Genomic DNA, 112,490 nt, shown 5'->3' with positions numbered 1-112,490 from the left:
AGTGTATAGGATTGAGTAGTTTCTGAGCACATAGAGAGTCCCGTTTGCTTCCCAATGAGCCAGACTTTCACCATTTTAATAAATGGTGGAAATTCTAGACCCCCGAGCGATGCACTCAGAAAACCACGTCATGCATGTAGAAGCTGACTAAGTTGTACCAATTTCACACAACGCACACACAGCCTGCGGAACTCTGTGTACCAGGATGTTGTTCAGTGTTGGCATAATTGGGCTTTAAATTTTTAAAAAACAGCCCACGATATACATTGGTTTAATATTGGCGAATGTCCCACAACCAGCCCCAAAAGCACAGTCCCTGCTGGTTCAAGACTGCTGTGGTGTTTATCAGAAATCCAGCCGCCTCTTTCTCTCCTGATGGGGAAAAAAGACTGGCCAAAAGCGGAAGGTCCCAGTGTAGCAAGTTTAAGGTAGCTGATGCTCGTTCACAAGCAGAGGGGGGAAAGGCAGGTCCCATACCACCACCAAAATTAATAATAATAATACTATTTTTTTTTAATGGCCTGTTTGTTTTCCCTTTCTTGGCCGGTTGGATTATCTCGAGTCAGGAATTATACTCCCTGTCAGATGGGCAGAACCTCCTCCTCCTCCTCCTCTAAGCTTAACATACTCCAGAGAGTGGTTGTGAGGATAATGGGGTGCAGAAAACCCCCCTAAACTTCATGGAGGTGGGACGAACGCACTCAACAATCTCATTTTGAAAAGCAAAATCAGCTGGAAAACTCCACAAAGTTTGAGGCGCATTGTATCAGACAGCTGCAGAAATTGGTGCATGCTGCATAGAAGCAGAGGGAGCCCTATCCTTGGGAGGCAGTGTGGGCTAGTGGTCGGATCGGGCTGTGCCAAAGGGCTGGAGAAACAGAGATTCAAACCCCCCACCTTCCAGTGGGCTAACCTACCTCACAGGGCTGCAGTGAAGATAAAATAGAAGCAGGAGACAAAAGATGGTTTGCCGCCCTGAACTCCTTGGAGGTGTATGGGGGTGTGTAGGTATATGTTACGGAAAAAATCCCAGGTGTGGAACTGCCCAGCCACCTGGCCCTTAGGGATAGGCCCACTGGTTTCTGCGGAGTTAAATAAAAGAAGTCCAGCCACTGGAGCAAGGACAAGACAGGGTTTATTGCGCAATAGGTTACAGTCAAACTGCCCACCCCAGAGCAGTGTTACAAGAACTTTTAAAAACCCCTATTATATCCCCAGAATACAGTTTGGAAACATCATTACTACATCATCTTATCTCCGAAGGGGGGAATGTTACGGAAATTAAGGGGGGGGGGTCACATAAGCAAAGTCTCTTCCCGGGTAAACTCATTTGGGGTATGGAGTGATGTTCTCTGCCATGATCCAGTAGGCGAGAGACCACGTACACAGGGAAATGCCTCAGCAGGTAATCTCTGGGTGCTTCAGGAAGCCACTGGGCTAATATCCCTCAACTGGAATCCCATTGTTCTCTCCCAGATAAGTGCTCAAGGTATCCTTGCCAATACTTAACACCCATTCACATTGGCTCAGGGCTATCTCCCTGATATTGCTCTGTTTCCCCCATATGCTAATCTTGTCTTTCCTATATGTCAATCATGTATAACCCTTCCCTTTAGTGATGTAGTGATGACGTAGTAATGATGTTTCCAAACTGTATTCTGGGATATGATAGGGGTTTTTAAAAGTTCTTGTAACACTGCTCTGGGTGTGCAGTTTGACTGTAACCTATTGCGCAATAAACCCTGTCTTGTCCTTGCTCCAGTGGCTGGACTTCCTTTATTTAACTCCGCAGAAACCAGTGGGCCTATCCCTAAGGGCCAGGTGGCTGGGCAGTTCCACACCTGGGATTTTTTCCGTAACAGTATATTAAAAAGTCATTTTTTTAAAAGAGTAAAATATATTCCCTCCTGGCATTCCTTCCAAGATGGGGAGGGTGTAAAAAGCTGCCTTACACAGCATTGGGGGGGGGGCACCTTCCCGTTTCACAGTGCAACCTCTAGGCAAGTTATGCGCCCCACACCCTCACCCCTTTCTTTTTAGTACGTTGGATCAAAATACATATTTTAGCTCAGCAAGCATTGCCTGCACTGGCTAGTAGCATCTCAGGGTTTCAGTTGACGTCTCAACTTCAGGAGTCCTTCTGCATGCCCAGCAGATGCTCTCCCCCTGCAACAATAATATTATTATAATTTTACTATTTATACCCCGCCCATCGTGAGAAGGAGGAGAAGCTGCCCCTGTTGAATGGCTGCCTGGCGGGCTCTCCGGCTCCCCTTCCAGCAGTGGGAAGTCCCTGCCGCCGCCTCCGCGCGTGTTTCATGATCTGCCCTTTTCTCTCCTCCCCTTCCCTTTCATTTTCGCTTTGATGCATGACTTGCCACCGCCGCTCCCAGCCTCCTGCGCCACTTTGCAACTTCGCCTCCCGGGGTTTTTTTGGGGGTTCGGCCGAGCGCTGTTGCACAACCCCAAAACCCGCCACTCGCCACTCCAGTTTTGCGCAGACTGAGCCCGACGCCATGGCTGCTTTGGAGGTTTCCCCGGAGTGCGAGGCAAAGGTAAAGTTGAATAATTGGGGTGGGGTGGGGGGTGAGAGAGGGTTGGGGGTGGGGTCTTGGAGAGGCTGGTGTGTTTGTGGGGTCTCAATTTTAGAGAGGGGGGTGTTGTTTTTAGGGGAGACCACAAGAGCAGAGGCAGAATGTGCCAGGAGGAAGTCTCCTTTCCCTTTTCCAAACGCGGCAGGCGGAAATCCAACAGGTTTCCCCCCTCACTTTCGCTTTTTTTGCGGGGGAGGCCTGGGAAAGGAAGAAAGAACCTGTCTGTTGGAGTTTCTAACCCGCCCTTCTAGACAAAGGCACCTTTGCCCTGTCTAATGGAGGGTTTGGAGAGGGGAGGGGGGGCTCGAGGGGGGTTGCTCGGAACGGGGAGCAATTTGGGGGTACTACTTAAAATCCGACAGTTTTAGTCCTGTCCCCAAACATGCAGCTTTGGAGGAAGGGGAAAAGGTGGCTTGGTCTGGGTGGGGGTACTTTGCACCTGTGCCGGCACCCTGTTTTCTGCCTCGTCAGGCGGCAGACCAAGCGGTGAGGCCGACAGGTGCGCGGCGGGATCAGGTGACACTGCCCCAGAGGTCCTGGCGTGGGGCCCAGACGCGTCTGGCTATTGTCCTGACTCTGTACATTTTTTTCGATCCATAGTTTCATTTTTTCTCTCTCTTTCCGCTGTGCAGGTGAACTCCTTCAAGAAGGAGCTGTGTGCCCAGGTGAGAGGCTCGAAAACACCTTGCAACAGGGTCTTTTTTTTCCTTTACTGTTTCCCCCACCCAGCACCCCAAAAACCCTGTGGCTTTTACTACAGAGACACCCCCCAAAGTTTCTTGCTTCAGGAAGGGGAATAGGCAAGGCTAAACCAAGCTGGATCTCTGCCCCAGAGCCTACCTCTCTGCTGACACGGTTGAACCCCCCAGAGCAACAGGGGGCTAAAGTTAGCCACTGAGCATGTGCAGAGTGCAGTTCCCACACGCTTGGGATATAGGGGCCACATTCCCGTTTCAAGGTGTGTAACCTCTAGGCAAGTTCTCAGCCCCACTGCCATACCTTTCATTTTACATTTCATTTTTTTAAAAAATATTTTAAATTGATTTTCAGTGGTTTAACATAGAATTAAAGCAGAAGAAGGGGCTAAAACCATCTCTGGCACGTTTCAATTTCCGAATGGTTCTGTTTTGGATTTTGCCACAAAACTGCACAAGATTCTAGTTCCTTTCGAGTAAGCAGAGATCCGCCACCATAGTACCAAATATAAGCTTTGCTGCTAAGATTTTAGGCCTCCACAGAGTGGAGCTACTTTCTGTGACTTTGCATTTTTCATTTTTGAAGGTTGTGCGAATGTGCATCTGTTTCCCTCCCCCCTTTTCTTTTAATCTGCCAGAGTTTTCGTTTCACTTGTCCTCCGATATTTATCTTGTCTCTCCCTTTTCTCTCCCCCCCCCCACAACCCTCTATCTTCCCCAAGGCTGAAGAACTTGTTGCCAGACGTTTCCCAGAAAAGATAGTGGAGCTCAGTAATTTTCTCAAGGTAAAACTTCCTTGTGGGTTTTGGAGTGCAGGCAGCGTGGGGGGTTGCAAATGGTTTTCTGCAGCCAGCATTTGAAACAAAAAATAAATAGGAAATTACTGGAGGCTAAGGGCATTGTCGCAAATGATCAGCTGAGATTTCCCCCAAGGTTTGGGAGAACCAAATGGGATTTTGGACACTACAGAGTTAACAGTTCTGAAATCTAAAGGGCTTGGATTGGGACAATGTGGGGGAAGACAAGAAAAAAATCAGAATAATCTACAATTTTATGAAAGGATCAAAACTAATATATTTGGAACGGAGGAATGCTTGCTACTGAAAGGCTGGGCTTAAATTGACTCCAATTTGCAATTCTAGACATGCTTTTCCTGGGAGGAGGTCCTGAGGAACTCATTGGGACTTGACTTCTTGGTTGACCCAAATAGGATTGGGCTACTAGTCCTCATGGAGGAAGGTGCGTTGGAGAGAAGACCTCCCCGTTTGAACTGCAGTTTCAAGCTGCGTAACTCGGATGATTTTGGGTTAAATTCTTAGGGGTCCATCAGAAATGGTAGCAGGTTAAACCAAATCCCAAACAACAGAACTTCCTAGTTGCCTTCTGTTTGGGAGGAAAAGTGGCGTGGAAATCAAATAAATAATATTAAATAATAATAATAATATGTAGAATGTTGCCCTTGCGCTTTCCTTATCATGTTTCTGACGCCAGATTAAAAATTGGCCCGTTTTTCCAGGTATTTGGTTGATGTCACGGCTGTTTTTCCATTGGGGTTCTGTCTGAGGATTCCTTATGAATTCGATTAAATCACCGTATTTTTCTGTCTATAAGACGCCCCCATTTATAAGACTCCTCCTATTTTGGGGGACGACGACTCCAATTTAAGAAAACGGGGGGAGATCTATCCTTGTATAAGACGCCCCCAAATTTTGGACATTATTTTGTAGAGGGAAAATAGTCTTATACATGGAAAAATAAGGTATATATTTGTTAGGCTTTGTTTTCTTACAAAGTCGCTTGGAGACCTCTCTGTGTAGCAAGGTTCAGAAAGAGACTTCCCTGTGAGGAAAGGTCGCAGTATTTTGGGACTTTTTAGGTTAAAGGAAATCAAGCAAAAGGCGACATGCTAGAAAATTTTAAAATCATGCATGGAATTAAGAAAGTGGGTGGAGAAGAGATTCCCGGCTCCCCTTCTCTCGGAACACCAGAACTCACGGACATCCAGTGAAGCTGAACGTTGGGAGATTTAGGTCAGATCAAAGAAAGCCCTTATTCATGCAGATCATAATCTATGGAACTCCCTGCCACAGGAGGCAGAGTTGGCCACCAACTTGGATTGGGGAAATTCATGGAGGAGGAGAAGGCTGTCAGCGGCTTCTAGCTAGGATGGCTCTTCTCCACCGACAGAGGCAGCAGTGCTTCCGAATACCAGCTGCTGGAAACCAAAGGAGGAGAGGGGGCTCTTGTGTTCGAATCCTGCTTGCACGTTTCCCACAGGCCTCTGGTTGCCCACTGTGAGAACAGGATGCTGGACTTAGCTGAGCCATCGGCCTGATCCTGCAGGCTCTTCTAATGGTCATATAATGCCAAGTGACTAACAAATTGAATTATTATTATTGTTGTTGTTGTTGTTGTTAATTATTTGCACTTATCGGTCAGAAGGGGAAAAAAGTCTCAAACCGGCCAGACGAGATAAAATGCAAAATATAAAAACAAGGGTTTTTTTAAATCAATCAACTGAAATAATAATAATAATAATAATAATAATAATAATAATTATTATTATTATTATTATTATTATTATTATTATTATTATTATTATCTAAGGAACACCCCCAGCTCCAAGACTCGGGTGTTGGGGGCAGCAACGAGAAGTGGGGAATTGCAAAGCCTGTTCCTTCATCTCTCTCTCTCTTCCCCCCCCCCTCCAGTCTCCCGAACTGAATGTCTCGGACCTGCTTTTGCTCCGCGTCGAGTTAGACATCCCCATCCCTGACCCCAAGAAGGACGAGGAGCGCCGCAAGCAGCGGGAGGCGAGTGGGGCAGGGGATTTGGGTTGGGGCTGGGGGTCTAGGACCTTCGAGATTGTGGGGCAGCGACAGATCAAATCCCGGCAAACCACAGATTCCCCCCCCCCCCGGTTTCTGGTCCTACACGGAAGCTCTTTATTTATGTGCTGCGTTCGAAACCTACGCGCCCCAAAGCTTTGCCTCCCCGCCTTTGTGTTTTTCCAAACCTCCCCGTTGAGGCTGCTCTCGCAACGACCCTGCGAGGCGGATCAAACCTCGTTCCTTCATCTCCAAAGCAGAGGTGGCTCCACTTTTCGCCTTAAGTTTCCCACATCCAGCTTTTTTTTTTTTTTTTTTTTTTGCGCAACTGGACTATCCTAGTTGAGAGGACGGTTGTGGGCGGGTGACCTCAATATTACGCCTCTCATTTAATTCATACCTTCGTCTCTTGCCCGGAGGACTGGAAGGAGCCGATCTTAACAGCTGCGCTTCCTTCCTTCCTTGCTAAGCAGTGCTTTGCATTTAGTCCTCCCTGCCCCACGGGGAGATTACCAGGGGCTGTGGGGGCATTTATATCTCTCCCATCCCCATTCCTTTTGTCACAAAGAGCATAATCTCTAGGTAGATCAACCATCCCTGTAATTATGTTCCATTGGGTGTCTTCTAGTAGAGTGTGTTAGTGAGGTGCCCTTTGTTGGTGGGCTTAAATTACCACATTTTTCACTCCATAAGACACACTTTTTTCTTCCTAAAAAGGGGAAATATCTGTGCATCTTATGGAGCCAATGGTGGTCCCTGGAGCCGAATTGCCCAGGGGCCAAAAGCAGATTGTGCATTTTATTTTTTACAAAGAGAAAAGGGGGTGTTGAAAGGACCCCACTCAGCAGCTGATCAGCAAGAGATCGGGAGAGAGATAAGAGTCCCGGCTCCCTTTCAGCCCTATCTCCTTGCCCAGGCCTCCATTGTTGAATGTGCTGTAGAGGGAGGTTGTTTGTTTCCCCAGCGACGTGTGACTGGCTGATTAGATTATCTGTCTGGGAACTGTAGAAATGGCTCCCTTTCCTTTAGAAGCTGCAGAAATGTGAGTTGAACCCCATAAAAATGGGGCTTTTCCTCTTTGCTTTTCCCCCTTTGCAAAAAAAGCTGCACCACTTTTAGCTGATCCTCAAAAAAAAACAAAAAAAAAAAACCCCAGGGCTTTTAGAGGAGGAAAACCAGAAAAATATTTTTTCCCCCTTGTTTCCTCCTCTAAAAACGAGGTGCGTCCTATGGAGCGAAAAATACAGTAAGATTTTTTGCTTCCTCCAGCCCTGTCGTTCTCTGTTCAGACGCTCCGAAAGGAAGCTGGGACGTGTTATTGGGAGCACGTGAGGGGGGGGGGAGTATTTGATCCCCTGCAAAATTTGCCCTCTGGCAAAGAAATGACCAGTCCGTAATTTAAATGGCAGGTTTATTGTAGCTGTGAGAGGCAGAGGAAAACCTGTTGTTTAATTTAGCAGGGGATCAAATACTTCTCCCCCCCTCACTGTATATTTCCTTTACAGGCCGCTTTCCCCGTTTCCTTCTTCCGCCCAAGGAAATCAGTAAACTCCCAGGCGGCGGGGAAACAGTTGTGGACTGGCGGGTGACGGGTTCAGATTCCGCTACCTGTGGAGAAGGGCATTTTCTCTCCGATCTGTTGCTAAAAAGGAGGAGGAAGCTCAGTTTTTGTGGCCACATTTTCACCATGCTTTTAAAGCACTGGGGTATCACAGTCATGGCTTCCCCCGAAGAATTCTGGGAGCTGTAGTTTGTTTAGGGTTTGTTTAGGGTGCTGAGAGTTGTCAGGAGACCCCTGTTTCCCACACAGAGCTGCAATTCCCAGTCAGTCGCTCTTCACAAGAAAGTCTGGGAATTGTAGCTCTGTGAGGGGAATGGGGTGCGTGTCTTCTAACAGCTCTCAGCGCCCTTAACAAACTACAGTTCCCAGAATTATTTGGGGGGAAGCCATGACAGTTTGGTACAGCTCTTAACGTGTCAACCAGAATCCTCTGACGTTTTCTGCAAGGGAATGTGGCCTTCAGGCTGTAAAAAGTCACCCCTCTATGCTGGGATAGCTCAGTCGGTGCAGCGCGAGACTCTTAACTTCAGGGTCATGGGTTCGAAACCCACGTTGGACAGATGATTCCTGCGTCGCAGGGGGTTGGACTAGATGACCCTCGGGATCCCTTCCAACGCTGTGCGTACTGGTGGGTGACTCTCTTTTTGCCTTCCCCTTGTGCATTTTGTGATCTTTACTCCCGCTCTCTCCTGGCGCAGAAAGAAGAGAAGGATTCCAAAAAGGAAGAAAAGGACTCAAAAAAATCGGAGGACGAGGATAAAGGTACGCAGGATTCCCTGTGACGTCTGGCAGGGAGACATTTTGAAGCCTTCCCGTGGAAATGGGGAGCGAGAGGTGTCCCGCCCTGAATTGTCCCGGTGGGCCGCATTCTGCGATGTTTTACTAGCCAGGCCCCGTCCGCACTGTGGGTTTAAAGCAGTATCACCCCACTTTGAACAGCCGCAAAGGACTCTGGGAACTGTATTTTTGTTCAGGGCGCTTAGGAGGCCCCTTAGGAGTCCCCTTCACAGAGGGGTTTAACGGTCAACCCACCTTCCCAGGGAACTCTGGGAAATAGCAGCCCTCTGAGGGAAATGCTTTTAAATTTATTTTATCCATTAAATTTGTTATTGTATCAAATGGAGGGGGTGGCCTTGGATGATAGGCCTCCGTTGAAAGATGAGCCTAAGGAGAGATAACTGGATTGTGTCCAAGTAGACCCATTGAAATGAATGGGCATGGCTGACAATAGGTTCATTCACTTCAGTGGGGAACTTGGTTGGCCATAAGCCACAGAGACCAGTTGAGTAGGCCTGGCCCCCCAGTCCCATTTAAGGTTATTAAAAAATAAATAAAACGCAATTACTCATGGCAGGCAGCCATCTTAGAAGAGCTCCGCCACCCCCCCCCCCCGTCCCCTCCATTTCTTTTTTACACAAGGGGAAATGCCTCTTCTTCTACTGCTTGAGAGAGGAGGCCTTATTTCCATGTAGGGTTGCCAGGTCTGCTTCCAAAATATAGTGGACAAGCGGGGGGGAGGGGGATTAAATTATATATTTTATTACAAACATTTTAACACGTATTAAATTACCATTTCATCATAAAGCTTTTCAATAAAAAAATGTCCACTATTTTGTGGAAAAAAAATAATGAACATAATGTGAAAAAGTGGACTGTCCACTCAAATAGTGGACACCTGGCAACCCTATTTCCATGCTTCTCTCTCTTCTAAGATGGCGTCTGTTGGCATATGTGCCAAGCGCCACCTTGAGAGTGGCCCTTTGTGTGATGCCTCTGACGTTCTCCTCCTCTTCCTCTTCCTCATCCCCCCCCCCAGCGCCCCCCTGCGGTCCGGTTTGCCACAACGAGAAGATCACCGCCCTGCTGAACCGCGTGAAGCCTGAAATCCAGGGCACAAAGGAGAAGCTGAACGTGGTGAGTCCGGAGTAAACGGGTTATGCCCGCAGGAATCTTTTGCCCAACGTGGGGCTCGAACCCACGAACCTGAGATTAAGAGTCTCCTGCCCTCTTCCCCCCCTCTCTCCCCAGATCTCGCTGTGGCTACAACTCCTGGTGCCGCGCATTGAGGACGGCAATAATTTTGGGGTTGCGGTCCAGGTGAGTTTTGGCCCACAGGTCTCCCAACTCTCCCCAAACACCTTCCTTCTCTCTCTCTCTCTCTCTCTCTCTCTCTCTCTCTCTCTCTCTCTCTCTGTGTGTGTGTGTGTGTGTGTTGACAGTGTTGAAACAGGAATCGACAGATCCATGGAGGAGGAGATGGCCAGGATCCTCAATAATACAATTATGATGATGCTTCTGAAGACCAGTTTCTGCAAACTGCAGGAGAGGAGAGCGCTCTTGTATTTGGGTCCCACTTATGGGTCTCACAGAACGTGAATCCGTTTGGCCGCTGTGAGAACAGGATGTTGTTATGTTTGTGTGGCGTAGCAGACTTTTCTCAGACCAAATGGGATGTTACCTCCACAGCACATCTCACAACTCCTCAGTATTATACGACCAGGTCTTAGTTTTAGTACAGGCACACAGGTGTATAGCTATAGAATGGGGTTTTTGGTGACAGACCTCAGCAGTGCCGCCCCAAATGATTTAATTTCCCTCTAAACCAGAGGAGTGGAGGGATTTGGGGCCCTGCACTGGATTGAGCCATGGGACTCTTCGCACCTACTTCGTTGCTTGAGTAAGTCCAGAAAAAAAGAGAGCGAGAGAGACCCTGCCGTCCTTCGGCTCTGCTTCCACCCACCACCGGCTCTGACTCTACCTGCTAGGGGGTACAGCCCCCAAATGACTTTCCTCCGTAGGGGGGGGGGGAAATGTTCCCAACTCATTTTCTGCACAATCAAGAGAGCTGGCATTTGGTGCACCACGTACCCCAAGAGATCAGCGGGAGAATCTGAAAGCGGTGGTGTGTGCCGCTGAGCATGTGCAGAGTGCATTGCCCTCCTCCTCAGTTAACTGCAGCTACACCCGGGATTAAGAAGAGCCGCTTTGCTAGCAGAGATGTCGCGTAGATGTTAAATCTGTTTTGGGCCCAGAAATTATTATTGTTCAGCCAAGACTTCCTCGCCACGCTTTCTGTTCTGTTCTCCTTGGACCCTGTCATCGCATTGGAAACTTCCTGCATTACAACCCTTGTCTCTTTCTCTCCTCTTCCAGGAAAAAGTGTATGAACTGCTGACCTCTGCTCGGACGAAGCTGGAAACTTTCCAGACCCAGATTGCCAAGTGAGTCTGAAATCGGAGCACTTCCAACTTTCCCTTTTCCCTATATTTGGTTTAAAAGGGAAAAAAATATTGAGGAACAGGAAAATTCAGTGAATTTTCTCCAAATCCCCCACAACAACCCTGCGAGGTAGGTTAGGTTGAGAGGCTGTGACTGGCCCAAGTTCACCCCGTGAGCTTCATGGCTGAGTGGGGATTTGAACCCTGATCTCCCAGGTCCTGGTCAGGCACTCTAACCCAGGCTTCCTCAACCTTGGCCCTCCAGATGTTTTTTGGCCTACAACTCCCATGATCCCTAGCTAGCAGGACCAGTGGTCAGGCATGATGGGAATTGTAGTCTCAAAACATCTGGAGGGCCGGGGTTGAGGAAGCCTGCTCTAACCACTACACCACACGGGCTGCTGGTGCTTGTCTGAAGTTTTGGACTACAAGTTCCATCAGCCTCGGCCAGGAGCCTAGGACAAGGAAGGCAAGAATACGACACACGGTCGCAAAATTCACAGCTGCAGAACATTCTTAACGCTTTTTTAAAAATGCTTTTAAAACAAGGGTCGCCAGTGTTGTACTTCCTATATGTTTCGGGCTACAACCACCCCTCGCATCCTAGACCTGAGAGGGACTGATTTATTTCTTTATTATCAGCAAGGGGACAGATTGATTCCCCTGGGACAGCCTTTCTCAACCTTGGGTCCCCAGATGTTGTTGGACTACAACTCCCATAATCCCTGACCAATGGTCTTGCTAGCTAGGGTTGATGGGAGTTGTAGGCCGAAAACAGCTGGGGACCCAAGGTTGAGAACCACTGCCCTAGGAGGAAAGGTTGCAGCATTTTGGGTCTCTTTTTTTAAGTTTAGGGCAAATGCAAGTAAGAGATGACTTGCAAAATTATGCATGGGATACAAACAGTAGATAGGGGGGGAAAGTCCCCCCTCCCCCAATATGGCTAGAAATCTCGGACAGCCAATCAAGCCGAGTGTTGGAAGTTTTGGGGCAGATTAAAGAAAGGACTTATTCACACAGGATGTAGTGAATCTGCAGAAGTCCCTCCCACAAGAGGCAAAGATGGCCGCCAAAATGGATTGGACAAATTCATGGATCCACCAGGTTCTCATTAGGTGCTTATTGAACAGCATTTATTGAAGCGCTCGATTGTAGTAAAACCTCTGAGCGTGTTGTAATAAATAATAAGGTCATCGACTGAAAACAGGCCACGCAGGTCAGCTGCCTGGGCCAGCTAAAGAGGTTCGCTGAAGGAACTCATTTTACTGCTGAGTTGAGGCAAGTTGGTTTCCTCCTTCCCTCTCCCGTCTGATGAATGGAGAGACGCTTCAGGAGAAACTAATTCCACTTCCACGCGGCTTAAACTCCCTGACCCAAGATCCAAAGATTGCACAGGTCCCACCCAGGTTAATCAGGTCCTCCGAGAAACAGCCGGTCCTTAAGGAGGTGCTTGTGGGGAGGAGAAGAGGAGAAAACTCTTTCCATCTCACACACAGGGCTTCACAAAGGGCAAAAATTCATCCTTTAGCGAGTTATTTTATGGCATGGCGTGCAATGGGGAAAGCTCCACCTGTTGGATTTCTGCCTGCCCTCCCGGAAAACACGGAAGCCGTGCTGGAAAACGAGGCGGCACCTTGGCTGCTCTTGCCGGGCGTAAAACGCTGACCTTGTTCTGCAATGTAGAAAATGTCCGAAATGCTCAGATGAAGCTTCCTTCATCTGATCTCCGGAGTCTTACGCAGAGACCTTTCCCCTCACCTGATGTTCCTTTCAACTGGAGATGCCGAGGACTGAACTGGGGGCCATCTGCCCGGCTCCTAGTTTGCAGTTTGTTAAGGCTGCTGGGAATTGTAGTGCTCTGAGGGGTACGCTATAGTTCCCAGTGATTCTTGGTGCTGGTGGTTGGGGGGGTGGAGAGAGATTGTGATTTAAATGTAGGGTGTATTGGATGCAGCTAATTGCTGTGGAGCTGAGCAGCTTCCTGGCAGAGAATGCAAAGGTGAGCTCAGCCTAGGTAAAGGTGAAGGGACCCATGACCGTTTAGGCGTTGCGGCGCTCATCTCGCTTTACTGGCTGAGGGAAATAGCGTACAGCTTCCAAGTCATGTGACCAGCATGACAAAGCCGCTTCTGGCGAACCAGAGCAGCGCACGGAAATGCCGTTTACCTTCCCGCCAGAGCGGTACCTATTTATCTACTTGCACTTTGATGTGCTTTCCAACTGCTAGGTGAGCTCAGCCTAGAGAGCTGTAAATGTGGGAGTGGCGGAGAACTCGCACTGTGGACTTTGCATGGTTGCCCTAAATTGGTTGGTTGTTAAGCAGGGGTGTGAGCGAGCACAAACGAGAGAGAGCGTGGATGCAAACACACCCAGAACTCGTTAATTCAAAATCTAGGTCACAGGGCTGAGGACAATCCTTGCAGTGCATAATTGAGGTTTTTCGTTTTTTTAAGAGAGACCCGAGAAGCAACAGAAATCTTTTAGTGCTCCCTAGCATGCCGATTTGAAAAGTTTAATTGAAAGTTTCCACCTGTTTAGCTTTCCACCACTCTCGCCAACTTTCTCTCCTTCCCCCAAGCCTTTTCACGGGTGCCACCCCCCCCCTCACACACACCTGGAACTGTGCGCTGTCAACACCGCAGGGAAACAGGTGTATAAACAGGTGTATCGGATCATCGGTTTTTGGGGAAAGGTGCTGTGACGGAAAATTGCACCAAGTTGGTTGTGGGGGGTTTGGGTCAGCCCATTTGCGTTTCTTGTCCTGGGGGGTGGATTTTGTTTTGGGGTGGGGGTTGGGACGTGCATGTTATTTTGAGTGAGTATAATTTTTTCACACACCCCAAAAAGTGTGTCTGATTCCTGTCGCCCCGCCATTCCTTGTTACAGTGGTGCCTCGCTAGACGAAAATAATTCGTTCTGCGAGTGCTGTCGTATAGCGAATTTTTCGTCTTGCGAAGCACCAACGAGAGAATAGCGGTTTGACGAAAAAAAGAAAAAAAAAAATCGGAATTTTTTTCGTCTTGCGAGGCAAGCCCATTGAAAAATTCGTCTTGCGAGACAGCCTTCCGCTAGCGAATGCCTTTCGTCTAGCGAGTTTTTCGTCTAGCGAGGCATTCGTCTAGCGGGGTACCACTGTACTTTTAAAAAGGGAATGGTGAATTTCCCTTGTGTACCCTTTCTCTGCAAATTCTCTTCGTTCCGTCTGCCAATTTATCTTAGCAAACTGAAAGGCAGTGGTTTTGCCTTCCGGGTGCGAGGTTCCCCCGAGCCTGCGATTTGGGGAGATTGATACCATATGACCTAGAAAGGCCCGAAGATCAGGACAGGGAGGACTTAAAGGAGACCTGAAAAGTGATCCGGGCTTCAGGGCAGGGAAGGTGACCTGTGAAATTTGGCCTCTCTTGCAGTTGGTCAGTTCCAGGGTGGGGGTGGAGATTTCCTACAGCACTCCTAAGGCTGTAAATTGAAATTTACTTCCGTCGGTGAATCGATAGCCACCGTTAACAGCCTCGCTGATCGAACGAAAGGGGGTCACTCTTTCTTCATCTTTGGACCAAAAAACATACAAACTATTCTGAAGAATAGTTGCTGGAAACTGTAGAATCCATAGTCCACAGCAAGTGGGGGGGGGGCAATAAGGTTTCAGGCCGCTGGCCAGATCCAGTTCTCTCCTGGGTCAGCACTGCAAGCAACAGGTGTGGAGGATTACACAGGTCAAGGGTGTGTGTTGGGGTCTCTCCTGCTGCAGACCGTCCCCCCCCCCATAGCTGTCCCCCAAACTCCCCAGAGTGTTCAGGTGACCTCAGTGCAGGGCCGCACACGCAGTCTCAACCGTAAGAGCCTCTCCGTTTGCTTCCTGCCTTTGCAACCGCCTGCTGAATACCTAAAGGTCATAGAATCGCAGAGGGGGAAGGGGGACCCTGGGGGTCATCTAGTCCAACCCCCTGCGATGCAGGAATCTCAACTAAAGCATCCAGGACAGGTGACCATCCAAACTCTGCTTAAAAGCCTCCAAGGAAGGAGAATCCGGCAAAGCTCTTAACCCGAGGTGCTACTTCTGGGTTAGCAGAGTCTGTAACCCGAAGTGTTTGTAACCTGATGTGTTTGTACCACTGTAACTTGAAGCCATTGGTTTTGGGGCCTAGCCTTGAAAGAGGAGAACTTCATGATCTGTATCAGCTCATTCCTGCTCTGCCTCCTGTTCCCCAGGTATTACTCTGAACGGGGCGACGCAGTGTCAAAGGCAGCCAAGAGTCCACACGTGGTAAGTTCCTCCCTGCTTTAGCCATGTGGCAGGAACAGCTCATAGGTAATGTAACATAGCAAGAGGCCGTTGGGATCCGGCCAATGCCCCATCTAGTCCAGCCTCACAGTGGCCTGCGGGAGACCCTCGGGCAGGACCTGATCACGAGCGCACCCTCCTTCCCTTGCTACTGGCATTCGGGAACGTTCTTTGAATCTCTCGCATTGACTTTCCCGCCTCCCTCCTCTGTCGCTCGCAGGGCGACTACCGCCAGCTCGTGCACGAAATTGACGAGACGGAGTATGCCGAAATCCGATACATGATCAACGAACTTAGAAACATCTACGTGAGTGATTGCGCCGTGGGGCAAAGGGGGGCATCTGTTGCTTCTGGGCTTTTTGCTGCGCTGTGGGTTAAACCACAGAGCCTAGGGCTTGCCAATCAGAAGGTCGGCAGTTTGAATCCCCGCGATGGGGTGAGCTCCCATTGCTCGGTCCCTGCTCCTGCCAACCTAGCAGTTCGAAAGCATGTCAAAGTGCAAGTAGATAAATAGGTACCACTCCGGCGGGAAGGTAAACGGCGTTTCCGTGCGCTGCTCTGGTTCGCCAGAAGCGGCTTAGTCATGCTGGCCACATCACCCGGAAGCTGTACGCCGGCTCCCTCGGCCAATAAAGGGAGATGAGCGCCGCAACCCCAGAGTCGTCCACGACTGGACCTAATGGTCAGGGGTCCCTTTACCTTTACCCCTATCCAAGGAATAAGCAGAGCAATGATGCGCAGGAAGGAACGTGAATGTGCAAGGCTCGATTCATTGTGTTGTACAGGCTGATTCACGATAGGTGAGTAAGGCACCAGCTAGCCTGCTCTCCACGCAACCTGTCTCCATCGGAAAGTCTGGGCAAGCCCACCAGTGGTTTAGCTTCAGCACAAATAGTTCCAGCCCCTTTCTTGTGCTCATCTTCCATGGACCCTACCACAAATGACGTTTCTTTAAAAAGAAAGGCGCATCCAGTGACTCTGAGTCCCAGAGGTTAACTGCACCTCCGGTGAAGTTGTGCACCTGTTTGCCCCGCATTTTGCAGCGGCTAACTTTTGAGTTACTGGTATTTTGAGTCTAGCCATTTATTTACAAACACGGAATTGCATTTCTCAGCTCCGTCTGCAATATAGCAAATTCCTGTTGCACCTGCTTTCCTGAATCCAGAGAATGTGCTAGCGGAGAGGGAGTTTTTGGGTGGGTGTGCTCAAATGTCTACCTCCTCCTCCTCAGCTTCATGTACCTGCTCCTTAGTTTTATGCACCTCAGGCGGCTGAAGTAGGCTGTTTGCCCCCCACCCAAAAATACCAGGTTTCAAAATATCTCTCTCTCTTCGCCCTTCCTAGGCTGTGGTCTACGACATCACCCTGAAGAACTTCGAGAAGATTAAGAAGCCTCGCGATGACAACAAAGGAATGATCTACTAAGCCAACTCACTCAGGCTGGAAGAAGAAAAAAACAACTCCTTTCACCAAGAACAGCCTTGATTTCACACAAACTGTTCTGGGTTTGTTGTTGTTTTTTTAAATGCTCTAAATGCTATCCAGTTAACTGGAACTTCCTGCCAACCAGTTTCATCCACTTTCAAAATAAAGAGGTTTTTAAATTTGACAAGTTTTTTTTTAATTTATTATGTTATGAAACTAAATAAATGCAGCAACGGCTTTTCGTCTCCTACAAGTGCAGGATCTCTCAAAGGGGGGGGGGGGGAAGAGAGAATAAATCCAGATCTGTATCTAGAAGCAACATTTCCGAAATTTGGTGTGAACCCCCACCCCCTTTTTTTTTTGCACAACCGTGAATAGTTTTGGCCAGGTCCTTTTCTGCAGGAATTTCAAAAATCCCCTCCAGCTGCAAATCCAGTTTCTTTACAGCCATCTCGGAAACAGTCTGAGATTAGCCTCTGATCATCCGACGGCCCTTCTCTTAACTGCTGCGGATGAGCTATATGTTTCCTTCACGCACTGCCATTCGCCACTGATACCAACTGGGCAATTTTTGTGTTCAGTTGCTGGTTGGTCCAGTCCTCTCTGATGTCATCCAGGTGGGCATCAAAATCCACCAGCTGGGAGTAAGCTTTGTCTTCTAGGAGGGTCTTGCAGATGTGACGAGAGGATTCCCAGTCGCTCCACATGACCCTAGAAACCAGCAGAAGGAGGGCATTTAAAAATCTGTGGGGCTCGATACCGACAATTCTCTCTCACTGACACTTCGGGTAAAGAGCTGAGGAGAGCCCAGTGTCTTTGCACAGAAAGAGTCGGGGAGATCCTGTCCCACCTCTGGAATCGGGCATGTCGCTGTCCCAGCAAGCTCATTTCCAAACCGTAAGATGGAAATAATAGAAACCAGCTTGTTTTGGGAGGGCAAATGCAAACGGAAGTGGCGATGAGGTTTTTGCAAATAAGAGAAATTACAGAGAGAGGTGAACTCACAGGTTCTTGTCTTTGGGGATCCATTGCCGATCCTTCTGCTCCAGAACCAACACCGGAGGGACCCGGGGGTTTATCGTGAACTTGCGGTTATCCAACTGGGGGAAGTAAGCAGATGGAGAAAGCAATCAGGTTTCTGTAGTTCTGGGGAGAGACATCCCTGCCTTGTCTTTCAAGCTAGGTGCTAAGAGGCAGAATGTGAAGGGAGTGCTGGATACAGATGGGAAAATTTTGCACAGCGGCGTCTAGGGAGGGGAGGGGAGGGACACACAGATTCCCCACCTCTGCCCTAGATAGTCCAGACCCAGTTGACCCCGATCCCAGCTCTCACCATGATAAGAACGGCACCCTCATATAGTTCAGCAATGCGTCCGGCAGTCTTCTGTGCAAGGAAAGAAGCGCTGCAGGGGAACAGAGAAAGGAGGGAGAGAACAGGTTAAAGGAGGAGAGATGCCTCTAACCAGTACATTTCCGAGCACAATTCAAAGTGTTGGTGCTCATCTTGAAAGCCCTAAAGGGCCTTGGCCCAGTATTCCTGAAGGAGCGTCTCCACCTGCATTGTTTAGCCCGGACACTGAGGTCCAGCTCCGAGGGCCTTCTGGTGCTTCCCTCCCTGCGAGAAGTGAGGTTACAGGGAACCAGGCAGAGGGCCTTCTCGGTAGTGGCGCCTGCCCTGTGGAACGCCCTCCCATCAGATGTCAAGGAAACAAACAACTATCTGACTTTTAGAAGACATCTGAAGGCAGCCCTGTTTAGGGAAGCTTTTAATGTTTGATGTTTGATTGTGTTTTTAATATCCTGTTGGAAGCTGCCCAGAGTGGCTGGGGAGGCCTGGCCAGATGGGCGGGGTATAAATAATTAATTCATTAACTAACTAACTTACAAACAAACCAAACTCTGCTCCCCAGATTTACCTCTTGTCGTCCATCCCAGAGTTCGCTTGGTAATAGCCAGCAAGGAGCAAATCCAGCTCCGAACTCCAGATGTCAACCTGCAAAAGACATATAAATTCATAGGAACACGGGAGGCTGCCTTATACGGAATCAAACCATTGGGGCCCACCTAGCACAATACTGTCTGCAATGGCTGGCAGAAGCTCTCCAGGGTTTCAGGCAGGGGATGCTCTCAGCCCTTCCTGGATATTTTGGAGACTGAACCTGGAACCTTTTGCATGCATAGCAGAGGCTCCACCACTGAGCTATGGCAGTGCCCAGTCACTTGTAGGCAACTGAGCTCTACTCAGCGTAAAGCCATGGCAATTAATGGACCTAAGGTAATTGTGTCCTTTAATTTCAACGGATCTGTTCCAAGAACGAGTAGCACTCTGGTACTTTGATTTTAATTAGCTAACACCACATTTAAGCATTGTGCATATTGCACCATTCTAGAAAGGTATAAATTGGGACCTGGGGAAAAAGGGGGTCGTTTCTCCTATTAAGTGCAAGACACCTTTTGCTTCTAAGAATAAACAGTTGCTTTTGTCTCTTGCAACCCTCTTTGATTCTCTTTTTTTCCATCTGAGCTAGGACTAGTCCTCATTGCACACGTGAGATGCAATCGCTTAAAAAAAAAATTCAGCTCAAGATCCACTCGTGCCATAGAAGATCCCTATTTAAAAGAGGCTTTTAATATTGCTTTCACATAGCTGTAGCCATCTGAATTCTATTGCAATAAGGCATTTCACACTGAAAGGCAAGATGGAAAGAAAAAAGAAGCCAGTTCTATGACCTTACATCATACCCACCAGTTGATGATTTGGGGGGGGGGGGGAGAGATTTAGTGTGAGGTTACACTGGGGGGGGGGGGAGAGAGAACATATGTCCTTCTAGTGTTGCTAGGGTCAACGCCTGCCAGTCCCAGCCAGCATGGCTTCTGATCAGGATGAGGGGAGTTGTAGCCCAGAAAATCTGGACATACAAAGGTTCTTGACTCCTGGGTTACCCGGTTGGTTCATTCCTTGGTTAAAGTGGCCTACTGGTCCCCCTTCTGCTACCTGCATCCCTCCAAGGGCATACCTGGTTCAGAGCCACCTCCAGCATGACTGTGAGCGACAGGTGGCTGTGGAAGAGGGGGATGCAGTCTGTAATGCACAGGCATTCTGGCTGGCTGGCTGTTGCCTGGCGTCTCTGAGCCAAAAGCAGCCCGTTCACAGCGGCGTGGGGGTAGCGGGCAGCATGGAGACACATCTTGATGTACGCCCGGGCAGAGATCTCCACTTCACCCATCCTGCCAAGCAAAGGAGCAGTCAGTTCTGCATCCTGAAACAGAGGTGCTCCCTAATACACCATTATCCCAGAAATTGGCTAAACCCATCTTTTTCTCCATTCATTGCCTTCTCCCACAATATCTGAGGATCTCATCTGCCCTTCCCTCAGCTTCACAACAGCTCCCTGCTACCCACAACATCCAGATCCTGCCCCTCCCCAATCATCGCCCATCCACACACCCCAATGCCCTCCCAAACCCCGATATTTCTTCCATGCAGAGGGCAGGGAACTGTACCTTTCAGAAAAGCCTAGTGGAAGTTGTGGAAAATGCAACATGTCACACACAGGTGCTAGAGGAAAGTGAGAGCAAGCTCCCTCTGCCACAAAATGATGTCAACCTGGTGCAGAGAGACCTGATAATTGGCTATGCTGGCAGGGGCCACAGAGTCTCTCCACCTGTCGTCGTCCCCGACTTAAAGGCATCCTGATGCACATGAGAACCAGTGTTGTAAGGGTTACAGCAGTGTTTCTCAAACTTGGGTCCCCAGCTGCTGTTGTACCACTACAACTCTCATCGTCCCTGAGCACTGGTCCTGCTAGCCAAGGATAATGGGAGTTGTAGTCCAACAACAGCTGGGGACCCAAGCTTGAGAGTGTCAGACTGGGACATAGAGCAGAACTTTCCAAACTGCGTGTTGCGACACATCAACGTGTCGGCTGCAGTGTGTAGGTGTGCTGCGCGAACGCAACACGCCTACGCATCATGCTCCTCCCGGGGCTGGAAAGGGGTTAGCTGAACCTCCGGTTTGGTGGTAACTCGCTGTTTCACGAAACGATGCGCATCTAAAAACATGAGAAGTTTGGAAAGCTCTGACCTAGGAACTCAGCCATGAAACTCGCTGGAGGCCGGTCCTTGCCTCTCAGTCTAGCCTACCACGCAGGGTTGTTGTGGGGATTAAATGTCGAGGGGGGGGGGAAGAGAAGAATCATATCCGCCAGCTTGAGCCCCTTGGAGTAAAAGTGGGGTATAAATGCAATAATCGGAATAATGATGATAACTGAGCCTGTGTCCTCCGTCTCCATTGCTCCCTCTGCCCCAGCCTCCAAATCTGTGTCTCCGGGGCCCCGAGGCCTGACCCTGCCCTGCTCCCCTCAGCAGCCCCATAACCCCCAGGCCCGCTTCTCTGAGTGCCCTCAACCCATGCGCAGGTTCCCTCCAGTCCTGACCCCTGAGCGCCCCTTCCCCAGGGCTGCCCCTCATGCTGCAAGGAGGCTCGGAGGAAGGAAATGTGGGGAGGAAGGCGACCCCTTGGAGGGGGACCCCTGCGCCCCCCACCAGCCACGCGAGTCCCTCTTCACCCACCTTTCCATGCCTGCCCAGGCGGTTGCTGCTCAAAGACCCCCTCCTACAACACCCCGTCCATTCCAAGCTCCCCCATTGGCCACGCCCGCGACCAATCAAGGCGCGCTCTTCGCCTACGTCCACTTCTACGCTTCCGATTGGCCGCCGCCCTCTGGTGAGTGCGCTCCCATTGGCCAGACCTTTTCCTGAATTGAGGGGGGGGGGGAAAGCCACACAACTAAACTAAACTCCTCCCACCCGGCGCCTTGTGAAATCAGCCGGCTTCCTTTCCCCAACAGCAGCCTTATAAGCCGCTTCCGGTCTCGTGTTGAACTAGGCCTCTCCCGCCTTTCGGCAACTCGCGCCTCTATGGTTCCGCCCTCTCCCGTGATTTCCAATGCAGAGGGGCTGCCAACCACAGAGTTGCCACGGTTTCTAGAGCGTCGCCGCTCCTCGCCCATAGAGAATCATGCCCAATGGCGGCTTTCACCGTTTACCGGAAGCGCGGCTTGTGCCTCTCTAGGCTTTTGCCAGCGTCATTTTTCTCGCTTTCCCAGGATCATAAAATAATATGCTAGAGTGGTTCCTACACTCCCCAAACCCGGAAGTTAGACATAAAGTAGTATTCTCTCATAAGCATAGATTATAGGGGGTCACATACAAAGCTGCCTCTCCCCCCATCCCAATAGAGAGCCTATGTCTTTAATAGTACAGGTAGAAATTCAACAGATGCAGCTTTCCTATCAGTACCACCAAACTAGGAAAAGCTGCACCTGTTTAGTTTCAAGCAGCTCCTAGCCAAATAATGATCCATTATGTTCAGGTGTAACACCAAAGGGAACCAGTGTGGCATTGTGGTGTCGGGAACGCCTGGGTTCAAATCCCCATGTAGCCATGAACCTTACAGGGTGATCTTGGGCCAGGAAACATGGGCTATTAAAAGCAGAGCTATTAGCACCTGGGGGAGCATTCAGATTGGGGGAAAAACGTAGGGAAGGCTTAGACCAGAGGTTGGAAAGGTTTACCTCACCTGGGCTGGTTCACTCCAGCAGAGATCCCTCCGTGGGCCAGATTGCGTGCACCCACGATTTCTGGCGTCTGTGCAGATGTGATTTCCAGCACCGCAGAAGTGAGTCCCCGCACCGTGCTGCTTTAGCGCAGCATGTGGGGACTTACCGAGCGGGTGGCTCTGTTCAAGGGTGGTTAAACGACCCCCGTGGGCCACTTGTGGCCCATGGGCCTTAGGTTGCCGACCCCTGGTTAAGACCATGGGTAGGCAAACGAAGGCCTGGGGGCCAGATCCAGCCCAATCGCCTTCTAAATCGGGACCATGGACCATGGGAATCAGCATGTTTTTACAGGAGTAGAATGTGTCCTTTTATTTAAAATGCATATCTGGGTTATTTGTGGGGTATAGGAATTCGTTCACCCCCCCCCAAAAAAAAATATAGCCTGGCCCCCCACAAGGTCTGAAGGACAGTGGACCGGCCCCCTGCTGAAAAAGTTTGCTGACCCCTAACTTAAAGACATCTCATCAAAACTGGAACACCCAGTTGCTGCTTTAAAGTGAATAAAATTAAATTGGGAGATCAGATTGTGGTGGTGGCTTAAAGGGCCACAATAAATGTGATAATGTGTACCCCTGGAAATCCTTGAGTGCGCTTCTACAACAAGATCAAGGATTGGCCACTGTTTTGCCTTTGACTCAGTTCCAGGATCAAATTGCGAAGAAGCTGGTTTTGATTTCCCAGGCCCATATGACCCAAGTCCCAAAGAAGAAGACACAGACGGAAAATTAAGGCATGTTTTTATTATTATTATTAGACAAAAGTAGTCATTTCCAAAGTATCACACGCTTTCAAATGGCAGAAAACAGCCACCAGGCACAGAAATTCAGAGCACAAAAAATGAAAATCTCGTTTTAAGCCTCTGCTATGGATTTCCTAGATGAGTGTGATGATCTTAAGAGGCTGGAGCAGGCTAAATCAATCTGATTACAAAGCAAGAACTTAGTGCTCTCCCGACGTTTTGGACTACAACTCCCATCAGCCTCAGCCAGCACATTTCTAGTGGGTGATGGGAGTTGTATTCCACAAATCTGGAGGGAAACCAGGTTGGCGGGGGGGCTTTGCTAAAGTGAGAGGGTTCACAGTGGTTCTAGAGATTCAAGCAATTAAAAAAAACATACCGGTAGCTATTGAAAACTTGGATTTCTCCAGCTCTTATTATGTTCCATTTCACAGAACTTTTGTAAGAAAGAAAAGGCAACACATGAAGGCATTATTCATACTCAGCCACAGACGTTTGTGAAGCTACTTTTAGACTCTCCCCCACACCCAAATCCCTTTCTTTTTACTCCTAAATTGCTCTGCTCTCCCCATGACAGCGAAACACACAAAGGAAGATAGGAGAAGTTGGCAGAGGTGGTTGTCAGAGATTCCAGAATCAGTACATGGATGGCTTTTCTTCACCTTTGGGGTTGGTCAATTTCTCCAGGTTTTTGCTCAAGATGTGGTAGAGCTCAGCCTGCAGGGGATGACAGAACACTCGTAAGCGCTAAGAGTTTTCTCGGTTAAAACTCCATTATTTCCCTCTCTCTTTCGACTGCTGTACAAACCCGCCACCTCCCTCCTACCATACTCACATAGAACCCACGGATATCGAGCAGCATCGTCTGGATTTCCCTGTACACGGCCTCATCCCGCTCATGAACGAGACACCGGTAATCCATCTGTAAGGGGATAAAGGTGCACAAGTCAGATCACAACCAGGGACACCATTTCAAGGACGTTAAAAAGCCCCCCGAGTTTCTCCTGGCTACGGTCGAGTTCTTCAGCTTGAACCCTTTCGAGGCCGAAAAAGCCTAAGGGAAGGCTCAAATCCCAAGCTGGTTAGGTTGGGTGAGTCATTCATTCTCAGAAACAACAATGTGAGAAGCTGAGTTGTTTACAACAGGTACAAGGCCACTCTGAAAAATGATTTCTACACATGTGCTGCTTCCGGGCTGGGCAGAGAGAGATGTTTAGTCTCAACTCTGCTATCACAGTGGGAAGATGTAAACAGATTGGTTTGGCAGCTTTTAGGGTCAGGCCTAGAGCGTTAAGATTAAGCTGAACCTCCATCGGGGATCTGATAAATGCGTGTAGAGTTTGTAACGGTGACGCTTAAGAACGACAGCAAAGACTCCCGTTGTACCAAAACATTTCCTGAGATTGATTTCCACACTCCATGCAAGACTTGGGACTCCTACACGCTTGGAAGCTGCGTGTTACATCTGCTAAAAAAAGGGGCCCGGTACTTGGACCCAAGGAAAGGAGTTTTGGTTGCCTAAAAAATTCCAAAAGGTTAAGAGCGTGGTGCTGATAATGCCAAGGTTGCAGGTTTAATCCCCATACGGGACAGATGCACATTCCTCCATCGCAGGGGATTGGACTAAATGTTCCTGAGGGTCCCTTCCAACTCTACAATTCTGTAGCTCTATGACACTCCTCAACCGATCCCCCGAAGTCAGAGTGGAAGGACTTCTGTTTTTCTGTTACTCACCACATGGGTATCCTTGGAAGCCTTTGCCACGGCATCTCCACGCTCTAAAAAATACCTGGAATGAAGAATGATGCCAATGGTCAGAATGCGTGTCACCTGCTCTACTGCTAGACTGTCACCCAGAACAGACTGGGTGGCCCTCCAGGTTTTGTGGGACTCGAGCACCCATCAGATAAAGCCAGCACAGACTGGGAAGGATATGAAACGAATGAAGCTTAAGCTTCAGGGCCCCTGAAGAGAATTTAGTCCACACTGCTTAAAAATTTGGGGTTTAGTACAACTCAAACCAATTTATTTTGTTGTTGTATATATCTCAACAAATCTAAAGTTTGAGAGTCACCAGCAAAGATGTTGTAAAGGCTGAGTGTTGCGGTAAGTCGACTTGCTCTGCCTAGTGTAATTCTTTCCTCTTTTCAACAGAGGTCAAGACTGCTTTGAGGAACGATGAGTTCACGAAAGTACTTAAGCAGATACCCAAAAGCCCCACACTCACAGAAGATTGGTGGCGATTTGCCATGGAGCGACCCCATTGAAGAAGAGAGCAGGGGTTACCCGGACCTCGTTGTTGGTTGTGAAGGGGACCCCATAACAGTTCAAGCTTCAGGGGCCCCCAAATGTAGGACCACCATTGGCACAGACAGTGGCTAAGAATGATGGGAGTTGTAGTCCAAGCAACATAGAGCCTGAGAATTGTACACCATGAGGCCGGAATATTGCACTGCACGCTATGAGACTCCCAAGTCTAAGGTTTAAAAGTAATAAAATAAAATAAAATAGGGAAAACACAGCTGAAGGGAGGGGAAAGAGAATTTCTGCTGGCCATCAAGCAATGGCTTTTCCCACCTGCCTTGCCCCCACTCCCCCAACCCTAGGGAACAGCAGAAGCAGCTGGGAAGAGTTATTTTTCAGGGATATTAAAAAAAAAAATTCACAAGTTCTGTGCCTTTGCTTCTCAATTTGCATTGTGTTATTTTACGCACTGTGACTTGCTGCTATTTTTATTGATCGTAGTTTAGAAATTACATATTGTAACTGTTAAAGAGTGAAGGTCTGTTTAATTGTTATTTGCCAATATTTAATTGTATTGTGGAGACGTGGGTGGTGCTGTGGTCTAACCCACAGAGCCTAGGGCTTGCCGATCGGAAGGTCGCCGGTTCGAATCCCCGCAACGAGGTGAGCTTCCGTTGCTCGGTCCCAGCTCCTGCCAACCTAGCAGTTCGAAAGCACGTCAGAGTGCAAGTAGATAAATAGGTACCGCTCCGGCGGGAAGGTAAACGGCGTTTCCACGCGCTGCTCTGGTTTCGCCAGAAACGGCTTAGTCATGTTGGCCACATGGCCGGGAAAAACTGTCATCAGACAAACGCTGGCTCCCTCGGCCAGTAAAGTGAGATGAGCACTGCAACCCCCGAGTCGTCCTCGACTGGACTTAACGGTCAGGGGCCCTTCACCTTTTTAATTGTATTGTGCACCATTATATTCTAACAGATTGTTGAATATTAGTCTATTTGATGCAAGTTGTTTATTTACATTTTAATTGTGACATTTTCGTACGGGGTCAGATAGCTGCAAACCACCTTGCGCCTAGTGATATAGACCAGCAGCCTAAACTAAAAGTGAAATGAAACAAAAAGTGCTCTGCAACAAAGTGCTATTACACAGAGCGGTCCTGGGGACAAATTACCCAGAATACCTTGTGGTTACCCTCTCATCCTTTCCTCTTACTTAGCAATAGTGGTCTGGAAAGCCTCTGCCTTGGTCTTCAGGGCTGTGATCCGTTCGAGAACCTTCTCCTGTCAAGAGGGAAGAAACAAGACGAGTTGTGCTTTTTGGGGTGGCGAGGGGCGGCCTGTGGATCGGCGCCAGGCAAGGGGCGGATTCTTCCTCTTACCTGAACAGCTACGCCAAAATCGTTGCCGTCCTCGATTTTGGGAATCATGTATTGAATCCAGGTTGTCACCTGAGGGGAACGAGGAGAAAGGAAGATGACGGAGCATCGAGCGAAGGGCTCATTTTTGCCAGCTAGCCCAGATGCACTTCTGAGAAAAACCACACATAATTTAAGATTTTTAATAGACTAGAGCAGGGGTCAGCAAACTTTTTCAGCAGGGGGCCGGTCCACTGTCTCTCAGACCTTGTGGGGGGCCGGACTATGGGGGGGGGGGGAGAACGAATTCCTGTGCCCCACAAATAACCCAGTGATGCATTTTAAATAAAAGGACACATTCTACTCGTGTAAAAACACCAGGCAGGCCCCACAAATAACCCAGAGATGCACTTTAAATAAAAGGACACATTCTACTGATGTAAAAACATGTTGATTCTTGGACCATCAACAGGCCGGATTGAGAAGGCGATTGGGCCGCATCTGGCCCCCGGGCCTTAGTTTGGGGACCCCTGGTCTAGGGGGCCCCTCTCTGGTTGCATTCTGGATAAAATGGCTTTTTAAGGTGCCTATAGCTTTCCTACAGGTCAGGATTATCTGAGATTCAGGATTCAAGCAGACAAAAAATAAAGAAAAAACACTACCTCACAAAACGTGAAATCTGTGGGATTCTCTGCCACATGATTCACAACTCCCGCACCAGATTCCAGTGTCCATTTCCAATAAAACTTTATTATTTAAACAAATATTTCCAGATCCACACAGCAAGCGTGAAAGACAGTCTAAGCGCGTATTTTCCTAGATACTAATAAAGTGCAAGAAGACATGAGCTCAGTAGGCAAGGGAATGAGGGAGGCAAAAAAAAGGGGGGGGACACTTTTTATACAATTTGGCCCTTCCTTCTTTACACATACTGAAGAGGGAGAGTTTTAATTCTCTAGTTTATAAGTTTATAAGTCTGTTTGTAACCAAGCTTTCTTGGTTAGCTTTCTCTCTCTGTATAAGTTGAAAAAAAAAGTTTTTAGCTAAGAGCTCGTCTGCTAATGCATTCTTTACTGACATACTGTTAATCCAGAAGCGGGCAGCTAAGGGAGGGGGCTTCCTCCCCCTTTCTCCTCCTCTCTCTCCTCTCCTTATCTCATACCTGGCTCTGAGTTGAACGAGGAGGCCCCCCTGAATAACTGGAGCTTTCAGTTATTCTGTGAAAGTCAGTATACAGACTCAAGCTTTTTTCTGAATAGGAGTTTTTCAACTTACTCTGGAGTTCTCAGTTTTCTGAGCTGAAAGTCAGCCTTTTCTCAAACCTCTCTGGAGAGAGAGAGAGAGAGTCTTTTAGCTTCTCTGAAAATCTCCTTTTTGTGGAAAAGACAACCCCACCCCCCGGGTAAGCTTCACCCTCCTTCTCTCTGTACAAGTGAGTCTTTCCCCTGGATAGTTTGATCTTCTTTCCTCTATGTAAGTCCCCCCTTTTACCTTGTTCTCTACGCAATTAAGTCCTTTTAACTGATTTTCCTTTTTCTCCCTTTTAAGTCTTTTAAAACTGAGATTCTTTGTCTCTCTCTCTAACTTTTTTTAGTTCTTTTATTTGACATGTAGCTTCTACTGATGTGTAGCATTCCTAGCCTCTCTATAAATGGTATTTAGACTTTACCTGAGTTTGTAAAACTTTGGCTTTTGTCTGTAGCCCCTTTTATTTGATACTATTTGCCTGGCTTTTATTTGATACTATTTGCATGGCCTTTTTAATATTTCTATGTTATTGGCATAATATTTAGCTTTTACTGTAAGCTCTGTCTTTGTGCAACTTATTCTCTTAGTGCATACCTCTCTGGCATATCATTAGTCAATGAAAAGCGCCCCTTCGCTGGAGCGCCCCCTTCCCTGGATGGCACAGGAATTCCTGGCCGAGGGATGTGAGAGTTGCCAGACAGCCAGAGACAGGATAATTCTTTGATGGATGGTCCTGCCGGTTGGAAGGAAAGGCGGGAGGTACCAGGGGCAGCCAGGGGCTGCTTAACCCCCACTTTGAGATAAGAGTGTGAGACAGGAACTTTCACCCAATAATGAACTCAAGGCTGAAACCCCTTAAGTAAAAGCTTTTCTGTAACCTGTTTAGATGAAACCTTTTCTGATAGATATGAACCTTGATTAGTAGTGCATTCCTTACTGGCATATTAAGCCAGGAAAGGAATAGATCAAGAGGGGCCCACTCAAGGAGACAGGCAGGCACCAGGAACGAACTCAACGCTAAGTGACCTTTTGGCCTAAAGATAAGATTGTAAGAACAGGAATTTTCAAGGATGGTACTAATGGTGTGACGTGCAAGAAGCAGATTCCTGGGGAGGGGGAAAGAGGGGTTTGAAGATTATATAAACTGTATGCAACTGATGCTCGGGGCAGTTCGCTGTGAATTATCACGCGGGTGCCTTCCTGCCATTCTAAATGACAGGAATAAAACCTCTTTCTCTATTTCAAATCCTCAGTGTCTTTTTTTGACTCCTTCCTCCCTCACCCCCCCCCCCGGGTGCAACAAAGAACCCAAGGTTAACGGAAAGGCCTGCAATAAGGCTACAATACCTTCCCCAAGACAAGCCTTGAAAATCTAGAACTACCCATGGCAACCAAATAACGCTGATATTCTATCTGAAGACATTTTTTTATCCCCAACTTTTCCCTTCCTTTCACGATCTGGGCTTTCCGTTGCTTAAGCCACAAGGTAAACGCATGTGTTTTTTTTTTTATTTAAAAAAAAATCGTCCTTTTACAAGCTTCCCCGAACCGATGTAATTTTTGACTTTCCCTTTTTACATTTTAATTTCCGGCTGTCGCTAGGACCGTGCTTTCTGTGTCGTGCACGTCGTAAAAAAGGAAAAGGGAAAAATAATAATCTACCAGTATGCATTTCTCTTTGAACTCCCGGACTTCGGGTTTGACGCGATCCAAGAGCGAAATGATTGCTTCGTTGGCTTTCAGGTAGCCGCATTTTGGAGCTGCAGGGGGGAGAAAGCGAAAGTCAGTCCCCAAAATGCAATGGAATATTATTTGCGCTCGGCCCAAGATCTAATTTCCCTTCCTTCCAACTGAGTAACCCTCTCTCACCTTCCTTGTCCTTCTCCTTCTCTGTCTCCATCTGTATGGAAAAAACACACACACACCAGCAAATGCTATTACATCCTTATCAGTGCCGGATTTACGTATAAGCTAAACAAGCTATAGCTTATGCCCCCACTCTCTTGGGGAGGCCCCCAAAAATTTAAATGAGAAAAAAACCTGGATGTACATTTCCAAAATACTGTATAAGATCAAAAACAAATAAAATAAAACCTACACACAGCAAGAGTGTTTTTTGCGTTGTGTAGGCTCCTATTTGTTATGTGCAAATGGCTTTAGATACCTATTAGGTCAGGGGTCAGCGAACTTTTTCAGCAGGGGGCCGGTCCACTGTCCCCTCATACCTTGTGGGGAGCCGGACTATATTTTGAAAAAAAAATATGAACGAATTCCTTTGCCTCACAAATAACCCAGAGATGCATTTTAAATAAAAGCACACATTCTACTCATGTAAAAACACGCTGATTCCCGGACCGTCCGCAGGCCGGATTTAGAAGGTGATTGGGCCAGATCCTGCCCCCGGGCCTTAGTTTGCCTACCCATGTATTAGGTCCATAAATTGCCCTATAGCATATATTCAACACAAAAAACAGCGACAATTTGTTGTTGACAAAGGACAGCTGGACATATAAAGGGCCCCATTGCCTTCAGTAGCTTAGGGCCTCATCGAACCTAAATCCGCCCCGATCCTTATCCTTGCAGGTGGATCCTGGGTTTTCTTGGGGGGGGGGTAGAGAAGAAGACCCCTCAAACAACTCACCTCATCATCTTTGGGAGGGGGGTCTGGGATGGGGATATCCAGTGGGGCATGGAGGGTGGTCAGATCTTTAACATTCAGCGCACCTTCCTGAAAAGAGAACTATTGTTACAGAGCAGCTAGCTATGTAAAGGCAGTGTGGTATAGTGGTTGGAGCACCGGACTAGGACTTGGGAAGGTCCCATAACTACTCACTGGGGCCTAATCTACACTACAGATCTGAAGCGGCGTCTGGTTTCACCCCAAAGTCGTGGTTTCGCCCCAGAAAGATTACGGGAGCTGTAGTTTATTAAGGGCGCTGCTGAGAGTTGTTAGGAGACCCAGAGCTGCAATTTGCAGAGGGTTTTAACAATCAATCCCTCTCCCCAAGGAACCCTGGGAATTGTAGTTTTCTGAGGGGAATAGGAAGGAAGGTATTACCGCATTTTTCCGTGTATAAGACTAGGTTTTTCCCCCTTTAAAATAATGTCAAAAATTAGGGGGAGTTTTATACATGGATACATCTCCCCTCATTTTCTTAAATCTGAGTCCCCCAAAATAGGGGGAGTCTTATAGACAGAAAAATGTGGAGTTTTAGGGAAAGAAAGGAAAACAGGAAAAAGTCCATGTGGCTCAAGTATCGCATCAGGACCTGGGAGTTCGGGGTTCAAGTCCTCAGCTATGAACCTCACTGGACGACCTCGGACCAGACACAGACTCTCAGTGTGGCCTACCTCACAGGGTTGTTGTGAAGATATAATGAGGAAAGGAGAAAAAAACCAGACGTCAACCTTGAGCTCCTCGGAGGAAAGGTGGGGTGTAAATGTAACTTTTTAAATGCAAATGTAAGCAAGAAAATAAATAAGGGGACAGGGATGGAGATAAAGGAAGAGAGAAGGGGGAGTTATATAAATTCGTCTCCGAAAAAGGATCTGGCCACCCTGAGGGGTCCCTGTTGGTGTTCCCTTACCTTCAGGAACTGATCCAACTGTAGTATCTTCCTGGGCAAAAACGTGCAGAGAAATTCTTCGCCCTGCAGGGTGAACCGGGGGGGGGGGGATTAAAAGAAACAAATTACCTTTAGGGAGAGGGGTATTTGGAGAGATTTGGGGGGCAGGATTTTAAAATGAAAGAGGCTTACCTCTTGCAAAAGGGATTCTCTGAAAACAGCCATCTAAGGGAGGGAGAGAGAGATTGTGAAATGCACCCACTTCTGGGGCTGAGCAAGAACATTACGGAACAGCAGCATATAACACACAAATTCGCTGGAATAGCAACGTTTCCCGTTTTGCTCCGCTGGATTAAAAAATGTGCCTTTTTTTAGGAATGCTACCAGAAAAAATCCACAAAGCAGTGAATAGAACCCATGCATACAGATATGTCCAAATATGTTTTAATATTAACTTCAACATGTTTCGTACAGGCTTTTTCTTTTAAACTCATTAATTTTAAACCCTATTCCTCTGAGAAACTTGGGAATTGTAGTTTACCCCCCCACCACACAAAGAGCTAGGATTCCCAGCACCTTTTAACAAACTTAATTTCCCAGGATTCTTGAGGAGCTGGGTGTCTTAATAAGATTTCATTGTATGGTGTATACATAGCCCAAATAAAATAGCTTTCTATGTAAATCAGGTGTGGCTAACCCTGCCTGATCCTCTACTGCCGTTCCCCAAGATCCAAGATTTGGGCATCAATGAAAGGGGGGGGGGGCGAAATTAAAAGTAGACCCGGCAGATTTTCCAAAATAGATTCCCCCGGCACAGATCATCAAAGGGGCTGTTTGCCTTTGTGCATGGAAACCTAGTCAGATGGGCGGGTTATAATTAAAACAAAACAAAAATAAAAATAATTACTATTACTATTGTTATGTGAGAGGGGGGGGTGTGTGTAGCCAGACCCATTTTCGGCATGCGGCCCCCAAACATTTCAGAATCTGGCCCTCGAGGCGGAAAACCACCCTTAGCCATGCCTGATGTAAATAATTAGCAAAGTGCAGACACTTCCCTGTAAGAATAAACAGGGGATTTCTGTAGCATGGGTGGAGGATGAAATAAAATATGAAGGACAGTTGCTGCCAGTAGTTACACCCACCCTTGCAACAAATAGATTCCTTTCCTATTACTGGATTCCTGTAGGTCCCAGGAGGTACATAGAATTGTATATTTTGAAGGGACCCCTTGGGTAATCTAGTCCAACCCCCTGCAATGTGTGAATATTTCGTCCAATGTGGGGCTCAAACCCACAACCCTGAGATTATAAATCTCATGCTCTACCAACTCAGCTATCCAGTCCCTGACAACGTAGCTATAAATTATAACTGACTCATAAGCTGAAAATAATGGAAATTAGCCTGCGGATTTGAAAGCTAACCCCACCAATGTCAACGGGACTGCAGTCCTGTGTCCTGCTTTCCTAGGAGTAAATCTCCACAGACCATGCTGGGGTGGGAAAACACCTCCCTGACCTAGTCTCCCCCCTTTCAGAGCCTGCTTTTTGGCCTCAGGTGGGGAACAGCAGGGAGGGTTGACAGCTATGAATAAAATTGAAGATGCCCCCAAGCATGTGCAGAGTGCTTTTACGCCTAGCAGTAAGCAGAGGGGCACCCAAATCTAGGATAAGAGAGAGGTAGCGTGGCCTAGTGGTTAAGTGTCAAACTACAACCTGTCGGAGCTGGGTTCGAATCCCCACTCAGCCATGTAGCCCATTGGGGGTGGCATTAGGCCAGTCACTGCCTCTCTCAGCCTAACCTACCTCGCAGGGTTGTTGTGGGGATTAAACGATAAGAACCGCGTAGCCCGCCTTGGAGAAAAGGGTGGCACAGAAATGAAGCAAGCAAATAAATAAATGCATTTGTAGTAATTGAAGGCCGTGCCTGAAAACGAGCAATGAGGCGGTGGTGGGAGGAACGCGCTGCTTAGTAATAACAACTAACCCTCAGCACATGCTCAGAGGCACTCTCGTTTCTCAGAAGCCACCAGATCCGGGCAATAACCTTAGTCCCCGCGCCCTATTTTTAGAGATCCACCAACATCGAGCACCCTAACATTTGACACACCCCCCCCGCCAGCCTTCCCCTCCGCTTTACACCCAATTATTTCCCCCCCAATTCCGCACCTTTTCACGGGACTCTTTGCTGACTTGGATTGTGCAGGATTTTGCCATCGTGGCGTTGTTGTGGGGGGTCTTGTTCAGGCAGGGAGGGGAAGAACCCAAACAGCAGCAGCAGCGAGCAGCAGAAAACAGCCTCTTCCTCGCCCGATCGCTCCTTCTCGGAAGCCGCTCAGTTCCACACCTTCACTTTCACTTTCGCATTCACACGTTCCGCCCACGCGCCCGGCCCCCCCCCCTCCCACGCATCGACGGGTCGCCTTTCCTTGCGTTGCACAGAAATAGCCCCGGGAGGGAGGGAGGGACATACCCCCCCCCACAAAAAACCCCAAATTTCCAAGAAACGTGCGAACGTTTTGCAAGGTGGGGAAAGAAAGGAAAAGAAAGAAAGGGACTTTTGCATCGCGGCGACACCCCCACTTTAAAAACAAAACAAAACACAAAAAAACCAGCAGAATAATCCCAGGACCTAATGAAGCAATTCATTAAATACATTTGGGGATTCCATAAATTTCTCCACCCCCAAATCCCAGCTAAGAGGCGAGAAGCGGGGCAGGCTGTTGGTTGGCCAAAGGCGCTCTGCAGATGCTCAGAGGCACGCCGGTTATTCTCCCCCCCCCCTTTTTTTTTTTTTTTGGTTTTGCAATCCCTGGAAAAGGCAGCTTGTAGTTCTTCCTCCCGGTCTCCTGGGGTCCCCCTCGGCTCCTCTCGGCGGGGCTGGGCTTCCCTTTGCCTTCAAGCCCTGCCTCGTTTCCTGCTCTCCTCCGATCCTTCCTCCTCTGCAACCAGCTGTTGGGGTTTCGCATGACAAGTGAGTGACATCTCTCTCTCCCCCCCCAGCCGCCCCCAAACAAGGTAAGATCCTCCCCACCCCCAAACACATACACTTTCCTCCCCCACCACTTTCAAAGGGGGCAGGAGGATCCCCTTGAAACCAGCCAGCAAACCCCGCTTGCAACTTTTATTCCCCGGGTTGGGGAGGAAGTCAGGCTTCCCCCTTGTGCAAAAGTGAAAGCTGCAAAGCCCCCCACCCTCCCACCCCGCAAATCTGAGATCCTGCACCCGCGATGACCCTCTGAGCCTGCCCCACTGAAATCGGAGGGACTTTCTCCCGGGTCAGTTTGCACACCATGAGGAAGGCTGCTTGCAAACGGGGGTTGGAGGGCTGCCCCCCCCCCATTTTCTTTTCTTTCGATTTGCAAGCTTCTAAAGAAGGGCAAGGAGCCGCCCCCTGGTTTTTCACAAAATCGTAGCATCGGAAGCATACCCTCCAACAATTTTCGGATGAAAATGGGGGTGTCATATTCCATAATAATAATAATAATAATAATAATAATTTTATTATTTGTACCCCACCATCTGACTGGGTTGCTGCTCTGGGCGTCTTCCCACATATGTAAAAACATAACAAAACATTAAACATTTTAAAAACTTCACTATACAGTCATACCTCGGGTTACGGCCGCTTCAGGTTGCGCGATTTCGGGTTGCGCACTGCGCCGAACATGGAAGTAACGGAACGGGTTACTTCTGGGTTTCGGCGCAAGCTCATACCAAGAACAAACTTAGTTGGTCTCTAAGGTGCTACTGGAAGGATTTATTTATTTTTTATTTTGTTTTGGTAGGATAGAGAGCTTGACTTAGATCAAATTGCTGCTCAGCAATGATGTTTACCTTCGGTAGGGCACCTCCTCGCTGCCTTATCCTACCTCTCAGGGCTGTTGTGAAGACAAAACAAATTTCCCCCTCTCCCCACCATGAACTCTGCCTTGAGTTCCTTGAAGGAAAGTTGCCATATGAGTCTGGTAATGCATGCGTGAATAAAAATAAATACATTTTAGCCCTGATCTGGGGACGCGGGTGGCGCTGTGGGTTAAACCACAGAGCCTAGGGCTTGCTGATCAGAAGGTTGGCGGTTCGAATCCCCGCGACAGGGTGAGCTCCCGTTTTTCGGTCCCTGCTCCTGCCCACCTAGCAGTTCGAAAGCACGTCAAAGTGCAAGTAGATAAATAGGTACCACTCCAGCGGGAAGGTAAACGGCGTTTCCGTGCGCTGCTCTGGTTCTCCAGAAGCAGCTTAGTCATGCTGGCCACATGACCCGGAAGCTTCCGCTACTGCTGAGCTTTTAACCCTGAATGCTCACACACTCTCACAGTCTGTGGACAAATGCTGGCTCCCCCGGCCTAAAGAGTCAGAGTCGTCCGCGACTGGACCTAACGGTCAGGGGTCCCTTTACCTTTACCTTTACCTAGCCCTGATCTGAGGTTCTTTTTCCATTTGGTGGGTGAAGGGAATACCGTATTTTTCGCTCCACCATCCATGTAATTATGTTCCACTGGTTGTCTTCTAGTTGTGTGGTGTTAGTGAGGTGCCCTTTGTTGGTTTGTTAGAGGGCTTAAATTACCGCATTTTTCGCTCCATAAGACACACTTTTTTCCTCCTATAGAGTAAGAGGAAATATCTGTGTGTCTTATGGAGCGAATGGTGGTCCCTGGAACCGAATTTCCCAGGGGCCAAAAGAGGATCATGCTTTTTATTTTACAAAGAGAAAAGGGGGTGTTGAAAGGACCCCCCTCAGCAGCTGATCAGCAAGAGATCGGGAGAGAGATAAGAGTCCCGGCTCCCTTTCAGCCCCACCCCCTTGCCCAGGCCTCCATTGTTGAATGTTCTGGAGAGGGAGGTTGTTTGTTTCCCCAGCGACATGTGACTGACTGATTAGATTATTTGTCTGGAAACTGTAGAAAAGGCTCCCTTTCCTTTAGAAGCTGCAGAAATGTGAGTTGAACACCATAAAAACGGGGCTTTTCCTCTTTCCTTTTCCCCCTTTGCAAAAAAAGCTGCAAAACTTTTAGCTGATCCTCAAAAAAACAGGGTTTTTCCCTTTGCAAAAAGGATGCCAAACTTTTAGCTGATCCTTAAAAAAACAGGGCATTTAGAGGAGGAAAACCAGAAAAATATTTTTCCTCTGTTTCCTCCTCTTAAAAACGGGGTGCGCCCTATGGTCCGGTGCGCCTTATGGAGCGAAAAATGCGGTACTTGGTTGAACCCAACAGGTTTCGTAGGAGAGAATCTTTCTTTTCTCTTGCATATTTCCTCCTTCTCTTCCTTAGGTAGCAGCCATGGGAGATGTGGAGCGCAATTTCATGGCTCTCCGGGACGAACTTGTAGCTGCTTTGATCGAGAATCCCTTAGAGCAGAACCCGGAAACTGTACAGCGTCTGCTGGAGATGCCGTTTTCCCCTGCCCAGAAATATCTGGAGATAGATGCTAAAGGCATTATACAAGCCAATACCCAGGGGCAGGTAAGGGGACAGTGTTGGGGGTGTGTGCAATGGTGAGGGTGGGGTGGGGGGGGGGTCTGGAAAACCGGGGTGGGGAATTAAAAAATTTTTTGGGGGGGGATGGAGATTCAGAAGAGGAAGCCAAAACTAGTGTGTGTCTCTCCCTGCAAGAGCTCTGATGCTATGGGCAGGTGGGACCTTAACCTGTGGAATATCTGCCTGTAATGCGGCTTCCACACAAGGAAGGGGGTGTGTGGAAAGGAAACAAGCCCTTTTCTAGGTGCATCGGCGAAACTAGTCGTTATGTAGAAGTGAGGATCGAGCTTTGTTTTGGGGTGGTGGGATTTAGGCTGGTAGCTGGGCTGGGTCACTGCATTTATCATTCGTACAGATGCAGAATTGAATAGTTCCTGCCTCGGAATCCTAAAGGTCTCCACTGTTTATTTAAAAAGACGCCCCAGGAACAAGGTTCTAGTCCCTAAGATAAGAGGTAAAGTTCATGATATGTGTAAGGTTGGTGTGAATGCACCGTGATCCCTCTGAACGCTTGAGAGATGGTGCCGCCAACTGGGGTCTGGAAGGGTCACAGCAGAGCAAACGAAAACCGCAAAGGAAGGGGATTCTTAGAAGAGCTTAGTACAGCCTCGTGCGATTTGGAGATTGGGGTTTATGTACGCACGTGCAAAGAGACGCCGCCAAATTTCCGAACCCTTCCCCCAGCCTCAAAAGGACCTTCGCACCATCTCCACTGCCCTGAACATCTTGGAGAAATATGGGCGCAACCTGTTGAACCCACACAAGCCCCGCTTCTGGAGGACCGTCAAGTTCAACAATCCCGTTTTCCGGGACACAGTGGACACCATCCAGGTGAGAGAAGCATTCCTTACCTGTCTGCTCACCCCTTCCTTTGGTATTTTTTCAGCACCGGGCTCAATCACTAGTCTCATCCCTGCTCTTATATCCTTTTGAGTTTCTTTCTTTTCTTTCTTTCTTTCTTTCTTTCTTTCTTTCTTTCTTTCTTTCATTTTTACTACTAATAGCATGAGCCTGGTGAAAGATATTCCATTGAGAAGGGGGCCCACACAGATAAGGCCCTGTTCCTAGCAGAGGCCGAGCTAAGCTGTGTCCCAGCTGACCCCCTCCTCCTCTTGTCACCCCAGCCCATTTATTGTGTGTCCCACGTTCCTGGCAGGGTGGGCGAGACGTCCTTCGCCTCTACGGATATTCAGAGGAACAGACGGACGGACTTTGCTTCCCGGAGCATCTGTTGGAGCCAGATACCCCTCATGTGGCCTCCATCACGGTGGATGTCATGGTGTTAAGGGCTGAACTGAATCTCCTTATTTCGGTATGGTCTGTTTAGGGAAGCTTTTAATGTTTGAGGTTTTATCGTGTTTTTAATATTCTGTTGTGGGAGCCGCCCAGAGTGGCTGGGGAAACACAGTCAGATGGGTTGGGTATGAATGAATGAATGAATGAATGAATATTATCATTATTATCATTATCATTATTATTATAAATTCAACACTCCACATACCCTCATGGTTCTTTCCCCCCCCCCTTTTTAGGACAACCACCCCAATCCTCTGGTGCTGCAGGAACTATTGCAGGGCGGGGACAGCTTACAGGTGAGTAAGTGAGGGGACAGAGCCAGGCATAAAGTCCCAGGAGCTTAGCTAGCAGAGAGGGAGCTGAAAATATCTTTGTGTTTTCATCCATTTGAGTTTCAGATGGGCGTTAATGATGCTGTGGGGCCACCCCAGCCCCACTGGCTTCCTCAGAACCATGTGTGTGTGTGTGTGTGTGAGAGAGAGAGAGAGAGAGAGAGAGAGAGAGAGAGAGAGATATTGAGAGAGAGATTCCCTCTGCTGTGGTTCTGACAGCAATCCTCAGATTAACTTGGCCTAATCCTGTTCCCGGGATGTGGCCACTGTTGCAGGCTGACAGCTTCTAGGAGCCACAGGTGAGAGATGAGTACAATGGGGGGGGGGGACCAAAGGTGGACAAAATACCCATCCCCTAACACCCCAGCCAGGGATGCGGGTGGCGCTGTGGGTTAAACCACAGAGCCCAGGGCTTGCCGATCAGAAGGTCGGAGGTTCGAATCCCCGCGACGGGTGAGCTCCCGTTGCTCGGTCCCAGCTCCTGCCCACCTAGCAGTTTGAAAGCACGTCAAAGTGCAAGTAGATAAATAGGTACCACTCCGGCGGGAAGGTAAATGACGTTTCCGTGCGCTGCTGTGGTTCACCAGAAGCGGCTCAGTCATGCTGGCCACATGACCTGGAAGCTGTACGCCGGCTCCCTCGGCCAGCAAAGCGAGATGAGCGCCGCAACCCCAGAGTCGTCCGCGACTGGACCTAATGGTCAGGGGTCCCTTTACTTTTACCTTTAACACCCAAGCCAGGTGGTGGGAGCCGATGGGTCTCAAACCGTAATTCCCCAACCAGGACAGGGGATATTTTTCTCTATCCAAAGACTATTTGATCCACAAGGTGTGGGGGAGAGATGACGCCTTACCAGGCCCTCCTGCTACTCCCGCCTGCACTCCCGTCGGGAGGTGGGTGCCCGAGTTTCGCACTCGCGACAGCTTCCCAGCTTTTCTCAAAGGCGGCTGCAGGTGGAACGCATTACGTTGTGTCCTTGAGGTCACGATGGCACAATGTCCTTTTCTTTCTCCCAGGCCGGCCTAATCGCAGACGCCTTCCCCGTTCAAGAAGCGATACCGCCACGCGCCGTTTCAACATTATCGCCCACAGGTAAAGGGGTACCAAGGGGTTGGCGGTGGAAATAGCACGGGGCTTTTCCAGTTGAATACCCGCCTGTCGGGCATTGACGTGTTTGTTCTGCCGTGCATGAATTTGGTTCACAATCTCTCTTTGTTCTGTAAAGTAGTTTTCGTTTTATAACGTGCATGGAACAGAGAAGATGGTCATGCCCCTGCCATGGGTTCGAGTCCTATCCTGCTCTGGAGGGTAGGACTCGAACCGATGGCTTCAAGTTACAAGAAATGAGCTTGTGACGAAACATCGGGAAGAACTTTCTGACAATAAGAGCTATTCCAACAGTGCAACGTTCTTCCAGGTTGTGTACTCTCCTTCCTTGAAGGTTTTTAAGCAGAGGTTGGATGGCCGTCTGTCTTGGATGCTTTCGTTGAGATTCCTGCACTGCAGGGGGTTGGACTGGATGACCCTCGGGGTCCCTTCCAACTCTACGATTCTATGATCCTATGACAACAGTTTTTAAAACGAAAAGCAAAAGCGTGAAATCGGCAGGTGGAATGAGTACCGGTAGTTGCAGGTTCTTTAGCGTCCTGAAAACCTGGCATTCGAGATGTTAACAGAAGAAGAACACAGTGGATCCTCGGTTTTTTCCGAATTGTCTCAGAAGCCGAACAATTTGGAACCCAAACGCCGAAAACCGGAAGTGAATGCTTCCATTTTCGAGGGCTTCCTAGGCATGTCTCTCCATTTTCTCTTTTTAAAAAAAATCTTTATTGAAATTCTGAATTAAAACATACAAAACCGTCAAACAAAAAAAAGGCAAATCAAAACATATCAAAACATATCAGAACAAATCAAACAAACATACGAAACTTAGCATTTATCAGTACTTCAACTAATTTATCGCTTTTATCACATATTTGTTTCTTTTAACCTATTCTATATATCTGTAAAAAAAAAAAAAAACATTCAACACATATCAAATACTCCACACCAACCAATTGGCTTCCGTTTGTCATCCTCCCGGGTTATTAAGATTTTCCTTAATTTTAACTTTGTTAAATCTCTTATTCCTATACTCTATCCTTTATTTCACCTATCACCACTATTTTATCACCTTTTTCAATACGGAATATTCAGAAATAGATCCAAGACTTCAATGTGGGGCATTGTTTTTTTCATATAATCGCCAAATTTTTCCCAACTTTCCTGAAATTTTTGGTTGCTGCTTCTTCTTATCGAATCTGTTAATTTAGCTAGATCTATATAGCTAAATACTTTCTCTTGACATTCTTTAATTTTCAGCACTTCTTGTTTCTTCCAATAAGGGACTTGCGGGAAAACGATAAATTTAGAAAAATGGGGAAAACTATGGAAGGAATCTTAGAAGTTCATGGCTGCTGAAGGGATTAGAGAAAATATGATCAAAATGTTCTACAAGTGGTACATAACTCCGAGTAAAATACATAAAATGTACAAAACAAAAGATAATCTTTGCTGGAAATGCCGAAAGGAAGTGGGGACTTTCATGCATATGTGGTGGCATTGTGGAGAAATTAGAAATTTCTGGAATCAGGTTTTTGAAGAAATAAAAAAGATTTTGAAATACAATATAAAGAAAAATCCAGAATCCTTCTTACTGGGGATAATGGAAGAGGAAATAAATAAACAGGATGAGAAGTTACCATATTTTTCATTCCGTAAGATGCACCTTTTTCCTCCTAAAAAGTAAGGGGAAATATCTGTGTGTCTTATGGAGCGAATGGTGGTCCCTGGAGCTGAATTGCCCAGGGGCCAAAAGAGGATCATGCTTTTTATTTTACAAAGAGAAAAGGGGGTGTTGAAAGGACCCCGCTCAGCAGCTGATCAGCAAGAGATCGGGAGAGAGATAAGAGTCCCGGCTCCCTTTGGCCCCGCCCTCTTGCCCAGGCCTCCTTTGTTGAATGTGCTGCAGAGGGAGGTTGTTTGTTTCCCCAGCGACATGTGACTGGCTGATTAGATTATCTGTCTGGAAACTGTAGAAAAGGCTCCCTTTCCTTTAGAAGCTGCAGAAATGTGAGTTGAACCCCATAAAAACGGGGCTTTTACTCTTTGCTTTTCCCCCTTTGCAAAAAAAGCTGCAAAACCTTTAGCTGATCCTCAGAAAACCAGGGCTTTTCCCTTTGCAAAAAAAGCTGCAAAACTTTTACCTGATCCTCAAAAAACCAGGGCTTTTCCCTTTGCAAAAAAGCTGCAAAACCTTTAGTTGATCCTCAAAAAAACAGGGCTTTCCCCTTTGCAATAAAAAGCTGCAAAACTTTTAGCTGATCCTCAAAAAAACAGGGCTTTTAGAGGAGGAAAACCAGAAAAAAATTTTTTTTCTTGTTTCCTCCTCTAAAAACGAGGTGCGCCCTATGGTCCGGTGTGCCCTATGGAGCGAAAAATATGGTATTTCTATATACAACTGCTGCGGCAAGAATCCTGTTTCTCCATTTTCTCAATGGAATTCGCCGACCGCCCATTGAGCCTCGGTTGTTGAACGTTTCGGAAGTTGGACAGTCTTCTGGAACAGATTACGTTCAACAATTGAGGTTCCACTGTAATAGGCATGTTTCTAGAGCTCGTCTCTGTAGAGAGAAGCATCGGCCGTGTGAAATGGGGCTTCAGCCATCTTTGTCTCCTCCTCCTCAGGTCTAGTAGAGGTATAGCAGATTGTGCAGGCATATATACCGATTGGGTTTTTTTTTGGGGGGGTAGTTTACTTAGGCTGCAAAATTCAGGTATTCTTGGCCAAAAAGACAGAGGGGCGTTCCTGATTTTCTCTCTCCCCCCCTCCCACCCAGGTTACCTGCCCCCAGAATCCTGCCTGCTGTGTGGTTTGGAGCCCCCGTTGCTGCATTGCCCTGCTTGCGCCCAGTCCCTGTGCCCAGACTGCGACCTCCTCTTCCACAAGCACCCCTCGCGGACCCATCACTGCCGGGTGCCCATGAAGGAGAAAGCTTGGCGTAGCCCCCCTGCACCCAGGTTAGCACAATGGACCCCCGCTTTGACTCTGCGTCCGCCTTTCAATCTTTCTGCCCCCACCCCAAGCCGCGTTCACAAAGGCAAACGATTTGGCCCCTTTTCGCGGGATGGTTTTTTTTTTGCTCAGGGTGGACATTCCCTGCCTCTGTTCTGCTCACTTCAAGAGGAGGAAATGGTATTCTCTCTCCCCCCCCCCCCCAAAAAAAGATGGAGGGATATTTCGGCGGTGGTGTGTCAGGGTGTCCTAAAAGTCTCTTCGTGCTTTTTCGTTTCTAGTAGCCGTTTTATTTCTGGCGGGCAGAAACATCGTAAGAAGGGCAACCCTCGATCGTTTCCCTCACGGTTCTGAAACTGTAGCAAATAGTCCGCTCCCAAAAGGTGCCGTTTGGCTTAGAAGATGTGGTCGTCTGGGTCCCGTCAATGCCCATTCCTGAAGAATGTGCGCATGTAGTCGAAAAAAAGCCTTGAAATGAAACTTGAATAGTTTTGCCCAGGAAAACAAGATTTCTCCCAGCATCATGCAGGGTTCCCTTGGCAACAGGCTTCTTTATTAGATATGCTCTGAAGGCGAGGTGAGGCTGTTCCTCTGGCCACATGGCTAAAGAGCAGAGAGAAGGAACGATTCTGTGTCTTCAGTTTTACCTTGTTTTCCTTAGACAACAGTAGTTGTCATATTAAGTCTTCAATAAATACTTTAAGCAGAACTGGAACAGGCTGTCCAGGGGACATTTGCCTTTACCTTTACCTTATTCCCATGTGGGAATTTGCCCACAGATGAGCTGAACTATGAAATATTATAATAATAATAATAATAATAATAATAATAATAATAATAATAATAATAATATATTCATACTCCACCCATCAGACTTGGTTTCCCCAGCCACTCTCTGCGGCTCCCAAAACACGATAAAACATCAAACATTAAAAACTTCCCAAACAGGGCTGCCTTCAGGTGTCTTCTAAAAGTCAGATAGTTGTTTATTTCCTTGACATCTGAAGGGAGGGCGTTCCACAGGGCGGGCGCCACCACCGAGAAGGCCCTCTGCCTGGTTCCCTGTAACCTCACTTCTCGCAGGGAAGGAACCGCCAGAAGGCCCTCAGCGCTGGACCTCAGTGTCCGGGCTGAATAATGCGGGTGGAGACACTCCTTCAGGTATAAGAAGATTCTGGAAGACTTTCTCCTCAACTACGCTGACTCAAAAGGAACAAATTGCATTGATAGCTTACAGGGCTGGCCTAAGGCATTTTGTCCCCCCCCCCCTCCTGAGGGCAAAACAGAAAACGGCGCCATCCCCTGAGGCGATTCCTTGGATCATTTTTTAATTTGCAGGCCGGCCTCCATCTGGGCGGTTCGCAGCATATGCTTCGTTCGCCGCTGACCAGCGCTTCTCTTGGTTTCCGCTCTCTTTTTAGCGTGACCCTGCTGACCTCTGACGCCGCGTCCCTGAGGCCTCCGACAGAGCCCCTGATGCCGCCCTGGCACAGCCTGACCACCCAGCGGCTCCCTTGGTGCTGTGCCGCGTGCCGCACGAACAACGACGCCCGCTCGGTCCTGTGCGTGGCCTGCGACAGGCCCCGCGGCTGCAAGACGCCCCTGAACCCGTCGCCCGAGGACGAGCTGGCCAGCTTGGGGCAGCTGGCACGGGGGCGCTGGGCGTGCCAGTCGTGCACCTTCGAGAACGAGCCGGCCACGGTCCTGTGCGCCATGTGCGACAGACCCCGCCTGGCGGGGAAGCCCGGAACGGGAGATGCAAAGCCCCTCATCGCCTGGGGCAAAGAGCCAGGGCCACAACAGGAAGACGTAAGTGTGCCCCTGGGCAAGAGGACGGTTTTGTTTTTTGTTTTTTCTCCGTACATCTTATTATTATTATTATTATTATTATTATTATTATTCAGTTTACATTTTTATCATATCACAATCCAACAATTGTTCATATTACCAAAAAACATTACTCATAATGAAGAAGTAGAAGAAGAGTTTGGATTTGATATCCCGCTTTTCACTACCCGAAGGAGTCTCAAAGCGGCTAACATTCTCCTTTCCCTTCCTCCCCCACAACAAACACTCTGTGAGGTGAGTGGGGCTGAGAGACTTCAGAGAAGTGTGACTAGCCCAAGGTCACCCAGCAGCTGCATGTGGAGGAGCGGAGACACGAACCCGGTTCCCCAGATTACGAGTCTGCCGCTCTTAACCACTACACCACAATAAGCATTGACTTCCCTCCTTAAGTATTCACTTAAATCTTAGCATTCCACTTGCAACGTATTTACCTTCTTTCTGTCTTAATAAACCTAACCATTCTAATCGTAAATTAGCTCCTTAATTTAGCCTTACACAATATTTTAACTCAATCCTACAAACGTTTTCAAATGTATGCAATGATTTTTCCTATATTGTATAAATTTGCTCCAGTCCTTTTCAAACAGTTCATCACGCTGGTTTCGGATCTTCCCCGTCAGCTTATCCAGTTCTGCATATTCCATCGTTTTGACTTGCCATTCTTCCACTCTTGCTACTTCCCGCTGTTTCCATTTCTGTGCCAGCAACATCCTTGCAGCCGTCGTAGCATACATAAACAAGTTTAAATCTTTATTTGAAATTTCTTCTCCTACTATACCTAACAAAAATGCCTCTGGTTTTTTTCCTCAAAATTATACCTAAAAACCTTTCTCAATTCATTATATATCGTATCCCAATAGGCTTTAACCTTAGTACAGAGGACTACAGTATTTTGGATTCCTAGATTCCTTTGGCTTTCACTCAGGTCGCTGGCTTAAAACCAACTCACACCACACTTCATATATTTATTACGGATACATTTATTTAGAGGGGGAGGAGAGCTGGGGATCATACCAATGTATTTCACATCCAGTAACCAATGTGGGTTTCAGATAGTGCATGGGTAGGGGACGCGGGTGGCGCTGTGGTCTAAACCACTGAGCCTCTTGGGCTTGCCGATCGGAAGGTCGGCGGTTCAAATCCCCGCAACGGGGTGAGCTCCTGTTGCTCGGTCCCAGCTCCTGCCAACCTAGCAGTTTGAAAGCACGTCAAAGTTCAAGTAGATAAATAGGTACCACTCTGGCGGGAAGGTAAACGGCGTTTCCGTGTGCTCTGGTTTCCGTCATGGTGTCCTATTGCGCCAGAAGCAGTTTAGTCAAGGTGGCCACATGACCTGGAAAGCTGTCTGTGGACAAACGCTGGCGGCCTGAAGCGAGATGAGCGCCACAACCCCATAGACTGGACATAACTGTCCGGGAGTCCTTTACCTTTTTACCTACCTGGTACATAGGTAAAGGTAAAGGGACCCCTGACTGTTAAGTCCAGTCACGAACGACTCCAGGGTTGCGGCGCTCATCTCACTTTACTGGCCGAGGGAGCTGGCGTTTGTCCGCAGACAGTTTTTCCGGGTCATGTGGCCAGCATGACTAAGCCGCTTCTGGCAAGACCAGAGCAGCACACAGAAACGCCGTTTACCTTCCCGCCGGAGCGGTACCTATTTATCTACTTGCTCTTTGACGTGCTTTCGAACTGCTAGGTGGGCAGGAACTGGGACCGAGCAATGGGAGCTCACCCCATGGCGGGGAATCGAACCGCTGACCTTCCGATCGGCAAGCCCAAGAGGCTCAGTGGTTTAGACCACAGTGCCACCCACGTACATGGGTAGATGAGTCTAAAAAGCCCAGGACACAGATTTTCATGGTCCTCTAGCGGTTATGGTGGCTCATTTACCAGAAATGATGTACTTAGCATTACCTCTAGAAGCATACACTCGATTCTGACCAAACTAAGCCCCCTGGTGTAAATTTTGCTCACAAAGCGGGTTCTGTGCAGGGAATTTCCTCTCGGAAACGATCCCAGCCATCTTTCGCTCTTCTGTCCATCTGCTGACGGGGTGCTGCTGCGTGTCGATCTGCATCTTACCCTTAGGGTCGTGGGTTCAAGCCCCACGTCGGGCAAGAGGATCCTGCATTGCCGGGGGTTGGACTAGATGACCCTCGGGGTTCCTTTCCAGCTCTACGATTCTGCTATTCCTCCCCCTCCAGGCCTCGGGCTGGCAGTGCGAGCACTGCACCTTCTGGAACAAGTGCCCCGGGCGGGTGTGCGAGATGTGCAACTGCACCAGCCAGCGAGGGGGCCCCGAGCCCTCGCGGCCCCACGCCAAGCCGGAGAAGGAGGAGGACGAAAGGTCGAGGAAGGGGGCGGCGGAGGTCAAAGCCGATCTGAGGAGTCTGCGGAAGGCTCTGCCCATCTCCCAGGAGGAGGCGGAACATCGGAGGCAGGAGAAACTGCGGGAGGACGGGCAGAAGATGGTGGCCATGATCCGGGTGAGAATTTGCCCCCCCTGGGGGGAGGAATCATCTGACTGTCCACAGGCAATCAGGCTTGCAAGGGGTTGCTGGGCAAAGTGGACATGCAGGACTCCCCGCCTGGCCCTCTCCTCAGGCCACACCCCTCACCGCCCTTATTTACATGCGATGCTCCGCCCACTTTTGCCCCTGACCCCCCGGGAAGAAGGGAACATTCCCCCCAGGCTGGAAAAAAAGGCTTCCCCACTCCTGGTTTAGATGGTCTAAATGTCAGCATCTCAGCCCAAACTGCTCCTACCTCTCTGCCCTAATTCTAAAATGGCATTCTGCGTTTTCAGCTTCAAAACGGTGGATTATTTTTACACCATGATGCATTTGAGTGGGGAGCAGGTGTATTTTTAAAAGCCGCATTTAATTTCACACACACACACAGACAGAATAATTCAGAGTGCTTTTTGAAGGACTTTTTGGTACAAGGCAAAGCAGTTTTATGTGTGTGTGTGTGGATTTTCAGCTGAGGAATTGGGAGTGGGTACAACAAATGAGGGTTCTGCGTCCCCCTCTTTCAGCTGAGATCCCCCAGGTGGCAATTAAAGGCACCTCAGTGCTCTCATTCCTGCCTGTGTGCCCATCAAAGTCCAAGAACCTTCCTTTATTTTTTCAGATTTTTTTTGTGGGGGTAGTTGTTCATTTGAAGAGGGGCAGTTGCCTGCTTCCCCCCGACTTGATTTATTTATTTTGAAGTGTGTGTTGGTGTTCCACCTGCGGGATGGGGTTGGTTCTGAGCATCGTCGGTTTTTCTTCTGCAAAATGGGCATGTCTTAGGGGCCTAAAAGGCTTGGGGACCTCCTTGCTTTTCAGCATTTTCTGTTAGCATGACAGAATTTTTTGGGGGGGAGGAGAGATAAGAATTCCGGGGGACCCCTTTTTCAGCCTGCAAGCATCATTCCTTCCTTCTCCCTCCTGAGTCGTCCTCCTGACCCGGCCAAGAAGAGTTCCTGACCAGCTTGAAAAGCCCCTTGCTGGATTTGACCCAGGCTCGGACCTCCTGCGCTTTAGGACCCGGGCCTCCAACCCTTCCTTTCTTTTCCCCGCAGGAAGCGGAAAAAGTCGGCGTGGCACCCGAATTGGTGGCGGCCGCCTTGCGCTACTCCGGGGCGGAGCTTCCCCTGGCGTGGCTGAATTCGGAGCTCCCTGGGGTGCTGGAAGGCGTGGCTGAGCTGGCCACGCAGCGAGGAGAGCAGGAGCCCGGCGGAGGGCTGGGGGTCTTGACCCGCCAGGAAGTCCAAGCGGCTTGGACAGAGAGCCTGGGGGACGTGGACGAGGCCGTGAGCCGATGCCTCAGCGCACGGCGCAGGAAGGTCAGCCAGGACGGGACGGGCCTCTGGAAAAAGAGGTTGTGTTGTAGGGGGGAAATATTTTGGGAGAACACACCATGGGGACAGCCTTAAAGGAAGTGGGCGGGGCCAGGTCAGCCATTCAGGATAGGTTCTGGAGAAAGGGGAGGTGCTTGTGAAGAGGGGGGGAATGGGTGGGGCCTATATTTTGTGGGTGGAGCCTTTGGGCAGAATTCGCACCTGAGCCAATGTCTGGAAGAAGTTGGGGAGGCCCAGGGAAATGGGCAGCCGGCTAAGGAGAGGGCAGTGAAGGAGCCTGACCACTCAGTGGGATTCATTAAGAACAGGAACGATTTGCTGGCAAATTTGGGGGAGCTGTGCTGAGTTTTGAAAGGGTGCGGGCCGCTGGGCTGGAAGGGGCAGGGATGTGCTTGAGCCAAAGCTTTATTCGAGCTGATTCGCTCAGTCCCCTCCAGGGAAAAAAAATGGTGAAAGAGCTCCCCTGAGCACATGCAGAGTGCTTTTGGAAGCCGAGCTCTGCGCTGCGGGCCACCGGAAGGGTGGGATCTGGCTAAGTACGCCCTCTTTCTGTGCAGTTGCGGGAGCTGAAGGCGCTGGGCTTTGAGGAGCGTGGCCCCGTGCTGCAGGCCCTGTACCAAAACAACGGGGATCTTTGGCGAGCGTTGACACAGCTGCAGTGCCAGCGGTTGGAGCCCTTCCTTCAGCGCTTGTGGGAGAACGAGGACCCTCCCTTCGACTTCCACAGCCCCGACCGACAGGTGAGAGAGAGAGAGATTAAGGCAGGGGTGCCCAAACTTTTTTCAAAGAGGGCCAGATTTCACGAAGTGAAAATGCATGAGGGCCAAGCTTTTTTTAGGACTGAAATTGCCTTTTTTAGGATTTTACCTCAGGAGACATATACTGCCATGGGGGCCAGATTAAATCGACCGGCAGGCCAGATTAGACCCCTGAAACGGATTTTGGACATGCCTGGATTAAGGGCTTTCGGAGGTGGCTGGAGGGGGGATGCCGCCATTATCCTTCCTGTTAATAATAATAATAATAATTAATAATAAATTTATTATTTATACCCCACACATCTGGCCGGGTTTCCCCAGCCACTCTGGGCAGCTTCCAACAGAATATTAAAATACAATAAACACTAAAATCCCTAAACAGGGCTGCATTCAGATGTCTTCTAAAAGTCTGGTAGTTGTTTTTCTCTTTGACATCTGGTGGGAGGGCGCCACCACCGAGAAGGCCCTCTCCCTGGTTCCCTGTAACCTGACTTCTCGCAGTGAGGGAACCGCCAGAAGGCCCTTGGAGCCGGACCTCAGTGTCCGGGCAGAACGAAGGGGGTGGAGACGTGTCTAACTCTTTCTCCTCCTTGCAGGCTCTCCTCCGCCGCCTGCTGGCCTCCCTTTCCCTGCCCAGCTGGGGCCGAGCGGAGCTGGTGGTCTCCTTGATGCTCGAGCAGCCGAGCGAAGGCGGATGGGAGCTGGCCGACATCGTGGAGGCCGTCAAGGCCTCGCCTAGCCGGGACTTCATCAAGCGTCTCTTGAGCTGGGAGTGCGCCGTCTGCAGCCTGGCCCTGCCTCGCAATAAGGTACCAGACGCGGCTACTATGCTGGGTCCTGGGAGAGGGTTCACTCTCTCATTTCCCCCCTCGCATCTCAGTTGGTGTTGCTGTTTAGGAATTACAGTGGCAATTTAACATGAGTTTTACTATCTACCAAGACCATTGATCCATAAAATGAAAGCAATAATCAATGTAAGGTAAAGGTAAAGGGAACCCTGACCATCAGGTCCAGTCATGTCCGACTCTGGGGTTGCGGCGCTCATCTCGCTCTATAGGCCGAGGGAGCCGGCGTTTGTCCGCAGACAGCTTCCGGGTCATGTGGCCAGCATGACAAAGCCGCTTCTGGCTAACCAGAGCAGGGCACGGAAACGCCGTTTACCTTCCCGCTGGAGCGGTACCTATTTATCTACTTGCACTTTGACGTACTTTCGAACTGCTAGGTGGGCAGGAGCTAGGACCGAACAACAGGAGCTCACCCCGTCGCAGGGATTCGAACCGCCGACCTTCTGATCGGCAAGCCCTAGACTCTGTGGTTTAACCCACAGCGCCACCTGGGTCCTTAATAATCAATGTACTTTACTATAAAATAAAAAAGAGAGTATTGTAGATGATAACAAATTTTTTAAAAATAGTTACCTGCACTGATGATAGTCATTGTTGGGATGGTGGGGGGCATTAATCCATTTTCACAGTCACACAATCAATCAATCAGTAGCTGAACTGGGTTCCATGCAGTCATCAAAACAAATGAACCGAAAATGCCTCAAAAACAAAAACGCAAAATAAATAGAACAAAAGCGCCAAACTTAATTGGTTCCGGAAGTCTTTTTGACTTCCGAAATGTTCGAAAACCAAGGCACAGCTTCTGATTGGTGCAGGCGCCCTGGAAACAATAGCCGACAGCCACATCGGATGTTCAGCTTCCGAAAAACATTCGAAAACCAGAACACTTACTTCCGGGTTTTCAGCGTTTGAGAGCCAAGGTGTAATCCAGAGTCCGAAATACAGAGCACAAAATAGAGTTGGTATATGATCACAGAGCATCAGAACCTTGATTACATCTTAATAGCAAAGCTTGTCATAATTGCAGCATAATTGCAGCTTAATAGTTGCCTGGCTCTGGTCGGGAATTCTAAAGGACAAAAAAATAATAATTGGTGCGTTTTCAAAGGCTCAGTCCGGCATCTTGTGTCCTAGCATGAACTAAAACCTCCTTGATCTCAGGAACCGCCATGCAAAATTTGGTTATGGTACCTTAAGAGGTGTTCAAATATGGAGAGAGACAGACTTTCCAAAAATACAGTGAAATATAAGAATTGCTCTTCAAACTATGGTGGCTTACCAGATCTACTGTCATGCAAGCATAAAGAAAACCTCCCCTTAATATTGGTGGCGCTGTGGGTTAAACCACAGAGCCTAGGGCTTGCCGATTGGAAGGTCGGCGGTTCGAATCCCCGCGACGGGGTGAGCTCCCGTTGCTCGGTCCCAGCTCCTGCCCACCTAGCAGTTGAAACGCAGGTCAAAGTGCAAGTAGATAAATAGGTACCACTCCGGCGGGAAGGTAAGCGGCATTTCCGTGCGTTGCTCTGGTTTGCCAGAATCTGCTTTGTCATGCTGGCCATATGACCCAGAAGCTGTACGCCGGCTCCCTCGGCCAGTAAAGCGAGATGAGTGCCGCAACCCCAGAGTCGTCCGCGACTGGACCTAACGGTCAGGGGTCCCTTTACCTATACCTTTTTACATCCTCTCTACATCCTTCTATAATAGTAAGGTAAAGCTACATCATTATCATCTCTCTCTCTCTTTTATGTTCCAGCTTAGTTACAATTAATGCAACAACCTGCAATAGATTTTGGTTGAACTTGCACTTATGCCATCAAAGTAGCGCACGTTTTTTAATAGCTATCAAAGGAGATCAAATGCGAACAATTGCTTTTTTTTTTTTTAAAAAAAGCCTATTTGGATAGAAATGAAACAGTCATTCTCAAAACCTCAGTTGCTGATTAATTTGTTCTTTTTCTGGTATGTGTCTTTGGAATATTATGGGATGTTATATTTGACTCTGGTTTAGGAGGCCTTGAGTTTTAAAAATCCTCCCAGCTTGCTTATCTGCGGACCAAAAAAGTATAAATAACTCAGCCGTGACAATCCCTGCGGAGGCAGAACTTTCTGTCTGGCGTTAACTGTTTCTCTTTACTCAAGGTCAAGTCAGCTAGCCTGAGACGTTTTTATTTTGGTAGAAATAAAAGCTGCACATTTGTGTGTTTAATCTGCTCTGAGATGATCTCCCATTGCTTCTGCCAAGCGAGCGGGGGAGTCAGTTGCAGCTGCGGGATTTAATTTTAATTGGATTGGTCTGTTTTAAGTCTGGTATAATTGACTTACGTAGGGCAACTGGGAAATTCTTCGATGCTTTTTGAGGGGGTTGGGGGTCTAGTTGTCAGCCACGTTATTTAAAGAAGTTGAATTTGTCCTGTTTAGTTAATTTTCATTTGCAGTATTTTACTTCCTGGGGCTCAGAGGGTGTTTCGTTTACTTCTTTACTATTGTTGTTGTTCAGTCGTTCAGTCGTGTCCGACTCTTCGTGACGCCATGGACCAGAGCACGCCACGCCAGGCACTCCTGTCTTCCACTGCCTCTCGCAGTTTGGCCAAACTCATGTTAGTCGCTTCGAGAACACTGTCCAACCATCTCATCCTCTGTCGTCCCCTTCTCCTTGTGCCCTCCATCTTTCCCAACATCAGGGTCTTTTCCAGGGAGTCTTCTCTTCTCATGAGGTGGCCAAAGTACTGGAGCCTCAACTTCAGGATCTGTCCTTCTAGTGAGCACTCAGGGCTGATTTCTTTGAGAATGGATAGGTTTGATCTTCTTGCAGTCCATGGGACTCTCAAGAGTCTCCTCCAGCACCATAATTCAAAAGCATCAATTCTTCGGCGATCAGCCTTCTTGATGGTCCAGCTCTCACTTCCGTACATTACTACTGGGAAAACCATAGCTTTAACTAGACAGACCTTTGTCGGCAAGGTGGTGTCTTTACTATGTTTGTTATTAATTTTCCTCGTATTTTTGCAACTGGCTTTGGCGTGCAGCGATTATTTTGATCCTAAAGAGGATGGTGCTCTGTTTAGTTGTTTGTTGTGTTTTGTAGAATGCAGAAATTCCCTGGCTTTTTTTTTTTTGGTACTATTTCCTGTTTAACCTGTGGTGTAAGCCACTAGAGGTTTGTTTAAACATAAGCAGTATATAAATTGCCTGTTAATAATGCTAAATATTAGTCTCATAAGCACATAAAAGGAGCCTGCAGGATCAGGCCAATGTCCCATCTGGCCCAGCATCCTGTTCTCCCATTGGCCAACCAGATGCCCCAATGGGAAGGATTGATCCTGAATGCAACAGGACTCTCCCCTCCTCTGGCCTTCAGCAACAGGAATTCAAAAGCATTGCTGCCTCTAGCCCATAGCTGTCAACTTTTTCCTTTTTTTAAAAGGGAAATTCCCTTATTCCGAATTGGATTCCTCGCAAGAAAAGGGAAAAGATGACAGCTATGCGAGTCTAGCCAGTGCCGGATCTGCGTATAAGCTAAACAAGCTATAGCTTAGGGCCCCACTCTCTTGGGGGCGCCCCAAAATATGTAAAGGAAAAAAACCTGGATGTACATTTTCAAAATACAAGATAAAAAAAAACAAATAAAATAAAACCTACCTACAGCAACAGTGTTTTGTGTTGTGTAGGCTCCTATGATGCAAGGAATGGGCCCCGCCTAGGGTTGCCAGGTCTGCTTCCAAAAAATAGCGGACAAGCGGGGTTGGGGGGTTAAATTAAATTAAATTATATATTTTCTTACAAACATTTTAACACGTATTAAAATACCATTTCATCATAAAGCTTTTGAATAAAAAAAAAGTCCACTATTTTGTGAAAAAAAATAGTGAACATAATGTGAAAAAAGTGGACTGTCCACTCAAATAGTGGACACCTAGCAACCCTAGGCCCCCGCCTGCTAGCCTGCTCTCTAAAATATCACTGGCTTGCTCCTTTCTATATATAGGGTGCCTACATTCTGCATGGACTGGTTGCGTGGCAACATGGGCAGATGGCTTTAGATACCTATGAGGTCCATAAATTACCATATAGCATATATTCAACCCAAAAAAACAGCGACAATTGGTTGTTGACAAAAGGACAGCTGGACATGGAAAGGGCCCCATTACCTTCAGTAGTTTAGGGCCTCATCGAACCTAAATCCGGCCCTGCCTCTAGCTGTGGAGTCAGAGCGCAGCCATCGTAGCTAATAGCCATCGATAGCCCTCTTCCTCTCCAGGATTTTTGCCCAGTCCGCTTTTAAAACCATCCATATCAGTGGCCACCCCTTTTTCCTGTGGCAGAGAGTTCCGCAGTTTAACTAAACAAAGAAATCATTTCTTTTATCGGTCCTGAGCCTTCCTTCGTTCGCTTTCGTGGGATGCGCACGGTAGAGTCTCACTCAGCCGGGCTGTTCTTGTGTGTGTGTGTTTTTTTTCAGATGCAGTCGCTGACGTCGTGCGAGTGCACGATTTGCCCGGAATGCTTTGCCCTGCACTTCACCATCGCCGTGAAGGAGAAGCACATCACGGACCTGGTGTGTCCGGCCTGTTCGGAGCCCGAGATCAGCGACGAAGGGGAACTCATCAACTACTTCTCCACCCTCGATATCCAGGCATGTCCTCTCTGCGCACCCCCTGCATCCTAGATACATTCCCCAAATGCCAATTTCCCGCTAACATCTGCTTCTCCGTAGAAAAGCAGCCTGCGTTTTAACAAATGGCGGCTTCCCTTTTCACAGGTCCTTGGTGCCCCTTTTAATTTTAATTTTTAAGAAATTGGGAAGGAAAGCAAGGAGGGAGGAAAAGTGCAGATTGATCTGGAAGGGGGGCCTGATCTTTCCTTACCTGCCGGCCCTCCTTTTCGTGTAAGGATACCTTGTGGGACCCAGCTAGGACAGGGAGTTTCTGAGCCCCATTCAGGGGGGAAATAGTTGCTGTGTACAAGGCCGGATTTAGGTTTGATGAGGCCCTAAGCTACTGAAGGTACCTGGGCGCTTTATATGCCCAGCTGTCCTTTGTCAACAACAAATTGTCGCTGTTTTTTGTGTTGAATATATGCTATATGGTCATTTATGGACCTAATGGGTATCTAAAGCCATTTGCATATAACAAAATATGCATTTTATCAAAGTAATAGATATAGAAATGAGCAAACCAGTGATATTTTTGTTGGAAAAACACCTAGGGCAGAGATGGCAGACTCCCAAATACTCCGGAGCGTCTTCTTTGGCTCTCTCTGGCTGGCATCTCTCCTTCAGTCCAGAGTGCCGGTAATAGTGGACCCTTCTCTCATGAAAAGAGTACGCACATCTTCTTGCATTCCTCAGCAAGAAGGAGGAGTCATTCGTAGTGCTAAAACTACTTTATTTACAGTCTTTATACAGAGCCTTCAGAATCATTGTCTGCATTTCTTGAACGCCGATACAAAACTTCGACACAAGCAGAAATGAAACTAACTTCCGATAACAACCGTCAGGCGGAAGAGATAAAACAAACTTCCTTTCTCACGTTCCTCTCAGACTCACATGATGTACACAAATCATTATATCACTGCTGAAGCAGCACGGGAGATAAAAATCCCAAAAAATTTTAGGGAGCAGGCTAGCAGGCGGGGCCCATGACTTACATCCTAGGAGCCTACACAACACAAAACACTGTTGCTGTGTGTAGGTTTTGTTTTATTTGTTTTTTTATCTTATATTTTTTAAATATACATCCAGTTTTTTCCCCCTTTAATTTTTTGGGGGGGTTCCCCAAGAGAGTGGGGCCCTAAGCTATACAGGTGAAACTCAAAAAATTAGAATATCGTGGAGAGGTTCATTTCTTTCAGTAATTCAACTTAAAAGGCGAAACTAATATATGAGATAGATTCATGACATGCAAAGCGAGATATGTCAAGCCTTTATTTGTTATAATTGTGAAGATTATGGCGTACAGCTGATGAGAACCCCAAATTAACAATCTCAACTTTGGGGTTTTCATCAGCTGTACGCCATAATCATCACAATTATAACAAGCAAAGGCTTGGCATATCTCGCTTTTCATGTCATGAGTCTATCTCATATATTAAACTCCAGTAGCTAATGAAAACAATTGCTTACATAAATGGACTTTTCCACGATATTCTAATTTTTCGAGTTTCACCTGTAGCTTGTTTAGCTTGTACGTAAATCCGGCACTGGCTGGGTACAGAATCAGACCATTGGCCCGTCCACCTCACTACTGGCCACGCAGACTGAATGTCAAAAAGGAAAGAATTTTATTGGGGAGCAAAGTTGGCCAAAGGAAGAGAAAGGGAGGGCTGTAAACACAGACTAGGAAATAAAAATTGCAAAGCCAATCCAGTATGTTACATGTTACCTGCTTGTGCGGGATCTTGGGTTTCAGAGAATGCGCGGAGTCCCCTACAGAAGAGAGATTTCTAAGCGAGAACATCTCTGGACTTCGGGAAGCCTCACATGCTTATGGGAAACTGAGGACAGTAGAAAAGCCTCTATTTCCTTTTTTCCCTACGTCTCCCAAGTACCAGAGTTTTCTTTTTCAAAAAGCAAAAGTAGCCTGGAACGAGAGGAGCACGCCTCAGTTGGTGTCAGGAGTCGGGTACAAAACTGAAACCCACAACGAAGTAGTCCCACGAGTGGAACATAGTATTACAATGAAGTATTTAATGCATTGGTGAAGGAATAAAATAAAATTCCTGCCAGAAATAGGGTTGCTAGGTGTCCGCTATTTGAGTGGACAGTCCACTTTTTTCACATTATGTTCACTATTTCCCCCCCCACACACAAAATAGTGGACATTTTTTTATTCAAAAGCTTTATGATGAAATGGTATTTTAATATGTGTTAAAATGTTTGTGTCAGGGATAGAGGGACTACTCGGGAGGAGCAGGGAGAGAGAGAGGAGCAAGCTAGAGCTGGGAGAAAAGATAGTGATTCCTCCAGGGAAGGGGAGTCACTGGGTTATAGAGAACAGCCACCCATAATCTCCACATATTCATCTCCCAGCTCAAGCCCCCGTCAGGAAATGTCTCCAGAAGAAGGGGAGATGGCAGGCTTCGGGATGGCAGGGCAAAGACCAAGAGCAGTCAGTCTCAGACAGGAAAATTAGACGAGGGGGGGGGGGAAGGAGGAGACGCAGACGTCATTTTAGAGTGCCGAGCTGTTGGCTTTGTTGGCGGGGGCGCGAAAGCCTGCCACTCCGAGAAACTGAAACTAACTGAGCAGTCGTGCTCCAGAGACTCTGTAATTCCATTATGGACAATAAATAGTTTTAGCTTCACTGAAGGCTTGTTGTTACTCATGAGCAACATCCAAGGGGAAGAGCAATCCCTGACAGCTTGTAAGAAAATATATAATTTAATTTAAACCCCCCCCCCCGCTTGTCCGCTATTTTTTGGAAGCAGACCTGGCAACCCTAGTCAGAAAATGGCGTTCCCCCACCCTGCCCCAAAGAAAGAAAGAAAGAAAGAAAGAAAGAAAGAGAGAGAGAGAGAGATTGAGAGAGAGAAAATGGCACACCCCTGTAAAACTCAGTCACCTATTTTATAAGTCAACAGTTATTTAACCCAGTGGACGAACAAGCCCTGTCTCTGTCATCTTCAAGGGCAGCCCTGCTGCTTCCTGTCCTGTCTAGACTACACCTGAAGGGACCGTTTCTTCTGTCCCTCCCATGTTCTGCTTCCTTTAACTCCCCACAGCTGCGCGGCTGCCTGGACCCCGAGACCTATGAGCTCTTCAACAAGAAGCTGATGGAGCGCGTTCTCATGCGCGATTCGAAGTTTCAGTGGTGCACGCATGTGAGTAAAGGATTGTTTTTGGGAAGGGAAGCAGAGGCTGGGTGGATACAAAGGGGGCATCCTCCGGAAAGACAAACGACTTCGAAACGAGTCAACATGTTTCATATAAAGAAAGTCTGCCTCCTCGGTCACGCTCTAGCGTGACTGAGAGACGAGGCAGGGCTTTGGAGGTGCCTTAAGGGAGAGGTGAAATCCATGCAAACCTGTCCCTCTCGCCACCCTGCAAGTGCATTATTATTATTATTATTATTTTGCGTTTAGGTCTCGCCCACCTCTGAGGTGCCAAAGGTGATGTACTCAGCTATTCTTAGTTACAAGAAGCTGCCTAACACCCAGCGAGGCCCTTGGGCCATCTAGCTCAGGACTGCCTGCACTAACCGGCAGCAGCTCTCCGGGATTTGGGTCAGGGAGTCTCTCCCAGCCCTACCTGGAGATGCCAGGATTTGAACCCGGGACATTCTGCGCGCAGAGCAGATTGTTCTACCCCGGAACTGTTGTGATATTATTACAAGCCGAGCTGCAAGAAGCGAGGACACCTGACTTGACTAAGAGTCATATTTCACTTTGTGAGAAATACACTGGCCATAGTAGCCCACACACATGTGATGTCATTGTAATTACTGTTGTACTCCTTACTTTCAGTTTTGCATCGGAGATGCAAGACGCTTTAACAGACAGCTCTGAATTATGAGCTGCTACGCAGAGACATTCTGCTCTTTATCTACAATAAAGTAGGTTTTAGCCTTACTGGCTGATGCGTGTTGTTTTTCAAGCTGGGAAACAATCGCATATTACATTGTGCCCCTGGACTCCTGAAGCCAGAGGGCACAGAAGCTTCGTCCGCCTTGGGGGTCAGTCTCTCAACCTGCCCCCGCGGGAAGTTTTCATAACAGGAACTACGGCCCTTCTCACTGATTCGCTTGTTTATTCCCCATCTGTCACCTCCTCCTCAATTGTGACAAGTGTCCAGCTCTTATAAGAGCCTGAGGTCGGGAGAAAGGACTCCCAGGATGCCTTGCGATCGCTTCTCCCTTTCTTTCCCTCTCCAGTGCTCCTTCGGCTTCATCTACGAGTCTGAGCAGCTGGAGGCCAAATGTCCGCAGTGCCGCAAGAGCTTCTGCGTCCAGTGCAAGCGTCAGGTGGGCGAGGCCGCTTCCTGCGGGGTGCTTGTGGAGCAGGGAAGGGGCTGCCATCGTGCTGGGAGCGGCTGTGTCTTGCGAGGAGCCTTGGGGTAGCCATTTGGGTCCATAGATATCTCTCACACAAACGCGCTCTCTCTCTCGAAGCTTTGACGTTGCTTTGTTCTTCCCAGAAACCCAAGAAGCCAGTCCATTGTTGAGATCAAGGGTTAAAGTCGGTGCCGTTTTGAAAAGTTCGAGCCGCCATCTTGATTCAAGATGGCGGCCAGTTGCATCCGGGCATAGATGGAAACCTTCTCTTTGACCTCCCAAACCAATCCTGCCTCACATCTTCTTCTTTTTTTATAGAAAATTTATTGATATTTCAACACAAAGCAAACAAAACAAAAACGTACATACAACAAATACATACAAAATACAAAAAACAACAAACAAAAAAACCCAACAAAATACATACCTATCAACCCACCTACCACAAAAACACACCTATTTAGTTATTATAACCTTAATTCAAATCTTAATTGGGGGACTTCCTCACGTCCTCTCTTCTGCGTTCAGTTCAAATTTACTGTAGTAACTTTGTAACTACTTTAAATCCTATTTTACAATTATTCTTAATCCTATTCTAGCATCTTATCTCCATCAACTTATTATTAACCATAATAAATGACCTAAAAATAAATCACAATCTTAGCTTCTTATGTACTATTTTAACCTAACATTATACAGCTATTGCCTATTATATTCTGCCTCACATCTTCTGAGGTGTCCAAATGCCCGGACAGCAAACAGTGTTTCAAAATACACACACACACACACACACACACACACAAATAAATACACAAATACACAAACACAATGATCAGTGAGGGCAACACCATTCGATGTCATCGATTGTTCTCCCATATCACTACATTTGCTCCTGGCAGGAAGTTAAATAGGGGGTCCTTTAGGGAAGGGGGTTCCCTCTGCTTCCTTCCCCGAGTAAACCCCAAAGGGCCACTGAATGTCTGCACAGCCTTGTGCTAGGCTCCTTCTCTTGGTCACGTTGTGGTGTGACAGTGCTGCGATTCTGTCCTTGGGGAAACTGATCGCACTGAAAACATAGCCACTGAGTGAGGGTCCCGTGGAGAGGATACCCGTTGCAGGGGTGCCACCACCGAGAAGGCCCTTCCTCGTGATGGTAGCTGGAAGAGGAGGAGAGGCTTCTGGAGATGAACCCAGTCCCTGCCCAGCCCCCTTTTTTACCTCCTTTGCCGCTTCTGCTACTGAAAGAAGAGAGGGCAAATGTTAGGATTCCTCCTCAATTCTTTCTCCTCTTTTCACCTTTCCCCGGCCAGTGGGAGCCTCAGCACCAGGGCCTGACTTGCGACGATTTCCTGGAGTGGAAGCGGACCAACGACCCCGAGTACCAGGCCCAGGGCTTGGCGGTCTACCTGCAGGAGAATGGAATTGGTAAGGGTTCCTGCTAATCGGAAGGTTGGCGGTTCGAGCCCACCCAGGGGCGGCTGTGGGCAGGATTCCTTCATTCTGAGGAAACCAAAGGAAGGCTTCTCCCACCGGGAGTCTCCCACCGCTTGGAGATCAGAGTGGCACGTAGCAGTAGATCAGAATCATAGAACTGGAAGGGACCACGGGGGTCATCTGGCCCAACCCCTTGCAATTCAGGAATCTTTTGCCCAATGTGGGACTCGAACCCCCGACTCTGAGATTAAGAGTTTTGGTTGCTGCGTCCTGGCAGGGACCAGAGCCTTTCATCATCGCCCGAAAATCCCACCGACCGGCAGAAGGAGAGCAAATAAAGTCTAGCCCTTGATAAAAGATTGGCCAGTATCATAACTGTGGCGACCCTCGGCAGAAGGGAAGAGAGCAGCGAATCTCCTCCGTTTCTCTCTGCCTCCTAACCGCCCTCCTTCCCTTTCTCCCTCCTTCCAGCGTGTCCGAAATGCAAGTTCTCCTACGCTTTGGCCCGCGGAGGCTGCATGCATTTCCAGTGCTCCCAGTGCAGGCATCATTTCTGCAGCGGCTGCTACAGCACCTTCTACGCCATGAACGTAAGGGAGCTCCGAAGGGCGCTAGTCGGGGGGTTGCCAACCGGGGGGGAAAGGCAGGCGGCGCTTGACAGGAGGCCGGATTCGGCTCACGGGCTTCTGGTTGCCGATCCCCCGGACCCAAACGCTCATCCTTGTTGGAGGACCAGGGCGAAGGAAACATCTTGGGTACGTTTATTTGGGGCGTCTCACCAACTCGCTTTCTCTCGCCCTCCCGTCTCCAGCAGAAATGCCCCATTGCCGAGTGCCCTATAAGGCGTTCGCTCCACGGCCACCACCCCCGAGACTGCCTCTTCTACCTCCGTGACTGGGACGTGCCTCGCCTGCAGCACCTCTTACAGGTCAGTGTAAGGGCAAGGCATGATGGGTAGGGCGCAGGAGGGAGAAGCAGAGGGGGGTGGGTCTTTGTGGGTGGGGAAGGCCAGGCGAGGTGTCCATTTGGAGTTGACGTTTGACATCTCCCCATCCCAGGACAACAACATCGTGTTCAATACAGATCCTCCGGCCGGGACCCGTGCCACCCCTGGAGGTGAGTGCTAAAGGACTCCTGTGTTACGGGGGGGGGGGGGTGTTGGACTAGATGACCGCCAGGGGTCCCTTCCAACTTTATAGTTTCTCTGACTCATAGGGAAGCCTGGCTTGCCAAGAGCATGTCTGAGTTCCCCGTCCTTACTTGCTGATCGATAGATTTTTTTGATAACCTAATTTGCTGGGTTTTTTTTTGCAAAGACTTGTGGGTAACGTGGCTAGTCAAGGAGAGAAGTGGTTTCCTGTGTGGCAAAAGGCCTTTCCTCTTTTAACGGTCTGTCTTGGTATCGAACACCAAGAAAATTAGCGCTAATACGCCCAGGAACTTCACCAAAATGCTGGAGAGGGTGCACCTCCACAGGCACATACTTCCACAGGTGGTGGGAGTGCCGCAGAATCCAACCATTCTGGACATCAACGACACGAGAAATATGCAAGATAACCAAGCAAGTGCTAGAAATCACCCCAGAATTGGTCTTACTAAACATCTTCCAAGACAATAATGGCCACTTACACCACAAAGAACTCATAACCCATCTACTCTCAGCAGCCAGAAACGTCATAACCAGACACTGGAAAGACCTGTCAGGAGTAAGCATTGACCAATGGTACCAAGTAGTGTGGGAAACAGCCTTACTAGAAAAACTAACCAGTAACCTGAAACTGACACGGGGACAAACAGAAGAAGACACCTTCACCCCGGTATGGCTCCCCTTCATCACACCCACAGCCCAACAAGACAATGACAAAAATCTACCGACAGCATACAAATCAATATGGCTAATCTGATCAAAAACACCCACCCACCCCACTCACACAGGAAACCAAAGATCACCACAGCCAACCACAAATGAACAATCACACCCTACGCCAACCCCGACCTCTCTCGCCGCCAAAGGAGCACAAGCGATCAACAGAGAACCTGCACAAACACTGACACCAAACCCTACATATATTAAGTAAAATAGAAACATTGTCACCCCACCTCACCTGTCTCCCCATCCCACCCACCTCTTTCCCCCTTCTCTCCCTAACGTCTCAACGACCGAAACTGATTTGTGAAAATATTACATGGGGAAAATACGAGAGAGACATTGCACACACCTTTGTAAAGAAAATCAAGAAAATCTTTAATTAAAAAAATAAAAACAAAGACGAGCTTAATCACCACAGCTTCCACGCCAAGGATCCTGGGGTTTGTAGGACTTTGTGTTTTTAGGGTGGTAAGAATTCCTTGTTGGGGGTCGCTAACTCCTCAAAAGTTGTACGTACCACATAAATTGGAGACATTTTAAAAATATCGAGCGCTTTATAACGCTTCGAAATAAATAAAACAGTATTTAAATTGGATCTAGCCCTACTTTTAGACGAGCGGCGAGGGCGGTTTTATTTGAGCTGGGTTTGTTCGAACCTTTGTTTTTATCAGTCTTCTCTCGCTGTGAGGTTTTAACTCTCGTTATGTTTTGCTTCTTAGTCTGGGGTCCTCCTGAATCTCATTTTCTCCCGTATCGCTTACACATTGGTGTAAGCCCCCTTGATTACTTCTGCAAAACGGCAGGGATGAACAAATAAACGGCAAACTTAACATGGCGACCCTCTTGCCCTTCCTCTTTCAGGCGGATGCCGTGTGATGGAGCAGAAGGAGACCATGAACGGGCTGAAGGACGAGCCGTGCGGGAAGGAAACCAAAGCCGGTTACGCTGGCCTTTGCCAGTGAGTGACGCCATTTTTTGCGAAGCGCTGTGGGAAACTGCAGGCTGGTTTCTGTACTTGCACATCCCTCTCTGGGACACAAGGTGCTTCTGGGGATATTTTGTTCACCTCTGGTCCCCACCCTGCACTCGGCTGTCACCTGTGGCTCTTGGATGCTCTCAGGATGCGACAGCGGCCGCACCCCTGGAACGGCTTCGACTGGCCAGCAAAACCAGGTGTGGGGAGCCGGTGGGTCGCAAACCCTTGGTGAGTTAGGGGCTCCCCCTGAACGCAAAGAGATTGGGCAGATGAGACCAAAAGTGGCTCTAACGGTCAAGATGGCGGCTTCTGCATGTAGAGCAGACTTCCTCAACCTCGGCCCTCCAGATCTTTTTTGGCCTACAACTCCCATGATCCCTGGCTAGCAGGACCAGCGGTCAGGCATGATGGGAATTGTAGTCTCAAAGCGTCTGGGAGGGCCGAGGTTGAGGAAGCCTGGTGTAGAGGAAAGTGAGGGGCAGATGGGGCTCGTCTACCTGGGAAGGGAGCCTATCCAGGAGAAGGAAAGCTCTGATCCTCAACCTCCGCTGCCTTGTGGGGCATCTTTGGGAGAACAAAAGGCACAAGAGTATAAACGCTGCACAAATCCGGAGTGGAGTCCCTGAGGGGGTTGGATGGCTCCTTGTGTGCCTCCTTCCGGCAACTCCTGCAGCCAAGCTGGTGCCAAACGTCTTTTTCTGCTCTCCTTTGGGCCACATCAGCCAGGCCAGGGGGGGGGGTCTTGTTGCCTGGGCAGCCCAGGACCTCCAGACACACTGCCCAGGCTTGCGCCCCAAGGAGGTCACTGCTAACACAGCCTTTTGACTTCACCCTCCAAAGGCACACTCCATTGTCTCTCGAGACAGACGGATGCCATCAACGTCCAGTGTGCCATCACCACACCAGTGTGGTGTAGTGGTTAAGAGTGATAGACTCGTAATCTGGTGAACCGGGTTCGTGTCTCCGCTCCTCCACATGCAGCTGCTGGGTGACCTTGGGCTAGTCACACTTCTCTGAAGTCTCTCAGCCCCACTCACCTCACAGAGTGTTTGTTGTGGGGAGGAAGGGAAAGGAGAATGTTAGCCGCTTTGAGACTCCTTCGGGTAGTGAAAAGCGGGGTATCAAATCCAAACTCCTCCTCCTCTTCTTCTTCTTCTTCTTCTCCTCCTCCTCCTCCTCTCTTATCCTCCGTCTGGGCAAGTCAGAGGAATTGCCACAGGCCCAAGGACAGATTAATTAACTCTTTGGGCCCAAAGCGAGGCTGTATGACCTGGGGGGGGGGGTAGTTCTCGTGGCCAGATAGAGAAGATCGTAAGGGGCGGCCCCCGGGATGGAGGTTCCCAGTTCCCGTGTTATGTAATCGCCGAGGGACTTGGGGAGGTGTGAACCCGGAGGGTTGGTGTGGCGCACGTGGACAGAGAGAAAGGGGCCGATTTATTGTGTAAGGTGGCAGGAGCGCCACAGAGATTGACGCCCCCCCCCCTGCTCCTAGGGCACACTACAAGGAGTACCTGGTCAGCCTCATCAACAGCCACTCCCTGGACCCAGCCGTCCTCTACACCCTGCAAGAAGTAGAGAACGTCTGCCGGCGACACTCTCCCGCTGTGATGCTGCCCCCTCGGGCGCCGGCCGAGGATGACGAAGCTTATCGAGGGCGTTTGGTCAAGGTGAAAGGAAATTATCTGAAGCGGGGGTTGGGGGGGTGGGGGATTGATCCCTGGGGTTTGGGCTGGAAAAAGCTTGAGATTTCCTTTCTTACTGTAACTAACTCATTTTCATTACTACTGTTATTATTCGTAAAATTTATATCCCACTTGGTTATCATAGAATTGTAGAGTTGGAAGGGTCATCTAGCCCAACCCCCTGCAGTGCAGGAATCTCAACTAGATCATCCAAGGCAGATGGCCCTCCAACCTCTGCTTGAAAACATCTGAAGGCAACCCTGTTTAGGGAAGTTTTTAATGTTTGATGTTTTATCGTGTTTTTAATATTCTGTTGGGAGCTGCCCAGAGTGGCCGGGGAAATCCAACCAGATGGGTGGGGTATAATTAATTAATTAATTAATGTTGCTATTATTATTATTATTATTATTATTTAATTTAAAACCTCCAAGGAAGGAGAGTCCACCGCATCCCGAGGGAGACTGTTCCAGCTCAGTCGGTAGACTCTTAATCTCGGGCATATAAAAAGAAAACGAACCTCAGTGCCATTTAGAAAAAGAATAAAATGATCAGCAAAAATAATTATGAGCCAACTATTTAAGATATTCAAAAAAATAAATAAGATCCACGATAAACTAAAAGCAGATTAAAACACACTTAAGCATTCTACGTGTCTAGGTAGGTAAAGGTAAAGGGACCCCTGACTATTAGGTCCAGTCGCGGACGACTCTGGGGTTGCGGCGCTCATCTCTCTTTATTGGCCGAGGGATCCGGCGTACAGCTTCCAGGTCATGTGGCCAACATGACTAAGCCGCTTCTGGCGAACCAGAGCAGCGCACGGAAACGCGGTACCTATTTATCTACTTGCACTTTGTGCTTTAGAACTGCTCGGTTGGCAGGAGCAGGGACCAAGCAACAGGAGCTCACCCCATGGCGGGGATTCAAACCGCCGACCTTCTGATCGGCAACCTCTAGACCCACAGCGCCACCCGCGTCCCACGTGCCCAGGTAGGCTAGTGTAAACGAAAAGGTTTTTAGCAGGTGCTGGGAAAGTGACGCAGTGATGACATCTTCATGATGTCATAGAAATGTAGAGCTGGCCAACAAGACAACAGCAAGAACCCACCAACAGCATTCGAATCAATCTGCCTAACCTGATCCAATATATCGAAAAGACAAAAAGACAATCATGCGATATAATAACCAAAGAATAAAAGTACAAAGACTCGGCCGTGACAATCCCTGAAACGAGATGGAGAAATTGCGAAGATATAAACCAAAATAAACTAAACTCAAATTCAAAAAACCGGGGTGAGGGCCCCTAAACAGCTATATATGGAATTTAACAACAATATATCCAACTAAAATGAAAACCCTCAAAACGAAAACCCTAAAGAGATGCCGGCTCTTTTCTCGTTTCACTGGATATAGTCCGTTTCCTCAGAGGGAAATTAATTAGAGAGACTTTAGGACAAGGCTATCAAAGCTGCAAAAACCAACTAACAAAGCTGCAAAAAACAATGAAAGAATAAAGAGCAGTAGGGGGAATTTACTCCCAAACTATTTTATGTTAGTTGAACTAAGGTTAGCTAACCTAAAACGTCGTTGATAACAAGACTCATTACTTTGAAAAAATGAAGCCACACGGGCCTGCTGATCCAATAACACACACACACCCTACCCACACATGAGAACAAATTTCACGACAGCCAAACAAAGACAGCCAACCCCACCCTTGGCCAGCTCCAACTTCTCTCAGCACCAAAGGAAAATGTAAAGAGAACCCACACAAGTGACACTGACACAAAACTACACTAAGTAGAATCGAAGCATTGCTTCCCACCATTCCCCCTTCCACCTCGTTCCCCTTTCTCTTCCTAATGTCAAAACAAAATAAAAAATTCTTTCCAGTAGCACCTTAGAGACCAACTAAGTTTGTTCTTGGTATGAGCTTTCGTGTGCATGCACGCTTCTTCAGATACACTGAAACAGAAGTCACCAGTTCCTTAAATATAGTGAGGGAGTGGGGAGGGGTATTACCCAGAAGGGTGGTGGGAATGGGTGATCAGCTTAACGGCTGCAATTAGTCTTGCAGGGAAAGGCCAGGGGTGAGATGGCTAAAGATAGCTTTGTCATGTATAATGAGATAAGAATCCAATGTCTTTGTTCAGACCAGGTTTCTCCATGGTTTTAAGTTTGGTGATTAGTTGCAATTCAGCCACTTCTCTTTCCAGTCTTTCCAGTCTTTTGTTTTGACTATGGCAGACCAACACGGCTACCCACCTGTAACATTTCCTAATGTAACACTAATGTCTCAACAAATGAAGCTGATCTGTAGAAAAATGTAACTTGAGAAAAGAGACGTTGCACATACTTTTGTAAACCAAGAAACCTTTAATAATAATAAAATTAGAATCCCCCCAAAAAAATTAAGAGTTGGAAAGGGTCCTAGGGGTCATCTAGTCCAACCCGCTGCATTGCAGAAATGTCAACAGGCAGGGAGTTCCAGCATGCAGGTGCTGCCACACATGAAATCGATTTCTTACAAATGAGGATTATGCGGCGCTTGCCGGTTCTGCAGATAGCGGGAATATTGCGGTTCGGCTGTCTCAGAGGAGAACGGGTCCCAAGTGGCTTTAGATACTAATAGTGACACCATGAACTCGAACTCGGTACATCTAAAGCGCCAAAAGACCAGGGCAAAGAGCTTGGGCGGCAGCATAGGGTGAGACCTGCGTTGCCAAGGTTCCAGGCCCACCTCTGTGGGGAGGGAGCCCCACAATTTAGGGGCTCCTTTATCTAACCTTCCATCCCTTTCGTTTCCAACTTGCTGCAGATTCTGATGGACCAGGAACCTCTGGGCCCCAAAATCCCACGCCGAAGGAAGTAGGCGGCCGTTGCCGGAGCTGAGAGGAATCGGGAGGTGCGCGGCTGCAGTCTGGCTCCTTGTTGGGGAGAGTTTGTCTGGGGAAAGCTGACCAGAAGCGGGCCTTGCGTCTTCAGGAAAAGCCTCCTCGCAGAGGAGGAGGATCAATGTTAATATTTCTTAGTCTTTTTATTTGGAGTTTCCGAGGTGCCTTTCTCAACGCTGTCTTCCTACTGTTCAGGGATGGGGCTGGCCGAGTCCGAGGCCTGACCCCTTCCCGTTCTTTCCTTCTCTCCCTCATCGCGACTCCGAATAAACAGTTCTGTGTTTTAAAAGAACAACCACGGTGTGGCGCTCCTTTTTTGTTTTTTGCACTGCCCTCCTCGGTCCCATCCTGAATGCCTTCCCAGTTCCCGTGGTTTATGTATTTAGAGCAGGCCTAGGCCAACTCCGGCCCTCCAGGTGTTTGGGACTACAATCCCCATCATCCCTAGCTAACAGGACCAGCGGTCAGGGACGATGGGAATTGTAGTCCCAAACATCTGAAGGGCCGGAGTTGGCCTATGCCTGATTTAGAGCATTCTTACCTCGCTCTTCGGCCAAAACAAGGCTCCCAGAGTGGCTTACGGACAATCAGTTGAGACAAGAGGGTCCCTGAAAATCTGAGAAACCACGACACGCAAGGAAAAACGGACAGGGAAGGAAGAGGAAAACAAATCAAACTTGGACCCAGATTCTTAAAACAACCATTACTATAAAGGGCAGCCGGCACAGTTTAGGGACAGGAGGTGCCTGTCTCTGACAGGGGAGGTACAGTTCACTATTTCTTGGCCCCCCGGCGCTCGAGGAAGCTCTGTCCTGTGTTTCTAGAGGGTCGCTTTGGTATTCAACAGGAGGGTCTCTTAAGAACAGGACAGTCTTGGGGGAAAACGGTATCATTCCGGTTCCCGCACTCCAATAAGAGCTGGGAATGGGAATAGTACAGAGCTACGAATTGATCCAGGGGCTGGAAGCAGCTCCTCTGTGAGGAAATACAATAACATTTGGCACTTTTTAGCTAAAGCTAAATACATTTAAGGCACATGGCTCCCCCCACCCCCCAAAAAAAATTCCTGGGAACTGCCGTTTGCCCTTCACCAGGCTACAATTCCCAGCACCCATAGCAAACTACAGTTCCCAGGATTCTTTGGCGGAAGTTACGTGCTTTCAATGTAGTGTGTATGGAAGCTTAGGAAAGATGCATTTAAGGGGAGGGGGGACATGACAAAGGGATATAAAATTTGGTGCAGTGAAAGTGGCTAGAGAGATATTTTTATTTCATAGGTGTAAGAGTCACTGGAGCCATTAAGTGAAGCAGAATGTTGGATGAGTAAAGCGAGACAAAATGCAGAACTTATTCACACACAAATCTACACAAACATCGTTAACTGGGGTGGCCACTAACTTTGGCCGCAAGACATTCAAAGCAATGTTACACAACATTAAACATCTATGGATCCCACCCCCATAGAATCCTGGGAACTGTAGTTTTGTTAGAGGTGCTGAATGAGCTGCAATTTCCAGAGTGCTTTCGCAGCCATTAAAATTCAGAGACGACAGTACATTAAAACCACAACATTGCTGCAGCAGCACAGTTTAGATGCGGCGTTTAGGAAGGTCTGCCCCTCACACTCTTGCCCCCTCACAGGGAGACAATTCCCAACACCCTCAACTGAAACTACAGTTCCCAGCATTCTTTTTTGGGGGGTGGTGACGAACTTTCAAGCATGCAAACTCCATCCACCGCCATGCATTTAAAACAGATCTCTCTCCCCCCCCCGCCGCCCCCAATAATCCTGGGAGCTGTAGTTTGCCAGAGGTGCTGAGGATCGTAACTGGGTGGGGTGAACTATAGTTCCCGCACAATTTATTCATTTTTTCTGGAACAGGGGGAGGCGTTTGCTGTAAGGGTGCTTAAAAAAATTGGGGGTGTGGATGTTCCCTCTCTCATCCACCTATCTGTCTCTCGATAAATAGAAATCTCTCTCCCAGAGATCAACGTCATGAAACCGCAATTGCTTTTCCCGTTTGTTTTGGTGGCAGCGGAGCCTGAAACCGGCGCGCCCTCCTCTCTACTGCCCCCTGGAGGCCGGAGCGGAGGCGGCGGCGGGGGCAGTCACGTGATTTATGGGAAAAGAAGCCGAGCCGGGAGAAATGGGCGAGGGAGGGCGGGGCAGGAGGAAAGGGGGCGTGGCGAAGCCCAGAGGGGGCGTGGCGAAGACCAGCTCAGCTGGGAGGAAAAGGCGCTACTCGCTGCGTTTTACGAAGAGGTTCGCTGCAGGAGGGAGACTTGGAGATCAGAGGTGGGAAATACATATATATGTATATATACGGTATATATGAATATTTTCCTTTCCTTTATCATTCGACTTTCCTGCCTTAATTTTCTCCTGCCGCCTCCCCGGCGCATTTACTCGGAAGTAAGCCCCCGTTGTGTCCAATGGAGCTTTACTCCCGTGCAAAAGTGCGTGCGGAGGATCGCAGCCTTCCTCGCTACTCTGCTGCAGAGACCACGGCCAGTTAAGAGTCTTCTTTGCAGCACCTAAAAGTGCTTTATATAATAACCAATATTCTTGCTATTATTGTTACTGATCGTGCCGTAATCCGGGTGTTGGCGTCGAATTTTATTTTATTTTATTTTATTTTATTTTATTTTATTTTATTAGTTGTCTTACTTATAAGGAGGCCCATTGCAGTCGACGGGGCTTAACGGGAGCCATGGGCAACTTTTAAATTCCTAGCGGGGCGAGGTCTGGATTGCCTTTACTGTGCAATCCTGCACGCCGCTGTTAATTGTGTTCATCGAGGCTTTATGGCAAGGGTTTGCTCAGTCCTTATGTGGTTGGAAGAATCTCTGCTTTTAAAATTATTGTTTTTATTAACAAAACTAACCAAGGAAGAATAAGGAAAAAGAGGAGGGGGGAAATAGAAGGGATAATAGAGAAGGACACCCTCTGCTGTGTCAGCCCAGTCCTAGTCTCTTAATCTCAGGGTCCAGAGTTCGAGTCCTACTTTCTGCAAAATATTCCTGCACTGCAGGGGGTTGGACTAGATGACCCCCCGGGATCCCTTCCAACTCTACGATTCTATGAAAAGGCAATAAATAGCCAGCGATCCATCTGTTTTAATTTAAACATGTTGTCACACGCCACCCCAATCTCTGAGTGGTGCAAGAGTCCGGGGGGTTCCAGCCTACGATGGAGGGGTTCACGGCACTGGCAGATCCCAGAGGATCTTGTTTCAACAGCCTTGGATCCCAGCAGAGATCAGGCATGGGTGGCTCTGTCTCTCAGGTGCCCAGCTGCCTTCTGGCACAACTCTGGCTTCCGCCGTTCTAAGTACTGTAACAGACATTTGTGGGCCATTCGCCCTGCGGCACAGAGCCACTTCCTTTGTTCCCTTAAGGCGCCATATTTAGCAGGCCGTTACCAGTAAACTTTCCCCCTGCTATTCCAGCCATTGAATCCTTGCTGGATCCAGGAATTAGGAGGGACTCAGGCTACCTCCCCCCCCCCCCAAAACAAACCCTCACAACAATAAAATTCAATATTTCAGGTCCTCCTCTCCCCCCATTTTGCCCTTACAACACCCCTGCTAGGTAGGTTAGGATGAGAGGCAGCTACTGGCTCCAGTGAGCTTCATGTCTGAGGGAGGATTTGAACTTTGGCCTCCCAGCCCTTAGTCTGACGCTCAAACCACTGCACCACCCTGCCTTTGTTTCCTGTTTTTCTCATGCTAACTCCTTCCTTCTCTCTTTCCTTTTTAATGCACGCAACTTGTTTCTTTCCTGTAATCCTAATATGCTCTAGTCTTTTATTTCCATTGGCTGTGCTTTCCTATGTGTCTCGTTCTCCACAGCTACAGAAAGCAGTTGTTGTTGTTGTTGTTTTTAAAAAAAACACCATTAAACAGGCCAAAAGTGGTGCGAGATTATTGTTAAATGATAATTGGTGTGTGCCTGTGTGTACACTTGGGGTGGAGGATTGGCGGTGGTGTAATTGCAGATCCCGGAGGATCTGGTGTTGTCCCGCATTATCCGAGCAAACTTTTGTAGATTTGCAGACTGGTCGTACGCTGGTCTACTCGGAAGCAAGCCCCTTTGAAGAAGATTCCCCCCCTCCCCATGCCCTGTGGTTTGACAGTGCAAATAGAGGAGCTGCTTCGATTGCATAGGGAATCTCTAATTTCAGGGAGGAGAAAGATCTGAAAACATCGGGAGGACTGCAGTTTGAGCAGCACAGGGTTGTAGATTTTAGGCAGAATCACGCGATCCCAAAATATGCATAGGGATTAGGCCTGGGCTGTTGCTGTGAGTAACAATAGAAGAGTTTGGATTTGATATCCCACTTTATCACTACCCGAAGGAGTCTCAAATAGCACTGTTTATATCTCTCTCTGATACTATGAAAACACAATATTGTTGTGTCTATTTACAAATGTACAGGTTGAGCCTAGATGGTCTTAAACGCTGAGGTAGTAGCACCTGCCTTGCATGCAGAAGGTCCCAGGTTCGAGAAACGCCCTGCCTGAAACCCCGGAGAGCCGTTGCTGCCGGTCAGTGTGGGCAGAAATTCTGAGCCAGGTAGATAACCAATCTGACCCAGTATAGGGCAGCTTCCTAAATTTCAATGTTTACAGAGCCCCTGAAGCCACCTTCGCAATTCACCCTCCCAGCCACCTGGATCACACCATCCTTTAGCTTGGGGCGTTAGCAGTGAGAGTTTCAGCGATTTCCAAGCCTTTTAGGAGGCCAGCTATTGACAGCAACCAGTCAGCCTCCCATAGGACGGTAGCAAACTGGGCAAGTGTGCCAGAATTATTATTACGGCGGTTGCCAGGATCCATTTACTTTCTCCTTTCTGCTGTCATCCCGCCTTGCATCAATATTCCATTCTGCAATCTGATGTTGTTAATCTAATAATGAGAGGGTTTATTTCCCACCCGACGGACACGCTTTCTTTTTCAGAAGCCACGGCCACTAATTGCAAAAGTTTTGTGTGGTGTAAGGGAAAGTGTTTTGGAGTGTCATTCGAGTTTAAACCACACTAGGCTTTTCAATGCAAACAGTCTTCACTGCAAATAGAAGTGTGCATGCACACGGAAGCTCATACCAAGAACAAACTTAGTTGGTCTCTAAGGTGCTACTGGAAGGAACTTTTTTTATTTTTTATTTTGTTTCGACTATGGCAGACCAACACGGCTACCTACCTGTTTTGGAGTGTGTGTGCCTAAGTGTTTCTGAGATGTTTTCCAACTCACGGAGGACTACAGGAAAGCAGAGTGAGGCCCTTGGGTTCTAGTCCAACCCGCGGCAATGCAGGAATCTCAACTAAAGCATCCACGACCCTGATCCCCGGACCCTGAGATCATCTTCTGAGGCCTTGCTTTGTGTTCCTCCTCTGTGATAGGCCCAGAGGGCGGCCACACAAGAACAGGGCCTTTTCTGCCGTGGCTCCCCATCTGTGGAATGATCTGCCCAGGGAAGTTCGCCTGGCGCCTTCATTATACACCTTTAGGCACCAGGCAAAAAATATACCTCTTCAACTAGGCCTTGGGATGATTGACACCCGATGCCCTTTTAAAATGTGTTGGGGGGTGTTACTGGGTTTTTATTATATATTTTGTGTTATATTGCGATTTTGTGTGCTATCTGCCCTGAGACCTGCGGGTATAGGGTAGTATACAAATATAATGATGATGATGATGATGATGATGATGATAATACAGTGGTACCTTGGTTCTCAAACACCTTGGTACTCAAACAACCTGGAACCCAAACACTGCAAACCCGGAAGTAAGTGTTCCGGTTTGCGAACATTTTTCGGAAGCCGAACGTGCTCCGTTTTGAGTGCCACGCTTCCGATTTGAGTGCCACACTTCCGTTTTGAGTGTTACGCTGAGATCTGTCTGTTTTTGCTATTTATTTTGCGTTTTTGTGGCTCTTTTTGAGTTTTTGTGACTGTGTGGAACCCAGTCCAGCTACTGATTGATTGATTGATTGATTGTGTGATTGCAGCACATTGTTTCTTGCTTTCATTTTATGGATCAGTGGTTTCGTTAGATAGCAAAATTCATGTTAAATGGCAGTTTTAGGGGTTGTTTTCCAAAGCGTGGAACGGATGAATCTGTTTTGCATTACTTTGTATTGGAAAGCGCGCCTTGGTTTTGGAACGCTTTGGTTTTGGAACGGACTTCCGGAACGGATTAAGTTTGAGAACCAAGGTACCACTATAGTAATAATAATAATAATAATAATAATAATAATAATAATAATAATGACAGGGGGCCACCCAACCTCTGCATAAAAACCTCCACAGAAGGGCAGTAGAATGGACTCCCTCGGAGCATTTCGATGGTGCTGGGAGGCTTAGATCACGGGTAGGCAAACGAAGGCCCGGGGCCCGGATCCGGCCCGTGAATCGGCGTGTTTTTACATGAGTAGAGTGTGTGGTTTTATTTACCGGTAATATGCATCTCTGGGTTATTCGTGGGGCATAGGAATTCGTTCATTTTTATTTTTCCAAAATATAGTCCGGCCCCCCACAAGATCTGAGGGACAGTGGACCAGCCCCCTGCTGAAAAAGTCTTCTGACCCCTGGCTTAGATGCTCAGCCCTGCCTTGGGGGACTCCAGCAATGCACAGCGAGGTGGGGGAACCCGTGGCCTCACAGCATCGCCTATTCTATCTCTTGGACCTTTACATCGACTTTTTTCCCTCTCTGCATCTTTTCGGTACCGCCTAGAAATCAGGTGCAAGGGAACCTTGGGCCCTCCGGGTCTTGCTGAACTACAACTCCCATTAGCCCCAGCGAGCGTGGCCAACGGCCCAAGGATCCTGGGAGTTGTAGTACAGCAACATCCAGAGGGTCAAAGGCCACACCTGAGATGTTCCTTCGCTGCCCAAATCTTCAGCTATGGAACCTACCCATCAACTTCTTTCTTTCTTTCTCTCTTCTGCTTTTACAGATGCCCCTTTCCCCCGAACAGCCCTGCGCGTCTCCTCTTCGAAAGCTCACGGAAGCATTTTTAAAATTTTATTTTAAACGATCAGACTTCCTTGTAGTAGATACCTGGCAGAAGTTTGCACCCGCTGGTTTTTGTGTCTCCCCCCCCCCCCAAATTCAAAATGACACAAAACAGTACAAGCAAAAACCACGGGTGTCAGTCAGTGGGTAGAAAAGCGGTTTCGATATTACAAAATGTAGCCACGCAGCTGGAACGAATCGGCGGCTGCAGAGGGCCGGGGCTCTTAGAGAGTTAACGCACAAAGCAAATATGAAACAATAGGCCTCGAAAGTGTGTTTGTGGGTTTTGCCACATATCGCATTGCAGTGTTGTGTGGGTTTGTCAGCCAAGACCAAGTGTCACTTGTTTTGTACGAGCCTCGATTCTCGCGCTCCGTTCTCAGAGCTCTTTGGTTTGCCCTTCTCAGAGCTGCAATTCCCGGCGCCCTCAGCAAACTACAGTTCCCAGGATTCTTTCGGTGAGGGGTCCTTTGTGTAGCGTGTACACAGCCTGCATTCCCCCCCCCCCAAAAAAAAAATTACTTTTGGCAAGAGTCGGCTTTAGACCTGCTCATCTTGCTGGGACGAGGCACCTTCTTCCATAATGGCCATTTTTGCTGCTGTTTTGGAATTTCAAAATGGTGCCATGAAGAACGGCGGGTTAAAATAGGTGGGCGGGACTTGCGACATCAGGAGATTGGCAGGCGGCTGGCCCGCCCACTTGCCAAAGCCAGGTCCACAGTGGTGGGGACCCACTAAGGATTCCAAAAGATCCCCCAACCCTTTAGGTTTTTTTTTTTCAAATGAGGTGTCAGAAACAGACGTATTAAATGCCTTGTGGTGGGCTGGACTAGATGGCCCCTGGTGTCCCTTCCGACTCTGTGGTTTTATTATTGTACCTAGGTCGATTTTATTTTATTTTATTTATTATCTTAAGAGAATTCCACCATATACTGTACAAGCAACAATTTTAAATACATTCACTTCCTCCTTTAAGATTCGGCTCTGGTTACATTGTGTTGCTATTCTGTAAGAGACAATTATATCCTTTTCTGTCACGTATATTATTTTATTTCCCGAATGTTATCTAACCCTACCCTACCCTCCTCCCCATTGCTTCCCTCCACCCGTGTGAGATCTTTGTTGTTGTTCAGCCGTTCAGTCGTGTCCGACTCTTCGTGACCTCATGGACCAGAGCACACCAGGCACCCCTATCCTTCACTGCCTCACGCAGTTCGGCCAAACTCATGTTAGTAGCTTCGAGAACACTGTCCAACCATCTCATCCTCTGTCGTCCCCTTCTCCTTGTGCCCTCCATCTTTCCCAACATCAGGGTCTTTCCCAGGGAGTCTTCTCTTCTCATGAGGTGGCCAAAGTACTGGAGCCTCAACTTCAGGATCTGTCCTTCCAGTGAGCACTCAGGGCTGATTTCCTTGAGAATGGATCGGTTTGATCTTCTTGCAGTCCATGGGACTCTCAAGAGTATCCTCCAGCACCATAATTCAAAAGCATCTATGCTTCGCCGATCAGCCTTCTTTATGGTCCAGCTCTCACTTCCATACATTACTACTGGGAAAACCATAGCTTTAACTATACGGACCTTTGTTGGCAAGGTGATGTCTTTGCTTTTTAAGATGCTGTCTAGGTTTGTCATTGCTTTTCTCCCAAGAAGCAGGCGTCTTCTAATTTCGTGACTGCTGTCACCATCTGCAGTGATCATGGAACCCAAGAAAGTGAAATCTCTCACTGCCTCCATTTCTTCCCCTTCTATTTGCCAGGAGGTGATGGGACCAGTGGCCATGATCTTAGCTTTTTTGATGTTGAGCTTCAGACCATATTTTGCGCTCTCCTCTTTCACCCTCATTAAAAGGGTCTTTAATTCCTCCTCACTTTCTGCCATCAAGGTTGTGTCATCAGCATCTCTGAGGTTGTTGATATTTCTTCCGGCAATCTTAACTCCGGCTTGGGATTCATCCAGTCCAGCCTTTTGCATGACGAATTCTGCATATAAGTTAAATAAGCAGGGAGACAATATACAGCCTTGTCGTACTCCCTGTGAGATCTTACCGTCACTAAATTGTTTCTAGTTGCTTTAATACAACAAACTAACACGAAAGCTTATTTCTAAAATGTCTAATGAATTATGATAAATTCTTTTAACCTTACATACTTAACCATTGCCTATTAAGAGTTCTGCATTAACACCATATTTTTCCATGTATTCCCCTATACATTTCCATTCAGTATAGGTTTTTTTGGGTAGAGCAGCCCCTACCTTGCTGCGGTCATTTTGGCCATCTCAGCAAACTCACAGATCTTCACTTGCCACTCTGTCATTTCTGGTACTTTTTCTGTTTTCCAACATTTCGCCACTAAAATTCTTGCCGCTGCGGTTAAATAACAAAACATGTTCCTTTTATTTTATCCTTGGGGGTGTCGTTTGTTAATAAACTCAATAAATATGACTCCGTTGTTGTTTTTTAATAGAGCACCTGAAGATTTTTTTGATCTCCTCGTGTACCTAGGTCAGGCATAGGCAAACTTGGCCCTCCAGATGTTTTGGGACTACAATTCCCATCATCCCTGACCACTGGTCCTGTTAGCTAGGGATGATGGGAGTTGTAGTCCCAAAAGACCTGGAGGGCCGAGTTTGCCGATGCCTGACCTAGGTCTTTTGGGAGGGCCAGGTGCCCCCCCCAGCTCTCCCCCCACGCCTTCCAGGGGATCCCTCCTCCCCACCAGCGGCTGATCTCTGTATCTCGTCTCTCTCCCCCCATCCAGGATGGCGACGTCTCGGCGCGGGGTTCGAAGGACGCGCAAGCTGCGGCAGTGGACGGTGGAGCAGGTGGAAAGCGGTCAGTTCCCGGGGGTGGTCTGGGACGACCCTCCCCACAAGACCATGTTCCGCATCCCGTGGAAACACGCAGGGAAGCAGGAATTCCGGCACGAGGAGGACGCCGGCTTTTTCAAGGTACAGCGCCTGCGTTTTGGTGAGATTCGCAGCCGGGTGAGGGTTTGAACCCTCTGGCGTTCCTAACCACTGCTCCACGCTGCTTCTTGGTTACGGTCAGGGTTACCGTACGTTTTTGGGTCTGAGCTGGCGAGGGGCTGACCAGGGAACGAGACCTTGGGGGGGGGTTGTAGGAGATAGCTGGACACGAAGGCATTGACCCAGCGTGCGGCAGTCGTGAAAGGAGTGCAGATTCCACGCTAGGGATCTGCAGGAATTGAAAATGAAGTAAAGGCATTGTACAAATCCAGAGCAGGGCTGGAGCCCTGTGCGCGGTTCGGGTTCAGTCTCAGACCTGTCAGCAATTTTGCTGCAGTGTTCTGTGGTAAGTGCAGGGTCCAAACCAGGCACCAAGGAATCGCAAGGGAATTATTCATAACAATAATAAGCTGTTGGGGAGGCTTGGCCAGATGGGCGGGGTATAAACAGGGAGAAATGTAAAGTACTACACTTGGGCAAAAAAAATAATGAAAGGCACAAATACAGGATGGGTGACACCTGGCTTGAGAGCAGTACATGTGAAAAGGATCTAGGAGTCTTGGTAGACCACAAACTTGACATGAGTCAACAGTGTGATGCAGCAGCTAAAAAAACCAATGCAATTCTGGGCTGCATCAATAGGAGTATAGCGTCTAGATCAAGGGAGGTAATAGTACCACTATATTCTGCTCTGGTCAGACCTCACCTGGAATACTGTGTCCAGTTCTGGGCACCACAGTTCAAGAAGGATACTGACAAGCTGGAACGTGTCCAGAGGAGGGCAACCAAAATGGTCAAAGGCCTGGAAACGATGCCTTATGAGGAACGGCTTAGGGAGCTGGGTATGTTTAGCCTGGAGAAGAGAAGGTTAAGGGGTGACATGACAGCCATGTTCAAATATATAAAAGGATGTCATATAGAGGAGGGTGAAAGGTTGTTTTCTGCTGCTCCAGAGAAGCTGACACGGGGCAATGGATTCAAACTACAAGAAAGAAGATTCCACCTAAACATTAGGAAGAACTTCCTGACAGTGAGAGCTGTTGGACAGTGGAATTTGCTGCCAAGGAGCGTGGTGGAGTCTCCTTCTTTGGAGGTCTTTAAGCGGAGGCTTGACAGCCATCAGTCAGGAATGCTTTGATGGTGTTTCCTGCTTGGCAGGGGGACTGGATGGCCCTTGGGGTCTCTTCCAACTCTAGGATTCTATGAAATAACAAATTATTATGATTATGATTGATTTATATCGCCCCCCGACTCAAGGTGGCTTATGCAAATTAAAACAACGCAGATGAAAGGCAAGCAGCTAAAAATCATATGAAAGCTAATCGTTGAAAAGTAACTGACCTCTAATAGAATTGAAACAATATGCAAAACAAATCTGTTGAAATACAGATAACGAAATGCCACAAATTGTTGCTAAAATGTGAAGGTTTGTGTCTTAAAACATGGCACAAAGCTGTCTGTGGCTCCAAATTTTGAGCAAATTTGGAGATGCGCCGCCCTGCCTAGGCATGGACTGGACAACTCACTGATAGCAGTGATACGATGGGCACCTTTCAAAATTATCAGCTCAAAGTTCCAGAACTTCTATTTGGATCGGCCAAAGTGTTGCAAAACAGCACGCTTCTGAGTCCGGCCTGCGCTGTTTTGGACTGCAATGGGGCGTGCTCCCATCATGGCACGCGGGTTTGTGTGTGTGTGTGTGTGTGTGTGTGTTTTTGGGGTGGGAAACCCCGCAGGTAGAAATGTAGCACCTCCGGGAGAAAGTGTGGGCTGCAGAGGAGCGTTGTGGGCGAGATGCAGTTGCAAGGAGGCTTGACCCTGCGCCGCTGTCTCTTTCGCAGGCCTGGGCCATCTTTAAAGGAAAGTACAGGCCGGGCGAGCCCCTCCACCCTGCCACTTGGAAGACGCGCATCCGCTGCGCTTTCTCCAAGAGCCCCGAGTTCGAGGAGGTGCCGGAACGCTCCAAGCTGGGGACCGCAGAGCCCTACAAGGTGTACCGCCTGGTGCCGCTGCCTGAACAGGGCCTTGGTAAGGACAACGTTGAGAAATCAGTCTACACACAACCAAACTTTCGTATTTGGGCCCTGCTTGTATAAATATATATATTTTAAATAGAACTACCCTCCCCTCCCCAGCTGTTTCAAATAAGTGATGCTGAACAGGAAACCAGGTGCAGTAGAGCCCAGCTCTTTCTTTTTGGTTAGGGAGTTTTGGCTCTCTGCATGAAGCCTAACTGCCCCGTCCCGTGTGTCTTTTTGCGTGCTTTCAAGGGACCCAGCCTAAACCGAGGAAGCCAAAAGCATCCAGGTCGGAATCTTCCAGCGGGTCCTCGGAGAAGGAGAACGGCAATCCCGAAAGCAGCCTCCCTCAGCCTCCAGCCGCCGCCTGCAGCTTGAAGACGGTGAGTGCCAGGAGGAGCGAAAGGATGAGACGCAATAGGGGTTGTTTTTAAAACCTGGAACGGATCATTTCTATGGGAAAAGGGCGCCGTGGGTTTTGGAACGCTTTGGTTTTGGAGCGGACTTCCGGAACGGATTAAGTTTGAAAACCAAGGTACCACTCTATACCACAGTGAGGCGTTCGTGGAGCCTTTGTATGAACACACCCTAATATCTCTTCTTTCCTCCCCAGGAATCGAGCTCCACGTTAGAAGCCATCGCCAGCCAGGCCCAAAACGCATTCGCCACTTTGGTCTTCCTAAATGGGGAGATGAACTCTCAGTCCATGGAGGCAGGTGGGGCGATTCACATTTCCCTCTGTTTTGTGGCACTGGTCGCGGCACGAGAAAGGGCAGGCAACATCGGGATCCCCATTTCTCTCCCTGTTCACCCGCACAGGGGCACATCCCCCTTTGATTCAAAACCAATTTTCAATTACTCGCGGAGTTCCGATTTTTGAGTCCAAATCCGAGGAAAAGCAAAGCGCCCAAAGCCGCCAGCAGTCGCTGCTTCGTGATGCCAGGGAAGCGGTAGATCCTCAGTACCGCACCTTCCACTCCGCTCGCTTACTAGGGCTTACTCGAGAACAAAGGAGGCGCGTCTGGTACCCGCTGGATCCCAGGTCTTCGGGACGCTCTTCCCGAAGTTTTTCCGGAGGTCCGCAGCGCGGTTGCAGCACCTCCACCCCTGATAGCACCGGAGTCCCTCGGAGCCGAGCGGACTCCCGACGGAACGGTATGGCGCTTCACCGGAAGCCAGGAAGTGATCTGTGCTTAACGAAACCTCGCTGAGCAGGAGATCTCTTCCGACCTGCTCCCTGGAAAATAAGTGTTCGCTCGAACCGAGAGAAGACGTTTGGCCTCTCGCTCCATGGAAAGAAAATAGAGGCGTGCCGATACGTTTGGCGCACCAAAGAAGCATGCATTTAATGCAATGCACATTAAACAGCCGCGGCTTCCCCCGGAGAATTCTGGGAGCTGTAGTTTGTTCAGGGTGCTCTCAGACCTACAGTTCCCAGAGTCCCCTGGGGAGAGGAATTGAGTTTAATAGGTATCGCCCTACCCAGCTCCTGCCAGCAGGAATTATGGAATAGGACTTGCAGATTGGCTTGTTTCCCCCCCCCCCTTTCTCTGGTCTTCTTGCAAATTAATTGCAGAGGGTCCAGAAAAGTAGGCAATGGATTATGGCACCATTTGTTCATTTCTAAGGTGCTAGTTCTCAATGCTGCTGTCTTAATTCCAGGTGCGTACGGGGAACTGGCTGCGGTGTGCACCTGATTTACAGGCATTTTCTTCCTTGTTAACATCCTACTTTTTCCAAATATCCCCCCCCTCCAACATTTTTGTTAAATGTTGCAATTTCAACAAAGCCTGCTTCTCTCTCAAATTTGAAAATGCTGAAACAAAAAACACACAAGCAAGCAATAATCAGAGCAGGTGCGAAGGAATATAAAATCTTCAGGAAATACGTCATATCAAGTACAGAGGAAACGTTGTGGGCTGTCAAGGTACTAAGACCATTACAGTGGTACCTCGGGTTACAGACGCTTCAGGTTTCAGACTCCGCTAACTCAGAAAAAGTACCTCGGGTTAAGAATTTTACCTCAGGATGAGAACAGAAATCGCGCAGTGGCGGCAGCGGGAGGCCCCTTTAGCTAAAGTGGTACCTCAGGTTAAGAACGGTTTCAGGTTAAGAACGGACCTCCAGAACGAATTAAGTTCTTAACCCGAGGTACCACTGTATAATTTTAAATCTTTTTTTCCTCCCTGTTCATAAAAACCCACAGGCAGAAGAAGTACGTCAGGAGGAGACTAGCCATGCTCCTTTGTTCGTAAAAATAACAATGCCACATCAAAATCAAAAATCAAAAATTCCTTCGAACTGTTAACGACTGCAATTAATCCTAAAGGAAAAAGCAAGGGGTGAGATGGCTAAAGATTGATTGCCAACAGTGCCCTTCAGCTTTCTATATTGGCCAAACAGGCCAAAGGATAAATGGACATCAATCTGATATCAGGAATCACAAGACAGAGAAACCAGTAGGAGAACACTTCAATCTCCCAGGACATTCTATACAAGATCTCAAAGTAGCTGTCTTAATGCAAAGGAATTTCAGAAATAGACTGGAAAGAGAAGTTGCTAAATTGCAACTCATTACCAAACACAAAACCATGGAGAGACCTGGTCTGAACAAAGACATTGGATTCTTATCACATTATACATGACAAAGCTATCTTTAGCCATCTCACCCCTTGCTTTTTCCTGTAAGACCAATTGCAGTCGTTAACAGTCGTCAACAGGTTTTCCACACTTATCATCCAATCACCCCCATTCCCACCACCCTTCTGAGTAATACCCCTCCTCACTCTCTCACTATATATCAGGGTCTGGTGACTTCTGTTTCAGAGTATCTGAAGAAGTGTGCATGCACACGAAAGCTCATACCAAGAACAAACTTAGTTGGTCTCTAAGGTGCTACTGGAAGGATTTTTTTATTTTTTATTTTGTTTTGACTATGGCAGACCAACACGGCTACCTACCTGTAACTAAAACAATGCCACATTTGCCAAAAGCAAATGATTTCTACATAATCTTAAACATGTGTCCATTTCTCAAGTAATTCTGTCTCCCGGTCCTTTTGGTACCAGGAATCTGTAGTTACTCCAAGCCCCAAAATAGACTCTTCTGTTGATTCCAGGAAAATGTGCAGATTGGAGGCCATTGGAACAGCCCCCATCCCCACGGCATGGGCAAGACCATTTTTGTGTTAGCATTTTAGGAAATGATTGCTTTATTCTGTGGAAAGGTTGGTCCCTCATTTCCTCTTCCTTTCCTGTTTCTTCACACTAGCGCTGGTTGTGAATGAGATTGCTGCCTTCCACCAGAACCCAGAACCCGCCCAAGCTGTGCCCATTTCAGAGATTCCTAGAGGTGAGATGACGGTGTCTTAGCTGTGCTTGGAAAGGGTCCGTAAGAAGGAACTTGCTCCATTCTTGTAATAATCACATTGTATGCAATATTAGCCTGCTCCTTCAATTCCCTGTGCTTTTAAAAATGTTGATCATTGTTCCTTTAAATGATATTCTGCTGCAGCGGCCCTGAAGGCACTGTTAAGAGAAAATAGAGTCCCAGGCATGGCCAAACTTGGCCCTCCAGATGTTTTGGGACTACAATTCCCATCATCCCTAGCTAACAGGACCGGTGGTCAGGGATGATGGGAGTTGTAGTCCCAAAACATCTGTTTGGCCATGCCTGCGACGGTCTCTGAATCGAGGCGATAAATAATATTTTACTTCAGTGTGCCGGATGTTAACTCCTCCTGCTTTTATTGGAGGCGGGGCTATGCAAATGAAGTTGTGGGCAGTCCCCTTCAGTGGGAGGAGCTTATATCCCATCTTCCCTACAAATGTGGTTCCTCTCCTTCCCCCAATTTATGCTCTCAACAACCCTGCGTGGTTGGTCAATCAGAGCGGTCGTGAGAGGCCCCAGGTCGTGCCGGGAGCATGGTGTGATCTAAGTGGGGATCCGAACCCTGCTGTCCCGGGTCTTAATACCGGAGAACGTAGATTTGCTGCCATAGATTTAACAGTTGGAAGGGACCACCAGCGGTTATCTAGTCCAGCCCCCTGCAATACAGGAACCATAACTAAGCAATCCGTGACAGGTGGCCACTCAACCTCTGCTTAAAAACCTCCGTGAAGGTGAGCCCACCTCCTTCTAAAGGAGTCTGACCCGCTACTCTGACCTTCAGAAAATTATTTCAACCCAGCCTTCATCAGGCATTTTGGACTACAACTCCCATCAGTGCACCGGCTGGGGCTGATGGGAGTTGTAGTCCAGTGGAGGGCACCAGCCTTCCATCCGGGGATGAAGTGGCATCCAGCTGGGTGATATAGAAGAAGCCCCCCCATTTGTCTCTGGCAATAGAACTCGCTCTTTGAAGGTACTATTGATGGTACATAGCTGCAGGGGCTGAGATTGCCTTATCAAAGGAAGTTCTGTTTTAAGGGGACAGGGGGCGGGCGGGTGTGGGGGACTTCCTGGTCCTGAATGGGGTAACTGTGCCCCTGAAGGACCAAGTGTGCAGCCTGGGAGTCATTTTGGATTCACCGCTGTCCATGGAGGCGCAGGTCAATTCTGTGTGCAGGGCAGCTGTTTACCAGCTCCATCTGGTACACAGGATGAGACCCTCCCTGCCTGCAGACTGTCTCGCTAGAGTGGTGCATGCTCTGGTTATCTCCCGCTTGGACTACTGCAATGTGCTCTACTTGGGACTACCTTTGATGGGGACTCAGAAACTGCAACTAATCCAGAATGCGGCAGCTAGACTGGGGACTGGGAGCAGCTGCCGGGACCATATCACACCAGTCCTGAGAGACCTGCGTTGGCTCCCAGTACGTTTCCGAGCACAATTCGAAGTGTTGGTGCTGACCTTTAAAGCCCTAAACGGCCTCAAAGGCCCAGTATACCTAAAGGAGCGTCTCCACCCCCATCGTTCTGCCCGGACACTGAGGTCCAGCTCCGAGGGCCTTCTGCTGGTTCCCTCCCTGCGAGAAGCGAGGTTACAGGGAAGCAGGCAGAGGGCCTTCTCGGTAGTGGCACCCACCCTGTGGAACGCCCTCTCACCAGATGTCAAGGAAACAAACAATTATCTGACTTTTAGAAGACATCTGAAGGCAGCCCTCTTTAGGGAAGTTTTTTAATGTTTGATGTTTTATCGTGTTTTTTATATTCTATTGGGAGCTGCCCAAAGTGGCTGGGGAGACCCAGCCAGATGGGCGGTGTATAAATATTTTTATTTTATTTTATTTTATCTTATCTTATCTTATCTTATCTTATCTTATTTTATTTTATTTTCGTCTTACAGATTCTACCCTCAAAGAAACAAGCCAGGAAAAGCCCCGGGGATATCATGCAGACTGACACCCCCCCCCAAAAAAAACCCTATAACAGCTCTAATAATCCTTATCATTTGTACGCATCCTGTTTGAGGAGGCAGTAGCTGACCATCTCATTTTCCTTCTTCTCGTCTCCCAGGCGACCCAGGGAACTTCTTTGTCATCCTGTCCGTCTCCTACGGCGGCAAGGTGGTCCTGAAAAACTTGCTGCCAGAGGGAGAGTTCCTGGTTTCTTCCGTCGCAGCCCCTTCGGGAACGTTTGTCAAGGGCATGCACCGGGTCGTGCTGCCCCCCGCCTCCAGTGTTGAGGACCCCCAGAAGAAGGCCGACATCCGCCGGCTGCTGGAGGACATGGAGAAGGGTGTCATGGTGTCCAGCAATTCGGAGGGGATTTTCGTTCTGTGCCGGGGCCGAGCCAGCATCTGGTGTGGGCCGGAGGGCACCCAGCCCCATGGAAAGCTGCCAAGTAACACCTTCCTTCAGTTGTTCAGCACCAAGGAATTTAAGTCAGGTGAGGCTGGGCCAAAGGTGGTTGGCAAGAAGGCCACAGCAGGTGTTGCTGTGTTGCAGCACACCTGACCCCCACCTCCCTGGGGCTGATGGGGTCTGGAGACCCACGGCGTCTGGAGGGTCATGGCTTCCCCACCTCAGCTCTTGCAGAAGGTGCTTCTTCACATTGTCTCTTGGCATCCATATGTCTCGGGAGACGACGGAGGAGTGCGCCTTTGGGGGTGAAGGCAAACCGTTGGAGTCGCAGCGCTTGCTGTGGCCGTAGAGGCCGGTATGGGCGAGACGTGTTTTGTTGCAGCTGGGGCAGAGGGAGGCGTCCAGTTGTGCTGCTGCAGCAGATGCACCACGGCGTTCCTTCTCCTCCCAGGGGTCATTCCTCCTCTGGTCACTGATATATGGATACACGACCTGACAGCCTGTCTCCAGGCATGGCGGTCATCTGCAAGGGGTACCTGAAGGAGCATCTCCACCCCCATCGTCCAGCCCGGACGCTGAGGTCCAGCTCCAAGGGCCTTCTGGCGGTTCCGTCACTGCAAGAAGTGAGGTTACAGGGAACCGGGCAGAGGGCCTTCTCGGTGGTGGCACCTGCCCTGTTGAATGCCCTCCCGTCAGATGTCAATGAGATAAACAACTACCTGACTTTTAGAAGACATCTGAAGGCAGCCCTGTTTAGGGAGGTTTTTAATGTTTGATGTTTTTTGATTGATTTATTGTTACGGTTCTCAACCAGCACACACACATGTACATAAAAACAATACAAAATACATTCTAAAATATAAACTATAAACTTTAAACTTTAAATTTTTTAGATAAAAGAAGATATCGCTACTTTAAAGGGTGGACTACAGCCGATTATAGCACTGATTCGTCTTTAGCTCTGTCCTGAAGTTATGGGTACTGCTAACTAGATCAGACCTAATTTTTATGGCTCTAGCACAGAACTTGGCTACCTTTGCTGTCACATTAGCGTTAGCATCTGGAAGAAGCCACTCTATATAGAAATTGTCTGAGAAATTGATGTTTTATTGTATTCTTTTAATATTCTGTTGGGAGCCGCTCAGAGTGGCTGGGGAAACCCAGCCAGATTGGGGGGATTTAAATTATTATTATTATTATTATTATTATTATTATTATTATTATTATTATCTGGTTTATGTTGCCAGCCTTTGTGTCCCGTTTGCAGAAATCTTTGTAATGCACGGTTGGTTTTCCAGTTGGCCTGGTGCGCTGAAAGCCAACTCGCTGTAGAGCAGGCATAGGCAAACTTGGCCCTTCGGATGTTTTGGGACTACAACTCCCATCATCCCTAGCTAACAGAACCAGTGGTCAGGGATGATGGGAGTTGTAGTCCCAAAACACCTGGAGGGCCGAGTTTGCCTATGCCTGCCATAGAGCCACATCCTTGGGGTTCCTGCCATCTTCCAGCTCCATCCTTATTCACACACATAAATTCCCCATATAGACATTCTTTCCCTCTCTTCATTTATCCCTTCCTTCTCTTCCCCCACCATAAGTGACAATTAGAGTTATGGGAGGGAGGGGAGTTATTCCCGATGGCATTAATGGGAGCCTTCGACCCACCCCCCTCCCCGCCAAGCCCGATTGCTGAGCAAAGTTTAGGGCGGTTTTCCTTGGGGAAGCTGGCGTCCAGGCAAAAACCCACACAAATATTCTTTTTCTCATATCTGCTGGTCTTGTAGTAAGGTTCAAGCTTACTGGGAGATGATATATAATGAATTGGAAAGGATGTTTAAAATGACGTTTGTAAAAACAAAACAAAACCCCAGAAGCTGTTCTTTTGGGGATTATAGTGACAGAACTACCGAAACTGTATAGAAACTTAATTCATGTATGCAACTGCAGTGGCAAGAATGTTACTTGCCCCCAAATGGAAAGAAGCCGAAGTCTCAGCAAAGGAAGAATGGATACAAAAACTTGTGGGAATATGCAGAAATGGCAAAACTTACCGGAAGAATAAGAAATCAAGATAACAAACTTTTTTATGAATGAATGGAAATGGTTTATGGAACATTTACAGATAAATTGAAAACAGATAATAAAAAACACTGGCAGGATTATTGTAATAACCTGCAGTTTCCTAAGAGTATATATATTTAAAGTAGATGAATAAATGAACAAATTAAGTTAATTTGAATATGCAGAAGATATTAAAAATATATTTAAGGAACCGCAGTAAGAGGGGGAAGGAAGTCAAGATTTGAAATATTAAGATGACTGTAAAATTATTGAAATCTATAAACCTGAAAATCATTTTACATTTTTTTTAAGAAAAAACAACCCCATACAAATAGGTTTTGGAGGAAAAGCTTCCGTTGGCCTGAATGGGAGCTTTTTATCTTAGCCTACGGTAGTTTCTGGTGGGGGCAAAGAGGAGAAGCTAGGGATTTGCATCCAAAGTTCCTGCGGTTCATTAGGTCCCTGATTTAGAAAGAGCTATTGTTCCCCTTAGGGACGTGGGTGGCGCTTTGGGTTAAACCACAGAGCCTAGGGCTTGCCGATCAGAAGGTCGGCGGTTCGAATCCTCGCAACGGGGTGAGCTCCCGTTGCTCGGTCCCTGCTCCTGCCAACCTAGCAGTTCGAAAGCACGTCAAAAGTGCAAGTTGATAAATAGGTACCGCTCCGGCGGGAAGGTAAACGGCGTTTCTGTGCACTGCTCTGGTTCGCCAGAAGTGGCTTAGTCATGCTGGCCACATGACCCGGAAGCTGTAGGCCAATAAAGCGAGATGAGCACCGCAACCCCAGAGTCGTCCGCGACTGGACCTAATAGTCAGGTCCTGTCAGGAAACCCCCCTCCCCGCTGGTGGTAGAGTCGCGGGGGCGTTTGCAATATAGAGAACCCCCTCCGCTATTTACCATTTGTCCTCCCCTTCCTCCGCAGGAAGCGACCATTTTTCCAGTGGGGAGGGGGAGTTAGAAGCAGGAAGGCGGTGCAGGGGCTCTGAAAGGATCGCAGAGCCTGAACGCCGAGGGGATAGCGGGGAACGGGGTCAGGTTCCCACGCTCCGAGGTCGCAGGCAGGAAGGACGTGGAAGGGGGTGGCGGGGGTTCAGAATTCCGCGCCTCTTTTGCTGGACAAAGAACCGGAAGGGTTCATTCCTGGACTCTGCAGAGGGATGAGATGGACGTTTGAACTTTTGCTCCACTGTACATAACTTGCACAATAAAGGACTTAGTTTAGAAGTTCTACGTTTGGCGTTTTACACATGAGCAACCATTGAACGTCCTTACAGGTCCCTTTACCTTTTTATTGTTCCCCTTAGATAGCCGTAGCATGTCTATCGTCGTATTCATTTGACAAAGCCCGGTTTGGTTCTGGTGCTTCCCGCTGTATCATGCCGCTCTCTTTTGTTTTCCGCCAACAGCACTGCAGGAATACTACCTGGGCCGTGGGCCTAAGCCTGAGCACCAAGTCACTCTCTGTGTAGGGGAGGAATTGGGGCAGGACTGCGTGGACAGCAAGCGGATCGTCATCCGGGTGAGAGTCATTAAGCGCCGGCAAGGCGGACGCACATTGTGGGTTGGGAAGGAGCCTGCCAAGGGTGGAGACACAAGATATGCCATGCAGAGAAAGTAAGAAATAAATGCATTTTGGGTCAACAATGCTCGGGAGAAATGCTGGAACACATTGTGAGAGCAGGGGAGGGCACCGGACGAAGTGTGCTCTGGGTTGGCGGATTGGGCCATCGTGGCAGAAGTAAACCTATTTATTCCGTCCGTTTCTAAGCATTGGGGGGGGGGTAGAGGTGCGTTCTGCTTAGCTTATGGGGAAATCGCAGCAGAGATGCAAGCCGGGTAGGTGAAACAGATGTGCGTTATGGCTCCAGGACGTGGATAAGTAGTATTTGGAGGAAATCACAGCATGGGTAAGGCAGAAGTTGGAACGGGACAGTATTCAGGCCCAGCATGCCCAGTCGAACGTGGCGCAGACGTGTTGGGAAACAGCGGTGGGTTTTTAGAAGCGAGTGATGGGAAGGACGGTGGTCAAAACGGTGACCGGCCTGTGCAGTTGTTCAAAATTTCTGGAGTCATTTCAATGGTTGCTTTCCCCCTCTTCTCCGCCCACAGATGGAGCAGATATTTGCTTCAGCTGCAGTCTCTCCTCCCGTGGTACAAACAGCTGCTCCCCAAGTCCTCTTCGCCGTTTCGGATGCCTCCGCTGAGAAAGGAGATGCTCCCGGGGCACCTGAATGCTGAGATGGCAAAGAACTCACCTGTCCTGTCCGTCTGATTTGGGGGGCTGCTGACCTGCTTGGGGTACAGATCCATCGGGGATCTTGAACAGTTCCTCAGAGCGGCATTTCCTACTTCCTACTTTATTCTCTCAGGCGGAACTTCCTACTTTGCTCATTCCTGCACGTCGGAACAACTTCTACCTGTGAACTTGCATTATGTAGAAAAAGTGTGAAACACTAGAGCAGAAACACTGGTGGCAATTATTTCCTGGTGGTATCCTGAGATGAGAGCCAGGGCTTTTCCTCTCCTAATTAGCAACAAAAAGCTCCTCCTCCTCCTATTTGCATTTCCCAGCTGAGGAATGGCTGGGAAGTAATGCAACCTTGTGAAGCCCCCACCCCCCCTTTTTTTTGCCTCCCTCATTCCCTTGCCTACTGAGCTCCTGCCTTCTTGCACTTTATTAGTATCTAGGAAAATACGCGCTTAGACTGTCTTTCACGCTTGCTGTGTGGATCTGGAAATATTTGTTTAAATAATAAAGTTTTATTGGAAATGGACACTGGAATCTGGTGCGGGAGTTTTGAATCATGTGGCAGAGAATCCCACAGATTTCATGTTTTGTGAGGTAGTGTTTTTTCTTTATTTTTTGTCTGCTTGAATCCTGAATCTCAGATAATCCTGACCTGTAGGAAAGCTATAGGCACCTTAAAAAGCCATTTTATCCAGAATGCAACCAGAGAGGGGCCCCCTAGACCAGGGGTCCCCAAACTAAGGCCCGGGGGCCAGATGCAGCCCAATCGCCTTCTCAATCCGGCCCATGGACGGTCCGGGAATCAACGTGTTTTTACATGAGTAGAATGTGTGCTTTTATTTAAAATGCATCTCTGGGTTATTTGTGGGGCATAGGAATTTGTTCATATTTTTTTTCAAAATATAGTCCGGCCCACCACATGGTCCGAGGGATGGTGGACCGGCCCACGGCTGAAAAAGGTTGCTGACCCCTGCCCTAGACAGATTCCATTGTCTTCTCAAGTAACACATCCCAGGGAAGCTGTAGTTACTCTTTTTGAAGTTTTCACAATAGGAAGAGAAGTTTTCACAATGGGAAGTTACCGGTAATTCAGTTGCCACATCAAAAAGCAAATACCTACCCCCAAGATCCATGCCCGAATTGACCAGTTACACCCCCTAGTCCTAATAATCCTTTTCTTGGAAGCACATTTCATTCAGTTTGGTCATATTCTATGTAAAGGGCTCCCTAAAAAAACGAGTATGATTCTGTGTTAAGTCTGGCGCTGGTCTCTTCTAAGCCTCACATGTGGTTGATGAGTCACCATAATTCTCCCTGTGGTTTCCCTCAACCGATACTCTGCTAGTTTGCTGATTCATACATGTGTGTTCATCAGTCATCAACGGCTGCAACAGTGAATAACCAGTTTACTCTCGTTGCTATCCCAGGCTTCCAGTGTTTTGTGTCCCCCACCATTTAAAAAAACCAAACCAAACCAAACAGTTGGGATCCTAAGGGCGTCAACTGTTTTAGTTTCTCTTCTGGCATTCTCCATAGCACCCAAGCAGGAAGTCTGCAAACAGGACTTGAGGGTACCGAATGAAACACGAACAGAGAGCTTAAGTTGCATTTCTTATTTATCTGGGGTATTTTCATCCCATTCTGGCCGGAAAAGGCTTGCACAACATACAGTCGCTTAAAACGATAACCCAAAACGCATGGCACAAAAGGAAAACAGGATGGGGAGGGAACTGTAGAGCTGGAAGGGAACCTGTGGGTCATCTAGTCTGACCCCCTACAATGCAGGAAGGGGGGGAGGGGAAGAACCAGTTCCTAAAGTTATAAACTGGTCCGTGTGATGGACAAGCACTTTCGGGAGAGGATTTGCTCTCAGCAGAGTGAATGGGTCCTGCTTCCCACCTCTCCTGCTGCTGCAGGTTTTTTTTAGTTTTTTGGCAAGACCAGGAGTGCAGTGCAAAAAGCCACCTGGCCATTAGAACAATCTGTACCTAAAAACTTGAAACCCAGTTTGCTTATTTCCTCCTCCCTCTCAATCCATTGTCCTTTTGTGTTTGAGAGATGAATTTAAAAAAACAGTTAAGGGAGTTGAGGGAAGTCTGGGAGGGGGGAGGGGGGGAAAGGGAAAAATGTGTATGATGATATGGATTGTTCTGTATGTATTCAAATTTTGCTAATGTTTTTTTTAAGAGATGGTAAGCCTGAGGAGCCTTTTTTAAAAAAAAAAACAATTGTAATCTGAAGGTGCTCTCTCTTTTTCATTAACTTAGCTGGACAAAACAGAAAGTGAAATAAATGAATCACCTTAAAATAGTTGAGGCAACCTTGCCCTTATTTTTCTGGCAACTGATCTGCAAATAAAAAAAAAAACCTGCCACCTTGTCAGCTTAGTGACTATTGCGTTTTAATTATCCATAAGCACATATTGTGCCCCAGTTCCATTTTTGGTGCTGATGAATACACTCTTAATATTGATACTTGAAAACTCTTGTAAAGGGTTCAAAACTTTTTTGGGGGTTGGGAGTTAAAACTAAGCTATAAATAAATACAAAATCCCAGAAAACTCTTGGTGATTTATTACATCCTATTTCTGTGTTTGCTTTCCTCCAAGGAGCTTGGGGTGACTAAACTTCTGTCCTCCTCCTGTTCCCCTTTGCCCTCACAACAACCCTGCAAGGTAGGCCAAGGTGTGAGAGAATGAGGGGCCCAAGAGGCCTGCCTGGGGCTTTAATTGCCTTTATTTGCTGATAATTCTGCAGTCTGTATTAGGGTGAGTGGTTTTGGTATATACAGAGAAATATATAGTATATATGGAGACTTCAATGCTCCTATTAACTGATACATTAACGGAATTTCTGAAGAGAAAAGGGACCTGGAACTTAATTTGGTGGGAAAACTGCCCCTCCTCCATGATTGGACAGTGTTCCAGTCACGTGCCTTGATTTCATTGGCCAGGCTTGGGCAATAGGTGAGTTGACAGGCAAAGAAAAATTCAAGAAACAACTGTTTCTTAAAGGAGGAGGCCCTTGCGTCGATCTTATTGGCTAGAACTCTGTGAGGAGCCTGCCCATTGGACTAGCTTAGTTCAGTACAAGGAACTGAGAACATGGACGGGGTAATGAGATACGCATCTGGCAGGCCAAGTGCAGCGGGGCGATATGATTGGTTAGAACTCTGCAACGTAATAAGAAGAGGGCTTGTCAGCAAACGTCGGGCCAGTGGGCGCGAAGAGAAGAGGAATAAAAATATTTGATTGGTTGGAACAACTGGCGAGAGGCGAAGAACGTGTCTCCGATCTTGGAGATAAGTTTTCGCACGTGGCTTCGCATGCAGTGATTGGTCGAGATAGTTTAAAGAGGGAGATGTTTTCATTGGTCAGAACGTCAGAAAACAGCAGGGATTGGTCGCAGGTGTTCCGTTTATTGACAAGGCTGTTGCCTGTGTCTCTCACTTTGATCCTGGCCAGTGGCTGCAGAGGGTTGAGGGCGACTGCCTGTTTGCAGTGTCCGTTTTTATTTCTAATTTTTAGCACATTCGCCTTTTAGAACCATTGGGCTTTATTAACAGTAGCAGCCAGTGGTGCTGAGTCTAAGTAATCCCCTGTTTAATTATTGTATTTGCAGCCCAATTAATTTACTAGGTCTTCATTTAGTGCTAGGAATCATTGCTGACAGTATCTCCCTTTTTTGAGTGGGGTGTTAAATCATAATTTGCCGCTATTTCTTAGTTCTTACTGCTATTTTTTAAAATAAAAATTCAAGATTATTTTAGCCAGACAAAACAAAAAAACCCAAGCCTTTCTTCCCACCTGATCCCCCCCCCCCAACACTGATATATGGTGGTTACTTTTAAAACAATCCATGCCCAATTACTATAAGTATTAATCACATTTCATTCTGTAATTAGCTGTCTGAAATATTTTTATGACTACCTTGTTTATTAAAAGCACACAGGGTTGCTAAACCCTCTTCAATTTCTGGGTTCTCTTTTATCACTAGTTTTAACTGTTCATAGACTTCTGATTACCGTAATTAGACATGTTCAATGGTGGTCAATGAATTATTGCTTCAACATTTAATGTTTTGGGGGCTGAATTCCTGCTTGTTATTTGCTTATTAATTTTTCCAGTTCCTGTTACATCATTATCTGTGCTAGTATTCCTAGCTAATATTCTTTATTTGCTTCCCATTAAAAAATATTCTTAACTGTGTGATCAGTTGGGAATTTAGCTATCCTCTCCCCACCCCCACACCATACATTTTATACATTTGGTATGAACTTACTAATTGATTTCTAGAGAATTTTGATATTACACCTCACAACTCACCATTTGAACGAATATTTCCGCTAAATGGCACATCCTCTAATAGATTAAAATCCTTTGTCTGCATAGTCTCTTCTTCATCTTTCTCTTGTCATCAAACTGTCTTTCATTAAACTCGCCAGCAAACACAGCTCTGGTTCCTGGCAGTTCACTGCTTACCATCTCATCTCCCTTAATTAATCAAATTTGGGAATCAAATTGACACAGCCGTTGGCTTGGTGATAAAATGGTCCTAAATTGGTTTTAGGAAAGAACAGGCCCCATCATAATCTTTCACCTCCGGTGCTGAATTTGTGAGGTTTGAAGGATCGACTTGATTTCTCAACATTTTGCCTCTCACTTGGGCCATTAATAAATCGGGAAAGGGGGTCCTTTGACTCTTGAGATACAACTGCAGAATATGCTGTAGCGTGCCTAGAAAAGGGTGATAATTTGCAGAGGAAAAGCACTCCCCTCTCCCAAGAGATTAGGAGCGTCTAGAAGTCTCAGAACCTCAATACTAGAAAAGGGCAACTGTCCATTCCGAAATGTTCTATTACCCAAGTGTGTTGCAACGTCATACAGGATGTTTTGCTACGATTTGGTAAGGACTTTGCTCTGAGAGTGTGGATCGGGGGGGGCAGTGTAGGGTGCTGGCAGCTGCCTGGCCCCCCACCAATTGATGGCCCCTCCGTCTCTTTCCCAGGTTGGCAGCAACTGGGGCAACCAAACTCTTGAAGCGGGAATACCTGAAAGTCAATGTCCCGAGAACCTGGTGAGTAGAGGGAAGAAATAACAACAACAACAACAACAACAACAACAACAACAACAACAACAACAACAACTTTTATTTGTATCCCGCCCTCCCCGGCCGAGACTGGGCTCAGGGCGGCTAACCTCAAATATATAACATTGGTATAAAATCCAACAATAATTAAATTACCTCTTAAAAACAAGTCAGGATCAAATTAAAATCTAATTAGATGGCTTTCCGCAGGATTAGGGTTGGGAGCAGTAAATATGAAAATGCGTATATAAATTAGGACTGGTGAAAGGACAGCGGGTTGGCAGCAGGGTTCCTGCCTCTGGACAAACGTTAAGTGGATTTGTTGTGCCTTTGCTGTGGCCAAAAGACTGGTGTTGAGGCACTGGGAAGATACACCTGTGGCCAACTTCTGCCAATACAGTGGTACCTTGGTTCTCAAATGCCTTGGTACTCAAACAACGTGGAACCCAAACACTGCAAACCCGGAAGTAAGTGTTCTGGTCTGCAAACGCCATTCTGAGTGCCATGCTTCTGTTTTCAGTGTTCAGGTCTGTCTGTTTTTGCTATTTACAGAGTCGTAAGAAGCCTCTTGGGCACCCGGGGTGGCGTTGCCGGGAAAAAAGCACCCCCTAGGGGCGGGGCTTCCTGACGCATGCGTCCTGATGTCACGATGCGTGCGTCAGGACAGACTGCGCATGCCCAGTCCATCCTGCCGGCGCTGCAGCTCCAGTGGCAACCCGCTGAGTGAGCACCAGCTCCTGGGGCTTCGCTGTCTCGATCGCACGGGGCAGCCCCATAGCGGCGCTGGCGGGTGGACCCTGGACAGGCCGCAGGGCAGAGTGGCTTCGCTCCACGGCTTGCTCGGGGCCCGCCAGCAGGGTGGGGCTGGCCCAAGTGTAACCACCTCCCCTGGAACCTGGGGCAGCCCGCCCCCACCGCCCCCCTTGTGACGCCCGTGGCTATTTTTTTAGCGTTTTTGTTTTTGCATCTCTTTTCGTTCTGTTTTTGTGACTGTGTGGAACCCAGTTCGGCTCCTGATTGATTGGTTGTGTGACTGCAGCACATTGTTTCTTGCTTTCATTTTATGGATCCATGGTCTCGTTAGATAGTAAAACCCATGTTCAATTGCTGTTTTAGGGGTCGCTTTTAAAAGTCTGGAACGGATTAACCGCTTTGCGTTACTCTCTATGGGAAAAGGGCGCCTTGGTTTTGGAACGGTTTGGTTTTGGAACGGACGTCCGGAACGGATTAAGTTTGAGAACCGAGGTACCACTGTAGACTGAAGATATGGCAACACTCGCAGTTTACGAACAGCATGCTTGCAGATGCAGACGTTGTGCAAACAATGATATTTGGAGCGTGTTTATAAAAAATAATAGTAGGTTATCAATATCCATATATGTATTAGGCTGATAACACTGATATACCTACGCATTAGACAAGCATATATGAAATGGCACTTGCTCTGCATATACAGTGGTACTTTGGTTTATGAACTTAATCCATTCCAGAAGTCTGTTCTTAAACCGAAACCGTTCTTAAACCAAGGTGCTCTTTCCCTAATGAGGCCTCCTGTCGCCAGTGCCCTTCCACCGTTCGGATTCCGTTCTTAGACCGAGGTAAAGTTTGCAAACCGGGACACTACTTCCGGTTTGGCGGAGTCCATAAACCAAATAGTTCGTAAACAGGGCTGTTCTTAAACCGAGGTCCCACTGTGTAGCGATATATGAGGCATCCGCCTGGCTGTGGGGGGGGGGGAGGATGCTGGGGGAGGCGGGCCATTGGCCTGATCCTGCAGACGTGCATTGCGCCCAGAGCCGAGTGCAGACCGTGCGGGTGACGCTTCTCGTTTCCTTCCTGTTGCAGCGAGGAGATCATGGCCTTCATCCACGTCCAGGTCCCGCCTCCCGTGCCTGGGGCTCCCAAGCCCCGCTTCTCACTCTACCTCTCCGCGCAGCTGCAGTACGGGGTCGTCCGCGTTTACACCCGTCAGTGCCAGTACCTTGTGGGTATGACCTTTTCCAAACCAACGCCCACCCCTGTTTGTCCCTTTCTGCTGCTCCTTCCGGACCCTCTCTCTTCCTCTCTTTTATATTTTCAAATGCATTCCGCAGAATCACAGGATTGTACAGTTGCAAGGGGTCATCTGTTCCGACTCCCTGCAATCGTAGCTAAACCTATGACATACATACATAACCCCCTCCATACGCAGTGCATTTTCCTCCCAAGTTTACCGAAAGGTCACCCCCCAAACCCCTTAGCAACTGACATTACAAGAGCCTTTCGAGAGGATAGAAATGGCCGCTTGAGCGCGCTCACTTTCCTCTTCCCTGGCCCTCCTCTTTACCTTCCGTGCTGTCGCTTGTTTGGATTGCAGTCCCGAGGGGCAGGGTCCGCCTGTGTGATGCGTATAATACTGGCATGTGTGAGTTGCTCTCCGAGCTTTCCTGGCTTAAAAAAAAAAAAGAGAGTAAGCCATAAAGGCTTTGAATGAACGAAACGAATGGTTTGGGGATGGAGAGGTGGTTCTCCCGAGTCTGGCTGACTCCCCTTCTGCCTCCCCGCCCTGCCATTTTCAGAGGAGATCCAGCACATCTTGGAACACCTCAACCGGGCCCGGCAGCAGATCCGCATTGACCTGACAGACCTGGAGCAGTGAGTGATTCGCATTCGCCACCCGGGGCGGGTTGGGGGGGGCGGCTGCGGAGTTTGCATATCTGCTTGGCCTTGGGACTCCTGATCAGAGCTGTCTTTCCTATAGGGCTTGGCGGTGCGTTGCGCCAAGGCGCCGGCCTCTCAGGGGCGCCCCAGCGAGTGGGGGAGCTGCGCGGATTTGCCGGCGGCCTCCCCTTTCTCTGCATGCCCAAAAGCTGCGCCCTGTCAACCATACGGCTAGCAGGCGTGCAGCTTGCCTCCCAAGCCTCCGCGGGAGGAGAGCGATCCCTGCAGACGGACGGGGCGGGGGGCGTGCCACCCCAGGTAGCACCTGGGGGGGTGACACTGGGGTGCCCGGGGGGGGGGGTGTCACCCCTCCTTGCTGGCCCGCCCCTCGGAGCTCCCATCCTGAGCGGAGTCACACCAGCCACAAGCGTGACACCCCTCCTTGTTTCCTTCCTGTGCCACCCTATGGGTGTAGCCAGGGGGGCAGGGGGCAGCCCCCCCCATAAGTAAAATCAATACAAATCAAATACAAGGCTTAGGATGGAAGCTGCACTCCCCCCCATGGGCTGGCAGTGCGCAGCTTCGCCCCCCCCCCCACTATCCATGGTAATTTGGGGGCACTGGGCATATATTTGCACCCTGTCACTGCATCTGCTAAAGACGGCCCTGCTCCTGAGTGATCCTTGGGCGAGCAGATCTCCTTTTGGATTGTTGGGGAGAAAACTACTGAGACACCAGTACCTGAAGCATATAGGGAAAAGATCAGAGTAGGTTTCTTTGGGGGGGGGGGTGCGCAGAGAAGTCCCTTACTGTACTTCTTAGTAAAGTCTAACCTTTTCTTTCTGCTTCTCCTAACCGCAGGCCAGGGTTGCTGCTCCCCAACCAGCTGGCCATCATGGAAATCCTAGAGGAAGCTCCCAATCCCTTTTTCGGGATAATGGAACCGGTGCTGCCCAGCCCCATGTCCATCCCCTACGTAAGACAGCCCCGCACCCTTTTCCCCCAATCTCACTGCTCTTGTCCTGCCGTGGGGGTGCTGCTGGTAGGGCGTAAGGCGGGGAGCCAGACAGTAGGTGGCGCCAGAGTTCTGGTTCTCTCTCCAGCCTCCTCTTCCACGCTGAGGTCTTGCAAGGGGCAGCACTGGGACTTAGGAGGAGTAACCTGGGGCTCGCTGCCAACCCCTGGACCGGCAAGGAGGCAGGCAGGTGAGGGCTGTTGGGAGCAGGCTGAGCTTGGTGGGGCAGTGCCCTCTGCCCGCCTCTCAGCTGTAGCTGGTGGCTCCCGGCTCCCTGGCAATGAGAACGTGGGTCAGATTCCGCCTTCCCCCCCCCCCCTCCGTCTTTCCCAGGTCCGATCCATTCTGGAAACAGCCACCCCTGAAAGAAGTCCCCCGCAGCGCCTTCCTCCGTCTCCCTGGGACCAGAGGCCAGGTGGGTCAGAAACTGGGAGCCCGGCATCACGGGCGTCGCGAGGGGGGCGGGGGTGGTGGTGGTACGCCCCGGGTTCCAGGGTAGGGGGGTGACACTTGGGCCTGCCCCGCCCCGCTGGCGGACCCGAGCAAGCCGTGGAGAGAAGACACTCTGCCCCGCGGCCTGTCCAGGGTCCGCCCGCCGGCGCCGCTATGGGGCTGCCCCACGCGATCGGGATGGGGAAGCCCCAGGAGCTGCGCTCGCTCGGCGGGTCGCTACTGGAACGGCAGCGCTGGCGGGATGGACTGCGTATGCCCGGATTTCCACGCATGCACAGTCTGTCCTGATGCATGCGTCAGGTCGCCCTGCCCCCCAAGTGGGTGCCTCGGTGCGGCAACGCTGCCCCGGGCACCCGAGAGGCTTCCTACGCCTCTGTCCCGGGAACCGCTGCTAAATTCCATGCTTTCAGAAACCCCACCTTTCCGGACGGAGACTATGGCTTCTCCGCGGGGCAGCAAAACCAAGGTTTGTGAGTTGTTAAGAAAATAGTTGCTGCCCTGCTCAACCCCAGCTTGGACCTTCATTTTCTTCAAAACGCCTTCTCAAAATTAGCCATCGTTCCCACTTTGCAGGGGGTTGAGCTACAAGACCTTTGGGGTGCTTCCAGCTCTCCAGTTCTACGCAATCCCCATTTTCTCAGTGGCCTCTGATTTCTCCTCTTCAGCCTCGTTCCCCAACCCTAACCAAAGGTGTTAAAAAAAATATAAAAAAATTCCTTCCAGTAGCACCTTAGAGATCAACTAAGTTTGTTCTTGGTATGAGCTTTCGTGTGCATGCACACTTCTTTCAGTGTATATCTGGGAAGAGGGAATTGCACGTTCCAGTTCACATCACAGATACACACCGAAGAAGTGTGCATGCACACGAAAGCTCATACCAAGAACAAACTTAGTTGGTCTCTAAGGTGCTACTGGAAGGAATTTTTTTATTTTGTTTCGACTACGGCAGACCAACACGGCTACCTACCTGTATCCAAAGGTGTTAAGTATGTGTAGCAGCAGATTATTTTATTTATTGCTTATTCATATGTTTTTTAAAAACAAAAATCTTTTAAGTGTTACATTAAAAATTAAAACTGCAAGTAGCACATAATTTGCTCACATTCTCCCCCTTCCTTGGCAAACCACAGCAAGGAAGCAAACCAATGTAGATGTGTACTAGCATTAGCTATAAAACGAATCCTGAAAGTTATTTGGACCTCAAAGTAATGAGAGAAAAAGATGTTTTGTGCTCTGCTTTACTTTTTTTTTAAAACCAGATTGGAACAAAACTCAGACATCATGATAGGTTTTTTTTTTTTTTTTGTATTTGTAAGATGTATTTTGTGTTCTCGTTTTGCTTTTTTATGTTGGGAACCACTCTGTGATCTTTGGATGAAGGGCAGCGTACAGTTATAATAAATAATAGTAATAATAATAGTGTTGTGCCCTCAATTGTAAGCTCCTTGAGGTCTGAGAACCGTCTCGGTTGCCTGTGCAGCTGTGTCAACGGCAGCGGGCACAAAAACGGCGCAGTGCCAGCTCAGAAGAATCGCTTCTGCGTTTTTATTGTTTGACATTTTTTTAAAAGGCTGTTTTCTACTATTGTCTTGTTTCTGCATTGTACTGCTTTGGCACTTTGCTTTTGGCCGAAAGGCAGGGTGCGAATTAAGGTACTAATTGTCTCCCGATTCTTCTTGCTCCGAAGGAGAGCTTCCCATCACAGCCTCTCCGGACGCCATCACTCTCAAGGAGGCAGAGCCCATCACTTTGCTGCACATTGAAGTAGGTTTACACCACAGCGCCACCCGCGTCCCCTATCGGTACCGAGCTGATAATGCCGAGTTTGTGGGTTTGATCGCCATGCGGGACAGCTCCGTGCCCCTTCCAACTCTACGATTTAGTGGTTCCAAATACGTAAAAACCCATCCTTCAAAACTTATTTCCTGACCACAAGAATACACTACCTGCCATTAACAATGGCAATCTAATCAGTTGCTGAGGTGCCCATTTAAAACTTTTTTTTTTTTGCCTGACTGGCATGTGTGACTCTGATGACGCCTCTCGCTTGTCCGGGTGGAGGGTAGTAGCCCAAAGGGTATGTCTAGAAACTAGCCGAAATTGTATTCGCCGCTCCACCCACTTTTGCCCCAGGCCCCGCCCACTGCCACCACGTGGCCCCCGAAAGGTTGTGCCGGAGGGAATGCGGCCCTCGATCAGAGCAGCGTTCCCTCACCCCTGGGTTAGAGGGCGGCAGATACATAGCAGAGGCCGTGAGTTTGTTTCCATGAGACCCGTGCCGCCATCTTCCTTTTTCCACCGTCCGCAGGGCGAGCGAGACCTGCCTGAAATCACAGTCCAGGAAATTGACATGCTGATGGATCAAGGCGAGTTTCTGGTGTCCAGGGAAGAGAAGCCTCGCCGGATTTCCTCCAGGAAAAGGCGAGCAGAAGAAGGTGAGCAGACGAGGGAGAGGATCTTCAGTGCTTCGGACTGAGTTGTTCTGTGTGTCTGTCCTTTTCCAAGGACACAATGCATTACAATCCCCAAAGTTGTCCGTCCGTCCTTAGGGATATTCTCCTCCTCCCCCTCCTCCTCCTCCTCCTCCTCTTCTAGTTGCCCCTTTCGCTCCCTGGGATCCGTGGGTAGGGAGCTTGTGGCTCAGTGGCAGAGCCCACAATTTGCAGGCAGGAGGGTTCGGTCCCTGAGTTTAATTGTGGCTGGTGCCCATTGGGTGGAATGCAGGGAGGCCAACAGTAGGGGGAGCCAGAGAGCCAACTGGTTCTCGTTTTTTTTTGTCCCCATCGTCCTCCCTGCTGAGTTCTGCAAGGGGCAACTAAGTGACGTGGACTGGTTGAACGCGGAGGAATGGTGTGGGGCTGGGAGGGTCAGACCTCACCTGGAGTACTGTGTCCAGTTCTGGGCACCCCAGTTCTAGGAAGATACTGACAAGCTGGAACGTGTCCAGAGGAGGGCAACCAAAATGGTCAAAGGCCTGGAAACGATGCCTTATGAGGAACGGCTTAGGGAGCTGGGTATGTTTAGCCTGGAGAAGAGAAGGTTAAGGGGTGACAGGATAGCCATGTTAACATACAGGTGAAACTCGAAAAAAATTAGAATATCGTGGAAAAGTCCATTTATGTAAGCAATTGTTTTCATTAGCTACTGGAGTTTAATACATGAGATAGACTCATGACATGCAAAGCGAGATATGTCAAGTCTTTTGTTTGTTATAATTGTGATGATTATGGCGTCCAGCTGATGAAAACCCCCAAGTTGAGATTGTTAATTTGGGGTTCTCATCAGCTGTACGCCATAATCATTACTATTATAACAAACAAAGGCTTGGCATATCTCGCTTTGCATGTCATGAGTCTATCTCATGTATTAAACTCCAGTAGCTAATTGCTTACATAAATGGACTTTTCCACGATATTCTAATTTTTCGAGTTTCACCTGTGTGTGTGTGTGTGTGTATGACCTTAGAATTCCTTTAACACTCCCGTAACCATAGTTATGGGAAACAAATAGAAAAAGGCATTCATTGATTTTCCAGCTCTGTGTTTGGCACTGCCAGATCCCAGAGGACGCATCCTGCTGTCACAGCCAGCCGACTTCCCCCTTGGCTTCCCCTCTCCCTCTCTGGACCCAACAGGCCTCTCACCTCTACTTTTGCCCCTCTCCCCTTTCCCAGAGTCTGCCGAGGGAGTCAGAGAACAAGAGCTGTCGGTCTCCACGGGGCTGTCGCCTCCCACAAGGTAAAGAGAGGGGGTGGTGGGCTTCTGGGTCTCACATCCTGAGCTGCATGTTTGTGTCGGGGCGAAGAGGATGGACTGGGGCAGGCAGGTGGGGCACAGAGCTCTGTTGGAGGCAAAGGGGCCAAACTGCGGTTTGATGAGACGGGGTGGAACGACTCCCATAGTGGGAGAAGATGCAACATTGTGGGGCTTTGGGTTTAGGAAAAAGGCGCAGGGGAAATATAGTTGTGTTCATGTGGTTATACAAAGTTTACTATAATTATTTAGATCCGAACTCTGCCTTCAGGTTGGGCAAAACGGCAGAGTTGGAGAAGGGCGTTTAGCTTCTCACTTTTCTCTTTTCAATAGGTAACTCAAAGCTAAAATAAAAATTAAAATGCAAGTGTGGAGCTCCACAAAAGTAAACATTAAATAGAATCGGTTTGGAAGAAGGATCGCTGTATCCTGTTACGGTCAAACAGGTTCGGCAGGCACATAGTCTTTTAATAAAACCTGCCGGAGCTGTTTGAGCAGAGGCAAAATTTGGAATGAAAGAAGGGTGTGTGCGTATGCCAGAGATGGGGTACCAAGCTCCCAGTGTCCCTGACCACTGGCCATGTCATCTGTGGATAACAGGAGTTAGGATTCCACCATATTAGCAATATCCCCAGACTAGGAGAGGTTGTTGTCCTGCCTTCCTTAGTTCTATGCCCTGTGTCTCACTGAAATCTAGTTTGCAGTCTCCTTGGGGCAATGACCTTTTCTCTCTCCCCCCTCCCCCGCATCCCACAAACGCTTCTCCCTCTGTAATGTATCATAGACATCACACATGACTATCGGCGACAATAAACACATCAGGGTCCTTCCTGTGGTGGCCCCTTGGATTCTAACAAAGGCCATTTCCCACAAGTCTTTGCAGTTTGTGGTGCCCAATCTGGTGTGTGAATTGTGCCACGAGGAGTTTAAAAAAAAACAATTTCCGCCACCGTCAGCAAAAAGGAAACTCTGGCCATATTTCTTGTTTCACAGGGTCGGGGAGGAGCCGTCTGCTGCGAGGGAAGCAGGAGACAAGATCCAGCTCCTAGGAGAACCCCCTCTGCTGCCTTTGGGTTAGTGGGGCGCTGGGCACGGGAGGGAGCATCGGGCGAAGGCTGGCCAAGGGCACAAGAGCACAAGGACCCTGCTGGGCTAGACACAAAGGGGCGCTTACACGACACACAAGGCGAAAGGATCAGGGAGGGCAGAGGAAGAAGTCAAACTCAGGGACCAGTTCTTAGACCTTTGTTCTTGATAATGACCGGCTGGGGGCTGGAGGGGCCTGGTGTCTCGGCAAAGGGGATGTGAGCAGCCCTGCTTCCCCTATCTCTGCCGCCAAGGCCACCTGAGGGAACCTCGGGGCGGGGGGTGTCAATTGAGGAAGACGAGGCCAGAGAAATCTGCTGGTTATCTGGCACCCTCTTCCCTCCTCTCCCTGGCCTTTTTTTGACCCCCCAACCCTTGCTGGTTCTGCTGCAGAGACGACCCCCCTCCAAGAGGGACCCAAGCTGCTGCCTTCTCCCCAACTGACCCCTCTCCGCCCCCAGCTGAAGCCACGCTCCCCTCCGAGCCCCAAGGTAAGAGGGAGGGAGGCGGGGAAGGAGGGCCAGGCTTCCAGTTAGAGCATAGCTGTCAACTTTTTCCCTTTTCTTGCGAGGAATCCTATTCGGAATAAGGGAATTTCCCTTAAAAAGGGGGGGGGGAAGCTGACAGCTATGAATTAGACCCTGTGGCTCAGCGCAGAATGCCTCGGGTTCAAGCCCAGCACCTGAAACCCTGTCTAGGTGGACCAAGAAATCTGACTCTGCATAAGGCAGCTTCCCCCACCTTCCCAATAGGTCCGTAATTTAGAGAAAGGCTGCGGCTCAGCGGCAGGGCATCTCCCTCACGTGCAGGGCGGTTCTGGGTTCAAATCTCAGCCTCTCCAAGTTGGGCCGGGGAAAGGCTTCCTGCGCAGAGCCCCGGAGAGATGCTGCCAGCCGGTGACTGCGAGGCTGAGCCAAGTGGTCTGAGTCGGCACGAGTCGGTCCAAGCGGCGTCCGCTCGGGAGCCTGGGGAGGTTGGGAACGAGCTGCGGCAGAACACCCGGAAATTTCTCTTGTGCTCCCCCAGCTCCAGCTGCCCGCGTACGAGCCGTCCATTCTGCAGCCCGGCAGGCGGCGGAGGCAGCTGCGCTTCCTGGATCCGGTGACCCAGATTTCCCGGGAAGATTTCCAGAAGCAGATCTTGGACCCGCAGGGACAGTGTCAGCCCCTGGTAGGTGTTGGGATTGGCGAGCGTTGGGGTGCCCAGCAAGCTCCGATTTCCACCCCCTCGGTGAATTCCTGCATTGCATATGTGTGAAAGTGGCTCGAGTGTGTTTTTGGATCCAGCCGCACGGATCAGGCAGCAGGCAGGGGCTGAAATCCAGTGCTGCATATAAAATACAGGGATAGCTCAGTCGGCAGAGCATGAGACTCTTAATATCAGGGCAAAATACTCCTGCATTGCAGGGCGTTGGGCTGGAATGGTGACCCTTGAGGTCCCTTCCAGCTCTACAGCTCTATGATTCTAGGCTGCCTTTTAAAAAATCAGGTTTCTAGCCCCCGAGACTACAAATACAGACTTGCGAGTGTTAAGTCCGCAGGGGAAATAATAACAACAACAACAACAATGGACAAGTCAGTTGAAATTGGGCTTTTCAAAATTTCAGCTTTGTGACAGGACTGCAAGACTCCTGGCAGTTCCAACCCCGACAAGTTGAAATCTTTGTGGGCATTCCCTGACATCACAGCAGTCCTTCTTTTCCCCTTTACAATTTTTAAATTAGTTTTTATTAGTTTAACATAACCATTTCAAACATTAAAATACAAGGTTCTTTTGAACCTTTGGAACTCCTCCCCTCCCTCCATGGGTTTAAGATTAAATTTGCTACACCTTTTACCATTATCTATCTGTTATATAACCGTAATGATAATCAATAATTCCACATCACAGCAGTCCTGGCCAATCCGTGCTGGGCGGCGGGGGCGGGGGCGGTGGTGGTCTTTGCTGCTGCCAGGGTGCAAGACAGCATCTAGGCTTTGGCAGGTCACTCCTAATTGACACGGGGGGGCGCTGTGGTCTAAACCACAGAGCCTAGGGCTTGCCGATCAGAAGGTCGGCGGTTCGAATCCCTGCGACGGGGTGAGCTCCCGTTGTTCGGTCCGTGCTCCTGCCAAACTAGCAGTTCAAAAGCACGTCAAAGTGCAAGTAGATAAATAGGTACCGCTCCGGCGGGAAGATAAACGGCGTTTCTGTGTGCTGCTCTGGTTTCACCAGAAGCAGCTTAGTCATACTGGAAGCTGTCTGCGGACAAACGCCGGCTCCCTCGGCCTATAGAGCGAGATGAGCACCGCAACCCCAGAGTCGTCTGCGACTGGACCTAACGGTCAGCGGTCCCTTTACCTTTACCTTTCTGCCATTTCCTGCTTTCATCTTCTCAGGAGATGGTACTGCTGCCGCCCAAGAGGTTGAAGACTGCGGAGGAGCTCTTGGGAGCGCCGACTTATGGTGAGGACCGCTCTCTCCCCCATGATCCCCCTCCCCAGAGGGTCAGTGCCAGCCCCTGCCTGGCCTGGAGGAGCCACCCAGGTGCGTTGCTGCTTCCTCGCCTTATGGCTCAAAGGACAAAGCAGATTTTAACCCCAAAAGGCGAAAACAGCATGAAGAGAATTCGCCCCTCCACTTGCCCTTTGTCGATAACAGATACCAGATACCTGGGAGCCCACCCCACCCCACCCCGGCCTAGCCAGGAGGTGCGAGGCTTTGCCTGCTGTTTGCAGAAACCGGGAAAGGCTTTTCCAGTGCCACCGACCCGTTTATCTCTGCATAAGAACATGAGACGGGTCCCTGCTTTCAGGCAGGATCGAGCCCCCTGATGCGCACCTCCCTTTCCACCTCCCCCCCTCCAGACTTTCAACTGCTCCCTTCACCCCATTGTTTCCTGGTCCTAGGATGGATGCACCCCACCCTCCAGGGCCTCTGGGCCCGCTGCGCCAACCGCCAGCGCGTGGACTACGCCAGGCAGCGAGCAGCGGAGGACAGGCGGAGGAGGAGGGAGGAGGAAGAAGAAGAAGTAGTGCAGAGGGCCGAGGTTCCCAGTGAGCTGGAGGTAAGGGGCTGGGGCTGCTGGAAACCCGCGAGGCGTTTGATGGCGGTTGCAAAGCGTTAAGACTCCCGACCAGAGAAGAATCAGGAATCAGGAAGACCAATGTTTTAATAAGGAATGGGGACAATTTATAATTTATCTTAGAAACTATTGTAGACAGTTAAAATCAGGGGTCAGCAAACTTTTTCAGCAGGGGGCCGGTCCACTGTCTCTCAGACCTTGTGGGGGGCTGGACTATATTTTTTGGGGGGGGAATGAACGAATTCCTATGCCCCACAAATAACCCAGAGATGCATTTTAAATAAAAGGACACATTCTACTCATGTAAAAACACGCTGATTCCCGGACTGTCTGCGGGCCGGATTTAGAAGGCGATTGGGATGGATCCGGCCCCCAGGCCTTAGTTTGCCTACCCATGGTTAAAATCGTTAGTAGGATTGGAGTAACACTTGTCGTTTAATGGTGAATTTTGGATATAACGGAGATGTGAAAGATTTGGATTATTAAAAAAAGATGCAGGAGGAAATGACTCGCAATAGGACCCAGAAAAGGAAGGAGGGAAGTCCAGGAGATTCTTTGGAATCTTGTTTTTACAATGTGTGTTGGCTACGTGCATGTAAAACTTAAATTTGAAAAACCAAATAAATAAATAAAAGGTAAAAAAAAAAAGACTTGGCGGTTCCCAAACTTTTGTGGTCAACTGCCCCCTTGGTTCCGTAAGCTCATACCCAGCTGCCCCCTATAAAAAGCTTTATTCAGAATAGCGTTGCAAGAATTCTAAGGTGTCATAAATAAAAGGAATGTCCCTAAGTGCACGAGATGGACATGCATGCGTTATAAGTACACGGACCACATGTCTTAAATAGTGCAAGAGAGCAAACCTTGACTCTTAATGGCTCCAAATATAGGAATAGGAATAGGAATAATTTATTATTGGCCAAGTACATTTTCCAACATACTTGGAATTTGTTTCGGCTACATTGCAATGTAAACATACAGACACTGTTCCTCTCACAATACAAAGAAGCAAAGAAACCCCACCCATAATTTACCTCCCCTTCAGCTATGCAACTACGAATTTAACAATTTAATGGCACAAGGGGAAAAAACTATTCTTGTGCCTGGCCGATTTTGTATATGAAGTCCTGTAGCGACGTCCAGATGGAAGTAAATCAAGCAGATGATGACCGGGATGTAAAGGATCTGCTACAATTCTCTCTGCTCTTTTCCTAACTCGGGTAGCATAAATTGTCTCTATTGAAGGCAAGCTAACACCAATTACCCTTTCTGCAATTCTTACAGCTCGTTGGAGCCTTTTCTTGTCTCTCTTGGAGGCTGTACCGTACCAAGCTGTTATAGAATTACAGAGAACAGTTTCAATGATGCCTCTGTAGAATTGGAACAACACTTCCTGGGAAAATTTAAATTTCCTTAGTTGATTCAGGAAATACAGCCTCTGGTGGACCTTTTTAATAATACTATTGATGTTGCTTGACCAATTTAAGTTATCAGAAATTATAGAGCCCAGGAACTTAAAGGACTCTACTACTACAACCATGTTACCAAGAATGGAAAGTGGTGGCAGAACGGAAGAGTGCCTTCTGAAATCAATTACCATTTCTACTGTCTGCAGAAGGAAATATCTTGGGGAAACCTGTGCCTCCCAGGGGCTCAGCCCCATTTCCCCCTCTTTTTCAGGAGCTGCGTGCAGCTGAGGAGCCAAGCATTCCACCTGTCGGCTCGTCAGGTGAGCAGGCGAGCAAAGTCAGGTGCTTCCGCTCTCCTCCACCTTTGAGGGCGGAGGCAAAATGGCGAGAAAAACAACCACGGGATTGTAGAGTTGGGAGGGACACTGAGGGTCATCTAGGCCAACCCCCTGCGACGCAGGGTTTCGACGGTGTCGAACCGGACATGACACCCAGGTGCCCCGGTGCAGGATGCGAATTCCCCTCTCCCCAGTCATCAGATGGATCACTTGAACAGAGTGGGAGTAGATCAGCTGCCAGATCCCATCAGCTTTTCTAAGCGTCTGGGCAGAGTGGTCCGAATAAACCTGCGTTCAGCAGGCGCCGAAAAGGGTGCAATAGGGATGTCAATGGGCAGGGAGTTCCAAAGGTGCCGCCACACTAAAAGGCTTGGCTTCTTTCAAACGTGAAACAGGTATTATCTCTTTCCGTTCCCCCTTGCAGAGATTTCTCTCGAGACGACCGAAGAAGAATCTCGGCCGAGTTTTGTGGTAGCAGAGGAGAGGTGAGAGGCCTGGTTGTCCCCCTTCCCTTCCCTGGGCAAGTCTCCTGCCTCCGTGGGGAAGGGGCGACCCTCTTCTCTTCCACTCCCCCCTTTCCTCTTCCCACAGGGTCCTCCTGGAACCAGAGGAAGCGGCGCTGCCCATCGTTCCTGAGCTCCCGGAAATAAGTTTTGAGCTGCCCTTGGATAAGAACGTGGTCACGGGGGACTACGTGAGAAGGTGAGGCCTCTGTCAGAGGCTGTTTCCTTCCTCTTTCCCAGAGAATCCGGTTCTTAAAATTGCGAGAGGGCCGCAGCTTTCCAGAAAGGGCCACCCGTTCCAACTTTCTGACTTTAAAAAACGAAAACAACTTCTCTACTCTGCTTTCAGGAGGCAGGCCCAGAGGAATGCTATTATTCTCTAGTGACTTTCAAAGCTACGTGGGGTGGAGAGAGCCAAAAATGAGCACCCAGAGGTTTTCCTCTTGCGTTTCCTGCTTAGTTATAAAACCGCAGAGTTGAAAATGTAACAGGGAGTCCTTGGAGCCAGGAGATAGAAGCAAATCAGTAGCCAATAGGCCTGATCTTTATTGCTGCAACGAGACTTCCGACTACAGTCAAACCTCGGTTTCCGAAAATCTCGGCTGCCGAACGTTTTGGAAACCGAACGCCAAAAACCCAGAAGGGAATGCTTCCGTTTTCAAACGCGCCTCAGAAGTCAACTGGCTTCCGAGGCGCGTTTCTCAATTTCCCCCATTGAACTTGCTGGCAGCCCTTCGATCCTCGGTTTTCGAACCTTTCAGAAGCCGAACGGACTTCCGGAACGGATTACGTTCAAAAACCGAGGTTCCACTATACCACAAAGACGGAGCAGCCAGAAGCCCCGATCAATGGGTTACATCCGTATTTTAAAGTTTCCCATAATTTACCTCAGGACGCATCATCAAGACATCATAGATATGTCACGGAAAAAGGTGCGGTCCCAGGTAGAACCCGAGATCCATTCATGTCCCTGTCAATCAAATATAGTCTTCGCCACGTACTCCATCACAGTACGAAGGAAAGCATCGACAGTTCCCAGGCCCCGAGTCAAGTCAAATACACCCCTTTGCCTTGTCGGGGCTTCATCCCACTATGGGGCGGGTAGGCATTGTGACTGAGACGGTTATCTGTCTGATACTCTTGGGGCAGGATATCACCGGGCCATGACTTATTGGGAAGGCCTTGCAAACGTCGGGGGGGGGGGCGGCTATGGTGGCCTCACTCACCCCTTCCCTTATACCTCACTTCCCCGGGTCCCAAATGCAATTGGAACCGAGAAGATGGATACGAGGGATTTCTTACAAATTTCTAAAGTTTTCCCATTGAGCCAGGACCTAGATACAGTTATCAGTGAATTGCTACATTTGGGATTGATGCGTTCCCTGTTTCCTTTGCTGGAGACCTGGGGCTCAGTGGGGAGTTGCAGCCTCCTGAGCTGAGATTCCTTTGCAGATAGGTAAAAATTGCTGTTTGCTTTGGAAAATTCAAATAATAGTAATAATAATAGTAGTAGTAATAATAATAATAATAATAACAACAACAACAACAACAACAACAACAACAACAACAACAAATTAGCAGTTTTTACAATAGGGGTGTGTTTTATAATATTCACGAAACATTTGAACAAAAGTACTATGTAGTTCTTAAACCATCACCTGCTATTTCTCCTTTTTATCCCGGGTCGCCTCTAAAACTATAAATCTATCCCTCTTTCAAGGCTAACAATCTACTTCTAACACATTATTTACATAATTGTAACATTAGCCAGTAAAAGAGCCTCTTAGGGAGTCAAGACGGTGAGTCCCAACATTTCCTTTGTCTCAGCAACTCAGGTTGTAAGACATGCAGATAAACTGTTCTGCAAAGGGGCCCTCCTTGGAGATCCTTTGAACCTCTTTGTTCATCCTCATCATGCCTTCCCTAAGAATAAAACTCATTCTCATTCATTTATTCCACATTCACCATTTATACCGCTTTGAATTCAGTAAAGTAAAGGTAAAGGGACCCCTGACCATTAGGTCCAGTCGCGGACGACTCTGGGGTTGCAGCGCTCATCTCGCTTTACTGGCCAAGGGAGCCGGCGTACAGCTTCCGGGTAATGTGGCCAGCATGACTAAGCCGCTTCTGGCAAACCGGAGCAGCGCACAGAAACGCCATTTACCTTCCTGTCGGAGTGGTACCTATTTATCTACTTGCACTTGGTGCTTTCGAACTGCTAGGTTGGCAGGAGCAGGGACCGAACGGGAACTCACCCCATCACGGGGATTCGAACCGCCCACCTTCTGATCGGCAAACCCTCCTTTGCAGATAGGTTGCTGTTATTTTCTCTTTGACACTAGAGGATTAGGGTTGTCAGGTGAAAAGGCAGGGAAATGCCTGTGTGTGGTTATGTCTGTGAGTGAATGGTTTGGTAATTTGCTGCTCCCATTTCCCTGGTAACAGAAGGGACACCAGAGGGTCATGCTTCCCGTTTCCTATTCTTGCAGGTTGATCGCTGCCAAACTAGAACAGGCCGGAGTGACAGAATTTGACCAGCTCCTGCCCCGGGGGGTTTCGCGGGCTGTTGCCAGCCGGTTTTTCTTTACATGTTTGGGTAGGTAATGGAAATTCAGAGCGTGTACAAGAGATGTAGCCTGTCCTTTTTAAACACATCTTTTTCTGGAGCGGGGAGGGCCAAGCGAAACTCCAAAAAGGGAGTTGGGGGGGGGGAAGGCCAGTTTCTCAGATGAAGAGCACCTGGATATTTTGCTGTGTATCTCGTGTTTTTCCCTGCACTGTAACATTTAAAGCCAGAATCATACCACTTTAAAGTATCACGGTTTATCCCAGAGAATCCTGGGAACTGCAGTTTGTTAAGGGCGCAGAGATTTATTAGGAGAGCTGCAGTTCCCAAAGTTCCCAGGGAGGGAAAAACGGACTGACTGTTAAAACCACTAAGGGAGGCAAACAGGTTGCCTAACAACTCTCAGCCAAGAGTGGGCTTGCAAGTTTCCGCAAGAGGGTCGAGAGTGGAGTCGCTTCCTTTGGCAGAAGCGCTTTCTCTTCTTCCAGCCCCCAACCTTCTATCTTTTCAAACCGGTGTGACAGTGCTGTCCTTGCAGGCATTTGGTTCTTAACTGGGGTGTGTGTGTGTGTGGAGTCATATCCTACCAAGCCTTTGTTGGGTGTTCATCTTTTAGCTGAGCGAGGTGGGATTCGCCCCCTTCTTACTGTATTACTTCCAAGTACGTAATGTTCCTTTCCACTCTTCGATTGCCTCGGGAAATCTTGCGCTTAAGCGACGAACGGAGGTGTAAATGAATTTATTCAGTAATAAATATGAATGAGGGACGCGGGTGGCGCTGTGGGTTAAACCACAGAGCCTAGGGCTTGCTGATCAGAAGATCGGCGGTTCAATCCATTGCTCAGTCCCAGC

General features: G+C 48.5%; 6 protein-coding genes across 10 annotated transcripts; 4 read left to right on the top strand and 2 right to left on the bottom strand.

Moving 5' to 3' along the window:
- The first annotated feature begins 2,367 nt into the window (after positions 1-2,367).
- PSME1 (proteasome activator subunit 1) lies at positions 2,368-16,787 on the top strand. The gene is made up of 11 exons (XM_033170042.1): positions 2,368-2,555; positions 3,227-3,259; positions 4,012-4,074; positions 6,001-6,102; positions 8,377-8,440; positions 9,495-9,592; positions 9,707-9,775; positions 10,832-10,899; positions 15,106-15,160; positions 15,399-15,485; positions 16,523-16,787. Exons 1-11 carry the CDS (start codon positions 2,370-2,372, stop codon positions 16,601-16,603), a joined length of 906 nt encoding a protein of 301 aa, XP_033025933.1. The 5' UTR covers positions 2,368-2,369; the 3' UTR covers positions 16,604-16,787.
- Positions 16,788-16,955: 168 nt separating this feature from the next.
- EMC9 (ER membrane protein complex subunit 9) lies at positions 16,956-21,318 on the bottom strand. 3 transcript variants are annotated; one of them, XM_033170044.1, is made up of 6 exons: positions 21,176-21,318; positions 19,621-19,831; positions 18,520-18,596; positions 17,937-18,006; positions 17,609-17,703; positions 16,956-17,314 (listed from the first exon to the last, which is right to left on the bottom strand). In XM_033170044.1, exons 1-6 carry the CDS (start codon positions 21,181-21,183, stop codon positions 17,134-17,136), a joined length of 642 nt encoding a protein of 213 aa, XP_033025935.1. In that variant the 5' UTR covers positions 21,184-21,318; the 3' UTR covers positions 16,956-17,133. The 3 variants fall into 3 exon arrangements, with proteins under 3 accessions (XP_033025935.1, XP_033025936.1, XP_033025934.1); XM_033170045.1 differs by having other exon boundaries at positions 19,621-19,863; positions 21,176-21,271; XM_033170043.1 differs by lacking the exon at positions 21,176-21,318 and adding an exon at positions 20,108-20,131.
- Positions 21,319-23,352: 2,034 nt separating this feature from the next.
- PSME2 (proteasome activator subunit 2) lies at positions 23,353-33,623 on the bottom strand. Its single transcript, XM_033170736.1, has 11 exons — positions 33,544-33,623; positions 31,568-31,600; positions 31,397-31,459; positions 30,451-30,537; positions 29,679-29,709; positions 29,472-29,569; positions 26,586-26,654; positions 26,420-26,487; positions 24,698-24,752; positions 23,799-23,885; positions 23,353-23,680 (listed from the first exon to the last, which is right to left on the bottom strand). The coding sequence occupies exons 1-11, from the start codon at positions 33,589-33,591 to the stop codon at positions 23,600-23,602; spliced, it is 720 nt and encodes a 239-aa protein (XP_033026627.1). The 5' UTR covers positions 33,592-33,623; the 3' UTR covers positions 23,353-23,599.
- A 638-nt stretch (positions 33,624-34,261) lies between these two features.
- RNF31 (ring finger protein 31) lies at positions 34,262-67,966 on the top strand. 3 transcript variants are annotated; one of them, XM_033169832.1, is made up of 22 exons: positions 34,262-34,348; positions 36,648-36,839; positions 37,539-37,685; positions 38,011-38,166; positions 38,387-38,446; positions 39,499-39,574; positions 42,361-42,541; positions 43,958-44,345; positions 46,589-46,870; positions 47,950-48,213; positions 48,786-48,968; positions 49,583-49,795; positions 54,291-54,464; positions 57,551-57,649; positions 58,699-58,788; positions 60,129-60,243; positions 60,724-60,842; positions 61,067-61,180; positions 61,311-61,368; positions 62,984-63,080; positions 64,591-64,765; positions 67,596-67,966. In XM_033169832.1, the coding sequence occupies exons 2-22, from the start codon at positions 36,657-36,659 to the stop codon at positions 67,647-67,649; spliced, it is 3,228 nt and encodes a 1,075-aa protein (XP_033025723.1). In that variant the 5' UTR covers positions 34,262-34,348; positions 36,648-36,656; the 3' UTR covers positions 67,650-67,966. The 3 variants fall into 3 exon arrangements, with proteins under 3 accessions (XP_033025723.1, XP_033025721.1, XP_033025722.1); XM_033169830.1 differs by having other exon boundaries at positions 61,064-61,180; XM_033169831.1 differs by lacking the exon at positions 34,262-34,348 and adding an exon at positions 34,366-34,392 and having other exon boundaries at positions 61,064-61,180.
- A 1,837-nt stretch (positions 67,967-69,803) lies between these two features.
- On the top strand, positions 69,804-90,034 carry IRF9 (interferon regulatory factor 9). Its single transcript, XM_033170964.1, has 9 exons — positions 69,804-69,967; positions 77,450-77,639; positions 79,499-79,685; positions 79,928-80,058; positions 80,289-80,391; positions 82,946-83,026; positions 85,133-85,504; positions 88,887-88,999; positions 89,590-90,034. Exons 1-9 carry the CDS (start codon positions 69,819-69,821, stop codon positions 89,716-89,718), a joined length of 1,455 nt encoding a protein of 484 aa, XP_033026855.1. The 5' UTR covers positions 69,804-69,818; the 3' UTR covers positions 89,719-90,034.
- Positions 90,035-94,539: 4,505 nt separating this feature from the next.
- Positions 94,540-109,275, top strand: REC8 (REC8 meiotic recombination protein). Its single transcript, XM_033170295.1, has 16 exons — positions 94,540-94,803; positions 96,661-96,803; positions 97,374-97,449; positions 98,317-98,431; positions 98,804-98,885; positions 100,611-100,687; positions 101,232-101,358; positions 102,597-102,660; positions 103,669-103,748; positions 104,788-104,931; positions 106,140-106,206; positions 106,322-106,470; positions 106,608-106,807; positions 108,503-108,551; positions 108,994-109,054; positions 109,161-109,275. Exons 2-16 carry the CDS (start codon positions 96,671-96,673, stop codon positions 109,273-109,275), a joined length of 1,539 nt encoding a protein of 512 aa, XP_033026186.1. The 5' UTR covers positions 94,540-94,803; positions 96,661-96,670.
- The last annotated feature ends 3,215 nt before the right edge of the window (positions 109,276-112,490 follow it).

This window comes from Lacerta agilis, chromosome 14, assembly GCF_009819535.1.
Source record: "Lacerta agilis isolate rLacAgi1 chromosome 14, rLacAgi1.pri, whole genome shotgun sequence".
NCBI classification, from domain to species: Eukaryota; Metazoa; Chordata; class Lepidosauria; order Squamata; family Lacertidae; genus Lacerta; species Lacerta agilis.
The sequence above is the reverse complement of the archived record's forward strand: the minus strand, read 5'-3'. Positions and strand labels throughout refer to the sequence as shown.

What these genes read in the sequence shown, in the direction of transcription:
- PSME1 (XM_033170042.1), top strand. Translation starts at nt 2,370, where the DNA reads ATGACTTGCCACCGCCGCTCCCAGCCTCCTGCGCCACTTTGCAACTTC. An exon ending in AGCTCAGTAATTTTCTCAAG is followed by an intron (nt 4,075 to 6,000) that starts GTAAAACTTCCT and finishes CCCCCCCTCCAG; the next exon opens with TCTCCCGAACTGAATGTCTC. An exon ending in CAAAGGAGAAGCTGAACGTG is followed by an intron (nt 9,593 to 9,706) that starts GTGAGTCCGGAG and finishes CTCTCTCCCCAG; the next exon opens with ATCTCGCTGTGGCTACAACT.
- EMC9 (XM_033170044.1), bottom strand. An exon ending in TCTGGGATGGACGACAAGAG is followed by an intron (nt 18,007 to 18,519) that starts GTAAATCTGGGG and finishes GTTCCCCTGCAG; the next exon opens with CGCTTCTTTCCTTGCACAGA. An exon ending in ATCCCCAAAGACAAGAACCT is followed by an intron (nt 17,315 to 17,608) that starts GTGAGTTCACCT and finishes GCTGGTTTCTAG; the next exon opens with GGTCATGTGGAGCGACTGGG.
- PSME2 (XM_033170736.1), bottom strand. Translation starts at nt 33,591, where the DNA reads ATGGCAAAATCCTGCACAATCCAAGTCAGCAAAGAGTCCCGTGAAAAG. An exon ending in GCAAAGAGTCCCGTGAAAAG is followed by an intron (nt 31,601 to 33,543) that starts GTGCGGAATTGG and finishes TCCCTCCCTTAG; the next exon opens with ATGGCTGTTTTCAGAGAATC. An exon ending in GAGAATCCCTTTTGCAAGAG is followed by an intron (nt 31,460 to 31,567) that starts GTAAGCCTCTTT and finishes TTCACCCTGCAG; the next exon opens with GGCGAAGAATTTCTCTGCAC.
- RNF31 (XM_033169830.1), top strand. Translation starts at nt 36,657, where the DNA reads ATGGGAGATGTGGAGCGCAATTTCATGGCTCTCCGGGACGAACTTGTA. An exon ending in TCAGCGCACGGCGCAGGAAG is followed by an intron (nt 48,214 to 48,785) that starts GTCAGCCAGGAC and finishes CTTTCTGTGCAG; the next exon opens with TTGCGGGAGCTGAAGGCGCT. An exon ending in ATCGAGGGCGTTTGGTCAAG is followed by an intron (nt 64,766 to 67,595) that starts GTGAAAGGAAAT and finishes AACTTGCTGCAG; the next exon opens with ATTCTGATGGACCAGGAACC.
- IRF9 (XM_033170964.1), top strand. Translation starts at nt 69,819, where the DNA reads ATGGGCGAGGGAGGGCGGGGCAGGAGGAAAGGGGGCGTGGCGAAGCCC. An exon ending in GGGAGACTTGGAGATCAGAG is followed by an intron (nt 69,968 to 77,449) that starts GTGGGAAATACA and finishes CCCCCCATCCAG; the next exon opens with GATGGCGACGTCTCGGCGCG. An exon ending in CCGCCTGCAGCTTGAAGACG is followed by an intron (nt 80,059 to 80,288) that starts GTGAGTGCCAGG and finishes TTTCCTCCCCAG; the next exon opens with GAATCGAGCTCCACGTTAGA.
- REC8 (XM_033170295.1), top strand. Translation starts at nt 96,671, where the DNA reads ATGGCCTTCATCCACGTCCAGGTCCCGCCTCCCGTGCCTGGGGCTCCC. An exon ending in TCAGTGCCAGTACCTTGTGG is followed by an intron (nt 96,804 to 97,373) that starts GTATGACCTTTT and finishes TGCCATTTTCAG; the next exon opens with AGGAGATCCAGCACATCTTG. An exon ending in TCCCTGGGACCAGAGGCCAG is followed by an intron (nt 98,886 to 100,610) that starts GTGGGTCAGAAA and finishes CTTGCTCCGAAG; the next exon opens with GAGAGCTTCCCATCACAGCC.